The sequence below is a fragment of the Tiliqua scincoides genome, chromosome 1, assembly GCF_035046505.1.
Source record: "Tiliqua scincoides isolate rTilSci1 chromosome 1, rTilSci1.hap2, whole genome shotgun sequence".
Lineage (NCBI taxonomy): Eukaryota > Metazoa > Chordata > Lepidosauria > Squamata > Scincidae > Tiliqua > Tiliqua scincoides.
Genome location: NC_089821.1, coordinates 52,057,629 through 52,201,807, shown reverse-complemented (window position 1 = coordinate 52,201,807; position 144,179 = coordinate 52,057,629). Strand labels below are relative to the sequence as shown.

Sequence of the window (144,179 nt, the reverse complement as noted above, 5' to 3'; positions counted from 1 at the left end):
CAACCACAGACATGCAGTGGCAACTGCTGCTGCAGACCACACACACCAGGCCCAGAAATGCATCCATGACCTTCCTTAACACAGTGCCAAAGCTGGGAGTAAACTGGCCTGCTACAGTAGCTCTTTGGCTTGTGGCTCTGATAACCATAAAGAACTCATAGGGACTCATGGGTGCAGCTGCATGGCTACAGTGTCAACCTAAATGCATTGATGCTAATTTTCAGCAGTGATTTTCTAAATTTCAAAGATTTTAAAGACTTAGGACTGTGTTTGATTTTCCATATTACTTTATCTAGCTGCCCATGCTGCATGGTTGGGTGGACCTGGGCTCCACATCAAGAAGCCTGGTAGACCTGGGCTCCAAAGACTATTCTGGCTGACAGCAACCTCCCCCTGCCCTATTTTGCCCACCATTCCAATTTCCCCCATTGCCCCTTTCCCCTTTGGGAAGGGTCCCAAAAGAAACTTTGTACCCCCAATAAAATTCCTCTCAGAGGCCCTGGCTGCAGGAGCTTGGGGTGGAGGGTCATTTCTTAGGGCTATTGGGGGTATGAGCCCCCTGACTGCAGCACACTGTGCCTTGACAATTGTCAAAAACCAGAGGGTAGGCCCTGACAGTTTTAGAGCTTTGTCCATGTGCCGTGAGCTGAAGAAGGTTGAAAATCACTGTGTTAATGTAACTTAAGAGAAAACTTAGTATCTTTTTATGTTACCTGTAAAACATGGGATTCTTAAAATAAACTTATCAAAAAAAAAAACATTTATCAAACTCTGAAACCCTTCAGTTCAAATTCCTTCGATGCTTTTGATTCTGAAAACTGAACTTAAATTCAATAGTCATTCCCAATTATTTGGTAAAAATTTAATCCATTTCTTTTTCTTATCCCACTGCCAAGATGTTCCACTAATGACTGTTAATCCAATTTTTGCTCGGCCCACAGGTGTACACATTTGGTCCCTGTTGTGTATAAGCAACATTTGGCAGAAATGCCTTAACCTTGTTGTAATTTGTGTTTTTTCATATCTAGTGGCAGTTTTCTGCCTTGTCCAATTTTGAATTTCAATATTGGAGATGCTATCAACAGCAAAAAATAAAATAAAATACAAAGGAGCACAGGCCAGTATTTTAAAATGCTATATTTGGTAGCACAAGTCTCAACTGCACATTAGTTCTTTCAAAACTGCTATGTCTGGTGGTAATCCCTGTTAGAACTCGGGCACAGGAGGGGATGGGGAGGTTCATCCCCCTCCCACTGTTTTCCAGGAGTGAAAATAGCACTTGGAAGGAGAATGAATTACCCACTACTCACATACTCTGATTCTAGCAGGGCTTACATGACTAATGTTAGTTAAGTGAGGTGACTAATGTTGAAATCTGAGGGGTACCAGGACAAAATATAATTGAGTTCAAAGAGTTGTAAAATGGCTACCCCATTTGTATAATAGGCAATAGGATACAATCTTAAAAGGACTACAATAGCTATATATGCCACATTCATCAAAATTTCTTACTCCCATCTCCCCATAATAAATCAGTTCCTATCAGCTTGCTATTTCTGCTCCAAAAGACAGGGAAAATGATTAAGGATGAAAAAAACTGATCATTTTCTAAAACTTTTTTTCTAATTGTGACAGAAGTGCAAATTCTAATTCTACACCCCATGCTAATTTTCACTTGAATGATCTTAAATAAATTGATGCAGTGGGGCACATACAACATCCAGGCACTGCTGTGGCTTTGTGGCAACACTTTGGGGGTTCCTTCCCCACCTTTAAATTATTGTAAAAAAAGATTAACACTGGGAAATGCTTTGGGACAAGCTGAGCCTGTATTATAAAGAAGGGACATGCTCCACTTGAACTGAAATGGAACCAGACTGTTGGCATTTATCAAAAAGATTGCAGAGCAGCTTCTAAACTGTCCCTTAGGAAAAGTTATTAGGAACTGGGCAGCATGTGGTTGGGATCCAATATGGGTGTAAATGTTCTAGATTAGGATGTCAAACTTGTTTCATACAGAGGGCCAAAGTTAGCATTCATGGTGCCTGCTGAGTGTTGGAACTGACATCATTAAGCAGATGGCCAGAAATAAGCACTTTGTTCTCACATAGAAACTTGTTGGCTGCAAATGACAGAAGAGAAAGTGTGCGAATCTTGTTCATATTTTTCAAGACTTGAGAGAGCCCAATTATAACAGGGGCTGGATAAATTGCTTCCGGGGACCACATTTAGCCTGCAGGCCTTATGTTGGACACTCCTGTTCTAGATAATCCAAAAAGAGAAAGGGAATAATAAGACAGTTTGCTAAAGAGAATAAAAGGAAAGAGGGGAAAGGCACATACCATTAACATTTGAAAGAGGCTACAATGTATAGGTTCTTATATGCTAATATAAGCCAGAAACCTCCAAGCCAAGGTGGGGAGCTGCTGGGCCATGAAGTAGAACCTAACATGCATAACAGAAACTGGGTAGAACAGAAAAAAACTAGAGGGGATCTGGTTATTCCAGGACACAAAGAGACAAGGTGGAGCATATTTGCAGATAAAGATGGCTAAACAATATCCAAGGAAAGCTTTGAATTAAATTTAATCCAGTTAAAACAAATCAATACAATGTATGGATGGCACAACATCTTTCTTACAAAAATTGCACTAAGGAGAATATGGAATTGTACAACATTGTCATACCCTAAACCCAAGATTTTTGGTATGGATATTGAGAACTTTCAATATGAGGGTCAGTGAGGGAAAAGAAAATGGTCTACGTATTTTAAGAGCCAGAATAAAGACTAATGTTTATGTCATATTAGATCATATTTTTAAATGCACTTATGGGGAAGTAAATTCTGTTAAAAATCATTTTAGGAGTAAGACACCAATCACTGCAATTTTTGCCTTATACTGAGTTTGTCTAACCAGTCCTGCTGCACATTTCCCTTTAAGTTGAGGTACCCAGGCTTGCGCTTAGGCCCTTCTTCATGTGAAATCTCTGCTCAACTATGGAGCTAGGAACACTCCCCCCTCCCCCCCTAAAAAACCTTGGCAGGATATTTAGAAGAGTTCTGTTATCACCATCAGTGAAAATTTCAATTCAGACCTAACAAAGCTGAAAGGCTCTTCAGCAGTCATTGCCAAGGCTCCCTCCCCAATGACATTAAAAGATGAATCTGTTGGTAATACTTTGTGTGTCAGCTTTACACAAATGAAGAAAATCCATATAGCTTCTCAAAATAGACTTTAAAAAATTTGAAAATATTTTTTAAAAATTCAAACTGGCAAAAAGTTTATAAAACACAGAATTTCCCTTTTAAACTACAGAAGAGGTAGTCACCTGCAGACATGCTTAAACAAATTGAATTTGTATTGAGGTCAACACAAGCTTAGACATACTTTCTCTGATACAGTTAACATTAGCCGTGCCTTTCAATGAGAATTGGGTTAGGCTAGCCTATGCTATGGGATTAACTTTAGCTTGAACAGGGTCTTCAGGATGGGATGTGTATTTTGATTTGATAAGTCCAAAAGGGAGTTGGTGTGAAAATTGTGGTTTTTAAATTTTGGGTGCTAAATATGGTCAATTTAAAAAGTGAAGTGCAGAGGACAAATTAGTGAAGTTTCTTGTCTAGAGGTGATGGCATGGTGAGGGTTACTGAAGCCTGCACATGGACCAGAGGAAACTAAGCAGAACAATAAGGCACTATGATAGTACATACACCCAGAGGTATTTAAGCACTGATGAATGCCCTATTAGACAAGGATCTGTTTTTTATTTATTTTAAAACATTTTCTACCCCACTTTTCCTATCCAGCAGAATAGCTTAAGGTGGATGATCCAACATCGGTCTGCAAGGTGCTTCCAAAACATCTAGAGGCAGACTATGAAATCACAAGACTATTCCAACTGTCTGTCCCTGAACAGGTGATACTCACAAGTCTCTGAGAATAAAGGATGCATTTAGCTAATGTGACTAAGAATCAATGACAAACCTACCCTCTTGGAATTTGTCTTACCCCTTTTAATAAGAGCAAGATAAAGAAATACAAAGGTAGACAAAAACCATATTCCAATGTACAACAAACCAAAAACAATTCAGTGTTCCAAATCTACTACAGAATCGCACAATCTTAAAATAATTTCTCCAAATAGATGCTCTCATTGTCATTTTAATATGGGCATGGCAGCCACACATCGGCACTTTACACTATCTGAACAGTTTGAGCAAACATGTGGGCCATGCAGAACAATGAAGTTATATTGGATCCTTTTGTAAAATCTGGATTGGTTCACAAAGGTGAGAAAATAAAAGTCCAGAAGTCTTGTATGTTGAAACCTTTTTTTTTTTTTATAGCAAACTTCTATTAATTGAATAAGTCAATAAGATTTAGGGTCTGCAATGCACATAATTCTATCCAAGTTTTATCATTCAAAAATGGTTAGATAAGAAGCACATAAAAGTAAGGGCATCCTGTGGGTTAGGGCTGCCAATTCTTATGAAATTCCAAAAAAATAGACAAGGGACTGTTATTTGCTATAGGTAAGCCTCAAGGATTACAACCTTTGTTTAAGCTGCTGAATGAATGCTGTTTCAAGTAATCTGCAGGGGGAAGAGAATCATCTTCTGGGAGCTCTTCCCGACTGAAATTGCCATATGGATTATAAAAAAAGTAAGTCATGGGAATTAGTCCAGTATCACAATAGTCCACGAGGATTTGTTGGACAGTACCTTAGAACTACAGAAAGGCAATTCAGCATGTCAATCAGAACTACACCATCAAATTTGTTTCTGGAATGTAAAAAAAACAAAACCCAAGAGTGTCTGAATCAACACAAGAGTGGGCAAAAGCCAAGAAAAAAAGACAAAATCCAATTAAAATGATAAAATTGAAGGAATGTATACAGCCAGTTCACAGGCCTCCCTGCTTCCAACGAAAAGTCTGTACATATTTCCTCCCAACCTATGGGAGGCCAGTTCTGAGCATTTGCCACCACACATAAGATTCAGCTTTTGGCATATGTTGACAGATGCTCAAAATATAGCATGTGTGATGATGTACCCTAATTCAGCATTGGTAGAGAGCCAAACCACAGATTTTTTAAAATAGTCAGCACATGCCTGCTGGTCATGTGAATAAGGCCCTTAAACAAGCAAGTGGGAAAATATAGCATAATAGTGGGAAAAGGTTAATGAATTTAGAACTGCAGTTATTTAACAACTCCTCTTTAAAAAGTATATGTGCTCCACCTGCAGGTCAAAATCTCAAGTGCAAGGGGATTTAGTATTATAGCCTCCTCCTACTCTAACTTTTGTACAAAGAGAGCCTGTTTTTAATTTTATTTTATATAAAACAATCAGTTTCTTGAAACACTGTACAGATAATTAAGGAAAAATGTCTAATTTCCAAGGAATAACATTACAGTTCTTTTTTGCAGGTAGTAGCTATCACCTCATTCTCTCCCATCAACTTACTTCAGTGGTTTTGGAATAAAAGTCTAAGGGGGAAAAATGGACTTGGGACTCGTCGTCATAGAATAAATTGAGTTTCACAGCCCATTCCTAAGCTTCCTGGCAACTCCTGGAGCAGCAGCACCAAAGCAGCTACTGCTGCATCTGGCAGTTTTTGGGAAGCTGCTGGAAGTCTCCTCAGAGGAAGGGGACTTTTGTCCCCTTCACCCTGTGAAAACCCCAAGCCCCACAATGGGCTTCTCAGGTGTGTACCAACTTTTTGCAGGTGCAGACTTGAGAGACTCTGTGTTGGACTTTTCAGCCCGACACAGTGTTCAGAATACAGTGAAGCAGAGCTCTGCCAGTCCCACCCCCTCCCACCTTGGCTCCTCCCCCCACCCTACCTTTGTTCCACCCAACCCCGACCCCGACCCCCAGAGGCCACACAGCTACCCAGCTATTTCACTTACCCCCAGAGCCAGCACTCCCTACTCACTGGGTGCCATAAATGTGCTTTATGGTACGTTTATGGCACCTAGCGCTAGCACTAGGGCTCAGCACCATGAATGTTCAGGACTGGGCCCCCAATCAGTAAAATAGAGTCTTCAGCTGTCAAAGAACAGGACGCTTCCTTTTTAGCTAAAATGGTAAATAAATCTTATCATTCACATTGCTTTTGCCAAGCTGTCAGGAAAGCAAAAGTATCTATGAATAAAAGCTGGAATTATTCTTGAAGAAGCCAGCTTCATGTTTCCATGTGTTAACCATATCTAAATGACATCCCTTTTCCAGAGACCTTCATGTAATTGTACTCAGTATGGTTGCAAAATGAATGAATATTTTAGTTCAAACACTTGACTGCAGCTTCAGGGAACTGGTGATTGAAACATACCATTGATTTTGAAAGGAATCTTCAACAGCAGGAGGAAAGCTGTTTTGCCAAGCCAAAGACAATGAGAGGTCTTCGCTAATTCTGAAAATATTTTTCATCATCTAAAGGGCTCACTTTCATAGCTTACAGAGGGCTAAATGTGACTGGTGTAATGTGAAAGGAGGAAAGAGAGAAGTATCTTCTTGGGAGCTTGACTTACAGGGGAGGTACCAGCTGACATGTTGCATTCAGATAGCAACAGAAGAAGGCTAAATCAATACACTTCAAGTCGTTCTACTGAAAGCTTTTTACATTGGTATCTGTAAACAGGAGAAATATTCACTATTTCCCATAACTCACGGTTGCAATTATACTTGTGAAAAATGTACCGGATTTCATGAAACCAAATCACAGGTGGTTTTGTTTCATTTGGTCACAAAGGTTTCATTTGTTCAGAACATAGCAACAAAGAACTCAGGGCCCAATCCTATCCAACTTTCCAGCACTGATGCATCTGTCCTGCAGCCCCAAGCTAAAGGAACAAACATTCCCTTACCTTGAGGAGGCATCTGTGACTGCCTCCCTACCATAGGATGCAGCGCATTCCCCATTGCACAGGTGCACTAGCACTGGAAAACTGGATAGGACTGGGCTCCTCAATCATTTAATTCACAGCCCTAACATTCTCTTGTTAGCAGTGTTGGAGAAATATTTCCATATGCCATGGGTACTGTACCCCTTGTTTAGACCTATTCAGAATATTTCTATGGCGCAAACTCCCAACTGACACCCAAGAGCAGTTGGGGCTATCGACATAATAAGCATTTACAAAAACTGTAACAAAATGATTTTGCTGTCCCTCACTTTTCCCTCATCAATTTGTTATCTGGCTGATAATTTAAAAAGTTGACCATTTAAGTTGAGATGGTGGGAGGAGATTTTCTAAGACACAGATGACAGCTGAGGCACCCAACAGGTTTCATGCAGGATAGTCAAATCATAGTCTGTTAACTTTTCTGTCTAGCAACAAAACTAAAATACCTTCCACACCTCAAAGATCTACAACTTTATCAATCCAAATTTCACCATCTGTGTCTTTGAAAATCTTAACATTGAATTCGGTTTTGAAGTCTATGTGAATCCCACAGATTTGAAATGAAAGAGATGTAAGTGAACCTGCTGAATGTCGTTTCCCAATTGGTTTTTAGTCTCTGACCAATTCCCTCCCCCATTATACTGTAAGGTTGAGGCACAAGTGGTTAAGGATGAGTCTGGACATGATCCGATCCTGCAACTGCTTCTTGTATTGGGATATTTCCTGGTGGTAAAGGCTGACTGCCTCCTGGGGGATGGTTTTGAGCATTTCCAACTGTTTGAGTCCCAGCTGTTAAAAGAAAAACATGAAAAACAAATGTTAGCTTGTCAAACTTGAACTGCAGAACAAACCACAGAGTAGGGAGTGAATGCACACTCACCCCTTTTTTTGGGTCAGAAGCATAACCGTTCTCAGAGAATCAAGCTCAGGAGCAATTGACTCTTCCTACTTCTAACAGATTGACTGTGCAAGATACTGATTGACTGGCCCTTGTGACAATATTGACAACCACTTCCCAGTTGGCTGTGCAGAGTACAGATTTGCTGATGCTAATGACAATCAAAATTCCCTCTCCCAACTGAAGGAAAAAGTTCCAACTAGAAAAAAAGCAATTGGTTTAATTTCTTATTTTTTTTATTACACAGCTTGGAGCAGTTCTGAGTTGCTCAGATTTGCAGCACCTTTTGAAGTGGCGCAGATCTGAGTAGCCCCATTGGGGATGCTGCAGCTTTACCCAGGGCAAAGTTGAAAGAATTCTCCTTGCCCCTGGCTGAGCAGCTTTCAGCCCCAACCCTGTGTTGGATACGGGGCAGGCCAGCCAGCCTCCCCATTCCAGAGTGAGTTAGGCTTGGGCTGCCAGTCAAACTACCATTTACACACTTAAAACAGTTTTCAGAAGTCATTTAATCAAATAATCATCCTGATGAAATGTTCCATTAAGAGGCAATAAAACACATACTGAAATTCAGTGGTCAGATGGAAGGGAAAGAAAAATTTGCAGGGTACTAAAATTACCATGTACGGACTAGTGGAGGCCATAGGATGCAATCCTATAAACATTTACCTGGAAGTAAGTCTCATTGAATTCAATGAGACTTATTTCTGAGTAGGTATGCATAGGATTGTGCTGTCAATCACCCTCAAAATCCAAGACCCAATATCTGGATCAGGTAAAAAAGAAACCTATCAAAGCAAAGGGCAAGGATGTTCAGAGTGGGTGCCATGTCAGTCTGCAGTGGCAAACACAGCAAAGCAATTTGTGGCACCTTAAGACTATGAATTGACTTTACTGGTTTTAAAACAATTTGTTTCTCCTCATGGCCATATGAGACATGCATGCACACACACACACCCCAATTGTAGTTCTAGCAGATACAGAAACATAGGAGCTATGCTCTTCTGCACAGCTCTGAAGGATATATAAAATAAAAGCCTAGATTATTTTGGGGAGACTGGCAAATGACCAGGCCTGGTAATGGCTAGCTGGTAGGCAAAGGAAAGGTAAGTGTGTCCGCTGCCCTGTCTGCGTCTTGGGTAATGCTTGGAAAAGACACAAACAGGTACTTATCAATTGATTTACATACATGGCTGGAATTTCAGTTCTCCATCTGGTCCTGAGGTAGGAAGTCCTTGCTGTAACTTCTTCTGTTCCATCTGTTGCACAACCTATTGGTTCATCAAAATTATGAGTGGAATGAGATGAAAATACATAAACCGAGCTGTGTCAGCATTTTCATTTCATACAACACAAATGAATGGTGCTAAATAGCCTGTGTTGTCTCTTTGAGCGGGGGCATAAGCAAAATTCTACTGCATCTTAGTTATAGCTGTGTCAAAATACCTTTGTGAGCAGCAAAAGATGATCAAGAGAATGAATGAATGAATTAGGCTTCCAATTACATGATTCATTGTAAAATAAGGCTATTGGAGAATGCCCAGTGAGAATTCCCAATGATTCATTATGAAAGAAGGCAATTGGAGAATGCCCAGTGAGAATTCCCAATGATTCATTATGAAAGAAGGCAATTGGAGAATGCCCAATGAGCTCAAAAGGAAAAAAAAACATTCAGGATAATATAGCACTGCAGAGAGAGAGAGAGCAATCAACCAAGAGAAATACAAAAAAGAATATAAGTATAAATTCAAAATGAAATTTAACTGGAGTAACATTCCACAAATTCACAATAAAGGCCAGAGTTCAAAATTCAGGTGATTCATATTTCTTTTAAATAAGAAGATTTAAAAGAATTTTTCCTTTCTTTTCTCTATTTTTCATCCATTATTTTTCCATCTCTGAAATAACCTTGTTATTGGAATGCACATTGTCTAAAACTTCTCATGAGCAACCCATGCCAATACTTTCCAAACACTTCAAGATGAATGCAGTAACTCGTACAGTTTCTTAATATAATAAATTAACTTTTTAAATACAGGAATCCAGGCAACCATAGTAATGGTACCTGTTGAAGTTCTTGTCTCTGAGCCTGAATGTGGTCATGCTGCCTCTGTAGTTCTTCCTTCTGTTTTTGAAGTTCTTCTGCTTTCTTCTTCAAAACATTTTCTTGCTGGGAAATGTGACTTTCAAATTCCTTTAGTTCCTCTTCAGTGAAGACCTGCTGTTGGTCCAGGGTCTTAAAAGCAAAACAAACCAACTCATCAAGGCTCAATGAGAAATTAAGGGGGGGGGGGGAATCAACACAGTGAAGCAAGAATGTTTTCAAAGATGCCTGAAGATCACAAGGCAGGGCGTTCCAAAGTCTAAGCCAATGTTATCTGCAGGAGAGGTGTTTCCTGCAGCTAGGTTCTTGTCTTTCTGCCATACTTCTTCCCAACGTCTGTGACTCTGGCTTCCTACAGAGGCTTCCTCCAACATTTACCACTTACAGAAATATTACTAAAAGAAAGAACACTTCCAAAATATAAACAGGAGCATTAAAATACAATTGGACATCAGTATCTGTGGGGGATCGGTCCCCAGATTCCTACCCCCCCAAGTATACCAAGACCTGTGGATAAGCGAGTTGGGTCCAATAGGTTCAGAAGTTCTCTTGTCATGTCTGGAGGTGTTCTGAAGCCCAAAGAGGCCACGTGCAGCCTCTCCGGGCTTCAGGAAGTTCCACAGAGGTGCTGGAAAGGCACTTGCAGTTAGTGTCAAAATGAGAAGTGCCTTTCTGGCACTACTGGGGGACTTTCTGAGGTCCCTAGTGGCTGTGTGTGGCCTCTGCAGGCCTCAGAAAGTACCCCAGACGCGACTGGAGAACACCTCCAGTCACATCCAGGAGATTAAGTGAGGCCCTCCACCACGGGTTTTGAATCTGCAGTATGTCAAATCCGCGGGTTCCAAACCTGCAGATAAAAGGAGCCCACCCAGACTCTCCTTTCACCAAATACATTCAGAATTTAGGAGGGAAGTTGGATAACACCTGCTGAAAAAAATAAGAAGGAAGGCAACATACAAATAAGTCTTTTGCAATTTAAATTTCTCTTCTGTTCAAAGAAACTTGTGGCCAAAATGTCTGTGCTTATTTTATTTCAAACGCCTGCACCAACAGTCAGACAGCCCTCATAAACTGTACACAGTGTCCTCAGACTTACTGTTCAGGTTTTATGTTGATAAGGCCATTAATAATAACAGACAAATGCAAGAAGCAAAAAGGAAGTAGTGAAAGAATCAGAAGTTGAAGACAAAACAGGCTACAAAACAGGAGTCAAGCTGATTGTTGCAATATGTTCCATGTGAAAAAATGTAAGCATTACCTCCCAGCTGTCTGGCTCCAAAAATTCTCTTTTCTCTGTCGCTCTCATGAACTCTTCTAAAGTTACTAACCGGTCTTTGTTGATGTCAACCTTTAAAAGAGACAGAAATAGATAAAAACACTTCAGGTAACTGAACTTGCATACAACTTTAAAAGGTTAACTGGCACCTTTTAAATAAAGTGAAGAGAGATTACAGCAACTCCATCTTAGGTTGGGTTATAGTGAGAAATGTCATCTTGATCTGTGCAAGACAATCCTGCCTTTTCTACCTTATATGAAAAAGAGAATTCCTGCTAATGATCTCCATGATCCAGTTATGTTTATCCATGCAAAACCAAGAGCACTGTGAGAATTGCTTGTATGGGAAGAAAAAAAGTGCATATTGGGTGTGATCCTTCCTCACAAGGGTATGCTATCCATGTGCAGATGACTGCCATAAATTGTTAAAAAAAAAAAACTCTTCTTCCCTCCACTGTTCTCTCAGTACAAAACATTTGAAAAACTTTTCAAAACCCACCCAAAATCAGCCCATGACCCACTGATGGGTTCCAACCCACGGTTTGAGAAACACTTTGATAGACCATTACAAGGAATGGAAAGTCTATCTTTTTTCTATGTCCAGCATTTAAGCAGAGTTGAGAGGAGCTGGGCAAAGGCAATCCTGGCCACAGCCAACACCTGGACATCCAAGAGGAGCTGCGAGTCCAGCAGAACCCCCAAGTTGCGAACCTGCTCTTTCAGGGGCAGGTTATGGTGTTAGGAATTGCTTCTAGCCATTTCCAAGATCACTTGGTTCATGTGCTATATTTTCCTGCATGAGTGCATGCTCAATGATGGCTGGAACTACTTGTGTTTATGAAAAAGCATTGTGTGAACTGGTCCCATGTTCTACTGAATTGTATGTAGTAACTGCAGAGTTTTTCCTAAAATGGTTTGAAAAAGGAAATATTGATGATTAAACCACACCTCATTCATGACATGTTCTCTCATTCGTAACCGCTCTTCTTCCATTTCTACCATGTCATCCTCTTCATTTTTGGGATCATAGACTTTCTCCAGCTAAAACAGTAAGAGTCATCAATAAGGTTAGGAAGGTGTTGAACAAGATATGGACAATATAAATATTATCAATATGTCACACTATAAAACAAGCATCTAGCTGTTACAGAATCATAGAGTATCAGTATGATGTATATATTCACTAAACAAGAAGCTCAGGACACCCAAGGTTCATACCTAGACCATCTTTGCTCAGTGCAGTTTTTTTTCACTTTGCATTTTAGGATGAGAATGGACCTGAAACAGTCCAATTACACATACTTACCTCTTTAGTAAACAGGGCTTCTAATTCCTGTTCATCTAGAAAACCATCAGCATTGACATCTATTAAAAAAAAGTATACTGCATGAAAATACAGATCACAGAAACATTGTAACGCACTCTATGTGGGGCTGCCCTTGAAGACGGTTCGGAAACTGCAACTAGTGCAGAATGCAGCGGCCCGTGTAGTTACTGGAGGTAGGCGGTTTGACTCTGTCAGTCTGCTTCTCCAGCGGCTGCATTGGCTGCCCATTCATTTCCGGGCCCAATTCAAGGTGCTGGTTTTGACCTTTAAAGCCCTCCAGAGACTTGCTGGAGCCCACACTTGCCCGAAGAAAACTGCTCTCAGCATGACAGCCAACAGCACGACCTCTTGCGTGAGCTGTGGGACAAGGGCTCCCTCCACTACTTGCTGATTCACGTCTGTGATGCTGCAGCAGCAGCAAAGGAAAGGCTGGCCTTGCTTTGTGCAAGGCTTTTTACAGGCCTTGACTTATTGCTTGACTTGAAGACCTTTATTCATTCATATAAGTCCATCTCTAATATATTCATTTATGTAAATTTATTCAAATATGAAACGTAAATTAATTCTTTTTTTCCCAGCCCCTGACACAGTATCAGAGAGATAATGTGGCCCTCCTACAAAAAAGTTTGGATACCCCTGCTTTAAATCATCAGAATGAAATGCACCTTGCCTGGATCTGATGCTGACAGTTTAAACGGCTCAAATATTAACCAAGTTATTCCAACTTAAATGTTAATAATTAACTTTTGAAACAAAGGCTTTTTTAAAAACAAGGATACATCCACATTCTTTTTAATATTAAAACAACTAGCTGCAAATGAAAAACAAACGGCAGGTGTTTTTAGAGATTTCACTGCTTTTCTGCAAAAGCCTAAAAGCAACATCAGCCTCTGGTCTGCTCAGGAACAGCAGGAATTGATTTCATGCTATGCATATCTGCTAAAACATTAAGCTTCAAGCCCTCTTTAGGTGCTCAAAATCTGGGCACACTGCACCCAGGTACAGGAGGAACAGAACCATACCAATTAGCCAAACTAATGATGCACTCTGTAGCCATGATGCCTACTCCCATCGTGTTCAGTGCTCATCTGCAGAAGCAAGAACTCAATGATGGGAGAGTTTCACCCCTTGATCTGGCACATTATATCCAGTTTTTGAACATCTGAAATTTTGAATAGGGCTGCAGTTGTCAGGATAACAAATTTACTGTGCCCTTCAGAATCACTGTGCAACTCTAGGAAAGATGTAGCTGGAACCAATAGGACACAGAGAGAAGGTCGAGGAACCCACTTCTCAACATTGGGTGAGCTCTCCTTCAGTGGTTGGAGGGAAGATCCCAGCTAGTATGAACTCTAAACCAGCATCACCAAAATGGTGTTTTGTTGGCAAAAAAAGGATGCTGTTTCAAAGCATAGCTACATAAGCCATGAGTCAATAGCCAGTCAGTCAATTAGCCAGAAGGTCAGTCCACAAGGCAGAGCTGTAAGTCAACAGTCCAATAGGTTCATTAGCCACAAAGTCAGTCCATTTCGTCAGCCAGCCTCTTCTCCCTCCCTCCACCACTTTCTCTCCACTACAACCCACAAACCCTTCCTGCTTCAGGTGCTCCTTATATCCCTAAGAACCCTATTGCCTCTAGTGGTTGCAGCTGGGCAGCACACCCTTTGCTGGGAGCCAAGGCCTTAACTCTTAAAGGGGCCACTGCTGACACCACATCTACCTCCTCACCAGATCTTCAATATATGATTTCAATACATTTGAATTTCAATACATGAACAGTCAGTGCTGAGTGTTCCAGAATCTTCCAGAAGGTCATACAATAAAAGTACTCCTCAGCAAAATGCAAATCAAGAACACCACTCAGTTTGTTGCTCTTACAATATATTTTATGCTTCTTACCATGCAACTTAAAAAAGGTCTTCGGGTCAAAGTCATTAGGATCAAGCCCATCCGATTCCTCCCATACTTCTTTCAATTGGTCTTTGCTCCCCTGCAATTTGATTGCAAACAAGAATTGTTAAAAATGAAATGCTTACATAGACATTTACTGTGATCACATTATGCTAAAACCATATTACCTTTCTAAGAAAAGCTTCAAAATCTTTTTTCACATAAACTTTTTTTTATTCAAAGTCTACTGAAATGAGTGGCAGACAGACATCCCTTCATCTTCAATATTAAACTCCCACACCATCACCAGATGAAGATAAAAATGTTCCCTTTCTATAATGAAGAACTTTAATCTTTCTGAAATCCCACTCTTGTCAATTGGTAAGCAGCAGGGATGGGGGGGAGGTTCAGTAACCTTTCACTGTCCACAGAAAACATTGTTGTGACTACTGAAGCCCAAATATGTAGTAGAGAGGTTTTTGAAGGAAGGTGTGGTGAATCAAGATTTCCTTTGACCCCAAAATCAATTCCTACCTCACTAATAGGCTACTGAACTGGTAGAATGACTATCAGTTTCATACTAAATATTGCTTCCTAGGGCAAAGCCATCTGAGGAGGAGGTTAAACCCTGAGTAGGGTCACTTGCAACAGCCAGGTTACCTTCTCAGTTTCCATTAAACAAGGTTTCAGCCTGTCTTCTCTCTCCTGACCCTTAACTTGTCCCATAGCAAGGATTGCCAGAGTTTATCTAGTTATTGGTCAAAACCCAGGGCAGCTATCAGATTATATTATAGATAGAATAAAGGAAAAGAAAAGAAGGGGGGAGTATAGGATGGGGTCAAGTGCAGAACATCAACAAAAGGCAATAGAACATGTAATCTTTCTTGTTATAAATTTGCTAAATCAGGCAGGTTACTGAACCTATTCAGGGAAAGCAAAATTGAATTCCAGTCAGCAGTTCTCTTTACAGGTAAATAAAATGTTAACTCGAACACTGCATACATAATGGGGAAGGGGTCTGGTAAACCAACTGCAACTAGGGTAGAGATTGGAATCCGTACCTCCCTCCAACAGAAGGGGGTTTTCCCCATGTTCAGGTGGTTGTCTCCAAGATGTAATTTGGGTAAATGGACGAACACATGAATCACAAGTCTATTTTTAAATACTGACAAAATAACTGACACACACTCCAAAAAGTTAAAAGAGCAGGGAAAGGGAAGATTATTCTTCCCTTTCTGACAAACAGGCCAGTTTAACTAGATTTTTCTGAGGCAATTATGTGTGGGATGCTTATTACATGTCACAGAAGACTGCATATGATGAAGCAGCAGGTCAGCCAGAAATTTAAAAAAAAACTGAAGTGACTGAAAAAAGGATGCTGAGAAATTGGAGCTCTTCTCTGCAAGCAATTACCTTCCCAGCTCCTTCATGAAAAATATCTTAACTGAAACTTTGCCAACAAACAAGAAAGGAATGGGAGCCACATTTAAATTCAGCATAGTGGTCTTGGTGCAGTAAACGACAAAAAATTATCTGTGAATTCAGACAAAAGGTTTTTTAATGCATTTAAAAGCATATAGCCCCATATTATTCTTAATCCTCAATTTAACATACAAATAATATTCAAAATATACTATAAAGAGAAACTGTGTTCTTACAGGATGGTTAACTTTGGGGTGGTTGCCATGCTTTTTCTTCATTTCCTCAAACTTGGCTTCCTCTTGGTGTCTCTTTTCTTCATCTAGTGTTTTTAAATATTCTCTTCTTTCATGTTCTTTCATCATCTCATATTTCTTAAACTCTTCATGACGGGTCTTGTCATAATTCTCCAAGTCATGTGTGGCCTACAAATAAGTAACCAATTATGCTGAGAAATCAGTGCTTTCTGGAGGAAGCCAGCTGCTACGCTGCAAAGCACAAACTATTTTTTTCACCCAAGTGTCGTCTTAGCACAGGTCTGCACTAGCAATTTGTAGGATATATCCTACAGTCTACCTTCTTTTTTCCAGTTTACTCAAGACAGCAAATAAATGGTTTCGAAAGAATAAACCTGTCACAAATCCAATGTAATACCAAGAAGGACTAAGGTTTGGAGAGGTCCACATCAATGTATGGAACTTACATAGGAGCTAGAACAGAGAGATTTTTCAATACAGTTTAACTTTGCAAATTTTTCATGCCAAAAATGGTATTATGACCTTTGGAGGACAAATTATCCTGGGATTTCTGGCACAGTTGTGTAGGCCTCAGTTTTGTTTTTAATTGATATTTGAGTGAATGTCTGAGGGTTAAAAGTTTCAGGTGGCTGCACCAGCTGACCACTCCTTAGAATCAAATTCTGATCTTTGATGGGTTCTATGGCATGACAAAGAAGGTTAGAAACCTTTTCTCTGGACAGATTTTTGCACCACTAGGAAAACAACATGCACTCTCAGTTTAGGAATGATGAAATGCATCAACTAAAGGAGAAAAATACTAAAATCTATATACTAACATTACAGTAAAACATTACAGTAACATTACAGTGGCTAACATTACAGTAAAATGCAATACGTGCAACATATAGCACTGTAATAGTACTTCCATTTTGTTAAATTTTTAGATTTCAATGTAAAGTGCACATTTTATTTAACACAGGTATATCCTGTCTTTCCTTTTTACAATAAAAACTCTCAAGGTGGCTAACAGTAATATAAAAATACAATAATCAATAATAGTGAATAACAAAGGCAGCAAACAGAGAAACCACAGACCAATAAAGCAGTATGAAATGAAAACATCTTCAGCCCTCACCAGAGGCCCAGCAGGGAAGATTCATAGCTCTCATACTCCCATATGCCCACTTTGAGATAAGTTATTGTTGAGCTGCATTTAACAGACAACACTCCCCCCCCCCAAGAATTCTTCTTGACATATTTGTTTTCTATGAGTAGGTAGTTAGGTCGAGGACTGTACCACATATTTTCTTCTGATCACACTGGTCAGTCATCAAGGAAAAGCATAAGTATAGCTGCTTTAAAAGTATGGATGGGGCAAGTCACTAGACCTATTGCCATGTTCATTATGGCTTACAAATTCCCTTATAGGGAACTGATATTCACTATGAGATCTGCTTATCTCATGTGCAGCAACAACATGCTTATTGTCTTTATGAAAACATGCCTCAGCCTCAAGTGTTGCCTTCTGGATCTATACTCTGCCTAATAAACTTCAGGCCCCTATCTACTTCTTTGATATGCTTTCATTCCACTTTCCCCTCTGTACACTCCATTACTGTCTCTTTAATTTGTCTTTTGTCCCACATGGTTTTGCTCCATCTTGCTCTCTCCAACTGATAGTCTCACTAACTTTCAGTATACTCAGCACCAGTTCCTCAGTCAACCACTTTACTTGTAGAGGAAAGTGAGAAGACTCATTGTTTTCTGCCTCTCACCACTCCTTGATACAAGAACAGCATGTGCACTCATGCATGACAGCCAGTGTAGGGTAGTATTAAGAATCCAGTGAATCTCACCAAACTCATTAGGGGGAGCAAAGAATTTGCTATCTCTTAGCCTCACTGCAATATGAAGATAATATTGTCCATATTACAAGGTTGCTGTAACAATTACATAGATTATATGTTAAGCATAATATACATAACATTAATTATGTTCAAGTGCTATAGAACTACTAAGCAATATTAAATTAATATTAAACATTAAATTACATAATATTAAATTAGACCTATACTATTTCCCCCTTTTATTTCTTAATATTGGGTCTTCATAAGAGAAGAAGTGTTGGTGATGTTGATGTCTACAATATTATTTATATAGTGTGATCATAAACTATGGTATTTTACACAGAGGGAAGCAATACATCCCTGCCCTGAGGGGCTTACAATCTGTATACTGACACAAGACAAGACAACTGAGGAAAAGGGGACTAAAGGCTGGAATTGTAACACAGTCACCTGCCCCATTCCACTTGGAGAGCATGAACTACAACTCTAAATAAATTTTAAAATGGGGCAGCAAGTTTTACCTAGCTTGATCAGTAAATTAATTAACTAAACTGATTGATCTGCAGAGCCCAATGTTCACCTGCAGGGTTGTGAGTTAAGGGCACACTTTTTTCTATTCTGAGTTTATTTTACTTCTGGTGCATTACTATAATAAAAAGAATGTTAAAAAAACAAATGTTAAAGATGGCCTTTAATAAACAAAACTGAGTTGTAGCTTTGTTTATTAAACCACAAGCCAACTTGCACTTTCTTTGATATCTCAAAAAGAACCTACACTGAAATTTTGACAATACATATTTTAAATGCAATAAACCAGTTAAAAGATTAATTAACTAAACTGTCTCTAATCCATTGTGATCCCAAATATGGGAAACTAGTAGGAAAATGAATGGGAGCTTTTGGTGGCAGACAGAAGACAGACACCAGTATATTTAAAGACTCCTCTAAAACCTAAGGCTGCTCATATTGGTATGAAAATGCAAGTCACAAATGGTTCTGCCAGACAAATTAACATACTGTTTTTAAGTTCACTTGAATTTCTTCTTTGGTACAGTGTTACATGAGAGCCTAATGGGATTCTCCAACCTCCGTCTCTTAACTATGAAAGTTATTTAAAAGGATAGAAGGAAGAAAGCAAGGGTTGCTCTATAGAAAAATACAGGAACAGCAGCAGGCATGCAGCCGGGAAAATATCAGTGCTAACACTTACAGCTTTGATGAGCATGTCTAAATCTTTAGCTTCAAAAGTGTGAGGATTCTGGTGGTTCAGATGCTCAAACTGTTTGAGAAGAGCCTGGTGGTCAATGCCTGAATCTGAAAACAACCCACACACAAAAAAATTGTTTTATTTACTGCATTCATACATACAACCATTGAACAAAAGGTAGGCTTGCAGCACTGTAGAAAAATCAAAGCATACAGTACAGTGTTTTGAAACCAGTTATGACCTGCTGTTCTCAGGAATGGCTACCTTACAAGAGGTGAGAATTGTTCTGACACCCTAAGCAATTGTTAGAATGTTTTAAGTATTATGCTGTAATTTCAACAGGCAGACAATAAAAAGCATAACACACGCATATTACAAGTATTCTGTACTTCATCAAATGAAATAGCTATGTGCATTTATTTATAGTTCATATGAATGGAAACAAAACAGTATGCTAACTTTGGTTTTTTTGGCCTTTAATCTGCAGACCTTTCCTAGAAGATGGAAAAAACCCAGAGTCGTTAAACTTTAGGCCAGTACAGTACAGATGTACTGTTGTTCCGTCTCTTCAATGAATTAGGACTGCAAGTGTGCACACTCCCTGCACCAACCCTTCCCTTCTAGTCTGAATTCCTCCCTCCTCTCCCCAAACACAGTTGAGTGTTATTTCAGCATTGTTTACTGTGGTGAAGGCAAACTGGGTTCTCTCTTAATTAGGATTGACCAGCTTCAAAACCTACTTAAGAGGAAACCCTGCTTAGCCTTGTTGAAATCAGTGCCAAGTTTGAAAGAGGAGAGGGAGAAATCTGTACCTGTGAGGAGAGGAGCTGCAGAGAGGGAGTGTAGCTTGTACTCAGTCTCTGAACTGTGGGCGAGAGATTGGGCAATGTTACATCAGCACCATCCTTGAATTCTTTTGACAGTAAGTCAATTCAGGTGGGGAAGAAGTTAGGATTCTGCAAGACTGAATAGGTGGGAAATGACAGTGAGAACATCTCATGGCCACTTGAAACATATTCTCTTTTGATCCTCTGTGTTACACTCCTATGCAAGCACTGCAGAAAAGGAAATTCATTTCTGCACCAGTGATTTTTTTGTATGTTACTGTTCTGGCAAATACTGCAATTGAACAAAGATAGCAACACTGTCTTGAACAAAATACTTACTGTCTTAGGATAAAACAGAATTCAGCTTGCCATATAAATTATTATTATTATTATTATTAACAGTATTTATATACCGCTTTTCAACTAAAAGTTCACAAAGCGGTTTACAGAGAAATCAAATAACTAAATGGCTCCCTGTCCCCAAAGGGCTCACAATCTAAAAAGATGCAAAGGAATACCAGCAGACAGCCACTAGAACAGACAGTGCTGGGGTGAGGTGGGCCAGTTACTCTCCCCCTGCTAAAAAAAGGAGCACTCACTTGAAAAAGTGCCTCTTACCCAATTAGCAGGGTAATTCTATTAAGCAGGGCTATTCTTATAACTTTATGTTGCACTAGCAAATATTTTCTGCCATGCATATTTTACCTGATGCTGTTTCAGCAAAAAGCGAACACGACATTCAAACAGAGTTCTATATAAAACGGGTTTCAAACCTTTCATTAAAAAAATATATTGCTATGGATCTAACCTTTTCATATGACTTAAGTTGGGGGGGGGGGAAATGCGACCATATGGTTTTAACAAAAAAAAATAAACTAGTGAGAACTTTTCAAACATAATGAACATAGCACCAATTATCTTTGTCATTTTTGCTTTCTGTTATTATAACAGTGTTACATCCCCTGGGGGCTGGGGATAAGAATAGGCCCTCAGTTTGGCTGTACTTGTCATAAGAGGCGACTAAACAGCCACCGGGTAGATGGGACTCGTCAGCCTGGGAAGGCAGCTCATCTGAGAGAAGGAAAACTCTGATCCCAAACCTCCACTGCCTTGTGGCTACATCCAGTTATGGAAAAGGCTTCAGGAGTCAACCTCGAGGCAAAATCTGGAGCCGGAGTCCCTGAGGCAGTTCATGGCTGAACACAGTCACGTTCTGGCAACTCCTGCGATGCCGCTGGAACCAACCGTATTGGCCTCTGCCTTTCCATTGGACCATTTCAGTGACGTGGAGAGGGGGGGATTTGCTGCATGGGTAACAGCCTATCCTCCATACCTACTTTACCCAGGCTTCGCGCACTGGAGAGGACACTCTGTTCCAGAACCACCATTCAGAGTGTGACACCATAGTCTTCCGAGACTGAAGGATGCCAACAACGTACATTTTATGTAACAAATATAAAATACACCCCCCAAATATACCCAGGAATTGGTGTAACGTTTAAGGAAGCAAAATGTGTGTTGGCCTGTGTAATCAACCATACATGTTACTAGCCTTAAATGAGGAAATTTTTTTTAACTCAAGATAAACTCATGAGAAACATACAACATCTGATGATCTCAGAATGGAAATTCTCTTGCTGGCTTCTCTTTTCTTTAACCTGAGACAAGAGATGAATCTCAAACATTCTATTCTACTGTACTTCTGATCTAGACTATCTTGTTCTCCCTGATTTTCAAGTAGGATGGGAAAGTATAATGAAGTTAAGGGAACACAAAAGCATGTTCACCATTTATCTTATTTTAATTTCTACTGTTGATGCAGACAAGGGAGACAACTGAACCACTACTGTTTACATCAAATCATGCCCAGGCTATTAATTTTTGCTCCTTACCTTGGAATGAATCAATTTTGGCTTTAATTAACATCCTCAGTCTTGCAACCTCTTGTCTTTTCAGTTCATCCAACCTTGTTCTCACATGATGACTAACCAAGTCTAGTTCTTTGCTCAATTTTCCACTCTGTCAACAAACAAATGGTCAATAAAATAACTGAGATTACTTTTCTAGGGTAACTGCAGAAACTTTTTGCCATGTGCTCAATGCACTCTGAGGCAATGCTAAAACATATTACTTTTGCAAGTTATATGCTACCAATGGAAATTTAAAAATGCCCATTTTAGCACAAAAATAGAATTCAAGTGTACAAAGAATAAAAAAATCCTCATGCTTCAAGTATAAATTAAAAAACCAGTTGAAGGGTCAATCCAGAGCCTCAGGAATGTTGTATAGAGACAGACAGATTATGTTCATAGAGGGCTTCTCAAGTCACTTAAGACAAGAATCAAGGAAACATCACTGTGCAATGCACAAGATGGCCCTCCCCTCACCTGCTGCTAATTTACATTATCATTACTATCATTAGTGATAGGTCCTGCCTTTCCTCAAACTTTGGGCAAGATATGTTACTACTACAGTATTTTGCATTCCTAACAATCTGGTGCAGGTCAGAGGAGGCCTACAGGTCATCGGGGCCTATGCAAATGTAAAGGAAAGATATCGTCTTCTACCTCAAGCAGGCCTCTTGATTGCCCCCCCCTCGCCATAGCATGAAGTGTGCCTCCATGGTGCAGCTACATGCTTCAGTGTGGTGGGGGGATATGACTGAGCAGTTAATGAGGACTATTACCTTGTCTTTATCTGGATCTTTTGGTCACTGCACATACCTTTATTTCTTCTATATCGGCTGACTGGAGCTTCTCTCTGAAATGTTTGTCTGTCTCCAGAACATCTATCACTTGTCTGAGGTATGCATCATAATAAAGCCCAGTATCCTTTAGGAAAAAAAATCAACAGTTTAGCAAAATTAGATGAGAACCTAAACCTTTCCACACATCCTTATGTGGGATACACTTCTATCTGAACAGCATCCCTAGCAGAATACCATCCCAGCCTACTATCTTGAAAATGCAAGTAGAAAATCCACCAGCCTTCTCAGCATCTTTCAAGGCTGGTGGGTTTTCTACTTGCATTTTCAAGAATGAAGGCTGCGATGCTATTCTGTTAGGAATGCTCTAACATTTTAAGCAAAGGCTGGATGTTAGGGCTTCTCTGCTACTGTCAGGGTTTAAATCAAGGCAGGATTCTTGAAACCCAACCCCCAAATCTATTTTCAGTCCTGTAGCATGTGGAATATTCAGACAGCTTCCAAACATAGTGCAAGTACCCTTCTCTCATTTTGGGGTGACCACATCCAACCCACACATCTGGGAAGATACAGCAGGGCTTCCATAATAGCTTGTCTCTCAGCAGCTGTCTGTTTTAGAAATAAGCAGCTGGCTAATTTTTACCTTATTTAAGAACTCAGCGTTGGCCAATTGAAGACCCTTACCAAAAGAAACAACAAGAGTTCATACTAACCAACTTTTCCACTACTACCAAATAAATCCCCCTCTGAAATCAATAGCTAGGGAGAATTTCATCAGCATTCAGTGATGCCTATATTTCACTTGCTGAGGGATAATCTTCTAGAACAGGGGTAGCCAATCATTCAGCTTTAGGGCTGCTAGACCTTTAATAATTGTGTAGAAGATGGAATTTCAGCAGGTGCAGCTTGTTATCTGTGAGCCCAATTCACTGTTTTGACTTCAGAGACATAGGTCAAAAGAGACTGATCAAGTTCTCTACCCCTCAAGCCAATCGTCATAAAGTTGCATGGACCATGGTCTTTTGCACCTATTCATAAGCCAAAAACACCCCCCACAACTCGCAAAACATTTGTGTCTAACTATAAGCTACCATTCAGTAATTTGAACCAATTACATCTTCTCTCATTCTCCAGAGTCAAAGGAAACAATTTTCTCCCATTTTCTGATATCTCTCCAAATACTTAAGAACAGTCAGCATCTCTTTCTCTTGATCTTTTATTTAGACTAAATGCACCTAAATTCATCCATAAAAGTAATGTTGATATCCAGAACAAAGCTTTAAAGGATCCTTTTACTTAAATTGATCCAATGTTCACATTGCTCTGCTTCTGTTATTTTCCTGAAAACCATCAGATCAAGAAGCAAAAGACCATGAATACAAACCTTGAGTGACACCTATGACACTGAATAGCTTCTCTAAAATGTTATGGGATCCTAAGAAGCGTGAACAGAAGCAACTTCCACACCCCTCCTCACCTCACTCTTGTACAAATGGAAGAGCTTTTTGTTTGCAGAAGAGGGGGGTTAAGATACAATCCTATAATATGTACATTTCTAATAGACAAACATCCAGTCTTAAGAAAAATATCTTAAAATCAGTTTTTTAAATAATAGCTTTAAAAAAAATAGTTACACTTACTGGGTTATCTATTTTTGCACTTTCCACATCTTCTTTTACTTTTGTCTTGTCTATGTCAATAGGCACGGCTTCAAGTGCGATTACAAGATAGGTCAGCAGCAAAACACACTGTTGTAATAAAACAGTTCTCCATCTTATCTGAAATTAAGCAGCAAAACATCTCTCTAAACACAATGTCCAGGATTACAGTTTTCATCAATGATACCCATAGATCACTCCCCCCAACAAAAGTGATGTCATGCATCATGTCAGTTTGCAAGTAGATATAAACCATAATTCTTTCTCATGCAACTGGAGTGATTTAAAGTTTCACTTCCATTAACAGAAATTGCAGCATAGGAAGTGGCCTGGAATTCAGAAAACAGCATTACTAAAGGATGAATCCAGGACGGGTAATAACTGTGACTCTGAGTTTACACATTTCACATGAATAGTTCAAGAAGCACATACATGAGACACTATGCAATATAATTGGTAGTGATAACTTGGCATCCATCATCCTATCATCTATTTCTTATGAAAAAGACAGCACTTTTATACCTAGCCTTTCTATGACAAATCCTACTCGAGGTGGCTTTAAAAAAAAATTTATACACACACCACATAAAAGTAAAGAGCCCCCCCCCCAAGTATCAGTGCTTAAGAGGATCGCACACTGACACTAAATATCAGAGCATCAGCAGAGCAGTAAGGGGCAAGCATCCCAGCATAACGCCTCTATTAGTGACTACTGCTGCTGTCTTTTCTGCATCTTTTTTTAGATTGTGAGCCCCTTTGGGGACAGGGAACCATTTATTGATTTATTATGTAAACTACATTGTGAACTATATTTTATTGAAAAGCAGTATAATGGGCACTCGCTTTATTGTGTGGGTGGGAAGTGGGTTACAATTGTCTTAAATAAATAAATTGTAGATATGGTACAAGCAGATTCTTCCATTCCAGCTCTTCAATTGACCCTTACTCCCTTTCCACTGTAGTATACACTGATCCACATACAGCCAGGCACCCTAAAAGAGACAGATCTTTACAGAAGGGAGAATGAAAGCAAACTCCCTGTAGCTGCTTCATCTCTGGCCAATGACAGGACTAGGCTGATCAGCTTGCAACTGTTTCTTCCTAGGACGCATGGGGAGCAACCTCCTTAGTTCCCTTGCCAATGGCAGAGGCGAATGTGTGCTCTCCTTCAAATCTGCAGTCCCCAAGCTACTGACTTTGAAGTTTTCCTTTTAACAAATAGGCAACAAAAGGTGGAAAGTGACTTCCACAAGGAATCCAGCAAATTGATGTCTAAGTTAGAATTAGAACCCATATCCAAGACAGATGGACTTCTGCACGTGCTGGGGAATTCTTTAAAGTTGCAAGTTACTAGACATCATGTTCCTGTCCCACTTGGAAAAGTTCTAATTTCATTGTTACGACAAAACTATTGAAAACTGGCAGCAATGAGCTGCATTCTACCAATAGGAATGAAGAAAGTCTGTAACCATGACCTTTGCTGAAATCCACATTCTACTCATGAATTTCTATTATATTGCAGGGTGTTAAATTAAGCACATAAAGTGTGAAAAGCTCAAATTCTGGAGTAGCAATAATAGCCTAGTCCTAGTGAACATGTCACTGAATTTAAAGGAGACATGTTCCAAAATTGGATGGAGCAGTGCTCCACATTCAAAAGCTGGTCTTTTGAATTCAGACAGACATTTTTATGAATCGCAACTGTGCTGTGCAGCAGGCAACAACAGTAAATTTAGCTGACACAAAGTTCATAAATCAGGTAACAATAACAAGCAAACAGAGAAGACACACCCTTTAAATCCCCATTGCCACACTCATATAAGAAATATTGGCCATGGCCTAGAGATGCATGCATGTTCCTGGTGTTCTATAGGACTTCTAGGGTGTCCCACTGCCCCCCTCCCCCAAAAAATTCTGCCAGAAATACCAGTAAACTAATACACTCCCTTACCTATATAGGACTCCCACATACTTTCCAGGAACTCAGTATCTTAATTATGGAAAGCCATTTTACCTTTTATCTGGGCTCCAGGTGAGGGGGAAACCATACAGACCAATTTGGGGAACTTTCACAATGGAAATAGCGAAATGGGCACAGCTTGTGGATCAGTGGGTCAGAAAGATATTCTGCCTTTGGCAGAAGTCCATATGAGTTTTTGTTCATTTTAAAATTCCACCTTCCCCCTACCCTTCTTGTTCACAATTAAAAACTTCCTTTTCCATAGTATCAAAAAGCTTGAAGGAGTGCACCTCCCCCATTGTGTGGAGGTGGCATGTCTCATCTAATTTGTTTCCATATACTCCAAAGCACTCTGGATCTGGGTCAAGCACTACCATAGTTTCCCAAGCAGTAAAGGCCAAGTCAGTAGAGACCTGGAAGATCTAGCTTGTACATCAAAGTAGCTGGGGCCAGAGGGATATGGAAGTTTACTTTTGCCAATTTGCAAAGCAGCAGGGTCCACTTGGACATGAGGTATTTCAAAAAGCATATTACAGCACTGAAATTCACATACTATAACATTCTTGAAGAAGAGGCAGACATCCCCTTGCAGACAACAGCTGTGCACACAGATCTGATTAGCTACATCATATCATCATGTGCTTATGGTACTTCTACCTGCAGACCTTTTAAAAACAAATGTATGCATTTCAAATTAGATTCTTGCTTCAAACTATGGTAATTCACTCTGAAGACACCCCCTGAGAAGACACTAAACTGCTTGATAGATTAACAATAGAAGAGACAAAGCTCAGTCACAGAGTACAGACCTTACATGCTAAAGGTTCCAGACATCATCAGTTAAAAGGAATCAAAGCTGATAAAAAGACCCTGGAGAGGTATTGCCAGCCAGAGTAAATAGTGCAGGACTAGAGGGATCAAAGATCAGACTCAGTATGAAATAGTTTCATAAGTCAAAGTTTGAACATTTAAGTTTAAAAACCTGAAAAAAATTAAAGAGTCATGGCACCAATTCTAACTTGATTTCATTGTCAAATAAGAGCCAGTTACTTACACAAGGCCAATAATTATTTTAGCACAGAACACCAAGTTATGATAACACTGAGGACACCTAATCATAACAGTTTAATAAACTGATAAGCTGTGAAATAAACTTCACTGATGAGCACTGTGTTCACAACAAAAGAAAGCTCAAACCATTATATAAATGGGACAACCAAGTCACTTGATATTGGTAGTCACCATGTGATAAACATACTTGTGTGGCTCAGTTCTAAGTATAAAAAGAACAGGTGACAGGACATAAAAGGCACCAAGTAGAATCCACTTATCTGTTGGGGTCACTACTGTCATTACAGGTATCCAATAATTCATTTCCTCTGATACATGCAGCAACATTGCCCAGCACATTCTGTTTACATTTCACTTAAGATCAATATCCCTTCTTGGGAAAATGGTTACAATGAGCAGATAGAAAGGACAGAGCCTCTGTACCTTCAAAACATGCAGCTGCAGCTTTTCTCACATCTCCTTGCCAAATCACACCTACTCAAAATTCCTTCTCCTATGCAGCTGTTAAAGCTACAGGAGGTCTGCCCTGCTTTACATCTCAGGAAACTTGCAAAGACAAGAACCAACATCAACCTATCCAAGTATACCATCATACAGTGTACTACAGAATAGATATTACATTAAATTATATTAAACCCATACTTCCTTAACACAGCGTCAACATATAAGTGACTAGCTAAAGAAACTGACACTATCTTTTTCAGACACGAATGATCTAAATTCCAGTCCAGCCTTTAAATGGAAAAAATGTGCATTACTTATTGAAATCATTGCTGAGGTAGCCCACTATGTCAAGAGATGTATTAAATGTATTTAATAATAAAAAATACCCCTTACACCGATGAGACCTCCAGCTTGCTCCTAAGCTGCACTGGATGCAGCACAGACCATGCAGCCTGGCTGCACCAGCACAGCTTGGGACTGGACTGTTAGCGAGTTATGATAAAAACCTTTAATCATACAAGCTGGCTTGAAAGCTGAGCTGGACAGAGATGAACTAGCCAGACCTCCAAAACAGGAACTGTATCACAAATCATGTGATAATCCTCCTTAAATCTCTATGCTGGTTTCTGATCCATTCCTGGGACAGATTTAAAATAATTCACCTTTGAGGTTATATACAGTAAAAAATCTCAAATAAAAAAATAAGACCTGGGAAAACAGAGGTACCAAGATTTTAGTGACATACTGCATATAATTTGGAATTTAAAAGAAATTTTTATTCCTTTGATGAAAGATTTTGATCTTTCAAGGTTTTCTCCAAGAACGTTCAAGACTGGTTGTGTACGTTCTTACACCTATTGCAAAAGTGGAGTACATACCTGGCATTTTTAACAACTTTTGAAAATATGAATAAAGGTATTTAAAAACAATAAACATTTTAGTTCATTCTGTTCACTTTTACATTATTATTTCTTGCATACCTTGCTATTAAGAACATAAGAAGAGCCCCACTGGATCCATCTAGTCCAGCTTCCTGCATCTCACAGTGCCCCCCAGATGCCTCAGGGAGCACACAAGACAACATGAGACCTGCATTCTGGTGCCCTCCCTTGCATCTAGCATTCTGAGATAGCCTACTTCTACAATCAGGACATTGCACATACACATCATGGCTTGTAACCTGTGATGGACTTTAGCTCCAGAAATTTGTCCAATACACATTTAAAGGTATCCTGGCCAGATGCCATCACCACATTCTGTGGCAAGGGGTTCCACAGACAAATTACACCCTGGGTAAAGAAATTTGTTCTTCTGTCTGTCCTAACTCTCCCAACACTCAATTTTAGTGAATGCCCCTAGTTCTGGTGCTGTGTGAGAGGGAAAAGAGCATCTCTCTATTCACGCTAACCATCCCCTGCATATTTTTGTATGTCTCAATCATATCCCCCCTCAGGCATCGTTTTTCTAGACTGAAGAGCCCCAAACACTGGAGTCTTCCTTATGAGGAAAGGTGCCCTAGCCCAATAATCATTTTAATTAATCTTAAGTAAGATTTCTCAAATTTAAGTAATCATTTTACTATGATACTGCTAAACAATCATAAACCTAGGAAAGATCCAGTGGATCTTCTAGTCCAATCTCCTTTCCTATAACATTAATCTTGTTCCCAAAGTATAACTGACACTTGATTGCCCAACCTTTGGATAAAGAAGGACTGGCACATCCCAAAGCTAGCACATTCTTCCCATGTTTAACCCAAATAACTGAATATTAGTTTAAAAGCTTCTCCCACTTTAAGCCATTTCTGTCCAATGTTCATTGACGCAATAGAGATCAAATGTGTATACCTTTGGGTTGAGCAGAAATGGGTTACAAAAATAATGAACAACTTTTTTAATGCTTCTCTGTGACATCATTTCCAAAGTTTGGAAGCTATTTCAAGTTATGCTTCTATCCAGTATCCTTCTCTTTCAAGGTTGTATCCTCCTAAGAAACTGCAGCAAGGGATACAAGTTTGTTAAATAGTAACTACCGTTTAAACAGTCAAAATGCGGTCAAAATGTGGTCTGTGGTTTAGTTTAAGTAACTTCATGCTTATCGCAATTTAACACCATTTCCAAAAATGAAAACTTCATATTTTTTCTGTTACGTTTTCATCCTCTTTCTTTAATGAGCTCAAAGTGGTATACATGGTTATTCTCCCCCTGCCTCATTTCATCCTCAACCTAACCTGAGATAAGTGAGGCTAACAGGTAGTGGCTAGCACTAAGTTGCCTAGCTTCAAGGTTAAATGTGGATTTGAATCAAGATCTTCCCAGTTCAATAAAATAACTACTGCACCATACTTGCTCCAATACTATATATTAATTATATACTTGTTTATATACCACCATCAGTTTGCTTTGTGGCTTACTGAGTTTCACAGGCACGGTAATGAGGTCATGCCCCCAAGGAGCTTACTGACTAAAATACAGTACAGTATAAATCATCCAGCTCAGGCATCATAGTGACAATTGTGATTTATCAGGTTTGTGCTGCACAAAGGAGGGAGTACATGATTGCAGTTTTTCCCATTGGCCCAGTTCAGATGTACCATGGAACAATTTGCAGAGGAAGGGAAGGATCAGTGCAGGCCAAGTTGCATGTACTTAAAAAATTGAGTTACAGTTGGGAATAAAGACTTTACAAAGATAAAGCAAAGGCCACTCAGAGAAAGAAGTGAGAAGGAATCTGAAGGAAGAGAGACACCATGTACTCATTCAGGAAGATGTATACACACCATGTCCTTCTCCCATAAAACCACTTTTGACAATTTAAACAATACAAGTTAGAAAATTCTTTTCTTTAAAATTTTGCTAAATAAGATTAACACCAGAGCGACTTTTTTTCTATAAAATAAATGAATTTAGACTTAGATTAAAATTGTGAAGCAGCATTTATTAGCAACCTATTGACAACAACCATTTGATTTACTTTACTATGTTAACCACTTTCTGAACTACTCTTGTTGAAAAGTGGTATATAAATATCTTAATAATAATACATACTTCCCAGTTGTGCATCTTATAGCCTGCATTTTACATGCTCTCCTATGCATGTCTACTCAGAAGTAAGCCCCATTAGAGTCAATAGGGCTTACTCCCAGGAAAGTGGATAGGGTTGGGCTGTAAATTATACATTTCAGATACCAAAGCAGCAATATCCTCACAGTTTGGTTAACATTGGTGGTGGTTGGCAACCTTCAGTCTCAAAAGACTATGGTATAAGCCTACAGCACTCGGTATTCCCAGGAGGTCTCCCATCCAAGTACTAACCAGGCCTGACCCTGCTCAGCTTCCGAGATCAGAGGAGATCGAGCACGTGCAGGGTAACAGTTATCACCAACCAAATATTACGTATTTGTTCTGGCTATCCCAATATTTAAAGTGTGAATGTCCTAAATCGCCATATTAACGAAGAATACATGCTTTATTATTTACAAACAGAATACAGTTCTCTATACTATGGAGCACAGTTCTCTACTTTTTTATTTCTGCCATAGCAGTTATTAAATACAAAAGGCAAATAATGGGTCATTGTGGAAACAAGAAGAAATGAATACAAAGGGTTGCAATGATGCACTTGAACATCTGTTCAACAGGAAAGAAACAGAAAACCTCCCACTAAACTGATAATCCAAGCAAGAAACATTTTAAATTAAATTAATATAGAAGATACAATAAATGTAGCATCTTTGCTAACATGATTATCAGACTACTTAAGCAATCATGTATCTCTTTTAATCTTCAGATGAAGCAGTATTTACCCACAGGTAGCGGCAGGCTGTGTTATGATTATGACGTGTCTTACCTGACAATATCACTGTCTTGAACGGCTTTAAATCAGTCTTTTGTGAATGAAAAGAAAGTGCGTGTCCCCCTTATTTAACAGATAACAAGATTATGTATGATACAGTGTTGTGAAAAGCATCAGCAACAGTTCAGTATTGTTGTTCACAATGTTAAAACCATATTATTTCATGGGATTATTACAGAACTAAATGACTTGATGACTCAGTAAAACAGAACAGCAATGTTCTGTCATGCAAAGGAGAGAATCCCACATGCTAAAATGAGAGACCCAGCTCTGTTTGATCACAGATTTTCCAGGTGTAGTTTTCCACAAATCTAATAACTTTGGTATGGCTGATGCAAGAAACACCTTGCATAAGAACATGAGTGAACAGGTTGTACCATCCTGCTTTACAATAAACTTTGGAATTTGACTCCTGAATTTTCGCTACTGTGTGGCCCACCTCAACAAGCACCATGAAAAACACCCCACTGTTGTTTCAGATATTTTCTCATTCCAACCATTTGGGCAAATCTTTACTGTGCTTTATATTAGAAGGGAAACACTGACAGATAACATCTACATAAGATACTTTTGTTGATCACACCTCAATGTTTTGCACTACAGATAAAGAGCTTTGTCCCAGTATTGAGATTCCTATTTCTGAGGTTTATATTTTTAGCAGACCCTCCCACAAAGAAGTTAATTCAGAGGCATATTCATTCTACCTTCAAAAGAGACCATTCCATAGGTAAACATGAGCATCTACATCCCTTTAACCCAGCGATTTTCAACCGCTGTGTCGTGACACACTAGTGTGCCACAGGTGGTCTTCAGGTGTGCCATGGGAGTTTGGAGTGGGTCATTTCAAAAAACTGATAGCGCTCCTTGACAATTTTAGTTCCTTGTCAGCATGCCGTGAGATGAAAAAGTTTGAAAATCGCTGCTTTAACCAGTTTTCCTCCATCCATTTAATCAATACAGTACAAGACTTCGCAACCACATTTTTCATAATATATTCCCCAGAACAGAACAAGCAACATCTTGATCTTACACCTCAAAGCCTTGACAGCCTTTTATTTTACACACAAATCTCCCAGCCACTGCTGCGGCTGCTCCTGTGGACAAAAGATGCAGCCAGCTAGACTAACCTGTTGGGCAAAAAAGAAACTTGGGAGTGGTACTTCATCACCTGGCTCTGTGTGCTCCAGGAGAAGGACCCAAGAGCAAAGAAAACAGGATGCACAGAGCCCAATCCTATGCCCATCTAATCAGAAGTAAGTCCCATTATAGCCAATGGAGCTTACTCCCTGGAAAGTGTGGATAGGATTGCAGCCTTAGAGCCCAATCCTATGCCTATCTACTCAGACATAAGCTCCACTGTAGTCAGTGGGGCTTACTCCCAGGAAAGGGGATCGAATGGCAGCCTAAGATCCCAATCCTATGCCTGTCTATGCAGAAGTAAGTCCCATTATAGCCAATGGGGCTTACTCCCAGGAAAGTGTGAATAGGATTGTAGCCTTGGAGCCCAATCTATGCCTGTCTACTCAGAGGTAAGTCCCATTAGAGTCAATGGGGCTTACTCCTAGGAAAGTGTGGGGACTGTAACCACCACAGTCAGCTTGCCCCTGCTGGCCAGGCATGAGAGGAAGGCTTACCTTTCTGTGCCTGTGATTCATAGTTGCGGAGATGGGGACAGGGCAGTCCTGCCTTCAGCCAGCGAGCCCTTCTCCAGCTTAGGCTTGTGCAGGAGGAAAGCAGCCTCCAGAACCCTCAGCAACCAAACGCCCAACGCGCTGCTGGTCCTCCCTTCCCTTCTTCCTTGGTTGCTGATACACCCCCTTAAGCAGGTCTCTAGCAAAACCCAGTCCCCGTTCCCATAGCGACAGGCACCACCTTTAGGCGTGCACGGATTGGCGAAGTCAGCCCTCCTTCTGGGTCTCGCTTCGGGCTGCGATTGGGCGGCCGAGAAGCAGCCAGTTCGGTTGCGGCATCAGAGAAAGGGAGATGAAGCTGCGTTGCACTGTTGAAAGTACGTGGCGCTATCGAGGGTGGGCGGAGCTAGTTTAGACTGCACGTGATATGCAGGAGCCAATTGGAAGGCTCTTCCCGAGCTTCTCTGAATGGCTGCTTGCTGGAGTGGAGAGCCTGAGCTGTCTTTCTGGTCGTGGAAGCTGCTGCACCAAAGCACATAGGCTGCCATCCTAGCCACTCTTACCTGGGAGTGAGCCCCACTGACTAGAATGGGACTTACTTCTGAGTAGACATGCACAGGATTGGGCTCAGTGACTACGAGCCTAGCCAAACTTACCTGGGAGTAAGCCCCACTGACTAGAATGGGACTTACTTCTTTTTTTTCTAATTGATTTTGTTTATTTTAAATAATTCAGGTCTGCCTTTCAGAATGTGGAGGCAGCTTGAGTTAAAAAAAAAAAAAACAAGCACACAGATTACAAAAATGGAAACCATTTAGAAAAGAGCTAAAAACAAAAAGCCCACATCCCTCCAAAAGGAAAGCATGTCAGCCAAAGGTGGTGGGTGAATGAAAGACAAACCCAGATCTGGTCCAGGCCTGCCCTTCCTTCACCAAAGCTACAGATAACTGATGAAGTGGGTCTTAGATCTGTAAAGATGTTGAATGGGTCTTCCTGTTTTTCCTTCTGATTTATTTTTAGTCTTAGGAAGTTGAAATTATTGTTAGAAATTCATTTCTTCTTTAATTTCACAATTTTTGCTGTCTATTAGTTCTGTGGATTTCACGATAAACTTTCTGTGATCCAGGTTAACTAAACACGTATTTCCATAGCTTATTTTGAAGTGCTATTATGCAGTCTTCTTAGGAATTGGGACAGTGGTTTTTTTGGGGGGGAGGGGTGAAGTTTTTCATTTTTTTATATTAAATATTTATTTATTTATTACAGATACAGGTGAGGAAAATGGGTTAGACTTTGGGCAGGTACTACACAGGTTACACATAAGGATATGGCCCTAGATTACAACATGCATTATTCCAAAAAAAAAGAAAAGAAAAGAAAAGCAATTAAATGACTGAAAAAACTCAATGGTCTTTAATACAAAAGCTATCATATTTGCCATTATAAAAATTTAAATTAATCTAAACACTTGATATTGTTTAACTAAAATTATCAATCCAATCATAAAAAGGCTTCCAATATTTTCTTACTCTACCTAAATCTCTCTTTCATTCTTTCTGTTAAAACTTCCATTTCTACTATTTCATACATTTTATCTATTAAATTTTCTCTAGTTGGCACGTCTGTAGATTTTCAATTTTGTGCAAACAGTATTCTTGCCGCTGTAACAATATGTACAATTAGGTATTTTCTATATTGGCCTTTATTTCTGATGTCACATTTAAGGGGAATATTTCTGGTTTGAATGGTAATACACAATTCAATACCTCTTGCAAGAATTTATGTATCATTTTCCAGTATTTCTTTGCTTTTTCATGTCCACCACATATGATAAAAGGTTCCTTCAACCTCTTTACATTTCCAACACTTATTTGATGACCCAGAATACATTTTTGCTAATTTCTCTGGAGTTGAATACCATCTATAAAACATTTTATATAAATTCTCTTAGAAAGACACTGCTTTAGTTATCTTAATATTTATATTCCAAATTTGTTTTCCAGTCGCACATCCATATATCCAAAATTTTTTGCCTAGCACACCATTGCATCTTTAACTATTTCATCCTCCATTCTTATCTCCAGGATAAAATTGTACATTTTTTTATATGTTTCCCCTCATCAATCAAAAATATTTTATCAAAACTTATATCTTCTTCATAAAAACCTATTTTTTGGTCCTCTCATAATCTTGTTCTTATTTGCATTTCATTCCACCAGTCCAATTTTATTCCTTTCTCTTCTAACTCAAATTTACTTAAGATCTCTCCTTTAATATTCAACAGATCGTTATATGATTTATTTTGGTCTTTTTAAATCCAGTTTGGATTAGTTGCTATTTCAAGCGGTTTTATCCATCTGGGTAATTTAGAGTATATCTTGTATTTTATCTGTTCCCATATCCAAATTAAAGATCTTAAAATGTGTTGTCTGAAATATCCATGCTGTTTGACTATCATAAAACAGGAATGCGTGCCAGCCTATTTGTAAATCATGTGCTTCTAAAATTAAAATTTTGGAATTTGGTATGAGTCCCCAATCTTTTTATTACCCCAGTCTGGTAATAATTTACCCCAGTCTGGTAATAATTTGGTAATAATTTACCCCAGTCTGGTAATCCAAATCCTGCTCTTTTTTTATCCTCTTATTTCCGTCTTATGCTAGGGTTTTTACCTTGCCAGATGAATTTTGTAGTGATTTTATTCATTTCTGCAAAAAAAGTTCTCTTCAAAATAATCTGGATAATAGTCTGGAATAAAAACATTAATTTTGGTAATATTTTCATTTTCAAGAATGGGACTTACTTCTGAGTAGACATGCACAGGATTGGGCTCTATGGCTACAATCCTAGCCACACTTACCTGGTAGTAAGCCCCACTGACTATAATGGGACTTACTTCTGAGTAGACATGCATAGGCTTGGGCTCTAAGGCTACAATCCTAGCCACATTTTCCTGGGAGTAAGCCCCACTGACTATAATGGGAGTTACTTCTGAGTAGACATGCATAAGACTGGGATCTTAGGCTCCTGCAGCCATACAGACCCCCAGTGCCATAAAACAACCTCCCATGTATTTCCCCCACTCAGAAATCAGCAGCTGCAGCCATGACATTTACTGTGACTATGGTCCAGCCACCATTTCTCAGTTTAACATACCTCAATGGGTTGCTGGGAGGATAAAACTATGGAGATAAACTATAAAACTGAAGATGAACTATCTACACATATTACCCTAACCTCCCTGAAGGAAGGCAGGACAGAAATGCAGCAGTGGTAACTAGCAGGCACAGATCTTTTAAATCATGTCTACAGATTGACATGATTATTATCTAACCACCTTATATTTCATTATCTTGACACAAAATTATTACACAGTAGCTGAGATACTGTGACTTTCTTGTGGCCATCCTATGTATGTGACTGTGACTGTGACTGATCAAATCTTAAACAGATTTCCCAAATACTGTAAACATCCAGTAAAGTCCCTAAGGCCACACTAGCTCTCTGCTTCCTGTTTTTGGAAAGAACATATTATTGTTATTATACTGCTTTTCAATATGGGAATATAAGTATCTGTATATTCAATATATAATATTGGTTATATATGAATGGAATTGTCAGGTTCACAGGTTTTGTCGAAAGTTATTGTATCTCGGTAAAGATTTATCTACTGAAACTACAATATTCCTCAATTGGAAAATATTTTAATTTTAAAAATTAAAGTTTTTCAGTGAAAAATATATGCCATACTCCCTTTCCTTTAAAAAAGAAAAGAAAACTTCTAGTCATTTTGCCTACTCAATAAGGAAGGTGTGTTTTTTTTATGTTTTGGGGGGGGGGGGCAATCTCTTGCTAGCCTTTGCATAATTGCACTCAAAAGGTAAAGGAACTTCTTATTCAGGAGATAAGAAATTATTAGCAAGTACTCAAGAATAGGAAGGTAATGTGTTTTTTTGTACTGAAGTATGTGCTTATGTTTCATTTCAGTGCTAAAGGATTTACCTATAAATGTCTTTTCAAGTATTCTTTTTTATATTCTTGGTAGTTGATTTTTCTTTCTCTTTTAACAAACATTGCAGCGTGCAGACCATTTAGATACTTGTCTCAGTTTTTCCTCTTTTTTCAGTTCTGAGCTGGAGATTATTATTTATTTATTTATTTATTACTACCCCGCCTTTCTGCCCGAAGGGACCCCAGGCAGCTTACAACAATGGTTAAAAATATAAATTAAAAACATAATTTAAAATACAAGATAAAACATATTTACAAAACACAGCTTAAAAACAGCAGTAAGATAAAATTGTAAAAGACCACAGAGCAGCAGTTTATGAAAGGATCCAGGCCTGTAACCAGGTGTTAAAAAGGTATAAAAATATGTTTTAAAAATTGTTTAAAAAGCCAGGAACTCAGAAGGCTTGTCTAAACAGAAGAGTTTTCAGGCCTCCCCCAAGAGAGGGAGCAGTTCATAAGTCAAGGGGAAGGGAATTCCATGGTGCCACTTCTGAGAAGGCCCTATTTCTTGCCACTGCCCCACGTATCTCCCTGGGTGATGGCACTTGTAAAAACGCCTTCTCTGATGACCTAAGAGGATGAGTCAGATTGTATGGGAGATCTGGGGGGGGGGGGGGAGGTTATTATATTTTCAACTTTTTGAAAAACACTCTTAACAAGTTCTATCTCATCTTAACCTGTTGCACACAGATATTTATAATCCATTGATCCTACAATCAAGTACAACAGAGGTGTCAACCTCATTTCATACAGCAGACTGAAGTTAGCATCCATGGTACCTGCTGAAGGCCAGAAGTGATATCACTAAGCAGGAAGTGACATTTAAGCAGGTGATAACCAGAAATAAGCACTTTGTTCTCACCTAGGAACTCACTGACTACAACTGACAGAAGAGAGTATGCAAATCTTGATAATTTTTTTCAAGATATGGGAAAACCTAAATATTGTGCAACACACCCTTTCAAACACCTGGACAAGCACTCACTTTCTAATGCTACCTCCCTCAGGGCCCAATCCCATCCAATTTGCCAGTGCAGTCGTGCCAGTGGGGCATGTGCTGCATTCCATGGTGGGGAAGCAGTCATGGGGGCCTCCTCAAGGCAAGGGAACATTTGTTCCCTTACCTCAGGCCTGCATTGTGGCTATATAGGTGCTGGAAAGTTGGATAGGATTGGGCCCTCAGTCACCACACCCTGGCCCTAAGATTCTACTTACAGTACTTAGAAGCGTCACTTCTATCAATGATTGTCACTCATACCTGGATAGGAAGCATCACTTCTATCAGCCATCAGCACACCTTGCCTGGTTCCACCTGGCTTGAGAGAGATTAGACAACAAAGGAAAAAGATAAATTGGCAGCCTCTTTCTTCTTTCAGTTCCTAGAACTTAAGAAGAGCCCTGATGAATCAGGCTACAGGCCCATCTAGTCCAGCTTCCTGTATCTCACAGTGCCCACCAGATGCCTCATGGAGCACACAAGGCAACAAGAGACCTGCATCCTGCATTCCTTGCATCTGGCATTCTGAAGTAGCCTACTTCTAAAATCAGGAGGCTGCATATATCCATCTTGTCTTGTATTCCTACGATGGACTTTTCTTCCAGAAATTTGTCCAATCCCCTTTTAAAACCATCTAGGCCAGATGCCATCACCACATCCTGTGACAGAATGGTAAGTGTGCTAACCACAAAGTGCTACAGCCCTGGATCAGCATATTGTCTTGGCAGCCTCAGCGGCATAGCTAATGATCATGTAACCCAGTACCAAGCTCAAAATGATACCCTGAAAGTGATGTCACAGTTGGAAGTGTTGTCATGCCTGGGCTTTTTAAAAAGTGAAAATTGGGGGGAAACATGCCTCTTCCCCCCCAGCATTTCACCACCCATGTGCTCTGCCACCACGCTCAGCCAGTCGCATAGCTAAGGCATCTATCTGTTAACTGGGGTCAAAGAAGATTTGTAGCCCCCCAAGACAAAATCAAATTTAATTAAGTACATAAATAAAAAGTGTGCCCCTGATTGGTTTGAGACACTGCTGGAGTGAAGAGGGAAGGATATTCTCCCCCTGCTAAATATAAGAAGAGTACCACTTGAAGAATTGCATCTTTACTCAGTTAGCAAACTGTATTATCATACTATACATGAAATGAGGGCTGACTTATATTAACATATTTTTGGTTCCAAGCTGAATCATAACAACATGCCATAGCAACATGTCAATAACATAGTAACATGTCATTGGCTTTCAGAGCAATCAGTCTCATAGGTCAGTTTTGAGTTCTGAAAGTCCACTTTTTGTTCCATAAGGCAGTTGTGTTTTCATTTTCTGGTTAACTGGCCATAACTTTTGATAGAATACAGATACTCCAGTGCAGTTTGTTTCATTGCATTCAGCATTAACTTACCTTTCCAGTGTTTTATAACATGATGGTATTATTCATACATACCAAGATTTTCACAATTTTGGTCACTAGTGTCAAGTTCAGATTGTTGCCCCCCTAAAGCTTGATGCCCAGTTCAACCGCTACCCCCTACACCCCTATAGCTATGCCACTGGGTAGCCTCTCTCTTGACAACGACATCAGGCCCATGGGCCTTATCTTGACACCCTGGCAAATAACATCCAGAGGTATTTACCCTGAAGCTGTGGCCCTACCCTGACGTGTGCTAAAACCCCACCCCCAGCATCACCAGTTAGAGGGGTGGATCTATCCCTTGTACAGCATCTGTTTGTCACTTTCAGATAGATGCTATATGCATAGTTCAGGGGTGTCAAACTTGTTTCATATAACGGGCCAGAAAGTATTCATGATGCCTGCTGAGAGCTGGAAGTTATGTTGTTAAGCAGGAAGAGATCATAAATCAGGTCAGGACCAGAAATAAGCACCTTTTTCTCACCTAGCAACTCAGTTGCAAATAACAAGAGAAAATATGCAAATCTTGATAATATTTTCAAGATATGGAACAGCCCAATTATCATGTGGGCTTCCCTTTCAGTGGTGACACCTTAACACAGCTCAGCAGCTGATGATGAGGGCTAGAAAATGAACTTTTGCAGACTGTATCCAGCCCACAGGCCTTATATTTGAAACCCCTGGCATAGGTGGCAGGTTTTGACATCCATCAGCATGGTGGCAGGGCTTTGGAAGCATACTGAGGGGATACAGTGCGTGCTGTCATTCTGTTGCTCCCCCCCCCCCATTTTTCTACATGCAACTTTAATGCCTGAACAGGGGTTAAGCCTTTCCCTGTGCAACCCTGTTAGTCCTGCTGGACCTCTCGGCGGCCTTCGACACCATCGACCATGGTGTCCTTCTGGGTCGGCTGGCCGGGTTGGGGCTTGGAGGCAGTGTTTTGAAGTGGTTCCGCTCCTTCCTGGCTGACAGATCCCAGAAGGTGGTGCTGGGGGACGCCTGTTCGGCACCCCGACCTCTTAGGTTTGGGGTGCCGCAAGGTTCCATCTTATCCCCCATGCTTTTTAACATCTACATGAAGCTGCTGGGAGAGGTCATCTGGGGGTTTGGAGTGGGTTGCCATCAGTATGCTGATGACACCCAGCTTTATCTCTCCTTTCCCCCTGATTCTGAGGAGGCGGTTGGAGTCCTGGATCACTGTCTGGAGGCGGTTAGGGGCTGGATGTGGGCGAACAAGCTGAAATTAAATCTGGATAAGACAGAGGTGCTCTTGGTTCGGAAATCCACAGCTCGGGTACTGGACAATCGTCCTGTTCTGAATGGGGTTGCACTCCCTCTGAAGGAGCAGGTCCGCAGCTTGAGGGTTCTCCTGGATCCACAGCTGCACCTGGAGTCCCAGGTGGCGGTGGTGGCCAGGGGAGCCTTTGCTCCTTTTATAAGAATTCCTATATATGGAAGAGCAGTGCTGTGATTCAAATCAAACCTCATCCCAAAGGACTGTTTAAGTCAATTTTTCTCAGTGTTTGTCCTTTGCCATACCACTCGGCTGATTCACCAGCTGCGACCGTACCTGAGCTGCACGGACCTGGCCACAGTAACCCATGCCCTAGTGACATCTAGATTAGATTATTGCAATGCGCTCTACGTGGGGCTGCCTTTGAAGATGGTCCAGAAATTACAATTAGTACAGAACGCAGCTGCTCGTGTGGTGGCTGGAGCACGCTGGTTTGACTCTGTCGAGCCATTACTTCAGCAGCTACACTGGCTGCCGGTTCTGTTCCCTGCCCAATTCAAGGTGCTAGTTTTGACTTTTAAAGCCTTTTACGGCTCGGGTCCGGGGTATTTGAGGGACCACCTCCTTCCTTACAATCCTGCCCGGGCTCTTAGATCATCTGGGGGGGCCCTTTTGACTGTGCCGCCACCAAGAGATGTGAGAGGGGCGGCGGCCAGGAAGAGGGCCTTCTCGGTGGTGGCTCCCAAACTTTGGAATACCCTCCCTTTAGAATTGAGAACTGCTCCCTCTTTGCTAACATTTCAGCGTGGACTGAAGACTTTTTTATTTCAAAAAGCTTTTAATTGTTGACAGGCTGCCTGGCTTTCTTGCTTTTTATATGAGAATCCACAGGGTTTGTTTTTAGATTTTTAATTATTTGTAAATTGTTTTAATTATCGTTTTTAATTTTGTATTTTTAATTGTTGTAAGCCACCTTGTGTGCCCTCTGGGCATAAAGGCGGGATATAAATTAATAAAATAAATAAATAATAAATAAATATATTATTGTACTAAAAACAATGCAGATGCTCCAACAAATCTGGTTGTCTCTTCACCCAAGGCAACCCTTGAGCAAGTAAACAAAACTCCACTCATGCTACTGGATGGGAGTTGTTAAAACCAGAACTAGACTTGGGGGGGAAGGGAAGGGAGTTCTGCAAAAGCCTACCCAGCAAGCAAAAAAAACCCCAAAACTTCCCTTTTTCTTCACAGACAACTTGGGAAGGGAAAGGAGGAGAAATTTTTCACCCTCAGCAGAACTGAGCATTTTTGGTCAGCACACAATAGCATGTACACAGACAGACACACATACACTTTTTGTCTTCATGGTAGCCCCTACATGATTTGAGCACCAAGACACATTTCTCTTCTGCATATCTTGGTGCAGGAAAGCTACTTTGAGGATGTGGGAGTAAATTTAAAGCTTAGTGTTCCTCATCTCCCTTTCAGTGTGATGTTACCCAGCAATTCAAATCTTTCCCCATTTTCCTCTAAATGTACCCAACAAAGAAAAAAAAAACCTAAACCACTGCAGGTGAGTGCAATGACTTCACAAAAAGCCAAATTTCTCTTTGTTATTATATGAGAGTTGGGCTCTGTGCAGCAGTTTCTCACCCCAGAAAGGGAGAAAATCCCCAGATTTTGCACCAATGCCCTCTGTTCTCTTGCCAAGGTTGATTGAAGAAAATGGATTGAAAGGATTTCTTTTATGGAAGGAAAGTTTTTGCTTCCAACCCTTTTAGCCTTGGTAAAGATAAATAGATTCATGTTGAAGTGTGCTGTGACACAAATGAAGCCCTGAGTCTGAGTGGGTGCAAAACACAAAGAACCTGCCTATGGTAGGAGCATTGGAGAGCTGAGGAAGACAGAAAGCAGTACCAGTATTTTAATTGTGAAGAGCAACTGGATTACAGTTGGGAAATTCAGGACTAAATTTTTTTGTGCAGAAACTCAAGTTTGTGGAGGAGCATATCTATCATTCTATAAGCCCTTCTTCATGCTTTTCGTGAAGGACAGGCTGCACTTGCTCACTGGAAAGGGAATGGCACTCTTCATGTGCTCAGAGGCATTTTTAATATATTCCCTCTGAAATGAATAATGAATCACAAATTACTGGACTCTGGGGGTGAGAGTGTGGGGAATGTGTGCTTTGGAGACAGTTTGATACATATACTATATGTGGAACGTAAAGGAAGATGTAAATCTGTTTGGAGTAAAGTGCACTTGGAGTGGGGGGCAGACTACCGGGGCTAGTAAGAGGATTTTTATGGATCACTGACAATGCATGGGGCAGTGAAAATGAACCTCTGTACTTCACTCCAAATCCTGAAATCGCAATCTGTCACAACCATTTGCAAGCAGTTCTAAAAACTCAGAAACCAGCAAAATACATCATTACCTGTATTCTGTCCAAAGTATTAAACATTTATAAGTATGTATCCTTTGTAAAACGTAACACCTTTCATAGTTGTATGTGCATATTTACTATTAATACACACAAATAATAAAGAAGTCAATACCTCTGAAAACTACCAGACATGTCACAAAATTCATCAGAAAACGTACTACAATACTGCCATGTAACTCAAAACATGTATAATTACATGTAAATCTCTTTGGAACAGGTTTGTACCAGTCTAGATATAGATAACATCTTTAGGTCTTCTGTTGTTGCTGAATGATGAAGTTACATGTTTGAATGAGTTATATAGCTTGGTTTAATCCTATCTCAGAATATTAGCATTTTAAAAGGTCCCATTCTTTTAAGTATTCATGGGCTAAATCCTAGCCAAATTTTCTAGCACCAGTGCAGCCACAATATAACTCCAAGGTAAAGAAACAAATGTTCCCATAAGTTGAGGAGTCCTCTGTGACTGCCTCCCCACCACAGGATGCAGTGCATGCCCCATGGGTATGGCTAGACCAGCACTGGAAAAATGGATAGGATTGGGCCCTAAAGCATCACTGATGACGTGCTTTTGCAATTTGCTCTACTGTCTGTCCATAATGGTTTGAAAAGTCTTTTATGTATTTGATTCAAGGAATAATTCACACTTACAGTGCAATCTTATGCATGTTTACTCTGAAGAGTCCTACCAAGTTGAATACTCTACGTAAGTATGCATAGGATTGCAACCTCAGTTTGGCATATGCATGATACAATGCGATAGGCTCATCTGTGCTCATATTCAACATTACATTGCAAACAAATATATATTTCTAAAGATTTTTTTTGGCTTAATTTGTTTATTTAACCTCACTCAATAGCACTATTGAAATATCCTACAGGTGAAATATCCTAAACCCCCCCCCCCTTTAAAGCAAAACTGTTTGTGCTTTGGCAAGCATACATAGAACATAAGCCCATTTAATTGTATGCATGCGTGTGGGTGTGATTTTATAAAATATTTCCCTCTAGTAACAAAGTGGGTGGCCCTCTGCTGACAAGAATGGCTGTGGATGAGGGCCACCCTGAGCGAATGTGGTAGTTTCTGAATATGCAGGAGATACCCCAGATGTACAGAAAAATATGAGAGGGGATAATAAGGGGGAAAGTTGGAAGACTGAGAGTCATGTCTGCCGTTTGCTTCTCTGAGGTTTACTAGAAGAAGAACTGGGTTTGGCAAACATTCCCCCATCTTCCCCTTTCACAGCTTAAAGGCCCCTTTTATATGAATTACTGTATATGGAAGAGCAGTGCTGTGATTCAAATCAAACCTCATCCCAAAGGACTGTTTAAGTCAATTTTTCTCAGTGTTTGTCCTTTGCCATACCACTTTGCATGGTTCAACGACTATAAATGCCACCGGAAGTCATCGCCAGTTACTCCCAGATTGGGAAGAATAGATGAGCACAGGTGACACCTTGTGTCATCAGCCACCTTACCTAGCTCCCATTTGCCCCCTTACGTCTTCCCCTCACTCTGTTCCACCCCACTTTGCTCTTCATGGCTTCCGTTTTCTGCCTGGCTCTGCTATGTTATTTCACAACAGACTAAGGAGGAGGAAATAGATAAGCTGGTCAAGCTTGGTGGAGGGAGGGGCAGTGGTGAGAACTAACCCAAACTCTGATTGGGAAGAGGTCTGCCACTGCCATAATCATGTTTCCTCCTTACTCATGGAAGAGTCAGGAGGCAAGTTAAGAGGGCTGCTGCCACTGTAACTGCCTCCACCCTACTTCCAAAGTGATGTGGAGATGGTGGGAGGTGGCAGAATTTCCACAGTACTTCTGGTGCCATTTTCCCTTGGGTTGGCTTGGTTAAGTGATAGGTGCCCCAGTCTCAAACCTCCACACTATGGTGCTAGCGAAATGGTGAATTTCCATATTGTTTATCCCCTCCCACAGTATTCTAGGAGGTTTTAATGAGTGTGCAGCCTGATCCTGCCAGGGCCGCTTCAGCTTTACAAAAATAGAATGTATTTACCACTATAGATGGTATGGTTTCACAGTAATGTCCACAACAATTTGGTATCGTATTTTCACTACTGGCTACAGTTAGGATTATTATTTACATTGGAGGGGGGGGGAATTAATGTTCAGAATCAGTAATGTTCAATAATGGTCAGTAATGTTCAGAATCAAAGCATTTCAATTCTTAGCAGACAGCTGCAGCAGCAACCACGATCTATTTCCCAGTATGAGGGTAAAGGATGTGGAGGCTGTGCCAAATGTTTTTCCTTTCTTAAGGAAGAAGGAAATAGCACTTGGCAAAAACATATCACATACCTGATGCTAAGAAATCTACAAATTGTTCCTGAAAATTATGCTTCATTTAGAATGTTTTCAGATGCTATTGTTTTTCTGTAGTCATGGCAGAAAGAGGCATCCAGATGCATACAATAAGCCCATTTAATTCTGCCATCAATTTACATTGCAAGATATACATTCTGGAAAGTAGTACTGGTTCTTATTCAAATGTTCACACATTTTCTTCCATGTTGCAAACCTTTATCACATTTTAATTCCTGTACTTTTTGCACTGAGGCCCATTTCATGTTTGGGCAACAGTGTGCTTGCTGTCATCACAAATCTCTTTCTTTCAGGCTGTGCTTCAGAAGGTGTAGTACTGGCACACAGCCCTTGTGAAGCAGAGGAGCCATTTGCAAAACTTAGTTTCCAGAAGAAAGAGATGTCAGGGATCAAATGTACCTTGGAACCACAACTCTCTGCTCTTGTTGCTCTTTCTCCTAGTTCCTGATTATGGAGAACTTTCTGTAGCTATTCAGTGATGTAGAAATGCACCCTGTACCTGGCTCAGGAGGACTTTTATTTAGTCTTACTTTTTATGTTTCAGGATTCAGACTGTGACATTGGAAACAGATGGAAAGGTAAGCCCTGCCCATATGGGAAGCAGTCTCAAGTGTTTTTGTAGCAGCATGGGCAGAAGTGGCAATGATACTGCTGTCCCAGTTTTTGAACTGGGTTTGAAAGAGGAGTTAAATTGAGGAGGGAGCAAGGATATGGGTTCCTCTGTCTCCAACACCTACCCTGCACTCCAAACGCACTATACTCCAAACGGATTTACAACATCTTCCCTGACGTTCCACATATATATATGTATCAAATTGTCTCCATCCAAAGCACACACTCTCAACACTATCACCCCCAGAGTCCAGTAATTTGTGATTCATGATTCATTTCAGTGGGAATATATTAAAAATGCCTCTGAGCACATGAAGAGTGCCATTCCCTTTCCAGTGAGCAAGTGCAGCCTGCCTTCTTCACAAAAAGCATCAAGAGAAGTGCATGATTCCCCTGCTCCTGAACTATTCATTCATATGGCTATTACTAAGCCTACTCCCTCTAAGGAGACCTGTCTCCCGCACAAATACTAGCTTTGAATAGCATTGTAAACCTTCTGGATATCCTAATATGAGTGCACTGGTATGATCCTCATTGTGTATGAAAACTACAGGAAGCTTTCATAAGCATGTATTGGCAACCTTCAGTCTCGAAAGACTATGGTATCGCGCTCTGAAAGGTGGTTCTGGAACAGTGTCTAGTGTGGCTGAAAAGGCCAATCCGGGAGTGACAATCCCTTCCACACCAGGAGCAAGTGTAGTGTGTCCCTGGTCTGTCTCCCTGGCTATGGGCCTTCCTTCTTTGCCTCTTTGCCTCAGACTGTTGGCAAAGTGTTTCCTCAAACTGGGAAAGGCCATGCTGCACAGCATGCCTCCAAGCAGGCCGCTCAGAGGCCAAGGTTTCCCACTTGTTGAGGTCCATTCCTAAGGCCTTCAGATCCCTCTTGCAGATGTCCTGGTATGCAGCTGTGGTCTACCTGTAGGGCATTTTCCTTGCACGAGTTCTCCATAGAGGAGATCCTTTGGGATCCGGCCATCATCCATTCTCACGACATGACCGAGCCAATGCAGGCGTCTCTGTTTCAGCAGTGCATACATGCTAGGGATTCCAGCACGTTCCAGGACTGTGTTGTTAGGAACTTTGTCCTGCCAGGTGATGCCGAGAATACGTCGGAGGCAGCGCATGTGGAAAGCGTTCAGTTTCCTCTCCTGTTGTGAGCGGAGAGTCCATGACTCGCTGCAGTACAGAAGTGTACTCAGGATGCAAGCTCTGTAGACCTGGATCTTGGTATGTTCCATCAGCTTCTTGTTGGACCAGACTCTCTTTTTCAGTCTGGAAAACGTGGTAGCTGCTTTACCGAAGCATTTGTTTAGCTCAGTATCGAGAGAAAGAGTGTCGGAGATCATTGAGCCAAGGTACACAAAGTCATGGACAACCTCCAGTTCATGCGCAGAGATTGTAATGCAGGGAGGTGAGTCCACATCCTGAACCATGACCTGTGTTTTCTTTAGGCTGATCGTCAATCCAAAATCTTGGCAGGCCTTGCTAAAACGATCCATGAGCTGCTGGAGATCTTTGGCAGAGTGGGTAGTGACAGCTGCATCGTCGGCAGTCACGCAGACATTTCAGCTGGACTTTGGACTTTGCTCTCAGTCTGAAGAGGTTGAAGAGCTTTCCGTCTGATCTGGTCCGGAGATAGATGCCTTCTGTTGCAGTTCCAAAGGCATGCTTCAGCAGGACAGCGAAGAAAATCCCAAACAAGGTTGGTGCAAGAACACAGCCCTGCTTCACGCCGCTTCGGATGTCAAAGGGGTCTGATGTGGAGCCATCGAAGACAACAGTGCCCTTCATGTCCTTGTGGAAGGATCTGATGATGCTGAAGCATGAAGCATCATAAGCATCATCATAAGCATGAAGCTTATATGAACAGTGCAGAAATAAAGCACAATCCTTGAGATATGTCCCTTATTGTTTCCTTTTTGTTCATATGCATAAAAATGATGGATACAGTAAATGAAAACAATGAACTTAACATCTGTAAATCTGTGTCATCTCGTCTCTGTGGTGCTGGAGGATTCCACTTGGTTCATTTCAGGATATGATCTAAGGATAGCTGGAAACATTTTCAGTGGCTAGTCACTATAGTCAATATATTGTGAACAATATACAAATGTCTGTGACATTAAGCTGTGACATTAAAGGCACAATCCTAACCAACTTTCCAGCCCTGAGGTAAGGGAACAAACATTCCCTTACCTTGAGGAGGCCTCCGTGACTGCCACCCAACTGCAGGATGCAGCACATGCCCCATTGGCATGTGCAGCATGTACTGTGTCAGTGCCAGAAAGTTGGTTAGGATTTGAGCCTAAGCCACACAAAGTGAAGTACAAAGCTTTTGTAGTTCTGGTAAAATTTGGTGGAAAGAAAAGTGATTTTTATTCCCTGCATTCTTTCCTATAAAAAAATTTCATTTTATTCTTTCTTAAAATTTCTTCTATGACAGAATTTAAAATAAACATTACATTTTGAATAAACATGCCCAGTTAGTGCAAGGGCTGGAGACGTTGTTCAAGTAGTGAGCAGTAATCTTAAATGTCAGAACACTGCCCATTTACTCAGAGCATTGGCTCATCATCACAGAGGAGCTATGAAGACAGAATGTTTGGTATCCGTGTGGCAATTTTCATGCTTAATAACTCACAAATAAATGTTGCTCATACACCAAATGGAATGTTAAGGATTACATCTGGCTTTCCTATTAATTATTACACTCTCTCTAACTCTCAGTAAAAGGCAGCCCATTCGCATCCACTGTGATGTGGTAATCAATTAACTTAGTATATTTCTCAACACATATAGGTTAAATATTTTTCCTTTTCGCCAAAGGAATGTCAGACCCATGAATGGGAATATACAAAATGTTGCAGAGTTTTTTAAAAAGTTGCAGCAGTATCCTTTTTATATTTTGAAATCAGTGTAAAGCAGTGTTCCTCAACCAGTAGTACTGGTACAACCAGTGGCACTTGAGGTGGTGTCTGGTGGTACTCACAGGACCACAGGACACCTGCCACCCAGCAGTAAGACCAGGAAGGGAACTCAACACAACAAACAGCGGTAGTAGGCTCCAAAGCATTTTTTTCCATGCTTGAAAAAGCCCTCCCATCCATCCTGAGCCTCTTACCGGTATTTGTCATGTTGCATCTGGCCTTCCAACCCAGAAGTAACTGGCAATGATGTCATCACCAGTTACTTCCAGCAGTACTTCAAATAGGTGGACCTTGTGAAGTACTATAGCGGAGGACAAATGTTGAGAAATACTGGCTTAAAGCAGTCTGGTGAAGCACATACGCAAAAAATTACAGACCTATCTTATTCATGTCAGAAATAAGTCCTACTAAGTTAAATGGTACTTAGAGCCTAACCCTAAAGGCCAGATGCAGCGGTGCCAAAGTGGCTGCCACTGCATCCTGTGGCATCATGGCAGCCACCGGAGGTCTCCTTGGAGGAAGGGGACTTTTGTCCCCTATCCCCAGGGAAAGCCCCCAGCCCTGCAATGGGGCTTCTCAAGTCTGCACCAGCTATTTTGCTGGCGCGGATTTGAGAAACTCCATGTTGGGTCGGAACGGAGTTCAGGATCTGGCAGACCTCTGCTCCTTCAGTCCCGCCCCCCTTCTGCCTTGCTTCCTGCCCTCCGGATGCCCCAGAACACCTCTCCCCTGCCTCTGAAACCGTCACTGCCACCCAGAGTTCTTACCCAGCTCCGGACTGTGTCCAACTGGTGCTGGGCTCAGTGCCAATTCATGGTATGCTGGTGTCAATTCTGACTTGGTGCAGGGTGCTGCAGGGCCTGCTTTACAGCACATTTGCAATGCCCAGCACCAGTGCTGGAGCTCAGTGCCAATGCTGTGGATGTGTAGGATTAGGGCCTTAATCCTAGGTAAGCATGCAGAAGATTGAAGCCTTACCTGGGAGTAAGTCCCACTGAACCCAGTGGAACTTACTACTGAGGATACTGAGGACAACTGAGGATGCATAGGATTAAATATTGATGAGAATTATATTCCTTGCAGTAATTAGTACTGTTTGTGTTTATAACAATACTGTACCTTCATTTGCTTTGTGACAGAAAAATGCTGACATAATGTCTTCTCTTTTCCTGTGCATTCCAAGGGTGGGCTATTCACTCAGGCTTCCAGGCCCTAATAATTCCTACCCTCAGATGAGCACTTAGCAGAGTCAGGCAGGCTTATAAACAACATCTACTTATTAAGAATCCTTAATAGGATCACAATCAGCAACATGCTACTAGCATGCTTCATTTCTCAAACTAGAGCAGAACAAGAACTCCACCCAATGCAACTAAGGGCACAATCCTAACCAGGTCTACTCAGAAGTAAGTCCTATTCTGTTCAATGGGGCTTACTCTCAGGAAAGTGTGGTTAGGACGGCAGCCTAAATCACCCAATTCCAATACAGTATTCAATGTACCAGATTCCCCCTTTTAATGGAATGCCCACTTAACACAAACAACAGTCTTAACAATAGCAACCATGACTTGGAATGTTATAGACAGAGTCAGGGGTTACTCACGCAGGGCTTTGCTGGGGTTAAGCCATTATTGTAAATCTGCCACCTTGTCTAAATTTAGGGGGCAACTTCACCTTTTGGTCAGCATCCTTTCAGCTGGAAAGTCATGTGACTTGGGATGAATGTCTGGTGTACTACAATCTTCCTGATTCTGCTTGTTTGGCATCACTTCTGAGATCCTTCCAAGATCGAAGCAATAGGTTCTGTAATGATGAATGATCTTTTCTAGGTGTTTCCTATTTCACTTTTATAGGATTCTTTTTGAGGTTCCTCTGATGAAGGAACATGGTCATCCTTTTTGCTATGACAGATGCCTGAATCCATTGTGTAGCTATCTGTATCTACACCCCCCTCTCTCATAGCTATGGCAGAGACATGGTGCTCATGAACAATGTGCTTGTTCTGCTTTCTAATTTATTTTCTCCCTTTGACCTACTTATGTACTACTTATTCCATTTATTCCTTGAGTTTGCTGCCTGTTTTGCTGAGAACCATTTTTTCCTTTAGCATAATATACTCCTCTGAGTCAAGCTCACCATGTTGTGTTTGTTAAGCTTAGCTCTGGCAAATTATAGAGCCAGGGTGGTGAAGTGGTTTGGGAGGTGAACTTAGACATGGAGGATCCAGATTTGAATCCCCCTTCAGCCATGAAGCTTCCTGGGTGACCTTGGGCTAGTCACTTTCTCACAGTCTCACCTACTTGTTGTGAGGACAAAAGGAGGGGAGAAGCTGTGTACACCCCCCTCTTCTGTATAAAAATGTGAATAATAAATAATTATTCTAGAAGCTTAACTGGCCAAATGGGTATCTCGCAAACACATAATCCTTCCTAGGCTGACAATATAATTTGAATGTTGCAAGAACCACTACAAAGGTTTTGCTGTTGCCTGGACTGGCCCATCTTTGAGATGGCTGAAGTGGATGCTTCTAGGAGCAGGCTGAAGAAAGCTGTGAACTGATAAGGGATGCCTTGCCCCTGCATCTGCCTTCCAACCCCCACCCTTTTCTTCCTTACTGAGAGTAATCAAGAAGATCAAGGCAAAAGCAACCCACCTCTTCTTCCAGTGCCACTGCCATTAGCAATTACAGTGGCAAAGCTGGAGAAAAAAAAACAGCAGGGCTCTGTGGGGATCCTGTTTGAATCCACTTCCCTTCCACAAGCAATCAAAGCAAAATTGCTCCGCTCCACCGCTTTCTTGTCAGCCCAGCAGGAAGACTCGGGTGAGAAAGAAGGAGGTGGGGTCTCTTGCCTCCACCTCGACTTTATCTCCACTGTGTTCTGACCATTCAGACCTGACTATGCAAAGTCAGAGATGAGTGGAACATACCAGGTGTCCTCTTCCAGCATACTCCATTCAGGGGTTTGTTTGAATGTGGCAGACTGGGAACAAGTGGAAGCACCAAGATAAAGGTGAGGTGGGAGCTGGGGAGTGCTCTGGGACTGCTGCACTGTACGGTGCTCCCATCTCCTTGCCTGCCCAGCTACTTCTTTGAACAGTCAGGCAAGAGAGGAGGACACAGCAACAGCAGTGATTTGAGAGCACACACTTGCTAATATATGCAAAGGTTTAAAAGGGAAGGCACTGCTTCAGGTGCTATTGGAGTGGTGAGGACTGCTGGGAGTGACAGATTTACCCCATTTCAGGCAGCAGATCTACTTGAGCAGCCCCTGGTTGTGGTTCTGCAACTTGTTATAAAACTCAATGGTTGTGTGCCCAATTCAGTAATGCAAGACCGCAGGCTGTCCATCCTTGGTAACTGCAAGTTATAACCTCAACTTCTATTTCCATCTCTGCCAGTTATCTTCCAAATAGAGCAACTGTGATAGAGTTCTGAAATGCTCCACTGGGACAAGAGGCCAACTTCTGGCAGCTTATAATACTTTCTCTTTGTCTGTGGATTCCAGGGGTGGGTATCCTTTCAGATTCCCAGGACCCATGAAAGTTAGCATAAAGCAGAAGCAGGGATGTATTGGCAGGGATGTAATGCAATCAACAAGCAACATGTTTACTAACAAGCTTTCATGAACAGAAGTAGACAGAATAATAGCTCCACCCAGTAGGACTGACTCATCCCCAGCAAGTATCAGAAAGAAACTGGATTGTTCCATACTGACCACTTAAAGGTTTATTCTATATACCACAGGCATAACCATATATAATACAAGGAATAGGGACTGTATATGTATATGCACCTATACATGGCAATAGTGGCATGATGTATTAAGCACCTGTCTACCTTCTTTCCAGATTGCTATTTCCTCTACAGGCCTTGATCCTTACTGGAATAATTCAGTTTTAAGAATGTGCACACATTTTGTATTCATCTCACTTATACATTGACAGAAGCAGAGACGGGAGTAGAACAAACACTTCCTGTTTAAACAGGACAGACGTGGTGCTTGACAGTATTCCAGATTGTTCCAACTGTGCTGCCACTGTGCAGATAGTGATGAGTTCTTATGGCACAAGTTCCACATATTGGTCAGGGTGTGTGTGTGTTAAGCCCATGCAAATCTGCAGGTTCCCTTACATAAACTATTGCATGGGAGGACAATGGGTAGCTACAGACTATACATTGTTCCTCATGATTCATATGAAATATTGATTGATAAACATGTTATATCTACACATCTTAGAGGAAATAGAATTATATCTTTAGATTGTGAGCCCTTTTGGGACAGGGAGCCATTTAGTTATTTGATTTTTCTCTGTAAACCGCTTTGTGAACGTTCAGTTGAAAAGCGGTATATAAATACTGTTAATTAATTAATTAATTAATTAATTAATTAATATCTTTACAGTTTATTTTATTTATTTTTCACACTTTTATATGGACCTTCCTCTAAGGAATTCAGTACATAGTTCCTTCCTTTTGTCCTCACAACAACCCTGTGCAGTAGGTTAGCCTAAGAAATAGTGGCTGGCCCAAGGTCACCCAGGAACCTTCATGGCTGAGCAGGAATTTGAACCTCTAAGTCCAGACCAGTCCCACACCATCCTTGACACAGTTCTGTGTTTATGAATTTCTTGTTGTGTTAAATGCTTTTATTCTTCCACTATAAGGATCTCGTTTTGTTGTTTTACTCTATTCAATTTTCCATGAGTTCTCTACAATATTGTATGTATGTCCACAATAAGAAATCCCTTGATCCAAAGCATGCTCCAGATTTTTTGGGGGGAGGGGAAGGCCTGAATACAACTTGGCCTCCCATATAACATATCTTCTCTCATGTACATACTCACACACAATAGTGAGACATTGTTATACAAGAAACACATTGTTGTACATGTCCTGGACAGTATTGGCTACAAAGTCACTTGATTCCTCTGGGGCTAACTGGTTGCAATTTTCCTTTCTACTACTGTTACAGGAATGCTGCAGAGCAGCAAGCCTCAGTCCTGCCAATTTCTCATGAGCTGCCTCAATACCGCTGCAGGCCCTTGAATCTGGTCTCTGCTGCCAGATATCCTGGTTCAAGCCTGCTGGTACATTACAGGGCTCCAAAACAGATATATGTGGGTGTGTTCATGTCAACTGAGGTATTTCCCAGGATGTACTGTGAAACAGCTTAGTCAAAACAAAGTCAGCCCAATAAAATGCAGCATCTATTTTTAAAATCTTTGTTTCAGTAAACATTTTGGTGGGTAATTTTGTACAACATACATAATGCTAGCTACCATTTTAAAGCAGCTACAGAGAAATCCCATTGTCCTCAGTGGGACTGCTCTAGAGTCCTGTAGCCTTCATTAGGCTTTGTTTAAGCTGTACACTGTACAGCAATGTGTCAGTTATGTCAAACAACAACATGATCTCATTGACAAAATATGAACAAGTACAGGGCAGTGGATTTTATAAGATTTAAATAATTGGATACACAATTGCCAAGTTTCAAGGCTTTGGAAAAGCATTACTATGTTGAGAACTTACAAAGCTAAACAAAATTAATAATTGATTTCTGTGTTCAGCTTGGGTAGATTTGGTCTAAGCACCCACTGATTGCATATTACCAGTGTTAGCAAAGTCCATTTTCTGCATAAGTTGTTGTCCTGCATAAGTTCAAATGTTTCAGTTTAAACATTATTAGCTTTGTCATAAACTACAGAACCATGCAGTGGGCTTTGTGCAACAAAGGCATATGTTTCTGGGCCATATTAACCAATGGCCCTAGGCTTTTAAGTATTTTGGGTCCCCTTCGGCACTTCAATCTTTCACCCTACTACATCTGATAGCCTGAACCTGGTATGGTAGGTACTAGACTACAGTACATAGCGCTATATCCATTTTGAGAGTCTTCTGATGAATTCTATTCATAATTTTTAAAATATTTTTATTACATGAGTAGAACTCTTGAGGAAAGCATATTTTGGGTGTATAATTGTTTAGTACTGTAATATTTTGAAGTGAATACAATTTTATTATTCATTAAAATATATAATTTATGTATACCTAACTTATGTGTTTTATAATGTATGTATTTTAGTATAAGAGACAATTTGTTTCACTGCAATAAGGAAGCAGTTAATTATCTTATTAATACAGATTATATAAAGGAATCAATTAATTGTAATTTATGATGTCACAACCCTGACACTAGTGTGCTATTAGTCTGCTATGTCTCTTTCCCCAGTCCCAAAACAAATCTCAGCTGACCAGGCATGTGCCTTCCAATTTCTCATTTCTTTTAGCCATTTCTATAATGGCTGCTTGTTCAGCATATGGTTGTATGAAAAGGGATTGTAGAGATTCTATAACATTCCACAGGTAAGTGGAGAAGTTTATAACAATAAACATTTCATAGAAATAGGTGGAGGAGTATATACAAACTGAAACAAACGGAAGCATCTCTCGCCTTTAATTAGTCTTGCCTCAATATTGGAATAGAGATATAAAAAGAAAAGGAACTGGTAAACAGCATTAAAGCTCCTTCTCTGCAGAGGGGCTTCTGAGCTCAGCAGAGGTCATGGACGTCTGTCCATGGCCTCTGCAGGGCTCAGACTGAATTCTAGAGTTCAAAACACATGACTTCCAGTTTCAGAGATTTGGAAGTGACGTTTTTAATGTTGTTTTTAATGTCTTGTAAGGTGCATGTCGGCACCAACGACGTGGGCAAGTGTAGCTGGGAGGTCCTGGAGGCCAAATGTAGGCTTTTAGGCAGGAAGCTGAAAGCCAGGACCTCAAAGGTAGCGTTCTCTGAAGTGCTACCTGTTCCACGCGCAGGGCCAGCTAGGCAAGCGGAGATCAGGGGTCTCAATGCGTGGATGAGACGGTGGTGTAGGGAGGAGGGGTTTAGATTCGTTAGACACTGGGGAACGTTTTGGGACAAGCGGGGCCTGTACAAGAGGGACGGGCTCCACTTGAACCAGAATGGAACCAGACTGCTGGTGCATAACATTAAAAAGGTGGCAGAGCAGCTTTTAAACTGATCCCTGGGGGAAGGCTGACAGGAGCCGAGGGGCATCCGGTTCGGGACTCCTCATCCCTATGGGATGAGGATGGGGAGGTTAGAGAACAACAAGACAAAGGCAGGGTAGGAGAAGAAATTGGGAAAGGTAGGGTGATGGGATGTGATAGACGGTTTTGCACAATGAGAGGATGCGGGGACAAAGGAGCAAATAAGCAGCCCATCCTGGGGCATTCCGTGTATAAATGCTTTTATGCGAATGCCCGAAGTCTACGAGCAAAGGTGGGAGAACTGGAATGTCTGGTGACAAGGGAAAATATTGACATAGTGGGCATAACGGAAACCTGGTGGAATGCGGAGAATCAGTGGGATACCGCAATCCCGGGCTATAAACTCTACAGGAGGGACAGGCAGGGGCGTGTTGGAGGTGGGGTGGCCCTTTATGTTAAGGAAGGGATAGAATCCAGCAAAGTAGAGATTGAAGGTGGGTCCGACTCCACCGTAGAATCTCTGTGGGTTAAATTACCAGGCTTGTGCAGCGATGTAATACTGGGGGCGTGCTATCGTCCTCCAGACCAGAAATCTGATGGGGACCTTGAAATGAGGAAACAGATCAGGGAGGTGACAAGGAGGGACAGGGTTGTAATCATGGGGGACTTCAATTATCCTCATATTGACTGGGTCAATTTGTGTTCTGGTCACGATAAGGAAACCGGATTTCTTGACGTGCTAAATGACTGTGGCTTAGATCAGCTAGTCACGGAGCCCACCAGAGGACAGGTGACTCTGGATTTAATTTTGTGCGGTACGCAGGACCTGGTTAGAGATGTAAACGTTACTGAGCCATTGGGGAACAGTGATCATGCTGCGATCCGTTTTGACATGCACGTTGGGGGAAGAATACCAGGCAAATCTCTAACAAAAACCCTTGACTTCCGACGGGCGGACTTCCCTCAAATGAGGAGGCTGGTTAGAAGGAGGTTGAAAGGGAGGGTAAAAAGAGTCCAATCTCTCCAGAGTGCATGGAGGCTGCTTAAAACAGTAATAGAGGCCCAGCAGAGGTGTATACCGCAAAGAAAGAAGGGTTCCACTAAATCCAGGAGGGTGCCCGCATGGCTAACCAGCCAAGTTAGAGAGGCTGTGAAGGGCAAGGAAGCTTCCTTCCGTAAATGGAAGTCTTGCCCTAATGAGGAGAATAAAAAGGAACATAAACTGTGGCAAAAGAAATGTAAGAAGGTGATATGGGAGGCCAAGAGAGACTATGAGGAACGCATGGCCAGCAACATTAAGGGGAATAATAAAAGCTTCTTCAAGTATGTTAGAAGCAGGAAACCCGCCAGAGAAGCGGTTGGCCCTCTGGATGGTGAGGGAGGGAAAGGGGAGATAAAAGGAGACTTAGAGATGGCAGAGAAATTAAATGAGTTCTTTGCATCTGTCTTCACGGCAGAAGACCTCGGGCAGATACCGCTGCCCGAACGGCCCCTCCTAACCGAGGAGTTAAGTCAGATAGAGGTTAAAAGAGAAGATGTTTCAGACCTCATTGATAAATTAAAGATCAATAAGTCACCGGGCCCTGATGGCATCCACCCAAGGGTTATTAAGGAATTGAAGAATGAAGTTGCAGATCTCTTGACTAAGGTATGCAACTTGTCCCTCAAAACGGCCACGGTGCCAGAAGATTGGAGGATAGCAAATGTCACGCCTATTTTTAAAAAGGGAAAGAGGGGGGACCCGGAAAACTATAGGCCGGTCAGCCTAACATCCATACCGGGTAAGATGGTGGAATGCCTCATCAAAGATAGGATCTCAAAACACATAGAATAACAGGCCTTGCTGAGGGAGAGTCAGCATGGCTTCTGTAAGGGTAAGTCTTGCCTCACGAACCTTATAGAATTCTTTGAAAAGGTCAACAGGCATGTGGATGCGGGAGAACCCATGGACATTATATATCTGGACTTTCAGAAGGCGTTTGACACGGTCCCTCACCAAAGGCTACTGAAAAAACTCCACAATCAGGGAATTAGAGGACAGGTCCTCTTGTGGACTGAGAACTGGTTGGAGGCCAGGAAGCAGAGAGTGGGTGTCAATGGGCAATTTTCACAATGGAGAGAGGTGAAAAGCGGTGTGCCCCAAAGATCTGTCCTGGGACCGGTGCTTTTCAACCTCTTCATAAATGACCTGGAGACAGGGGTGAACAGTGAGATGGCAAAGTTTGCAGACGACACCAAACTTTTCCGAGTGGTAAAGACCAGAAATGATTGTGAGGAGCTCCAGAAGGATCTCTCCAGACTGGCAGAATGGGCAGCAAAATGGCAGATGCGCTTCAATGTCAGTAAGTGTAAAGTCATGCACATTGGGGCAAAAAATCAAAACTTTAGATATAGGCTGATGGGTTCTGAGCTGTCTGTGACAGATCAGGAGAGAGATCTTGGGGTGGTGGTGGACAGGTCGATGAAAGTGTCGACCCAATGTGCGGCGGCAGTGAAGAAGGCCAATTCTATGCTTGGGATCATTAGGAAGGGTATTGAGAACAAAACGGCTAGTATTATAATGCCGTTGTACAAATCTATGGTAAGGCCACACCTGGAGTATTGTGTCCAGTTCTGGTCGCCGCATCTCAAAAAAGACATAGTGGAAATGGAAAAGGTGCAAAAGAGAGCGACTAAGATGATTACGGGGCTGGGGCACCTTCCTTATAAGGAAAGGCTACGGCGTTTGGGCCTCTTCAGCCTAGAAAAGAGACGCTTGAGGGGGGACATGATTGAGACATACAAAATTATGCAGGGAATGGACAGAGTGGATAGGGAGATGCTCTTTACACTCTCACATAATACCAGAACCAGGGGACATCCACTAAAATTGAGTGTTGGGCGGGTTAGGACAGACAAAAGAAAATATTTCTTTACTCAGCGTGTGGTCGGTCTGTGGAACTCCTTGCCACAGGATGTGGTGCTGGCGTCTAGCCTAGACGCCTTTAAAAGGGGATTGGACAAGTTTCTGGAGGAAAAATCCATTATGGGGTACAAGCCATGATGTGTATGCGCAACCTCCTGATTTTAGGAATGGGTTAAGTCAGAATGCCAGATGTAGGGAAGGGCACCAGGATGAGGTCTCTTGTTATCTGGTGTGCTCCCTGGGGCATTTGGTGGGCCACTGTGAGATACAGGAAGCTGGACTAGATGGGCCTATGGCCTGATCCAGTGGGGCTGTTCTTATGTTCTTATGTTTATTAGGAAGCCCAGTCATTCACAGATACAGGGGACGGTGCAGAGTGCAAACCATTGGAACCCTAGGATGCAGGTAACAGTGCCTCAGCAAAAAAAAAAAAAAAATGATGGGCCCCTGTGAGGCCCCTTAGCTTCAACCTAGTCAGCTTTATGAATAATACGGCCCTGTTTTGAACTGTAGCCCTTCCCACTCATGCTGGCAAACTACCTATGAAAGAGTGAAATGTCAAATGCAGTTGTTTGTACAACATGAACTTCCGTTCACACAAGATGTCTTGGAATCCACTTGGAAGCCCAGTCCCCCCCCCCCCGCCCAGGAGCCAGGGATGCAGACAATTGCAGGAGGGACAAACAGGTAAGGTTATTTTTTACAACCTTACTTGAATCTCAGGGTGGGATTCAGGATCCAACCCAATGCTTACTAAAATAGGAAGAAATTTCTTTAAGGACTTAAGCCCAAATCCTAACCAACTTTCCAGCACTTACATAGCTGCTCCAATGGGACGTGTGCTGCATCCTGCAGTTGGGTGGCACTCACGGAGGCCTCCTCAAAGTAAGAGAATGTTTGCTCCCTTACCTTGGAACTGTATTACCCTTATGTCAATGCTGGAAAGTGGGTTAGGATTGCACCCTTAATTCATGATGAATGGGGACTGTGGACTGGAGACTATAATATACTGTCTTCTGGATTAAGATTTGTGAAAAATTGTTTATTATGCATATTAAAATATGTCTGTTCCTCTTGTATGGGTTGTACATGTTTGAGCCATAGAGTTTTTTGCAGTACTGAAACAATTTACTATGAATTTTCAGTGATGTTAGCAACAGGGATAGATTAATTCAGTCAGTGCTTCAACAACTGTAGTCTAAATATTGTGGTGTCTAATTAAGGCTCTGACCTAGTTTAAAAGCTTTAACAAGCCATGACATTGATAAACAGATTTTCTATCTCCCCTCCTGCTCTCAATTAAATCTGCAGATTAAAACGGCAAATCCCATATCACAATATAAGTCATAATATTGTATGTAGTTTAATTAGCCTACTTTATCAGCTTATGAATTATGAGATTTCAGCTGTTTTAAAGTTATTTTTCCAGAAATTATTTAAATTTTGATAGACCTATGTGGCTGAATCCAACTAACCAGAACCACATTTGTAAAATTGTAGAGCTATTACCCCATTTCCACTCAACATTTTCCAAAGCAGTCAAAGTCTGAATGTGGAATCTTATGAAATTGGGTGATTTTTTTTTCTTGTGTGAACCAGTCAAAAGGCTTTATCCCTGCACTCCAGCCCCACCACTGGCACTGGGCATTGTAAAAGTGCCAGAAGGCACTCCGGCACCCACGGTGAGCACGCAGTGTAGGTGGAGAGGCCAGTGCCAGTTGGTGCTGGGCCTCAGCACTTGGAAGACGCATTGCTGGAGTGCTGGGTCATAAGTATCCTTGCTAGGCAGCAGGGAGCTTACTGGAGTGGGGTGAGGGCAGGGGGAAGATGAGGAGATGTGGAACTTTGCAGGTCAGAGGGAGGATCGGGCCTAGGAGGAAGGTGGGAATGGTGGCAGAGGCTGCCACCATATCCTATGCCCCCTCCTGAGCTGTGGAGCCCTATGCAGGCCTCCTCAGTTCTGTGCCAGCTCAAAAGCTGGCATACAGCTCCATTGAGACCCAATGGGGGTGCCTGGGCTTGTCACAGGGTAAGGGAACATTTGTTGTCCCTTACCCTGAGGATACTCTGGTGGCTGCCCTGGCGCTGCAGGATACAGAAGTGGCCATTTTGGTGCTGCTATACCTTGCAGTGGTGCCAGGGCACAGGATTGGGCTGAAAGGATTCATGCCTGCCTCACATTTTATCAGTCTTTCCACTCTCTCCTATTCCCAGCAACTAGCCTAGAAGGATGCAGTTGAGGCTAAAGAAAAGAAGTGGACAGACAGGCTCCTTGGCCTAACAGCTGCATGGCAGAAGACATGGAGACAAGGACAGCTATTAGCAGACTGTGCAAAGTAGAGAATGAGGGGTGTGGATTGATAAAAAGGGGGGGGAAGGTGTATGCGTAGACAAAGGAGGTGTTACATTCAGGGTATTATATTCAGGAAGGTGTTACATTCACAGGAGCACTGTTGCTTATTGGGGGCTTTCCAAAGACACCTGGCTGACTGCTTATGAGGCCAGAATGGCAGCCTGCATGGACCTTTAGTCTATCCCAGCAGGTCTTGTTCCAAGGTCCATATAATGTGTGTTCACATCTGCACAGCCCAGTCCTCTGCCCACTTCTTGTCCTCAGAGATGATAATAGCCAGGATCGATTTTCAAATAATTTTCTGAAGATGGTATCTCTGCCCAGCTGGACCACCTGGGCGTTGCTGATTTCATTGGCAATCTCTGTGCTGCCCTGCTCAGGCCCCTGGCTGACTTCTATAGCCCACTCCTCACCTCTTTAGTGCTCCACCAATATCAGCCTTGTTGGATAAGCGAGTGACCTGCCAGTTAGTGGAATGCAGCTCACGAGCATCCACCCTATTGGTTTTCTCTTCTGTCTCTCATTGTTTCCCCACCTTTCTTTCCATTTTCCAGCCAGAACAAATCAAGCAGAATAGGTGTGGTTGCCCTGAATGCGCCCATTGCAGCATAAGAAACTTCAGAGTGAGTTGTATAGCAAGGAAATAAAGCACACTGTAAACTGCTACAGTGCTTTCTTTGTTATTATTTAAATGTTTTTTTTTAGTACATGGTGACTTTTCGTGGGCCACTTAGAAAGCGCCTTCATGCCACAGGTTGGCCACACCTGCTCAGCAACACTTGGAATTCTTTTAAGCATTCTTTATGTTTATATTCAACACACATCATACAACAACAGCCTTATCAAGCTTTAATAGACTAACAGAAAATAAACATGTTCACTACTGAAACAATATTTCACAATCTTACAAACTCTTTTAGTGATGTCACTTTGAACGTCTTGTTTCAGTTTGTCCTCTCTAGTACATTCAGTACCCTTTTTCCACAGTAAATGATAAAGGAAGTTCAGTGTTCCTCCAATTGCCTTTCATGTTGCTCTGTATTGTGCAAGTTTCCAGTAATTCACTTAATTTTTGCTTAGATCTAGCAATAGGAAGAGGAAACAAAGATTAATAGCTTATTCTCCACTCTTCAAGGAAGATGGCATCACAGTTTATCACAACCCTACAAACCTATAGTCAATATACACTGAAGTGGGTCTGAATAATTCTCTAATGAAAGGCTTCTTAAACTGTTTTGGGTCACAGACCCCTTTGAGACTCTGATGAAAGCAATGGACCCCCTCCCCTGAAAAAAATGCACATACATACATACATACATAACAAAGTTCTTTCTGAGCCTAGTTCACAGTCCCCTTGAAGTCCATCCAAGCCCACCCATAATGGACCCCAGGACCAGGTTAAGAACCCCCTGCTCTAACATGTGTCCTGAATTCACCCAATCAGATCTGCAAAAGCAGAATCGCAATGGTGCTGATCAAATGCTTTATGAGAGGACAAAAACTTTTTTTAAGCCCTAAGGTTATAGTTCGATGGCTGAGAAGCAGAATAAACTATCGTCGTGTAGTCCTTCCCACTGTTAAACGCAGCCAGGCAGGCAGGGATGGGCGACATCCCCAGCCTGTTTCCGACGGGTTGATCAAAGATGCTGCGATAAACAGCACGTCGTCAAGAACAAAAGTGACGTTGTCCGGAACTGAGCAAGAAATCCAGCCCCTCGCAGTCACCCCACCGCTCTTTGCCACCACCCATTATTGGCAGCAACCAGTGAGGCTAGAAGGGGGAGCTTAATGTCTGGGCTTTCCCCAATTGTTGTTGCCACCCCGGGCCAGATGTTCAAGTTCTCCTTCTAATGGGTGATCATGAATTACCTGTTCTATTATTTTTTTGGGGGGGGGGAATCCATGCGATGCTGTAGCTGCCATGGGATGATGAGTCGTGGCAAGTCTTGCGGTGCCACTTTGGCTGCAATCCTATACACACCTTCCTGGGAGTAAGCCCCATTGAGTAGACACACATAGGCTTGTGCTCTTTGTTGTTTTTCCAGGGGCAGGACTCCTGTGCCTTCCTTTAACCAGCTGCATGCCCAGCAGAAATCCCAGATGATGAGGCTTTCCACAGGATGGAGATGATGAATTTTTGACAGCCGTGCCCATGTTAAAAGGCTCTCAGGTGTAAAACGGCGATGATCTCCCGCCCCTCCCCACCACACTTTTCTAATCAGAGACACCTGTCAGGTTGGCCTCACATGCGCTCACCACTGGTCCACGTGGCGGGAAGAGGGCACTGTTCAGGTGACGATGCGTCGCACCCTGCTCAGTACCAGGCGGCACTTCCGAGAGCAATTAAGCACACCTGAGCAGACCATGAGGCGACAGCTCCCGGTGGTGTCTGAGAAGGGTTGTCGAGGGCTTTGACGTTTGCCCCCCCCCCCCGCTAATAAGCCCCTTTGTGCCTTTAACAGAAGGGATAAAATGCTGGCAGTGAAGCTCTCATCATCATCATCACAGCGTCTGCAGGCTCTGAAAAGCTTCACCTGTTGAATTGCTCAATCTAGAGAATTTAGAATTCCTCTAATATGAAAGGCACAAGCACGTGTGTATGTGTAAATCGGCGCCCTTGCGTTACATCAATCCCCCTATTGCTGCAATCCTAGATCCCAGTGCTTTTCATTCAACCAGTGTGCCATGAATAGTCCACAGATGTGCCCCAGGAATTTGGGGGTGTGTGTCATTTATTAGTAAGGTCAATGGGGGTGTGAGCCTCCCACCAGCAGCAGCATGGTGTGTCTGGTCAATTGTCCAAAAGTGATGGTGTGCCTTGACCATTTTAGCACCTTGTCAGTGAGCCCTGAGATGAAAAGGGCTGAAAATCACTGCTACACCCACTTTCCTGGGAGTAACAGCCCAGTCCTATGCGTGTTTACTCAGATGTTAGTCACATTCTAGTCAGTGGGGCTTACTCCCAGGAGAGTCCGGATAGGATGGCAGCCTGAGAGTCCAAGCCTCTGGATGTCTACTCAGAAGGAAGTCCCATTCCAGTCAGTGGGGCTTACTCCCAGGAAAGTGTGCATAGGATGGTCTCGCTGAACAAAGGGGACTGAGTGAAGAGCAGGAGCGCACCTCATGCTGTACTTCCTGCTCTCCACCCTCTCAGCCCGAGGAAGATGCAGCGCGACCTGGAAGCCGCTCCCCCAGCCTCGTTCAGGTGTGGCGCTCCCGTGGTGGCCGGAAGGTCGCCCCTGTCACGACCACCTGCCCAGAAATGCAGCCGCGCGCGCGCTCCCTCCCTCCGCTCCCACTCAGGCCGCCTCCCTGCGCCGCTCCGCCTGCCCCTCCTCGCTCGAGGCCGGAAGTGAGCCTGCAGCCCAGCCGGAGAGGCGGGGAGAGGCGAAGGAGCGAGGGGCTCGCCAGGAACTTCTCCGCGACGGGCATGAGGGGAAATGGCTGGAGCGGCTGCTGGCGCCGCGGGATGGAGGCGCGCTGAGGTAGGCGGGAGAGGCGTCGACGCGTGAGGGGGTCGCCGAGGCAGCCTGACGCGGCTCGGCGGGTGGGCGCTTCCTCTGGCGGGCGCATCCCAGCCGAGCCTGGCTCAGCCTCCCCGGGTCGCCTGATTTTCCGTGGCCGAGGCCTCCCTCCTTTCCCCCCCCTCGGCGCCGCCAGCTTGCAGCCCGGGAAGGCTGTCCTCCGGCATCCCCCTCCCCCGTTTGGGACCCTCTGCGGACCCCCAGCGCCTCTGCGGAGGAAGGAATGAATGCTGGGGGTTGGTTGCCCCGCGGCGCCGAGAGGCCGACCAATTAAGGTGGCGCCGAGGAGTTGCCTGCCTGCCTTCCTGGAGCCAGTCTTGGAAAAGGCAGATAAGGAGATGGTAGAGCCCAAGCCTCGGCAGGTCTACTCAGAAGGAAGGCCCATTAGCGTCAGTGGAGCTTACTCCCAGGAGAGTGTGGTTAGGGCTGCAGCCTTGGAGCCCAATCCTATGCATGTCTACTCAGAAGTGCCATTAGCGTCAGTGGGGCTTACTCCCAGGAAAGTGGATAGGATTGTAGCCTTAGAGCCCAATCCTGGGCATGTCTACTCAGAAGTAAGTCCCTTTCTAGTCAGTGGGGCTTACTCCCAGGTAGGTTTGGATAGGATTGTAGCCCAAAAGAGGCTTTCTCCCAGCTGAGATGTTGATAGTAGGGGCTGTTCACAAGTGGTGCCCCGCCAGCTTTTCTCTCATCCTTGCTTGCTCAGCAGCATTTTTTTGACTGTGGCATCCCGCTGATTGTGTGGTGTAGGAACACAGGGATAGGGAGCTCTGCTAAATTTGTGGGGTGGGCATCTGCTGCTTTGGTTTGCATGTGGCCTGAAGTGAGACCTGAATATTTTTAGGCAGGTTGACACACAGAAATGCATTTTCACCTGTGCATCAAAACATTTTGTCCAGGAATGTGCGGTGGGTGGGGAGGTAGGTGAGGCGGTTTCTCCCCTCTGGAGTACTTTGAAAAGTGCTGTCCTTGTGTGAGGTGCCTAAGTACCAACAACCCATGCTCTCTGTGCAGTTGTGGGTGCCTGGGCACCTCACATGATGGTGGCGCTTTTTGAAGGACTCCAGTGGGGAGGTACTGTCTCACCTGCCTCCCAACCCTGCATATCCCTGGTTTTGACAGTAAACACTGTTGCTGTATCACCGGATGTTCATGTGATCGAGTCTCTTGCAGCAATAATTAGCCATGGTAATAATAGCTGCTGTGCTGCACAGGAGAAGGCATCTCTGTCCGAAGACCCATGTGTACCGCAGGTTGTAAAAAAAAAAAATCTGCCTTTCTACAAAGTGTTCACAGTGCCTTCAAGACTTGATTATTGCTGGTGGTATTCCCCAGATGGTCTTCATGTTAAAACAAAAGTACATAAGATTGTGAAAGGAATAAAAAAGTTCTCCTGTGTTAGAAACTATAGTAGAACCCACTGGTGGTTCTTTTCTTGTACTAGTGGTATTTTATTGTCTTTGTAGATGCAAGCTACGCTACACAGATCTATATTTGTTACATATACAACCTGGTATATGTATACCCCCGAGGTACTTACCAGGGCCTTTAGGGGTACTTGAAAAATAACTGAATAATGGTGGAAAAAGGCAAGGCTGTATTAGAATGCTTTGGGGGGCTGGCAGGGTGGGAAGGAAGGCAGCTAGCTGGCTGTGAAAGCCCCAGCAACTGCTACTCCCTGGTCATTAATTTGTGTATTATCAAATATGGATCAGTAGTTGAAAACACATGCACTTGCAATAACAGCGACTCTTAATTATGTTTTCCTAATATGAGGGGTACAGTTTATGGAAATAGGCTGCAAAGGGGGTACGCAAGTGAAAAAATGTTGGAAACCACTAACCTATAAGATTGAAGAACTTAAATGGCAAGTATCTTTATTAGATGGCTGAGACTGTACTTTGTGTACCTTGTTGTTTGATACATGGCTTTAAGATAGTATATTTAAAATTGGGTAAGTTCTGAACTTTCTCCATCAGACTACAGATATCTCTATAATTGCTTATTGATATATGCAAACTTGTAGTATACTTGAGTATTTTTAATATCATGCTTTTTGATGTTGAAGCCATAGTGAGAAAAGTAAAAAAAAAAAAAAAATACAACCCTAATTATATGCTGTTATCTCTTTCTGTACAAATCTCTTTCTGGAGAAAAGCAAGGAATAGCCTCAAGATTATAGAATCCAGAAAGATGATACAGTTGTAAATAGAACCGGGCAAACGCATGATACAAGTTCATCTGCATTTGTATATGCTGCTTAGCTTTGGACTTAAATGTTTGCCTTTCAGAGAGCTTATTAGGGCAATCTTAACTGGAGTTCTTGAAGAATAGTAAGGGTGTTGTGCCCAAGGGATGAGATTTAACAAATAATCAGTGTCTTCTGCATGCAGTTTTATTTGGACTAACAGCTTCTAAGGCATGAAACCTATTTATGTAGAAGGGATGAAAGTGTAGGTTGTGCTAGTTTATAGCTATTAGTGGAGCTTAATATACTTATGAAGTACTTGTATATTTTTAGTACTGTACATATTGAAAACCAACTGCAGGAAAGAAAAAGAGCTGGGATAAGTCTGTATAATTATAATACATTGGGGAACCTGTTACTATTTCCACCTGTTCCGAGCAGTTATAGTTGAGTTTTAACCCTGCAGAAACTAAAGCTTATCTACAAATTCAACTTTTCCTCTGACATCTTTCTCCCCTTTACGCTTTCCTACACCCCAACACGACACAGGCAAGAGATACAAAGTAGGGCAAAACCAGTTTAAACCCCTGTGTATTGAGTGGAATTCATGTTTTCCCAGTGACTTCATAATGTGTATACCGTCTTTGTATTGGATCTTTGCCTTCAAGGAATTTTATCATTTACTCACTACATTCCATTGCTCTTTACAGCAGGTTTTTATGTAATTCTATAGGTGTTACTCTTGCCACTCTGCAGCAAAAGTTAAGATCTTGTTCACACAACCATTTGTGATGCAAAAGAGTTGTCATACACTGGCGTTTTCAGTGATTTGTGGTATGTTGATACCCCTTGTCAGCATTCTTGAATACTTTTTAATGTTGGTTGTTTCGGAATTTAATTCTGTGTCACTATGACAAGTTCAGACACTAACCCTGTTTAAAATAGAATAATCAAGGCTGCTTTGTTGATCGACTTGTGTGCAGAGCTGCTAAGCAAAAATATTAGAAGAAATTGATCTATGTCTGGCATGAGATTATCTAAATAACTATTTTTAGGCAAAATTGTGTGTGTGGACTGCCTCTTCTCGGACTATGATTTGAGTAGAGTTTCCTAAAGTTTTTTAAGGTCACGGGATACAAAACCAACACATTCATATCCAAACTGTGTCTTGGAAAGTTAGGAAAGAAACATTTTTAGGATTTTTTTTTAAATCCAGGGATGTCAGTAATGTTTATCCCTGCTAGCTGGTTAAGGGGGAAAATATTTGTCCAACTTCACCCCAGGATGGTGTCTTTTAGTGGTTTTTGCTTCTGGTATATTTCACATGTTTTTCAGATTGTGAACAAAAAACCATTCATTTATTCACTATGTAAATTACTTTGAGAACTTTTTGTTGTAAAGTGGTATATAAGTATTCTTAATAATAATGTGTTTTGAAGTCAATAATTTTTCATTCCCAGATCTCTTCAAGTTAAAAATACTTAAACTGTGATTATATGAAGCTGGAGGTTTGGTCATTAAGCTTTATGCTGCCTGTTCAAGTTTTTTATTCATATATTTATTCCCACCTTTAAGTCTCTACAATGGTTCACATTGCAATTAAAAAAACATATAAATATGTAATAAACAGCATAACTAAACTTAGCAGAGAGATGGATAACAAACTTACCAAAGTATCAGACAGGGCAAAAACCAATAAAACACTGTCCAAATAAAAAGGCATCAAAAGGGGGGCTGAATTGGGTTCCAGAGCCTTAGTGGTGGACAGATTTATATGGGAGAAATGATTCTTTAGATCTCCTGGTCCAAGACCGTTAAGGGCTTTAAAAGTTATAACACACACCATGAATTCAGCCCAAAAGCAAGGTGGTAGCCAGTGCAGATGAAATAAAATGCAATCCATCACTGGTTCAAAGTTTCCACTGCCTTCCTAAGATCAGGTTAAAAAGAGGAGTAGAGCTTGGGTGTCATTAGCGTACCAGTGACCCCTCAGTTCAAACCTTGGGATAACCTCCCCCAGCGGTTTCATATTGAAGTTAAATAGCATGGGAGCCAAAATGAACATAAGAACATAAGAATAGCCCCTCTGCATCAGGCCATAGGCCCATCTAGTCCAGCTTCCTATATCTCACAGCGGCCCACCAAATGCCCCAGGGAGCACACCAGATAACAAGAGACCTCATCCTGGTGCCCTCCCCTACATCTGGCATTCTGACTTAACCCATTCCTAAAATCAGGAGGTTGTGCATACACATCATGGCTTGTACCCCAGAATGGATTTTTCCTCCAGAAACTTGTCCAATCCCCTTTTAAAGGCGTCTAGGCTAGACGCCAGCACCACATCCTGTGGCAAGGAGTTCCACAGACCGACCACACGCTGAGTAAAGAAATATTTTCTTTTGTCTGTCCTAACCCGCCCAACACTCAATTTTAGTGGATGTCCCCTGGTTCTGGTATTATGTGAGAGTGTAAAGAGCATCTCCCTATCCACTCTGTCCATCCCCTGCATAATTTTGTATGTCTCAATCATGTCCCCCCTCAGGCGTCTCTTTTCTAGGCTGAAGAGGCCCAAACGCCGTAGCCTTTCCTCATAAGGAAGGTGCCCCAGCCCCGTAATCATCTTAGTCGCTCTCTTTTGCACCTTTTCCATTTCCACTATGTCTTTTTTGAGATGCGGCGACCAGAACTGGACACAATACTCCAGGTGTGGCCTATATACTCCAGCTATGAAGGGACTCCATAGCTCAGAGGGCCAAACAGTAGTTTCCCAGCACCACTTTTTGAGATCTACCCTCCAAAATGAAGTGGAGCCACTGCTAGACAGTGTCTCCAGTCTGGTAAGGTGATCCAGAAGGATACCAATATTGATGTTGAAAGCTATTGAGAGGTCCAGCAGAAGCAACAAGGATACTTTCCCCCTTCTAGTTCCCAGTGTAGGTCATCCACCAGGGCGACCAAGATAGTTTCAGTCCTGAAATTCAAAACTAGATTGAGTAGGTGGTGGTAACCCAACTCCAGGCTTTCCTATAGGAGGCCAATCATCAAGATCAGCCATTTTCAACCACTGTGCCGCAGCACACTGGTGTGCCACGGATCGTCTGCAGGTGTGCCACAGGGGTGTGGGGATGGTTATTTGTTAGTAGGTCCATTGGGGGATTTGAGCCTCCTCCCAGGAGAATGGTGTGCCTTGTCAATGGTCAAAGTACTGATGGTGTGCCTTAGCAATTCTGGCGCCTAGTCAGTGTGCCATGAGATTTCAAAATGGTTGAAAATCACTTGTCTAGATCCTTATCAAACATCTTGTCCAAGATGGATAATTTGATATGAATTTGTAATTCCCTGGGCTAGAAGATTTGAAGGTAAACTTTTTAACAGGGGTCTTGCCACAGTCAAGACTTTCATTAAAAGTACTTTAACTGGCAACAGTTGTCTGCTATCTTAACCCTGCTATTCAAGAACTTTAATCAGAGATACTAGGGATTGACTTTGGTATGTGTGCTACCTCTGAGCGATGAGTTTTTCTTCAAATTAAATGTGTCACACTTTTGGTACATACAAACCATCAAGGCAAACATTGTCTTAAAACTCATGTTTCAATTCTTAACATGTGTGAATTTATTTTTGAAACTGTCTCTTGCACCTCAGCATAGTGTCTTTTCTAGTGGCTGTTTGCTGGTGTTCTGCATCATTTTAGGTTGCAAGCCCTTTTGGGACAGGGAAACATTAATTTTTTGGGTTTTTGTCTGTAAACTCCTTTAAAGGTTTTGTTGAATAGTATATAAATAAATATTCTAAGTTATGTGCGTGAAAGCAAGCTTACGTGACAGAAGTTTCCTGCGTTTTCCCCACAACAGTCTTGTGGGCCCCATCAAAGCCTCACCTGCAAGTTGGGGGACTCCAGGAAGAATGTAAGGTGCAGAATTTCCTCAAATGGAAACACTTGAAAGTGGTTGTGCCTGGTTTTTGGAATTCCATGCTCTACCACCCCCAACCTTTGATATTTTGGAGAGGTAGAAGGCCATTGTGGGGGGAGGAGCAGGGAAGTTCTGTTGTACAAGCTGAAGTAAACTTTACTCACTTGGGATAAACCCATACATACTAAATTCTATAAGGTTGCTTGTTATTGCTTCCAAATGTAATGTCTGTCATTCACACTATGTTCTGGAAATTAAGGCAACTACATTGTTGAGTTTGTACATGAATTATAACTTCGACAGAGTCGGAAATACCTAGGCTTTTAGAAATGTAATTTTAAATGGTAATTGAACTGAAATAGCAAATCAGCTTTGGTTGTTGGAAAAGAAGTTTTGTGACTAAAAGGAAATATATATAGTATTGGGAGAGGTGACAAACTTGGTGCAAGATTGACTTTACAGTGTGAGAGTTTGGATTAATAGTTCAATTGTTGATAGGGAAAGTACAGAGAATCGGGGGGGGGGGCGCATGACAAGTCCTTGGCAGAACACTGTTTGAAATTATACACTAACTTGTGGAATAGATATGGAAGCCTGTATTCTTTAAAGAACTGATCTTATAAAAAATGGTCCTAGGTGATCCTAAGGGAGTGAGGCACAGAGGAAAACAATGAGACACACAAACTATTTAAAACAAACAAAATATTAAGCAAGAATAGACTCATTGCAGGCCATTTTTCATTTAGCACCCTTTGAAAGCAGGGGTAGAGGTTTGACTTAAAATGCAGGATAGTGTCCTGAATATGCACATCAACTTTCATTTTTGTATCCCTGTCTTGAAGGAAGCTATTGCATTGTGTTCAGTGTTGCATCTTTCTTGGTTCTCTTGAGAACAAGGATAGGGATTGAGCTGGTATTTGAAGTGTAGAATTGTGGCCTGAATTGTGTTAACTATCAACCTTCATTCTGACTCTTCAATGTTACCTTACTGCAGAAAGTTTTTACATGGGTGTACAGTGAGAAGTGGTGTCCTTAATCTTAAGTAGTAACAGTCCACTATCTTCTCATAATGATCAACTCTTTACCCCAAAATTGTTGCCTTCTACTATGCTTAAAAGCAGAATGGTCTGCTAATAGTCGGCTGCCCTGCCCTGTGCTGAAATGGAAGCACAAGATGCAGCACTAACATCTTCCTTAGAGGGGTTCCTGTAAGGTAACAAATAGCACCCTATTTTGCATTGATCAGGAAAGGAGTAGTAGGGACTAAGAAAGTAGAGCATTGGGTTTTATCTTGTAGGAACCCCTTGGTCCAGAAACAAGAGGCTTCTTGTATATCTGTGACAATACGGACCTTGTGGTGCAACCTTTGTTCCTCAATGGAAAGGGAACCAGATAAGTAAAAAAAAAATGACATATACTCAGCTGCATTTCTAACCTTGAAAATGCTCTTTCCTTTATCAGTTTCTGGAGCCTGTGGCAGGGGAAGAATCTCTGAAAGTTGTGGGGGGGGGGGGAAGAATGATTCAATGTACCAATAAATAAAATATTAACTTGCTTGTACAGGCGTCTCTGTATCTGCAGGGTTTATGTTCCCATGTCGTCGTCGTCCCTGTGGATCCGGAAACTGTGACTATGGGGGAACCCTAGGTAAACACCTGTCCCATGCTCCTCCATGTCCATTACCTTCCTTTTCCTTTAGTAGCAATTTAAGCATGGATGTTTCTTGCTTAACTAAGGAACATTGTTACTTAACTGAAGAATGCAACATGCAGGCAACCAGCCTGCATGCTACAGGAGGAGACTAACTAAATGGTAATAGGAAGCAGAACATGATGCTTCCTGTTTATGTTTGGTTAGTCTTCTCTGATATGCAGGCAACCAGACTGCACATCTTGTTCTTCAGTTAAGCAAGAATTTTCCTTTTTAAGCAAATGCTAGTGCTTCAATTGCTGCTAAAGGAAAACTAAGGTAATGGGCGTAGGGAGAGGCTGAATCCACAGATAGGTGAAACTGCAGATTCCGGATACAGGGGGACGCCTGTGTTTGTAAAGTCCTTGCTTCATTTATTACCTCATCATGTTCTTCTTGTATTGAATTTTGGATCATTGGATTACTTCTACTAAATGAACTTCTAATAACCAAGCTGCCTTATTCATGACTACGTTTGCATGTGTTTACATGCTGCTTCAGTGGAATTAGCAGTTTATTTTAACTTAACACCATGTTTTTGGTCACAAAATTATTCTATGCTGCTTCAATGGATATTGAATGCTAGTGGTAAGCCAATAGCAAGATTATCTGGTTTTATGTAATAGGATTTTATTCTATCAAGTCTTCATGTCCTTCAAGACACAAAAAACTTATTTGAGTTTCTGTACTTTTCAGTTTTACTGGGAAGATTTCTTAAGGAATATAATTTTAAGTTGACAATTGTTAGTTAAAAGCTACGTTATGCCCTTATACTGTATATGAATAGGCACCCAGAGTCACTTCATTTTTAAAATGTTTTCTCTTAAATATTATACGAAATGCCAAAGATTGACTGGAAAGTCTTGGTGACGTGAAAAAATAGTTTACTGTGGTCTCTTTATACTGAGAAAAGGAAATCAGGCAGGCATCTGGTCCTCAGTTATCCATGTCTGTCTCATTTAGATGGTACTGTAGTAGGTATAACTGTGCATAAGAATGCACCTTAAGTGAACTCTTTAATAAAGCTACTTAAACCTGTTGCCAAATTATACAATTTAAGTGGAAGGACTCTGTATTACAACAAAATTGTTGTCATTAAACTGTCGTTAGAGATCTAACATCATAGAAGTGCATCAGTAATTTTCATTAAAATGAAAGTATTACAGGTATTTGTTTTCTTTGGCAATGTTCAGAGCCTGATATAGTAATGCTGAAACTTTGGGTCTAATCCTAACTATCTTTCTTCAGAAATAAGCCCAATTGATTTCAGTAGAATTTATTGATTTGATAGAGATGGCTGTGTATATAAATGGCTTCATCAAAAGCCATTTTTTAGCATATTGAAGACTATATTTTAAACAAGCGTGTAAACCATTTAATCAAAAGTTAATCAGCTGTGAATTTTTTTTGCCCTTCTGAAGTGACTGAATTAGTCCATTGGTACAACAAAGCTGCCTATAGGAAATGGAATCCTGAAACATGAATTATGTTAGTAATAAGGCTTGCCTTACTAACTGACCCAGTAACTGGCCCATCTCACCCCAGCAGTGTCTGTTCTTGTGGCTGTCTGCTGGTATTCTTTTGCATCTTTTTAGATTGTGAGCCCTTTTGGGACAGGGAGCCATTTAGTTATTTGATTTTTCTTTGTAAACCGCTTTGTGAACTTTTAGTTGAAAAGTGGTATATAAATACTGTTAATAATAATATGCCAACTGAGAAATTAACAGTACTTCTAGCAGGTATACTCCCTTCTCCTTTTCTGTCATTGCAGCTTCTCTTGCTTGATTCTTGTCCCATGCAATCATCCATTTTGTCTAGCTCAGATTAAAAGAAGGCTAACTAAAGCTAACACTGATGCCAGCTTAACACTGATCATTTGCCTAAAGAGTCTGGTGGGTGGGTTCTGGTGGAAAGGGTGAATAAACCACCCCATCTAGGAAGGAAGCTTTGTAGAGCTGTGAAAGAGGTAATTGGGCCTTCTCAGATGCTAAGCAGTGACCCAAATAGCAGGAACTGTGTGCCTCTGTTACCTCCTGTCCCTCTTTGCTAAGGAGTCTACCTCCAAAGAACCTAGATCTTGACAGAATCTGCCAGTTATGAACCAGAGGACCTTAAGATTGTATGCATCAGTGGCATAATAGGGAAATACAATTTGGTGGTATAATAGGGAAATACCATTTGCTGACATATTATTGATTGTAGTTTAAAGATGTTTTCGTGCTAGCTTTAAATGCAAGGCAAGTGATAATTATAGATAACACAATTGTTTTCATTACACAAATACAAAAGTTTGGAGTTAATGATTTAAGCATCAGTTTTAGAGCTCTGTAATATGTAAATGATGGTATTTTACATTTGTCTTTCTAAGTACTCATTTTTTCAACATTTTTTCTCTTCTCTTCCTCCTTCCTGCTCTTCCTACAGTGCCACTGAATCTGAGTTGGTTCATGGGTGAAAGATTCTTCAGAAGAAGGACTGGAGTTAATGGACATTTGCTTTCACGGTATGGCCCAGGTATCTAATAGCAATGAATTCAAACAGCGTTCATCACCATCTTTGGGCACAGCAAGGGCAAAAGATGTGGACAAAGAAGAGGCACTGCAGATGGAAGTGGAGGCTCTTGCTAAGATGCAGAAAGAAAGAGTGGTGCCTGGTAATAGGCAAAGCATTGACAATTTAAGCTATTCCTGGCCAAATGTGCAATCTCGCAGAAGACAGGACCATGATCTTATGGTGTTTCCAGAGTCTGATGCTAAGAAAAAGGTGGATGATAAGTTAAATGCCATTGATGTAGAAAAACTTACCCATGCAGAGCTAGAGAAACTATTGCTAGAGGACAATTTTGAATCCAGCAAACCACCTACATTGCCAGCAACTTCTGTTCTGAGCCCGTCAATTTCTTCACAATTTTATGCTAGCTCCACTGTTCAAAGAGGACAGTGGACACCTGGTTTGCCTGTCCCGTCTCCTTGCACTATTCCTTCTATTTTCCCAGCACCTTCTTACAGCAAACAAGTTGGTATCTTTCAGAATGGCTTTCATCTGGGTATGTCCACTTTCCAGCCTACAAAACCTATTTATCTTAGTCTTCCAGAGGGGTCCCAATACATTTCATACCCACTATCGACTGCCTCAGCTTTCCATCCACAAGGAAGTTTGCCAATATATAGTCGACCGCTTACTCCTGAAATGGCAAAAGTATTTGATAAAATAGCAAGCACTTCAGAATTTCTCAAAAATGGGAGATCAAGCACAGACTTGGAAGCGGCTGGTGCAAAATCTGCAGTTAATCTGCCAACCTCTGAAAACACCAATGATATTAGTAAATTTGATTGGTTGGATTTGGATCCTTTAAGTAAACCAAAAGTGGACAGTGTGGATATATTGTACACTGCAGAAGATGGTGAAAAGATGACTTGCAGTACAATTGTAGAAGATCCTTGGGATGCTGTGCTGCTAAAGGAGAAATCCTCAGGAAAATGTTATCCTGAAAGAAAAATAAGTGGGAAACCTACTTCCGTGGCAACTGTTACAAGAAGTCAGTCTTTAAACATTCGAACTGCTCAACTTGCTAAATTACAGGGCCAAACATCACAGGTAAAACACATCTTGAAATACTTTCATTTTGAAACTGAAGTTTATCAATGGCTGCTAAAACTTGCATTACAGAACTCAGTTTTTATTTGATTTGATTTGATTCTTGAAGCCCTTAGAAAATTATAAGTAGTTCAGAATACTAGTGTGTGAACTTCATTTTGTACTAACTTTAGAGAACCTGGTAGTTTACAGAAATGGTAGCAATAGCCAATTTTAAAGAATCCAATATTGCTTCAAACACTTTAGTCCAATTCAGTTGGCACATTCCTAATCCAACAAACTATGGTTGGCTGTTGGCATAATACATGGCTTCCTCTTTTTGTCTGAATGCAGTTTGCCATGATATCTGAGCTGGGAAACTGGTTGAGTACTTCTATCTTGACTTGCAATCATGCTTTGTAGGATGTCAGTCCTGGTTTGTAGGAAGTGCTCAAACTACAAGCAGTTCAGATTGTCAGATGTTTTGACAATCCAAGAAATGTTATATTATACTAAATACATGAGATGAGGAGGAAAGGGTAAATTTAAGACTGTAAGTATTTAATTTCTGAACTAGACCTGTATGTAACTAGAAGCCAGCTAAATTGGTCTGATGGAGTTGTCTTCAACATTTCCATACTTCACAATCATTTAAGTCTGTATTCTTCAAATGCTGGGATTCTGTATGGCAAATTACCATTATGGGGTGTGTGTGTGTGTGTGTGTGTGTGTGTGTGTGTGTATCTTCTTGATGGTTTTTTGAATGCGCTATTCTGGAATATAAATATGTCCCTATCCAGTGCAGGTACAAAGACTGACGCAAAAATAAAGCTTCCCTCCTTGTAGAAGTCTTTTTCGCTGTCCCAGAAGGATTGCAAATGTGCTGCTAGGCTGGCTTGCGGTGATGCACCAGCCTGTGGAAGCTGACTTAAGCCTCCATGCCAATGGAAGCACCAAGCCTTGTGTCGTCTGATGCAAGACTCTGGCATGGGTGAGGAGGAAGTGGGAGGGAGGTGTTCTGGGGCGGGGGGAGGATGGATGGTGGGTGGTCCCGGTGGGTGGGTGGGTGGGGAGTGGGAGGCGGAGCTGGGATCCAGCAGTTATACCAGATCCCAGCCCCGTTCCCAGAGCAGCATGGAGCTTCAAGCTGCTCCGCTGTCCTCAGACTTGCGTCACCTCAGGAGGTGGCGCAAGTCTGAGGAGACCCATTAGGGCCAGAGTTGCTTACCCTGAGGTAAGGGGGAAAGTTTCCCCTTACCTCTGACTGAGCCACTTTTGGCATCTATCCTACGCTGGATACAGTGCAAGTCTCCTGGCTTGCCTGTTCCAGCACAAGATAGGATTGTGCCCTAGGTCATACAAAATGTTTTGGAAACCTTTTTCTTGTTTATCCTTGTGGGTAGATCCCATTTGCTTCCATCTAGCACAGAGATTTTCAACCTTTTTCTTCTCAGGGCACACTGACAAGGCACTAAAACTTTCAAGGCACATCATCAGGTTTTTGACAATTGACAACGCACACCAGGCTGCCAGTGGGGGGCTCACATCCCCCATTGGCCCTACTAATACATTATCTTCTCCCAAATTTCTGTGGCATACCTGTGGACCACTCTGGGCACACCAGTGTGCCACAGCACAGTGGTTGAAAATGGCTGATCTAGCAGGTAATGCCTCCTAAAGCAGAGAGTGATTTTCCCACAGGGGAAAAACGGGGAAGTCATCTTCCCATAGCACAAGATTCCTGTGCTTTGGGGCTAGATGTGAAGCTTCCTTCTCCTATAGGTTGTCATTTAGTGCTGATTGCTATATTGAGAAGGTCAGCTTGGATTATTTAGCCCCAAGTCTGAGCAGTATAGTGTGTGTAGGGTATGTTTTCAACCTTCTTGTTGTTTTGTGTGGGATAGCATGAGGGGATACATTTTGTTCATACATGAGGAGTCAAAAAACACTCAGTTCTTGTTATTTGCCAAGGTTAGGTTCCTGGAAAACCTAGTAGATACCGAATTAGCAGATACCAAATCATTGAGCCTGTGGGAAAAATAGGGGTAGATTCTAGTGGACCCATGGCATCATACGCTCTGAACTTTATGAACCTGAATTATATCTTGAAGTCTTTGGGGCTGGGTGATAGTGAGGGCTCATCAACATCTGATGTTTCCTCCTCCGTGCTGGCTATCCCTTGACTTGTTGAAGGTTGCTGTCCAACAATGTGGGTCAGCAGTGGGGAGGAGGTTACTTCCTCCTTCTCCACCAGTCTCTTGGCTCCTTCCCTGGGCTTCCAGGAGACCTCTCATCATCAACCTCTCATCACCGGGGTTGTTGAAGTTGAACTGGAGTCCCCAAGATGGTGGGGCAAGTCTGGAGCAGACACAAATGTCAAGTCAAGTCAACCTTAGACACAAATGTGTCTGATGTTTCTTCATGGGTGAATCCCAATTCCCATTCAGTCAGGACAACTTTATAAAAAACAAGTATAATTGGCTGGACGCAATTGCCCAACCCACTCTCCTGTCAGCCATATACTGACTCTTCGGCCATATACTGTGTCTTCCTCTCCCCACTGCAGGGCACCAGCACTACCTTCTGCTCATGAGGAGGCCACTGTCTCTCCTCCTTCTGCAACCTTTATCACCCCTGCCTGCTTGTAGCTGCATTGAGCCCCTCACCCCAGTGCACCTGCCCAATATTTACAGATAATGAGAAGTAGGTGGCAGTTCTGCCCCTCACAGGTAAGCGAATTTGCAGATAGCAAATTTGAATATAAAGAGAACTGACTGTATGCAGAAAGTCCATATTTTGTTTCAGAGTGGCTTAATTTTGGTGTCCTCCTAAAAGCCACGAGACTAGGAAATTCTCTACCAGATAATAGTGTTGGTGCAAATGAAAAATTATTTCAACAGATTTATTTGTTCATGGAGTTCATATGCTATCCTTCAGCTGAGCTTTTGAAGCCAATTAACTCCTTCACTGAAGTCCTATAGACCACTTGTAAAGAGGGCAGCTGAGAGCTGGCAGTGGGCCTGGGGCAAGGTGCCTGCTTTCTCTTTCCTAAATTTTCCCTTTTTAAAAAAACAAGTTTTTAAATGACAATTTTAACTTAGCACGGAGGATTGAAGCTAACTGAAAACACACAAATGTTATAACTTGTTTGTTAAAACAACATTGTTTACAAATTCAAGTGAAAAAACCCAAATCTAGCATTTTGATTACTGTATTCATTATCAATGTCAATAAATTTAATTGAAAATGCACTTTGACTGATCAGTGTATTTATCTACAGCACATTGAAAGTGGTACTTTGTGAGCCTTTTATGTAGTTCTGGAAGCCTGGCCCCCCTGCCTCTCCTCTCCTCTCAGGCCTGCTTTTGAAGAAGTGATTTCAAGATTACTGACACAGTATGGATGGTAACTATGCAGAACTGCTGTAGTCTGACTCTATTTTTCAAGGTCAGGCTCTAGGGGCTAGGGGCTGCAGGATAGAGAAGAGGGGTAGAAAAACTTCATTTCATAAGAGGTATGCTGCTTTTGGTTTTTTGACTCCAAGCCATTGTTCTAAAACTAATGGGAAGAAGAGATGGCAACAGTTTGTACATGAACATTGTGAACATTGTTGGCTCATTCCTAGAACAACCAACTTTTAAAAGAATGTTTTTGTGAAAGAGGAAGCAGTGATCTGTTTTGAATGTTAAATGAACTAGATGTGCATTATCAAAAAAGTGGAACTTTTACTACTGTAGCCTCTTCAGAAGTGTTGCGTGTAATAACTTTTGTATAGTCCGATTTACTTGGGAACACAATCAATTATGTTTATTTCTGAGTAAGTGCTGCTGCTGTTGTTGTTATTATTATTAACAGTATTTATATACTACTTTTCAACAAAAAAAAGTCCACAAGGCAGTTTACAGAGAAAAAAATCAAATGGCTCCTTGTCCCAAAAGGGCTCACAATTTAAAAAGTTGCAAAAACACCTGCAGACAGCCTCTAGAAAAGACACTGCTAAGATGAGGCGGGCCAATTACTCTCCCCTGCTAAAAGGATGGCACTCACTTGAAAAAGTGCCTCTTACCCAATTAGCAGGTGGCAGTAACTATAGAGTTAAAGCATCTCTAGAGTTAAAGCATCTCCCATTTCAGAGTTCATACTGTTATATAAATTACTTTTTATAAATTTTTTCCTAGACACTGACTAGAGATTTTTGGATCTTGACTTAACTAATAGCAGCTGTATAAATGTTTGTTCAAGTTTTTAAGTAACATGAATAAAATGTTCCACCTCTTGAAGTAAACCTACATACATTTTAGTTCAGAACTTATTTCCACAAGAATGCCACTGAATTCATATTTTAGAAACTGGAGGAAGAAGCTATAAAAACTAGAATTATTGTGGAATTAAATAGAGCTCAGAATTCTTTCTCCAGTTTCTTTACAAAGATTAGATTTTACTTCTTTCTGCTTGCATTTTGGAGATGACGTTGGATAGCAGAAAATGTCTTCAGTGTGCCTGTGGCCATTATAGGTTTGAGATTGTGACTTTTGACTCCCAAGAAGGGCTGTGGAGCGGGAGTTAGAAGCAATTTTGGGTGAAGTTGGAGGTTTAGTGGAACGACACCATAGCCCTGGATTTAGTGAGAATAATTATATCCTAGTAACATTATTTAAATTGCATTTCTCCGCATTGTGCCTGTTGATTAGGCAACTAAGTGATGTCATTGATGATTTTAGAACCTCTCTTCATCCCTTAGGTAGTGTATAATTAAAATTAGTGAACTTCTGTTTATCTGAATTGAACAGGCAATATCTTAATAGGCCCAGTTGCTATGTGTTGTGACCCTGAACCTTAGTGGCAGTGATAGTGACTGTTGTTTCATTGGAGGTGCTATGAGAAGATGCCCAGTTCAGGGCTTTGTTTAAATGCTCCCAGCAACCTGGCATCAGCACTGTGTTTTGAGTTTGTCCATGTGGTACATTCTCTCTGAATACATGTGGTACATTCTCCATGTGGTACATTCTCTCTGAGTTGCAGGGGAGCAACTGTAGGAAAAAAATGTTTGTTTCTTGGTTGTGGGCTTCCAAGAGGCAGCTGGTGGACTATTCCTTTATCTGTTTAAAAGATTTATATCTTGCCTCTCCCCTTGTAAAGCTGTGATAAACAGAATGCTGAAGTAGATGCGCCTTTGGTTTGATCCAGCAGGACTCTTTTGTATTCTTATGAGACCACTAGAATAGCTGCAAAGTAGTTATCACTTACAAGACATGTTTGTTAATCTAATAGAATTAAGAGCTACTATAATGTCATAGCAGCTACAATTGGCATCCTTCAGTCTCGGAAGACTGTGTCACGCTCTGAATGGTGGTTCTGGAACAGAGTGTCCTCTCCAGTGCGCGAAGCCTGGGTAAAGTAGGTATGGAGGATAGGCTGTTACCCATGCAGCAAATCCCCCCTCTCCACGTCGCTGAAATGGTCCAACAGAAAGGCAGAGGCCAATACGGTTGGTTCCAGTGGCGTCGCAGGAGTTGCCAGAACGTGACTGTTTTCAACCATGAACTGCCTCAGGGACTCCGGCTATAGTCATGGAATCAAAGTAATAAAATGGAGGTAAACTGCCGCACTTGTAGCTGTAGCAACTTGAAGCAACAACAACAGAAATATACTTCTAATTAAATGTCCTATTATGTTATTTTGCTAGTTCTAACAGTTATATTTTAGCATAATTCCTGGCAATGGTTCTTCAGCCTAGATTTATGGAGCCAGGGTGGTGTAGTGGTTTGGGAGGTGGACAGACCTGGAAGATCCAGGTTCGAATCCATCCTCAGCCATGAAGCTTCCTGGGTGACCTTGGGCCAGTCACTTTCTCTCAGCCTTGCCTACCTCACAGGGTTGTTGTGAGGACAAAAGGAGGGGAGCAGCTGTGTAGACCAAGGGTATAAAAATGTGAAAAAATAAATAAATTCTGTGAACAACTCACTATGCTCCTTCACCTTTAACACTTGCAGTTCAGGAGAGGCATGTGCCAGACTAACAAAGTGAGCATGCCATATAGATCTCTTCCACTTACCTCTCAGTTCTCCTCCCTTTAGGTTTTTGATATTGCAACTTCAAAGCAGCACTTAAGGGTCAGGAACTACTTTGATCATTGGGATACAGTGGAAAGCTTTGTCTTAGTCCTTCTCTAGTAGAATGACAGGTTGCCTTATATAAGTACCCAGAGGTACTGTATAGTGCAAGTGCACTAATGGCTGCTGCCGCCATTGAGCTGGAGTCAATGCCAACTTGCATTTCAAGATCAAAAGTTCCTTTAGTGCAACTTGCACAATCTACTTCTATCTTATTCTCTTCCACACAACAGAGCATCATTTGGCTACTGTGTTGCAGGCAAAACTAATTTTCTAAATGAAGGTTGCTGTTTCCTAACTGTAGAATGTGTTAATAGCATTTGTTGCCATTCATTCTTGCTCATCTTTGTTTGTTGATGCTCTCCCTCTCTTTCCTCATTTATTTTTTGGACCAAAAACCTGTCTACGTTACCTGTGTAATTCTCCAAGTTACTGTACTCACTGATGATTTGGTATAAAAAATATAAAGGGGGACTTTCTGTATAAATGCAGAAAACACAAGTTGTGACAAGTTTTTGCTACAGACTGTGGTTGGGTATTCTGACTCCAGAGCTCTGAAGATGAAACCTGGGTTTATGTGGTGATGGTATGAGAAAACTGCATACTACATTAGAGCTGAAACTTTGACCTGAAAATGATGTTATCATATGTAAAGATCTCTCTTAAAATGGAAGATAGATCTTTCATGTTGGAAAATAAAATTCATATCTACCTTGTGCACTATGTTTGAGTTGATTGTCCAACTTTATATAACATGTTATTAAATTGTGAGGAATACTGCACATTTCAACTGTGTAATACAATATGCAATACAGGTCCAGCCTATTTATACACGAATTTTTTATACACGGATTTGATTCAACACGAATGGCCCCTGCAAATGAGAGAGAATGTGCTGATCCCTGGAGAAGGGGAAAAATGCATCCCTTTAAAATCAGTTTTAAAAACTGAACAGTCCTTTAACAAGTCTCCTTAATGAGAGAGGGGGGGGGTAAGCAGGCTAACAATCCATCAATCCTTCTCTCTCCTTCAGACCCGACCCTTCCCCCAGCAGGTGAAAGAAAGGTGATCATTTTGCATTGGTGAAAGGAGGGGCTGAGTGAAGTGCTGATGGATTGTCTTCTTAATGACTCTTGTCTTAGAGTCAAAAGGTCAGCAAGGCTGTTTTTCAATCACTGGAGCAAAGAAACTTTGTTTTTTAAATTGATTTGCTATAGTGCATTTTTTTTTTAATCCAGTGAGTGCTTGGAAAGGAACCCACAGGAATAATTAGTCTCAACCTGTATTCTTATGGATAATAAGAATATATTGATATAAGAATATATATTGAATATATATTATTATTGAATAAGAATATATGTTGATAATATATAGATGGTACAGGAGTCAAGTAATGAGTCATAACAGGTTCTATATAAAATATTTTCATGAATTATAGATGAACCTGTACAGCTGAACTCTGGCAGCAATTTGTGTGTCAGCATTCAAAATTTAATTTATAAATTATTTGTAGGAGTTTTTCTTGATTGATTGATTCTTAAATTTCAGAGTCAGACAGACAGTGGGACCACTAACCTGCCAACAGGAAAGAGACTTTTTAAAAACGTTGAAGGGCAAAATAAAGAACTAACAGCATTTTGTGATGCCATTGCAAAGTAAGTAGCAATTCATCGCAGACTGACTCTCAATACTACCAAGTGAAATGACTAAATCATAATGTGTGTTGCTTAGAGAAGTAGCAAAGCAGCATTGCTTTTGTTCATTTGTTCCAGCATATGGCCTAAATCAGCATTGGGTAAACCTTATGGCTGAAGGACTGCATTAGGATATGGAAATTGTACAGAGGGTCATAATGTATGTTTGTAGTGCTTATGTGGGTATTATAACAGTGAAACCAAACTTATTGCAAAGTAAGCAGACCATCATGGTTTTTTCCGTCTGTTACAATATCTCACTTGTTTTTAAAAAATTTTAAATTCATCTTTAGGTATACGTACTCCCAAAGTAAGGAGTCCTTACAGTTTGTTCCTCACTTATAACATCCCATCCCTGTTTCAACTTAATTCATCAAATAAGCATTTCCCTTTTCTGAATTGCAAATCACGTACACAGTGTTCTGTAACATTTTATTTAATCCATATTCTGATTTGTGTGGTTCTAGGGGCAGGTAATCTAAGAAAGTAAAGAGAAATGGGTCCAATAGTTCAGGAAAAATAATTTAAAGGACTGATCTTTAACATCTAATAATATTGAATTCAGTTATAATTCCAAGAAAGTACTGTATACTTAAGACCCAGTTCTATCCAACTTTCCAACCCGGATTCAGCCATGCCAACAGGGCAGGGCATGCACTGCATACTGCCAGAAGGGGGGAGCAGTCATGGAAGTCACCTCAAGATAAGGAAAAATTTCCCTTACCTCGGGGCTGTATTGCCGCTGCATTGGTGCTGGAAAGTTGAATAGGGCCATTAGGAGTGCATCCTAATGCATTGTATATTGCTGGGTTCTTTTGTTTTTTTACTACTATGTTAAATTACATTGCTGTTAATCAGAAATGAGAAATAGATTTATATATCACTTACAGGTTGAGGACCACATTTCTCCATAGTGATCCTGATACAAACTCAGGCTTTGTGTTGAGTCCTGTCATGTTGCAAAGACACATTAGTGGAGAAAACTCCAGCATCAAAATTTCAATAGAAATTGAAGGTTTCCAGCAGCCAGTAATATTTACCTGTGATGGTGAGTGTCCGTTTTTGTAGCTATCATGTTTTGGTAGATTAAAAAGTTAAGTCGGGATAATTCCTGTAACTGTTTCCTAAATTCTGGGTGAGTATAATTATTCTACAGCTTGCTTTTTAGCTGCTTATAGCACAAGATTTCCATCTAAGTAGGCTTTATCAGATTAATAGTGAAATTATTGGGGAACTTTAAAAAAGGAATTAACAGTATTTATGTACTGCTTTTCAATGAAAAGTTCACAAAAGTAGTTTACAGAGAAAATTTAATGGCCCCTTGTCCCAAAAGGACTCACAATCTAAAAAGATGCAAAAGAACACCAGCAGACAGCCACTAGAAAAGACATTGCTGGGTTGAGGAATTCCAGTTACTCTCCCCCGCTAGATAAAAGAGGAGCACCCACTTAAAAAAAGCGCCTCTTACCCAGTTAGCAGGGATTTTAACTTAGCATTGCTAGTTTCTTTTGTGTCTCAGGATTAAGGGTAGCAGAGCTAGCTGACTCAAAAGCAGCATATGAAATGCTGCTTCTCTTAGTTGACTGGTGGCCTATCAGGAAATGGAAAACTTCCCAAAGGCACAAGGGCCTCTGGGATAACAGCATCAGCAAGGAAAGAGAGGGCCTATGGGTTTCTTCAACTTTTAGGGTGACATGCTCCCCTTGGAAGATGGGCAGGGGTTAAACAGTGACAACTGTAGCATAGTTGGCATCTGGCTTCCAACAAGTGGACTGGGATGCCCCCAGTGCTCCAGGGTGACCTAAACTTTGAGGTTCTAGTGTAACATTTTGATAATATTTTGATGCTATTACTGCAACTGCTGTGTTTAAATGATTAAAATGAAATATATGATGAACAAAATATTTGCATGTACCCCTATTGTCAAACTCTTTTTACAGAAGTTCCAGAATGCTAACTGCATGTTTATCTAGTCTAGCAATGTCACTTTTCAACAAATAAGTTATCAAAGTGGTTTACATAGCAAATGAATGAGAAGCTGTCCCAAAAGGGCTCCTAATTTAAAATGGAATGCAAGTAGAGGCAACAGCCATTGAAAGGGATGGATAGGGACAGCTGCTTCCTGCTAAATAGAGGAGAGCCACCTTTTTAAAAGGGGCCTACTTGCTTATTAACAGGGATATGTTGTAATGTAGCCCCCAGATCAACATATACAGTGTCAAAATTTAGGCTTCCCAAAGCTGAACTGAATAGTCTTCGGGTGTCACTAGAACTGGCAAATATGGAGATAGCCTAGCATCTTGGGGCAATGAGTTCTACAGATTGGTTGCCATAACTGAGAAGGCCTTCTTGCATCTTGCTTCCTGAAACACTTCTGCCAGTAATAAGACACAAAAGAAGACCCTCTTGGTTGACCTCAAGGACCAAGCAATTTCATATGCAGGGAGAATAGCAATATTCTTGCTATCATATTCAATATTCTTGCAATATTCTGGTCCTAAGCCATTTAGGACTTGAAAGGTCAGAACCAGTACCTTCAGTTGCATCCAGAAAAGCATTAGCAATCAATGCATTTGACAAGGCAGAGGCATGACCATGCCTTGTGCTGGTCACATGTTCAACAATTGAAGTTTCTGGATGTTCTTCTAGATTATCTAACCAATGTGTGTATAACTGTAGTTGGACCTTACTGATTCAGGAATGGATGCAGTGGTTGTACTAACTGAAGTTGGACCAAAGCAAACTGGTCCTGGAGCCTTCTGATCCCAAGACTTTATCCAGCACCCTGTAGTGTCTCAACCTAGCCAGAACAATGGTTAGCCAGCCGTTATTTTTAGTAGCCATGGACTTTATCGCTGTACAAGTTCTCTACATGTGCCTGAGGTCTTGGTAGAATTTGGTTTGGTATCTGTTGTCTGGCAAAAACTGAGCCCCCCTTTCCCTGAATGCAGAACTTGGCATTTTTCACTTTGTGCTGGGCATGGCAGGAGCCAGTTACAATATTACTATGAAGGTATCATTGATACAGTGAGGCATTTTGTTCATGACTGGCTTTCATATTAAAAGACCAAAAGAGTTTTGGTACCACAAGAGCCTACTGGTTTATTGCTTTATAAGGTGAATGCAGCAGTTCAAAACTTGATGAACTGAGATATGATAGAACAATTCATACTATAATTAGACTTTTAATCACCAAAGTGCCGCAGCACACTTTCTATGGATAGAAATTATAATCTGTGATGTCTGTTACCTATGTGTAAGTGTGAAATTTGAGGTTAGGACCTCAGAAAATTAACTTGTATTTGTTAAAATGCCTTTTTGGCAACTAAAATCAAGGCCTGCTGTAAATTGACACCAGGATATATCCAAGGTATCTCAAAACATTTTGATATATTCAATATTTAAAAGTTGTTTTCTAGAGATAAGTGTCAAAATGTTTTGACAGCTGGCATCTCAAATTGTGTTAACACTTGTGCTTATAATCTAGTTCAGTTCATCTCAAATTACCTGATGTGGCAGACCAGCAATTTTTTCCAATATGCCAGGGACCGTTGCCATATCTGCGCTATGGCTATTACTTTCTTTACTGGAAATTCACTGGGGACTGGCAGCCAATGACTCATGGACCGGTGCTGCTCCATAGACCACTGTTATGAGTAACCATGTTCTAGTTTATACTTGACAAAGTTGCACATTGGAATGGGGGGATGGGAAATAACCTGTTTCTGGGCCTGTGCTATTTGGAAACATAGCTAGCTTTATACATTCTCCAGTGGGTTCTCCATGGTGGGGTCAGTCTTCCTAAGGTGAGTAGCTGTTCTTCTCAAGATAGGCAGGTCAGGCAAAGTTTCCTGAGTGGAGGGGCTTCCCCCTGCTTCCCAGACTGACCTTCGCCTCTGGAGAAGCAGGTCGGGTTTTGTCTTTGCTAGCTTGCTTTGCAGGCCTACATCTTTTTTTCTTGAGGAGGGGGCACCCAACCTCCCCAGGGGACAGCCTAGTCCTTAGCAGTCCTTTTGCTGCTGACACTGCTGTGCTGCTTCCTGTCCACATATTGGAATGGGCATGGGAAATAACCTGGCCCTCTGTTTCTGGGCCTATACTATTTGGAAACATAGCTAGCTTTATTCATGATCTTGCCAAGTTCATTGATGGACCATTGGTTATGCTTTTAGCTTCTTTAGCTTAATTAATGGGCAAGTCAGCATTTGCTTTTTAATTTTTTTATACTGCTTCCTCAAATTTCCAAATAGGAAAATATTTGATCAAGTTGCCTCTGAGCTAGAACATAGACAGTCTTTCAAAAAAAAAAAAAAGAGAGAGAGAGAAAATTATTTTAGATAGGCAAATCCAATAAGAATACTAACAGATCAGTGTAAAGGAACCTCCTGGTAGTGCACCAAAGCAAACATGAAAAATTTATATTGAAAAACCAGAAAGATTTTCTCATGGCAAGGTCTCTAACAGGAAAAACATCAACAGTTACTATTTAGCTCTGTGCTATCTTAACTGCTTTCTGTTGTCTTTTGTGTTCCTTTTCCTCTTTAAACAGCAAGTTCTCCAGTTGAGCTTATAATAATGCAAGCACTTTGCTGGGTGCATGATGACTTGAATGACGTGGACATTGGCAGTTATATCCTGAAAGTTTGTGGACAAGAAGAAGTTTTGCAGAAGTAAGCAGATATTTTCCTTTTCGAAAGCAAAAATAAATGTGATTTTCAGTAAGTATTAGACTGTAAAAGCTTTCTGTTAGTTTGGGTGCTGGATATGCTTTTCTAAAACTTGATAAATGAACTATTGTGCTTGGCAACGACATTTTCTGGCTATTTCCTATTTGTCTGAATTAAAGTTCAGTATTTATAAAATCATAGTAGTATCACCAAGCTTAGATACTTTTACAATAAGCTATCACTATCACAAATGAGGTGCATACATCATGTTAGAAGAAGCTAGTGTGGTTTTCTGGGTGTATACTTTTGAGGATGTCAGCTCACTATCTGGAAAAAAAAAACAGTTTCAGTGTCTGTCCTCTCTTACAGTATGTAGCTGATGTCTAGCATTTTTAAAAAAATCCATTGTCATATTTTTGTTTAGGGATATTTCTGTGTCAAATCTTGAACTCTGATTCTGTTAAGTGGCATACCATTCATCCCCCTGTTCACATGTTTAGCATACATGCTGTAAAAAGTGCAGTAGTATGTGCCACAGAGGACTAGAATGTGACTGCTGTTCCCAGCAAAAATGTTGAAAGCAGTATGTAAGTTTAATTCTGGCATTACTGTATTTATTGAGAAAATACAGAACTGATGTTATGTCTGGGTTATTTCGTTCTTTATACGGTAACAATGTTTTAGATATAGCTTTTAATGTGAAGGCAGATAGAAACCCTTCTAGGGGAAAAAATAACTTGAACTAATCTGAGTTATAGATGCAAGTATATATGGTATAACAGTTTGAAATTACAGAAGATGGAGAAATGTGTTCAGTTTGTGGACTGAGTGGCTTTTGTTTAGAGAAGAACATTCTTTGGAGGGAGCAAGTGAGAGCCTTTGATCTCTGATAGGATAGAGGTGCAGCAGATGCTTCTGTAAACAATTTTTCACTGAATAAAACTTTATTTTATGATATCAAAAGAACTTTTTCACAAATCCGGATCACAATCTTAAGGGAACTTGAAATACAGGGAACTTGAAATCTGATGTTTCAAAAAAAAAAAAAAAAAAAAAATTTAAAAACGATGCTAACATTTGTCCTGAAGTGGAGAACTAAATGGTGTATCAAAGAATTTTAAGAAAATCAGAGCTAAGTTTTGAAGTTGGCTGCAGAATTACAATAAATATTTGAACAATGATTTCAGTGTTCAGTACCCAATGCAACAGCCTAAATGGATACTATCATATTCTTTTCAGACATTTCCCAAAGTTTGTCACATGGTATGTTTAAAAAACAACAAACTTTTGTACTTAATTTGTGTTTGAATTCATTTCATTTTCTCCTTTTCGTTTTTAGTTTTCCTTTGTGCCTCCCGCTGAGATCAGTATTATGCTATCTGTCTCTTTGTGTTTCCATCCAAATGGCATGACACTTTCAGGCATTCTACTACTCCTTTAAGGTAGTGGAAATGCCAAAAGATGGTTAGGAAAAAGGGTCCTTAACTGCTGGTAATCTATGATTCCCATTGCTTTCACTGTGAGATCTTGGTGCTCTTCACCTGAATCCAGCTTCAGTGTTAGGCGTGAAATTTTCTAGCTTTCTGCCCCCCCTTCACAGGATAAGAATTACCAAATTTCGGACAGATTAGATAAAAGGGTTACATTTTATAGGTAGAGGTGTGATTATTTTTTTGACGATAATGAAATAAAAACACACTACAGTGCTTTCAGCACTTCTCATTTTTGTAGGGGGAAAAATACCCCCAAATCTGAGAAAAAATAAACTGGGAAATCTGTGAAAAAATAATGGGCTAGACCCATGCACAGGGATGGCAGGTGCATGGGTAATGACTGTGGCTGCATCTGCTGATATTATACTACCTACATCACTGACCTAGTACACTTTCAGAGCTATAACTTATGAAAATGAATTTTAAAAAACCATAACACTGCTTTCTGCGTTTTTCCTTCTTGGGAGTAGCGAATGAAAGCAGCAAAAAAATGAAAACCTTTAAGAATAGCTCTATTCTTAGGCAATTTAAAAAGCACATCTCTGACTTTTTTGTGACCATACATGTTGTAGAGGCTATTGCAAGCCTCTTGGGGGCTTTAATATAAACAAATGAAGAATAAGTAGATTTTCATTTGAAACACATTCTCTTTAAAATTGCCATTAAAAGAAAAAAGAATGAATGGGGTTCATTCAATTATTTCCATTCATTTTAAAAAAAATTAAATGTGTATGTCTGTCAAAACACTCATTATAGCATAGGGTTGAATTATAAGAGCTGCAAGTGACGTTTTGCTCATGAAACATGCATTTCCTGCCTCTTTTTTACTGCAATATCCAATACACCCCAAAGTCCTCCTTAGGATTAGGAGGCTTTCAAGAATAGCATGAGTTGTGGTGTGGGCTGCAGATGGAGTTGAGCAAGTTGTGGATCCTCTCCTGTGTGAACAGAAGTGCCTTCTGGTACAAGCAGCCCCTTGATTCCAATCTGTATTTTTTTGTCCTCTTAACTATGTGTCCCTTTCAAACCAGGGGAAGCTAGTTTTGATTAGTGTTACTTTCTGTGCAGATGTGATGCTTCAGAGCAGATAATACTGAAAAGGGGAGGGGGAAATACATAGGACAGAGTGGGTAAAATTCTGTGACTGTTATATCTACTCTGGGTCATAGGATTGATTTCTAGTCGACATTGCAATAGATAACTGAAGCATTCATTGTTTTTACAGTAAGCACAGTGTAGGAAGCCATGAATATGTTCAGAACTGCCGAAAATGGGACATGGAAATTAAACTGCAGCTCTTGACCCGCAGTTTAGTATGCAGAGATCTGGCACGACAAGTAAGTACTAAGTAAATGCAAATTCTTAAGACTAGTATGGCTTATTGATTTCATGTATAATATTGAGACTCTGCATGTCTTTGTCTTTTATGGTCTGGAGCTGAGCAAAAGTAGTTTATCCTCATAGTTACAAATAGATGTGTTTTTTAATTTAGGTCAGGGGTGCTCAATAGGTGGATCGTGATCTACTGGTAGATCGCGAGGCAAAATGAGTAGATCGCGGAGCCCTGTCTCTCCAAACTGTTAATATGTCAGTTTTGTCAAGTGACTAGACGAAACTGACATATTTAGCTGACACTAAACTGACACTGAAATTGACACTTTAGCTGCTCTTCAGGCATGCAGCAACAAAACTGACGAAACTGACTAGACTCCAGCAGGGGCTCCATACATTAAAGGGGGTGTCTGTCAGACGCTTCCTTCCCCCCTGGTAGATCTCCGGGCCTTGCTGGGTTTCAAAGTAGCTCTCGAGCCAAAAAAGTGTGAGCACCCCTGATTTAGGTAAACATACACATACTTGTTTTGTAGCTGGCGGTCTTAGTGAATTACGTATTGTGTTTATATTTCTAATCAAAATTCAAAAGTCTCTGATTCAGCAGAGAAATTAGACAAAGGCACAAAAAGAATTTCAACCATCGTTTCCAGCACACTTGAGTTGAGAATCTTATGTTAACTCACCACCATAAATACAAATTAATCCTATTATAATAAAATGTAACATGTTAGTAGATAGTAAGTCAACTAAATTGCAGCCGTGCAGGCTTTCACAGAAGATTCACAGATTGCAAATTGCTGACATTACCCAGCACCTCAAAGTTCAGGAAATCCTTGTAACAGTAGTAATCACAGTGGAAGGTGTGCATGTGCAGAAGTGCTTTATGGTACAGGTCTGTGCTAGTAAATTCCATCATCTATGGTGAAGCTTACTCCCTAGTCATCTTGCTTAGGATTTCAGCCTTGGTTGTATATAATGCTCTTTGGATCCTGGCCTCTGCTGCTTTAAAGTCTTCATAGAGATGGGAAATACTCATTGATGAAGTTGAAGACTATGATATCAATGAAACTGAAAGGGATTTTACAGCATAGCTTGTGGTGTTGTGATCAATATTGTTAAAGTTAAAAAAAATTGAATGCTATGAGAAATATTGATGCATGTATCAAAAGCCAACCCTTAAGTATCTTTAGAATTTTCATTTTGAATAAGTCCGTTACTGCTTAAATTTCCATATTTAAAGAAGAGAAACCTTGCCAGACTTCACATTTTCAAATTCTGTAAAGCAACTTACTTTTATGTTTAATATTTAATTGCTTTTACATTCAATAGAACGAGATGGAATACTGACAGTTTTTTAACAGCATTTTTCTCATTGTTAGGAAGATGATGATGGGACACCCATAGATTTGACAAAGCATCTCTGCCATGTAGAAAAGCTTTTCAGAGGGAGTATTCAAAGGTAACCATTGTTATATGCATCCCTTGTAATAAAATGATTTGTACCCTAATGTCTGCATATTATTCTCTCAAATACATCTACTTAAAATGTAATCATTGATTGTTTCAGTCATTCTCTCGAAGAACAGTTAGAAGCCTATCATAATCAAGTGGACATGCTTCTTAAAAATGAGGTAAGCTGTGTACATTTCATGCCCAGCTAAAGTTACATTTGTGGCCAGTTTTTTAACAGATATGAAAAGGATAAATGGGTAATTTGCCAGTAAATACAGGGTGTGGTGTATGTGAGAGAGTTATGGCAGTTGAAGTAGGCTTATTCACTGTGTAAAAGGTTTAGTGCGTGCGTGCGTGTGTGTGTGTGTGTCAAATCCCACTTCTAATGTTTAGTCTCCAATCAAGTCTTGCTCTTACAAGGGCATGGACCACTGTGGCTAGGTCTGAACAACTCAGGTACAGTCATAGTTGGCATACCAGCCAAAGCTAGGCAAAAGCACTCCTGACCACCACTGCCACCTGGTACTCTAGAAGCAGCTATGAATTCAGGAAAAACTCCCTAGGTGTGAACCAGTTTCTGCAGAGAGACCGCAACCCTATTCAGAGCAAGTTGCTAATCTGATTCTTGCATTGTGGATTTCCAGACCAAGAGGACATCTGCTTTGTCTGGATTTAATTTCAACTCATTAGCCTGCCTCCAGTTCCCAGCTATCCCCATGCAACACTCCAGAACCTCAACCACCATCCCAATATTCAGTGGAGGAAAGAGAGAGCTGGGTGTTGTCTGCATATTGATGAAATCCACCTCCAAATCCTTAGATGACCTCTCCTAATTGTTTCATGTAGATGGACATATTTCTGTTCTTTTCAAAAATACACTCTGAAATCTTTCAATTCCAGTTTGTGTCTTCAATTGATAGGCTGTATCCTCACTTTATGCAGAGTGCTCTGTCATTGTCAGTAACTTCTTCCAGTTGAAGGAGAGTTGGGCCCACACAAGATGACTTGTGTGCAGAAGGTGTTGATGCATGCATTCAGCTTTTCTTCCACAAATGAAGAGCTGCTGATGGCAACAGAGCACTTGGCATAATGTCATGCCACCCAATGTCTGAAGATGCTTGTCAGCCTGTGACTGACACCATTATTGTGCGCTAAATGTGTGTTGGTAACATGTATAACTTGCTTTTGTATTGTGCTTTTTTCTCACTAGAACCAGCTTAAAACAGTAGATCAGATCATTAAAGCTGTTAGAAAAATTTGCTGTACATTGGATAGGGTTGAGACTCCTGCAATAACAGCATCTGTAAAGAAGCTAAGAAGAGCAGTTAACCTTTCTAAGGGTAAAAATTCAGAGGTAATTATTTCTGTTCATACAGAATCCTAGCAGAGAGTTCCCCTCCCCACCCCTGTCTCCCCAAGTGCAATTTGATAAAGCACAAAGCTAGGAAGGGGAAAATTCTCCCTCAGCTCCTCAGAAGAGACTGCTTCCTGTTAAAGTTCAATTTGTCTCTTTAAGCATTCAGGCTGGCTGCCTGCATGCTGTGCTATAAGCTTGCATGCTTATAGTGTCCTATAAAAGGAAGAAACATTTTCATTTGGCTCTAGTGATAAGCACCTAAGAGATGTTCATGGCTGCAGGGATGTTTGTGCAGAGATAGGGTCCCCCACATCCATGGGGGAGCCCCCCAGAACATACCCCACCCTGCAGATATGGGGGGGTGGCTGTATTTTTACAGTTGAGGACGAGGTGTGGAAAAGGACCTGCAACACCGAGAATCCTTGCTTCATGTCTACTGAGCTAAATATTTGTGTTGAAAGAAAAGCATGTTCTGTGATATTTCTAGGGTAACTTTAAAATTGTTTGACTGTTTGAAGAACAGAGTGCAATGCTGTTCAGTGTTTCATATGTTTCAAAAATAGTTTAACCAAGGCTTTTCAGTTGTGAGGATGTTTTTAAAAAAATATCTTTTTGCATAGGTGCCATCAGCATCATTGGGTGACACTAGCAGGAACACACTCGGTATGTGCATAGTTTACTATCTTTTATCTTGATGTCTTCAGTTATCTTTTAGTATTCTTGGGGTGTTTTTACTAATCTGGAAGTATTTTTTTGTGTTAAAATGTAAAAGTTATGCTGGAATATTGCCCTTTTAGGATGTTCTCACCAGCACCTTGGTCTGTAACCTAGCTAAAAATTAACCAGATACTATGTATGGTTTATTTTCTGTGAATAAACATATAATCAGCACAAAATTTTTATGCCAGTGGTACCAAAGATTGCCAATGGGAAGAAAAAATAGCATTTACTGTACTTTCAATAGAGCTGGGGTTTTGTTGGGGTTTTTTGTACTCTAAGTGGCTCTGAGAGATGACTTTTTAACAACTGTACCCTCAGTGATTTAAAAAGAGACAATTTAAGAAGATCATCTAAAAAAACTTACCTGTTCTCTGAACCTCTGATGGGGCTGAAATCTCCTTTGTCAAGCTTTGAAAGCTAGTATATAGTCTTGCAAATAGGTGTAATGTACATTTTTAACAAAGGAAGGTGATTTCTCTGTGGCTTTAAGGAACAAAATCTTCTGAATTTCACAGCAGGAAGCTTTGTACATGAGATTAGCACTAAAAAGGCAATGTTTTGGTATTTCAGAATTAACAGATTTATGCAGTATTGTTTATAGTGTGGTAATTAATAGCAAAAAAATTGTGTGATCTCATTTGAGAGACAGTGTGTGTGTGGGGGGGGGGGGGAGCCTAATTTGTACAGGAAACAAGTGGAGTTTATTCTACACATTGTTCATGAAGAAGTCTACTCGGGGTAAATTCCTTAAAAATATTCAATCTTTAATTCAGGGTGATTTTCCTATCCCATTTTAGAGCCAAAAATCTTTGGGTTTATAGAAATACCCCAAATCTAGTTGCAGTTTGGAAAGGGAGAGGATTGCTTAAGTTCAAGTGTTCTTACTTTGTCAACTTTCTTTGTTGAAAGGAAGTAGAAATATCCTTAATAAAATCTTGCCTAGGTCCATTACAACCTGAAAACCCTCTGCAAATAAGCATAGATCAGCTGACCTCAGCAGTCTATGGTCTTCTTCAACTTTACTTGAATTCATGCAGCGGCCCTTCTGCAAACACTCCAAAAAATAAACAAAGCACTAAAGAAGCATGGACTGCTACAGAACACGTCCAGTTCACAATATTTGCTGCTCATGGAATTTTGAATACTTGGATCTCAGTGTGAGTAATTAAACTTAAGTACCTTTTTTCTTGTAAGCAATGTATGTACCTCCATAATGTTTTGATTCACCATGCTGTTTCCCTTTCTAGTTATGAAAAATACTATTTGGTTTGCTCTCTGATGCATAATGGAAGAGATCTGTTTAAACCTGTGCAGTCCAAGAAAGTCGGCACTTATAAGAATTTCTTCTATTTGATTAAATGGGATGAACTGTAAGTAACTTCTAGTTTTACTCGGAGTATTTATCTTAGTATCTGTCAGCTACCTGGAGATTTGAAGTACATCTTTAACAAACAGTAACAAACTCCATCAAACCATATGGATAAAGTATGTTTTAAACTTTCATGTGAGAAGCCTCTGCATGAGACTTTGAATATTGTACCAGCTCCTTAAAAGTATTTTGAAAGTGGGGGTGAGAGGAGGAGCGTGGAGAATTACTCACCCAGGTAGGCTATTAATTTAAATCAAAAAGTCATCAGTGTTTTGGAAATTGCATTCTTTCAAGTGGATTTCTTTAAACAATGAAGGAAGAAAAGCTAGATACAAGACTTTAGAAATAGTTGAAAAGCTGCAACAATAAACTGGAAAGACATCATGTTGCACTGGAGTATGAGTTTGTTTGAAGCAGCCTATGTCTTGCATTTTTAAAAACTACTCATCAGCTTGTCCATGGGCTTTTTTTGAAGGTCTTTCTCCATTTTCAGTTTATGCAAGGGGGGGGGGGTGGAATTTTTGCAAACTCTCAAACAAATTTTCAGGGGCTGCAAAGAAAAGGAGAGATTGACAAAAGTTGTCCTTCCCCCTTGCATCAGTGTTACTGCCTCTGGAAGAATGCCTTAGTAGTTCTCAAACTGGTGGGTTGTGAGCCTGAGAAGCCCTTTCTCTGCCCTGGGTTGAGATCGAGAAATTGAAAGTGGGTCGCAATAGCATTTTTTCTGTTATGAGGTGCAGGGAGCCCTGCAGAGGACTCCATGAGGCTCCCCACAACCCCCGGAAGACAGTGCAGACAGACATAAATTTTAAAAAGCCCTTCTGTCCCTGGTGACGGTGTACTCTTGGATTGCTTTGCCACTGTCACTGTGCCATTGCACTTATGCTGCTCAAACTTTACACAAGAGTTTGAGAACTGCTGCTTTAGTATGCAACTCTGTGTTCTTTAAGCTATGCAGCCAAACTGATATAGATCTTCATATGAATTATTTCAGGGAACCATGTTTAGGAGTCTGAAAATGTGCACTTGTTTGATTCCCAGAATTGTTTTCTGAAGTGAAATCTTTGAATACCCATTAGCCTCTTTGAATGCTGCTTGAAAGTGGCATTTGAATGCTCACTAGCTGCTTTGAATGCCCACATGGGAGATAAAGCAGGATATAAATTTGTAAATATATAAATAAATTGGGAGTGGATCTGTCACCTACTAGAACAGGAGAGATCTTGCATAGTTGAGGGGGGTCTTGTTTTTCCAATAATTTCAAGATAGAAATTACTAATAGTAAGCCTCTCTACTATTCAGTTATTTGTTTCCAAGGAGAAGAAGAGAGGAAACTCACAAAAACAAGGCCCTCTCCTAGTCTCACCCAGGATATTGAGTAATGAATGAACAGGTCCTCAGGGCGGCTTCACACCTGATGGCATATTCTGTACAGAAGTTATTTCCAAATAGGAAATTTATAAGGAATTTTATGTGGAACTAGCCACATATGAAACCTGCACAGAGTAAAATTGCCTACAGCAAAATTGTTCTGTGCTCACACATGATAAATAACTTCTAACATAGAAGTGACTGTTAATGTAAGATAACTGGTCTTATTTGAAGAAGCTTTCACTGTATTTTAAAATTGAGTTCATTTCTTCTCATGGGATAATTTTCTTTTGTCTTTATAGGTATTGCAAATTTTATAAGTTCCATGTATGAGGAACTTTGTTGTTGTTATTATTATTAACAGTATTTATATACCGCACTTCAACAAAAAGTTCACAAAGCGGTTTACAGAGAAAAATCAAATCAAATAAATTATGTTATGTTTATTTGTTGGTTATGATGTGAGCTAAGGCATAGCAAGATTACAGCAAGTAATTTAGGGCTCAAACCTATCTAACTTTCCAGCACCAATGCAGCTGCAATGCAGCCCTGAGGTAAGAGAACAAACATTCCCTTACTTTGAGGATGCCTCCATGACTCTTCCTGCAAACAGAGGATGCTGTGCAATGGCTGCATCAGCTGGGAAATTGATAGGATTAGGCCCTTAGTTAGGATTGGAAAAGTTATTCTATAAGGCAGCATTTGAATGAGTTAAAAACTTCACTTAAACTTAGTTTTTCAAAACAAACGAATCAATAAATTCCTAACAATTGAGTACTTTTATTTTACAGAATGATTTTTCCCATCCAGATCTCTCAGTTGCCATTAGAATCTGTCTTATGCCTTACTCTCTTTGGAATATTAAATCAAAATGGTGGCAGTTCACCTGATTCAAACAAACAGAGAAAAGGCCCAGAGATGTTGGGTCAAGTTTCCTTACCTCTTTTTGATTTTAGACGGTAAGTGTTCAAAATGTCGTGTGGCAAATAGTACAATGTATTGGTAGATACCATTTTATCATTTTTCCTGCACAAAGAAATTGAACGAGATAAATTAGATGGAGAAATCCATGTGGGTTCTATATGTGGGTCTCTAGGTTCCTATCACCTCCTATTTTGAACAGTATATTAAAAATATGATGGAAATTGCTAAATTGGAACCAGCACATAGCTGCTTATAATGTATAATGAGGATAATTCTGAATGCTAACTGAGTTTTATTGACTTCAGTCCTGCAGGAAGGCTACTTCAGTCCTAGAAAATAAGTAGGATTTAAACAGACTAAATTCACAGAATTGCAGCTATTGTTTCTTATTTAGACTTTATAAGACTAGAAATTTCTGTACTAATAATCCTGAAGTTCCTTGACATACTCCCCCAACACACACCTTTGCCCAAAATGTGTTTGTATATGCCTTTGAAGCTTGTCCTACTGAATAGCAGAATTGGTTTTCTGCTGCTGGGTTTCATTGGTAGCTTGTTGTAATACCTGCACTTCAAGTGATAATTTGCTTCACAAAAATACATAGTAAAACGTAGCAGATCTCCTGCACTAGAGGTCTTCCTTTAAGTATGATAAAGGCAAATGTTTTGAGAATTTTCCATAGAAATAGAACTGTTAAATGAACATTTAATAGAAAATTATGTAGCATTTGTATAGTGCTTTAGAAATTTTTCCTCAAAAAAGAAAGAGGGAGTGATGAACCTCAGTGCAGAGTATTTATATCATACACAACCTTGTGTGTCATAAGAACAGCCCCACTGGATCAGGCCATAGGCCCATCTAGTCCAGCTTCCTGTATCTCACAGTGGCCCACCAAATGCCCCAGGGAGCACACCAGATAACAAGAGACCTCATCCTGGTGCCCTCCCTTGCATCTGGCATTCTGACACGGCCCATTTCTAAAATCAGGAGGTTGCGTATACACACCATGGCTTGTACCCCGTAATGAATTTTTCCTCCAGAAACTTGTCCAGTCCCCTTTTAAAGGCGTCCAGGCTAGTCGCCATCACCACATCCTGTGGCAAGGAGTTCCACAGACCAACCACACGCTGAGTAAAGAAATATTTTCTTCTGTCTGTTCTAACTCTCCCAACACTCAATTTTAGTGGATGTCCCCTGGTTCTGGTATTATGTGAGAGTGTAAAGAGCATCTCCCTATCCACTCTGTCCATCCCCTGCATAATTTTGTATGTCTCAATCATGTCCCCCCTCAGGAGTCTCTTTTCTAGGCTGAAGAGGCCCAAACGCCATAGCCTTTCCTCATAAGGAAGGTGCCCCAGTCCCGTAATCATCTTAGTCGCTCTCTTTTGCACCTTTTCCATTTTCACTATGTCTTTTTTGAGATGCGGGGACCAGAACTGGACACAATACTCCAGGTGTGGCCTTACCATAGATTTGTACAATGGCATTATAATATTAGCCATTTTGTTCTCAATACCCTTCCTAATGATCCCAAGCATAGAATTGGCCTTCTTCACTGCTGCACATTGGGTCGACACTTTCATCGACCTGTCCACCACCACCCCAAGATCTCTCTCCTGATCTGTCACAGACAGCTTAGAACCCATCAGCCTATATCTAAAGTTTTGATATTTTGCCCCAATGTGCATGACTTTACACTTACTGACATTGAAGCGCACCTGCCATTTTGTTGCCCATTCTGCCAGTCTGGATAGATCACTTCTGGTCTTTACCACTTGGAAAAGTGTCGAGGGGGGGGGCAGGACAGGACAGCAAGTGCTTGCTTGTCCTTATAGTCTAAGACAGGGATGTCAAACATAAGGCGGTGTGTGTGTGTGTGGATGCGGCCCATGGAAGCTTTTTATCTGGCCCTCAAGTTCTCAGCTGCTAAAGCCATGCTGAGGTGTTACTGCTGAAAGTGCAGCCAACTTGAAAATGAGTTCTCCCATATCTTGAATATGATCAAGATATGTATATTTTCTCTTCTGTCATTTGCAACTAATGAGTTGCCAAGTGAGAAAAAGTGCTTATTTTTGGTCATGAACTGTTTAATGACATCACTTCCTGCTTTAATGACATCACTTCCGGCCCTCAGCGGGCATTATGAATGCTGTTCGGCCCTCTGTATGAAATGAGTTTGACACCCCTTGTCTAAGATAATGGAATGGGGGAAATTTTGCCTGGGCTATAAACTCATTACCATGACTTAAAAATATACACTTAATAGTGATTATGCTTGATAATATTTATGCAGACATATTTCCCTCTATCTGTGTGAGGGGCTTGATCTTGTAAGCTTTTCTGGTCCCAACGAGAAATATAGCAGAAGAAGAGACCAGTTGAATAGGACATGTGAAGATTTGTAATGCCTCCCTATTTTGCACGTTTTCTCATGGATTAAAAGTCCTGGAGTGCTTCATTTTCTGCAGAAATTTTATGTGCATGGGCTCCAAGAGCCAAAAGACTGTGACAGCTAACTGGAGAGGGGGGGAAGGGGGAGAAGGGACAAGAACCATAGTACTGTAATTATGGATGCTGAAGATCTCGGACAGGAAGGGCTAGCTGGTGATGAAAATACTGGCCCCAAAACACATGGAAGGAAATTAGTTGTGTGTGTAAATATATTGCTCTACTTTGGATTTTTTATTGCCATCACTTTGTAATTGATCGATCTCTCTCTCTCTCTCCCTCCCCCTCCTGTTCAAACTTTTGTTTTTTCTTTCCTTTTTATTGACAGGCACAAAACTTAAATTCTACTTCATTTTGTCTCCTTAGAATGTTGACTTGTGGGACTAAACTTCTACACCTTTGGACACCTTCCACAAACGTTGTGCCTGGAGTAACCCATAAAAAAGGACACCTGATGGAGAAAATAGTGTTGCAGGTAAAACTATTCCCTTGTTTACATATCTACTATTACTGTATTAGCAACAACATTTTTAGCTTCCTCCAGGGAATTAAGGATAGTGTATGTATAGGTCCAACCTTGTTATACACAGATTTGACTCAACATGAATGGCCACTGCAAATGAGAATGAATGTGCTGATCCCTAGAGAAGGGGAAAGCTACAGCCCCTTTAAAATCAGTTTTTAAAAAATGCTTTTCTTACTGTTGTAGAGACAGTCATGCAAGGGATTACAGGTGTAACCTAATTATCCACAGATTTTTCTATCTCAACAGATGAGAAGGGTCCTTTAAATTAAAGGAAAACAGGCCTTTAACAATAGCCTCATTAATGTGAGAGAGGGCAACTGGCTGACAATCCATCAATCATTCTCTTTCCAGGCAATTAGCTTCACTCCAAGGCAAAGCACCACCACCCCCAGCATGTGAAAGAAAGATCTCTTTGCTCTGGGTGAAGGGAGGGGTAACTGGCTAGCCTGGAGAGAGACTGATTGATGGATCATTTACCTAATGACTCTGTCTTAACATTGCAAAAGTCAGCAAGGCAGATTTTAAATCACTTGAGCAAAGGGACTTTGTTTTTTAAATTGATTTTCTTTAGTGCAGTTTTTGCCATTCTGGTAAAGGAACCCTCAGCCTGTAGTTTTCCTCCTTCTTCACATCTTATCCTCCCAACAACCCGATAAGATATAGTTGAGTAGGAACCTGAACCCCCATCTCTGCCAAACACAGTCTAGCTCAGCCTTTTTCAACCACTGTGCAGTGGCACACTGGTGTGCTGCGAATGGCCTGCAGTTGTGCTGCGGGAGTTTGGGGGAGGGTCATTTATTAGTAGGGCCATTGGGGGATGTGAGCCCTGCACCAACAGCATGGTGTGCCTTGTCAAAAAACCAATGGTGTGCCTTGACAATTTTAGTACCTTGTCAGTGTGCCATGAGATGAAAAAGGTAAGAAATCACTGGTTTTGGTACTACACCACACCCTTAACTGCTTTGGCTTTAAAAGCTTTATATGGTGTCTGGAATTTTGTGTGTAATATTAAATAGTCCCTTTTCTCAGTGTTATCTGTTATTATTATTATTATTATTATTAACAACAATAGTATTTATATACCGCTTTTCAACTAAAAGTTCACAAAGCGGTTTACAGAGAAAAATCAAATAACTAAATGGCTCCCTGTCCCAGAAGGGCTCACAATCTAAAAAGATGCAAATGAATACCAGCAGACAGCCACTAGAACAGACAGTGCTGGGGTGAGGTGGGCCAGTTACTCTCCCTCTGCTAAAAAAAGGAGCACCCACTTGAAAAAGTGCCTCTTACCCAATTAGGAGGGGTTTTTGCCCATGGAAATTGTGCTGTGTATAGTCAATCTTGGGAACAGATCAGTTTGGGTGCATCTGCCCCCCTTTTTCTTTAACCATTTTTTGTGAGCACAGATTGAGGTTATACAAGAGCAAAACCTCTGTCTTGTTGGTTCCCTGTTCACACTGTTCAGCATATGGGAGTTTCTATAGGGTCATTTGCCTGAACATTTAGGTGTAAAGCACTGTATACCAAAATGTTTTGCTTGAGAAATTAACATTAAAATTTCTTATGCACAGTCCTGTGCTTGTGCGCAAGAATATGTACGTGATATGGGAGTGCAGATCATTTTTATTCTAATTTTATTCTATACATGGAAAATGGTTGCTGGGATCTACTTGTGTGCAAGTATGAACCTGTTTATGCAAAAATTACCTGGTAGAAGTTGTAGAATAAATGTCACAAATGTTTGTGTCACCTAGTGTAAGAGCTCACTGTATTGCCCCCCATGATGATGGTTCTCCCATATCAGACCATACAGCATTGTTTCCCAAACTTTTTAGTGCTAAGACTTGCTTTAAAAAATGACAATCTATTGTGACCCACTAGGCAAAAGAGATCTAGAGAGAAATATTTTATTAATAATAAAGGGTTCTGTGCTCCCAAAGCTACTAGATACTCTAAATCTAGTATCGATGTGTAGAAATTTGCTAGACTCTCCCTAGAAATGGAGTTCAGGGACTGTTCTCCTCCCTTCCATTCTTTGCAGTCATTCCAGGATACCCAGAAAGCTGGAGAGCAGGATGTGCAGTTGGGGACTTCTAGTCCAGACAAAGGGCTGAAACTGGGTTCACATATGAATGCTATGGTACACTACTTACTAGACAAAATTGGAAAATGTGACACTTTGGTTTGAGGGTATGATGATTACCTCATTCCGGATAATGATTGTCTTCTGCAAAATAGGCAAGGATGCTTGCAAAGTTTTTTTTTTGATGTTTCAAAAACTTTTTGCAACCTACCAAAAATCGGCTTGCCACCCACTATTGGGTCCCAACCCACAGTTTGGAAACACTGCCATACAGAATAAATTGCAACATCATACATACAACCTAAATGCAGTGCTAGGGTGGGTGTGACTCCCATTAACTTTATTTTAATATATAACAGTACAGATCACCCAACAAATCAGTAATGAACAAAAAAAAACCAATGGCTAACTTGATGTCATGCACACAATTGAATAAGAGTTCTTGTATTAACTCCTTTACATGGAAATGAGACCTGGCTCATACTAATACCTTATTGATTCTGTGCTGTGTCATAATAACACCTCAATGACTCTCAAAACAATCAGTCTCATTGGTCAGTTCTGAGTTAAGGAAATCCACTTTTAGTTATATAAGGCAGATGTGTTTTCTTTTTCTGATTATTTGACTATAACTTTTGATAGAATGCAGATATTTCAACATGGTTCATTTCACTGCATTCTGCATTAAATTAGTCATCAAATGATATATGATGGTATTTGAAAATAGCAAGATTTTCACAATTTTGGCCAGTAGTGGTGTCGCCCCACCTGAGTGTGTCACCTGGTGTGGTCTGCACCTCCCTAGCAACACCACTGACTGTACTCCTCCAAACTGATTGTGGGGAATGATTTTATGCTCACCTTTTGTAGGTAATGTACATTTTCTTTCAAGTTTTCACAGAAGTAGTTTCCTTTAACAAGAAAGCAAATAACTATTGAGCATAAAAAGTAGTGTCCCTTTGTAGAGTCAAATGGACTACAGTGAATACCTGAATTTTCAGGTTCATGAGATTTTCCCTTGCATATGCACACATAAGTGCTTTTGATTGCAGCCCACAGTCCTACATATTCATAGACCTTAAAGCAAAACAAGGACATTATTCAAAATACTAGGTGCTTGCAATGAATTGCATGTTCTTCCACTGTGCATTGTAAGAGCCGTTTTTACCTGCAGGTTCCTGTTGATGCCTATGATTTGTACATTTGGTCATGTTGGTGTTTTTTCAATGTAGAAGAGAGGTAGTGGAAAAAGAAAAAAGGTGGAAAGTGGAGAAGGTTGAAATTGGAATGGGGAAAGAAGCTATAAGGTACCAGCAGATGAGAATTTCATGGGTTGCTTAGAGATTAATTTCCTTTTTAATTTTTTTTAGGTTGACTTTCCTTCCTTACCATCTGATATTATATACAAAATTCCTGAAGCTGCAAACAGTTTGACTTGTCATTCCATGGAAACACTGGAAAAAGATTCAAGAGAACATCTTCTTTCCATTCTTTCCAAAGAGGGTACTCTTGGGTATGTTGTGTTGCATTAAGTGCAGTGCTTTGCCTTTCTACATAACTTAGCATAGAATCCCCTTTAAAAATGTACTTGTACACTTCCTTTGATTTGGAGACTCGTTGCACAGAAATTCTGATTATACCTAGGTGACTCCCCCCAGCTACTGAGCGGGAGATTACCTGGATCTTTAGAAAGGGGTGTTGTCATTATTATGAAGACAGATTTTGGAACTGAGAGCATAAATTCTGGTCTTAAACTAGTGCTTTGAACTTGTGGTTGGTATGTAGAAATGTTGCTATAAACAATTCTGAGCCCATGGGTTCAATATAAACCTACTTAAAAATTTCAGGGTTACTGTATCTTTAATTAGTAGTTTCTTCCTTGCTCAATTCTTTGCACCTGTAAGTAGTTTTTGTGTTCCCTGAAATAAGCATGGTATTCCCAGTTTGCCTCTTAGCTCGTTTTCATGGAGGGGGTTAATTTCTAAAGCTAAAGTGATTGAATATTAATTTTATGCAATTGCACCATAAAATGAAATATATAAACAATTGTTCTGGCTGCAAAGAACAGTAATTTTAAAGGGATAGTGCCAGGTAAGAATTATCTGTAATGGGGCTTAGTTCTGAGTAAATATACTGTACAGTAAGAGCTTACCGTTTTTATGGGGGCTGTAATGCAATGCTTTATTATTAACAAGCAAAACATGGAAACACAGTTTTAATTCCATTTTCGGTAGATTGCAGAAGTAGTAAGACTAAAAGTGCTTCTATACAGTTCTGACTGTAATCTGAATTTTTTTGTGTAATGGCTGAACTGAGTGTTTTCTACTTGGTTCTTTTCACATCAGTGAAACATAACATCTCACTTAAAACTTTTGGATGGTTCTCCTTCCCAGAGGAAATGTAGTGACAGAAGTTGACTTTGTGTATGGCCTCAAATTGTGTGGCTCTAATCGCCATAAATTAATAAGCTGTTTTGAATTTATTTTTGTAGACTGCCTAAAAAGGATAAAACTTTTTTGTGGGAAAAACGACATTATTGCCACACAGATGCAAACAGTCTTCCAAAGGTATTAGCTAGTGCTCCAAACTGGGATTTGACAAATCTCCCTGAAATATATTTGCTCCTTCAACAGTGGCCTCCTTTACCTCCCATGACAGCATTAGAATTACTGGATTCCAAGTAAGTCAAATACATTAATTTCAGAACTGATAAATACCAAAAAATGTAGCCTTTGAGAAATATGCTTTTTAGCACTTTCTTGCTGAAGTTGCAAGTGTTTGCAAGCCGTATTAATAATTCATTAAGCTGCTGACAGTTTTATGATTTAATAGACACTTCATGGTTGGTTTTAGGTATCTTTAGATGCCACATAAATGTTTGTTTAGAGGCCCAAATGATTAAATGCTTGACTTGTAAGGCTTATAGTTCCAAGTTAGTACTGATTTTCTAGGTTGGTGGCATGATCTTGAGGAAACTGTGCCAGGAAATGTGTGTGGGATGGAGCATGGCAACCACTGCACTAGAATATTGCACATTGTGTGCAATATAATAGAAGGTAGTTATGCCAATGTTATAGACAGATATAGCAGTGTTCAAGATCAGATGCAGGAGGCTGCAAAGTAGGAGTGCATGGCAGAATATCTTTACAGAGTGACATAATTTGCCAATTTTATTTCAGTAGGTCCAATTGTGTAGGTGCCTCTTCTGCTGTGTTGTATTGGTTGATTTTAATAGTGGCCTTAGCTTGTGCATTTTGTGAAGTCTTTGAGCAATATCAGTGCAGAGGTGGTCTAAAAGCTGTTAAGGCAATTTGCTTGGCCCCCCTTGGAGATGTAATAGATGAAGAATGGATTTGAATTTTTAATAAAAAAATAATCCTGTTCGTTCCAAAACATTTTGGAATAGGGATGTATGTGTGATCTTGTCAAATTTAGGGTCCCTTTAAGGGGAGAAAGGTGGGATAAAGATTTGGTAAATAAAATTAACTTAAATGACATATAGTTCATTACAGATTTTTATGATGCTTTGTAGTTTTGCAGATCAGGAAGTAAGAACTAGAGCTGTGCAGTGGATTGAGGCAATAAGTGATGATGAACTTGCTGACTTTCTTCCCCAGTTTGTGCAGGTAAGATATATCATACATTTTAAAAAACTTGCTGGCACTTAATTATTTTCTGTTAAACAGTTATGGTTCATTTGCTTTTGGAAAAAATAAAACATTTAACTAAAGAAGTATTCAGTCCAATAAATCAGTATTATTGTTTGGCAGGAGTAGGTAGCAGTTGCTCTAAAAAGACAAACCATATAATTTGCTGGCTATTTACTTCTCTTCTGCCACTGCCAACTCTGTGTAGTCTCACAGTGCAGTCCTAGGCTTGTCTACTTGGAAGTAAGCTCTGTTGTGCTCAATGGGGCTTACTCCCAGGAAGAGCGTATCTAGGATTGCAGCCTTTGTTTCTTTTTCTGCTACTTCTAAAGGTGAACATTCATTTGTGCTGTTTCCAGAAGGTAATTTTTGCTGAACTATAGTGTGTGCATTTAGTCTTCCACCTCCCCTCTTTCCAGGCCTTAAGGGCTAGGGGAAAGGATATCCTGAAAGTTTAATGCTTTGAGAGGGTGTGCTCAGTCATTGTAGCACTTCGCTGTTTTTCCCCCAGAGACTTTGCAACCCAGTGTTATCCTGGTTGCTGAAACTGTGAGCAATCATGGTGGAAATAGCACAGGGGTTTGGGGGATCTAGCAGAGGGGGGAAAGTCAGGTAAGGAAAGAAAACAAGCAGCCACTGGAAAACTATTTGCAGAGTTACCATAGATGTAATGTTGGACTGCATAGAGTCATAGACAGAACTGTATATAGTCAGCTTTTCTAAATTGATGTAATTTCTGTCTGTGCCAAATAGGTTTTTCTTTATAATAGCTCTTAAACTGCACGTGTCCAACTGTACCAAACCAACTCATTTTGTCTGTGGATTATAAATATAGACAGCATTTGTATAGTGCTTTTTGAGTTTAGCAAAGTGCCAGATGTAATCTTTACCACAACCTGTAAGGTAAGAATTATTGTCCCCATATTGCAGCTTAGAGCCAAAGCTGAGAGGGAGTGCCTTGCCTAATGCCACCTGGTGAGTTCATGACAGAGGTGAGATTCAAATGGGAAAGCACTGATTTGCTGCTCTGTTTTAACTACAAAACAGCAGCAATTCGGATAATCTTTCAAATAAAGATCTGTTTTTATTCTTAGTTTCAAATTCTAACATGTAAACTTTTATTTTTAATATATAGGCACTAAAATATGAAACGTACCTGGACAACTCACTAGTCAGATTCCTTTTGACCCGAGCATTAGGAAATATTCGAATAGCACACTATTTATATTGGTAAGAATATCTTCTGTTTTTTGTCACCTGTACTTGGGCAAATCATTTGTTTTTCTGAACAAAGTATCTAGTTTAATTTGGTAGCAAGAACTTCATTATTAGAGATCATAATGCTGTGCAGCACTGAAAAATTTGTGTTGTTACTGCTTTAAGTATTTAATTGAAGGTTCTGAAAAACCTGGGTGTGCTTAATTGCTTTCTGATGTCTCTTGGGCTCTCTCTTTCTAGCTTAAATTGTCAGTTACAAGTAAGTATTACCATTTACAGGCATTATCCCTCAAACTCAGTGTAGTTCACAAATCATTCTGAACCTTAAAACAAAATCCTTACTAAGAAAAATCCAATTAATCTCATGCATAAATTACTCAATCCAAATTACCTAAATTTGAATGAATACTGGTTTCAGATGGTATGACTCTGGATGCAACAATAAGTAGTTTTGTATATTTCCACACGTTCTCTAAAGGTCCAGGGTATGAGTCCTCTGTGGAAGCTGAGAACCTCATGCAGCTGTTCTGGAAAGGGAGATGGCATCAGAAATCCTAATGTAAATCCCATTCCATGACTCTGTGTTCCCCTCCCCCTCAATGTACATATAAAAGTAATGTGTAACATGGATGTTATACATGGATGTCTTGTTAATGTGGTCTGTGTCTACCCTCCGCCAAGTCTTGTACTGCTTGTGTTGTATGTTGCTGTGTGTATTTATTGGCGAATCCAGCACGCTGTGATCTATTTTAAAATCTAGTTACTGCAGCATGAACTTAGGTTATGAGGGGGACCTGTGTGTTTGTAAGCACTTTGTGAAGGAAACCAATCGAATATGTAACATTTCAGGTTACTGAAGGATACCCTACATGATATCAAACATGGCGTAAGATATGAGCACATCCTTGGTACCCTCCTTTCCATCTGTGGCAAAAGACTAAGAGAAGAGCTGGAAAAACAGACAAGATTGGTACAGATCTTGGGAATGGTAGCAGAAAAAGTTAAGCAAACAACTGGATCTGCAAGACAGGTTTGTTAAGCTAGCAGGCTGTTTGTCAATGAGACTCTGCCCATAACAGTTGGTCAGTCATAGAATTATAGAGTTGGAAGGGACCTAATAGGTCATCTGGTCCAACCTCATACCTTAGGCAGGAAATCCTCTTAGACAAGCACCTTAACAATGGGTACTTGTCGAGCCTCTGCTTGAATATATCTGGTGAGGGAGAGTCTACCACCTGTCTCAGCAATCTGTTCCACTGCTGAACCACCCTGACAATCAGGAATTTTTTCTAATCAAAATGTCCTCTTGCAGTTTGTACCCGTTTGTTCTAGTTCTACTTTCAGAGACAATTGAGAATAAATTATTCCCTTCTTCAATATGACAGCCCTTTAGGTGTTTGAAGACAGCTATCCTCTGCCGGCTGAACTTGCCAAGTTCCCTCAATTTTTCCTCGTAGGGCTTGTCCTCCAGCCCCCTGATTGTCACTCTCCTCTGAACCTGCTCCAGTTTGGCTGCATCTTTCTTATTATTACAGTCTTTGTATTACTGCTACATGCAAGTTTATAAACATAGATGGATTTTATTTATCACTCTGGGGGTGCATTGTAAGTTATATTTCTTTAATAAAGTCTTGAGTCTTGTGGATCATGGAATAAAAACAGAAAATGTATGCTCCCTTGTAGATGTTCCACAGCCAGGACCAAATAGAGTCTGTATAGGAATATTGAAATGTCATAGGATTATATGTTAAGTATTGGTGCTCATGGTACTTGCTTTCCCACCCACTCCTTCCTAGGGGAACTCTCTGGACCTGCCAAAAAGCTGATTAGTCATGTGGAATGTAGCATGAAAAGTTGCTGTGGGAGGAGCGGAGATTAGTAAAAGCAGTCCTCCCTTCCTAATGGGTCACTTTTGTGACTGGAATGTTGCTCATTCTGAGGCTGCACACTGCCTTCCTTTTTTTTTTTTTTCTGCAGTTTCCCCCCTCCCACTATAGCTCTCCCACACTGTTCTCAAGGTCCCTGACCTTCAGGAGTGCTTTTCAACAGGCTCAGGGAGCTTTCCTATGAAGATAAGTACCACAAGCATCGTTGCACTCATGCTATGTAGGATATAACCCTTTGTATTGATAACAATGATTTCTCAGAATTTCACTGGGTTAAATTTCATCCTGTGTTGTGTGTTACAGACTGTATTGCAAAGTGGAATGGAACGAGTTCAGTCCTTTTTCTTAAAAAATAAGTGCCGTTTGCCTCTCAGTCCCAGCCTTGTAGCAAAAGAACTGAATGTAAAGGTATGTGGTGTGTGTATGTCTCAATTTCTAATTGAATACAATATGTACCTACTTTACATGCAGTATTATAATTCCTGCAAGAATGACCAGAAGGTTGAAAGATCTGAATGGAATCAATTTCTGTCCTTGGCCCATCTCCAACACTAGGCAAGAAAAAGTAGATTGAGTACAGCTTAATTATGAGCAGACAACCTGTACCTGTGAAAGAGAGATAACATAACTCAGTGGTGCCCAAACTGGTGAGTCATGACCCACTAGCCAGGGAAGCACTTGCCCCTGCCCCTTTAAGGGGTGGAGATGAGGGGGAGGCAGCAGGATTGCGCTGCTGCCTGGGTTGGGAAGGTTTTTACTTACCTGCAGCTAGAGCTGCAGTCTGGTGGGGGGAGGGCTGGGGAGCCCACCACAGGGCTCCCCAAGCCACTTGTCTAAAAATGAGAAAGAACAGGCACTTCTGGCTTTGTGATGAAACCAGAAGTGCATGTTTTTTTCTTTTTTAGTCTTAACATAGGCATAGAGGTCTCCCCAGACCCCCCAGGACTGCAGTGCTGGCTGCAGGTAAGTGAAAATTTCCTCTCGTCCCCCGCAGCAGCACAATCCTGGGGACAGCTCTGCTGCCTCCCCCCCTCGCCCACAACAACTCACAGTGCTCCCAAATCCCATATAGGACTTTGGGAAGCACTGACATAACTGCTTTGTTACATAAAACCATCTCGTCCAGGTTTCTTATAGTGGCAATCCAGACGCATCTTGGAATGTCACAGGCAGAAAAGGCAAGAGTTTGTCCCTAGCATTGATACTTGCAGGTGCCTCTGAGATTTAAGTTACTGTTATTCAATGTATAATAGCTTAAAATTCAATATACGAATGACTATGTGTACATAATTCTGAATGAACAGATTCTGGATATTGGAATACAACCGAGCTTTATGTATATTTATCCTGGCTGCAATACTTGCACCTTCATGCTAAAACTTCTTGGGACTTTTGCCGCTCCAGGGCTGCCCCTTGAAGTGCCACCTCCTGACCCAGAAGTAATTACGGTTACATGATAATGTCACCCTAATTAGAGTTGGGCCTTGGCATCCACTGGGATTCTGTTCTCAGAACCACCACGGATGCAGAAAATTAAACCAGCAGTCGGGTGACAGGTCCTCTGGTCCTGTCCGGAGGGTGTTCTGAGACTCGGGGAAGCCTGTGGGAGTTGTCTAAGATGCACTTCCTGTTTTCAGAAAAAAAACAGAAGTGTGTCTTAGAGGTCTCCAGGGGCATGCCAAGGTCATCTCTGGTTGCTTCTAGAGCAGTGGTTCTCAAACTGGTGGGTCGTGTAATGCTTCCCCTGTCCCTTTAAGGGGTGGGGGAAGGGGAGGGAGGCAGTGACACAACCCCCAGGATCATGTTGCTAAGGGGGGTGGGGGGGTGCTTTGCACTTCTTAAATATAGGGCTGTAGGGCTGCAGCAGGCTACAGGAGGTGCGGGGAGCCCTGTGCAGCCCTCTGCAGCGCTCCCAGTGGTTTGGAATCTGCAATCAAAGTGGGCGCAAAGCACTTCCCTAGCCCCTGCCCCGCAAGAACTTACTGAGGGAGTAAAGCTCCCTCAAAGTTTGAGAAACCCTGGTCTAGAGGGTACAAGCAGATCCTCAATGTGGTTAGGGGGGAGTGGATTATGGCAGTGCCCCCATAAGCATGCCGCCTGGGGGTCACTTAGTTGCCATTTTTTTGCAAGCATGAGGCCTGAATACATGAAAAAATTAAGCACTTTCCATTCAAATGCATAGCATCCTGTGGGGTTATCTTTTGAAATTAAAGTTATTTTAGTTAACATTGTTCAACATCTCTTTAATGCTTTTGTGTTCTAATGTTATCAGGAACTCTCATGATAATTGAATGTAAAATATCTTGCAGGCATGCTCCTACTTCAGTTCTAATGCAGTACCCCTTAAAATAGCTCTGGTGAATGCAGATCCTTTGGGAGAAGAAATTAATGTAATGTTTAAGGTACATTATTTTGATTGAGCTGGACAGAAATTACTGTTTTATAGTAATGAAAATTCAATTAATCTTGTTCAACATCTATTAGCTTTATGGTATCAAGCTGATGTTCCTCACACATATCATCTATTCTTATATTCAGAGGATGACACTTTTACTGTTTAAACAAGGCTTTGAAATGGAAGGAAATTTTAAATTTGTACTAATAGAAGTGTAGGGTTGTGGCGTTGTCACGGGCCAGTGGCAGGCTATTTTGTACCCTAGGCAAGGCTAACTGAAATAGAAAATTTTCTGTAATATTCCATTGTACTGTTATGGTATTTATCTCAATTTAATAATATAAATTGTCAGTTGAATTTTTTTATATGGGTTAAAAAAATGAATCTGTATAAAACTGTGCCCCTCAAAGGTCAGTACTGCACCCCTCTAAGGTCTGCACCCTAGGCGGCTGCCTAGTTGGCCTAATGATTGCATAGGCCTTGGGCGTTGTATTAATGGTCGCAGCTATTCAAGACTTTTCTGCAAATATTGGAAATGGCAGATCAAACTTTGCATGTCTAGTGAGATCCGGGCATGTTTCTCAAGCAGCAAAACTACTTTTGCCTGCTTTTGCCTCTCCACTCTAGTGCAATACGACAAACCACTTTTGAAACTTCATAGTTTTAAATTCTTTCTGAGATCTGTTGTGTGGGCTTTGCAGTTCAAAGAAAAAAATTAGATCAAAATGTTTCAATGCATCTAGTAGTTCTCAACTGTGCTAATGTTTCATATTTTATATGTAGAATCAACAGTTTGATCTCTACTATTAGACTAAATGCTGGAAGAAAAAATGTTGAACTTCATAAGAATAAAGCTCTTACCGTGCACTGTGGACGTGGTCTGTGAGCAGAACTGCCCATTATTTTTGCCTTTGTTGGTTGTGGGGAGGAGCAAGAAACCATCCACAGCAATGAAAAATTATTGGAAAATATTGCTGTACTCTTTAAGTTTTGGAGTTTTTACCAGGCATTGCCCATTTACCTTCAAGTCTGTCTTTATGTTTTGAAGAAATAGAAACTTGATTTTATTTTAAAGAAAACATATGCTGAATTCTGGGGCCAGGATCAGTTTCTGCCCTTATGGAGTGGAATATGAGGCTTGTCCTGCTAAAAGTGCTTCCATTCATTTACTGTCTTAATTTCATTTTAGGTTGGAGAAGATCTACGTCAAGATATGTTGGCCTTACAAATGATAAAAATTATGGACAAGATCTGGTTACAGGAAGGACTGGACCTTCGTATGGTTATTTTCAAGTGCCTTTCGACTGGCAAAGACAGAGGTGCAAACAATTTCTGGTTCTCACTGTGGCATCTTGCATGCAATCTAGGTCTTGCCTGCTTTTTGTTTCATGTCCCAGTGGGAATGGAATCTTTAGCTGTGAGAAGTTGAGAGCAATCATACTAAGCTCTCTGTTTGCTTGGCAAATGGTGCTATAGTTCACTGTGCATTTTAAGTACAGCTAGCTCCACTTTGTCCCAGTGGTGCTATTAGTATACCTGTAACACACATGGTCTTTGAGTGCTGAATTTTTCCTGCAGTTCAGACTATCGGAGATCAGCTACAGGAAGCGTTAAAGTTGAATTGAATCTGAGAAAGAAATGCTTCTCCATATGAGGAAATAAATATGTATTTGGAGAGGAAGACTTGGGGATTTAGAACTGTAGAGATTATTCTAGTAATACCTTGTATAAGAACTTATAATGTGGTAATTCGCCTTCTTGATTAGTCAATAGTATTGAGTTTAAACTCTTAACTGTTTATCAAGAATCTTACAGGATTTGCTTTTTTGTATATTAACAAGAATATAAAACATTCATAACACAAATATGGTTACAAATATTTTACAGTATATTGTATAGGTAGTCCTTTACATAAGGACATCTGACTGATGTCCCAACTTAAGGATGGCTGTGTCATGTGCAGGTGTAATACTCAAAAATTTCAACATTTTTGCTCAGGAGTAATACTGAGTATTTTTGAGAGGGATACTTCGTTTTTGAGATTCAGAAATAGAGGGTAAAGAGCCAGTACAGTACTTAGTATAGTTCTATTCATATTCCTCTCCACCTACTACATATGCAAATTATAACTTCTTGTAAAATGGAACTAATACAAATGCAGCCCCTTTATCTAAGCTACCTTAAGACTTTTTTTGTACATTATACAACAGAAAAGCATGGTTACCATACAGTGTACATTCATTAGGATGTGAATGTATCAATTTTTTGGATTATTTCTATATTTTTCAACCACTGCAGAAAGTTGTTCACAATTCTGTTAACATTTCATAAATGTTTCAACTTAAGTACAGACTTTGGAACAACCTGTACTTAATTAGGGAACTACTTGTATTAGTTTGCAAGGAATATTTATTTTAAATACCTGATGGTAGAATTAAGAAAACACATGATGATGGAGATGATGATATCGGATCCAATCCTTATTAACTACAAGAAATTGAATTGGCTAAAAAGTAGAAGGACATAATTTGGATGGAGCGTAGAGAACTGACTATAAAGAGTTGAAGAGACTGTGAGTGCAATCCTAACCCATAGATGGGCCGGCACAAGTCCCTTGAGCCAGCCCAATAGTGTTGCAAAAGTGCCATAAATCACTTTCACACCACCACTTGAGGAGGGAGGGAGTCTGGCCCAAGCCCAGTTGGGCTGGTGGACTGGTAAGGTTGCACAGGCTGGTGTGAGGGTCTGAGGGGGTGGGCAGGAGGTGTTTTGGGGTGGGGAGGGTTGGTGGCAGGCGGGCCTAAGGGGGGTGAGTGAGGGGTGGGACCAGGATCCAGCACGTGTCAAATCCTAACCCTGATCCCAGGTGACCTCAAGCAGCTCTGGGTTGCTCAGATTTGTGCCAGATTTGCACAAGGAATTCCCCTTGCCCCAGGCTGAGCTGCAGCTGGCCCCAACTCTGCTCTGGATGTGGGGCAGGCCTGCTGGCCTGCCTGCTCCAGGGCAGGTTAGGATTGAATTGTTAATTAATAAAAATTACGTATCTAGTAAGGGAGAAGGGAGTGGAAAGCTTCCCTCAGTATGGAATGAGATTCTGGAACAGATGAACTAATCAGAATATATTGGTGGAAGAATTCATATTGTAAGGTACTCAACTTGAATGTTTTATTTTTTTATGTCTGTCTAGAGTGCATTGATTTTTTTACTTTAATGGCTATGTTCTGTTATGTATGTGTGTGTGTACAATTGGCTTTTGTTTGCTTGTAAAGATGAAAATCCACGTAAGTACTTTTTTTAATGAAATGGAAATTCTGAACATGTGGACAAAATATTTTATGCTTATTTAAAGGAATGGTGGAGCTTGTTCCAGCTTCAGATACACTTAGGAAAATTCAAGTGGAATATGGAGTGACAGGGTCCTTTAAAGACAAGCCTCTGGCAGAATGGCTAAGAAAATACAACCCTACTGAGGAAGAATATGAAAAGGTAAGTTCTCCTATAATCTGGTTCTGTGGATGCGGGCTGCTGTGCATTCCCCCACTCACAGCTCTCCTTGCCTCTGGAGTGTGGGGGGGGCATCCCTTGTATCTGTGATTTCAGGCATTGGTAGGGGGTTCTAGAACAGAACCCTTGCAGATACAGGGGCATGCCTATAGATGAGAATGTCTTACTCACATTTTGGTACAGAACTTTTTTGTTTCTTGGCACTTCCAAATGCTTAACTGTTGCATTTTGCACATGGTGTTGCCTGTTCTTGTAGAAGCCATCCATTTAGGAAAAAAACACAATGAACTTCTAAGTCTTCTTTCCACCTGTTTTTAAGAGGCTTTTAAAATCATACTGCCAGCACTTACCACAACAGTGTTTATTTCTTCACTTGATCATGTTACTCTACTAGCTAGGTACTCAAAAAGACTTAATAAAACCAATGCAATTCTCAACATCTCTCAATTGTATTCACAACTGATAGATTGCTACAAGAGATTGTTTCTGCATAATGAACCAAAATACTACTCTTCCAGTAACAGGCTAACTCTACTTTGTTTTTGCTTATTTTAGGCATCTGAAAACTTCATCTATTCTTGTGCAGGGTGTTGTGTAGCCACCTATGTCCTTGGTATTTGTGACCGTCACAATGACAACATAATGCTTCGGAATACAGGACACATGTTCCATATTGATTTTGGAAAGTTCTTGGGCCATGCACAAATGTTTGGGAGTTTCAAGAGGTATACTAGGAAAGCATGAGAATATAAATTGTGATACTAGTGTTTTGCTTCAGTATTTTGGAAACCAGCACATGATTAATTTTGTGGCTATCGTGACAAACTAAAAAGACTTGACATCTTTCTGTGCTTTAGTCTTCTAGCTGTAGCTGCTGATAAAGGGCTGAATTCTAAGTACCGCAGACCCTTGAGGATTAGTTGACCTCGCAGATAAGTCAAGGGCAGGTTTTGAGCCAAAAGCATGAAATTTTTTATGACCCTTGGATAAGTTGGGGGAGGGTTTAAACTTAGGGGGTTGCCTGAATATAATTTTGTCTTATTTTACCCAAGGCCAGATGGTGGAAAAATAACCTACTGGTAATTGTTACCTAAGAACTGTACAGTCTCTAATTTATTAAAAACTTAGTAAAAGATCCTAAGATACATTTTTATTCATTAACTTTTTAAATTCTGATCTTCACATTCTTTTTGTAAACACTATCAGAGTAAGTGCTCTGTAAACAACATACCAATAGAACCATTACTCATAACCTTCTTTAAGGTACCTGGTGTGTCAAGCCAGAGGCTCCACATATAACCCATAACTGGAAGTGTGCAATTCAATTCACAACGAAGGGACAAGATACAAGGAATGAGCATGAGGAAGCACAACTACACATAGTTGCAACCTGATTTACTCAGTAGTAGACCTATTGCTTTCCATGGGTTTTGTTAAGTAATGGTGTGCTGAACTGTAGCTTTGGACTTTGTTTCAGATGGAAATGAGGATTACATTCTGGTGTGTTAAAAACCAGACCACTGTCAAACATTTGCAAAATGGATGGAGGGTGCAGAAGGGTTGGGTGTGAATTTGCCAAAGAGAACAAGGCTTGCTTGATTTAAATGGAAGTTTTGAGCCCTGGCTGGCTTTTTTTCTCAGGAGGAATGAAAATGTTAACTTTGGCTGCAGCTTGCAGCCTGGTTGAGACTAATTGCCCTGTAATTTCTCTGTATTGTCCTGTACTGGGGTTCTCCTGGCTACTGGGATGTACTTGAACAACCCTGACCCCTGATTGACCTACAGATAAGGTGAGGAGATGATTTACACTGAATTCATTGGCAGAAATTTCTTGCCTAATATGGTAATTCTTCTGAGTGGAAAGCACTTACAGGTCCAAGCCTATTTATACATGGATTTGACTCAACACAAATGGCCCTGCAAATGAGAAGGAATATGCTGATCCCTGGAGAAGAGGAAAATGCATCCCTTTAAAATCAGTTTAAAAAACTGAAAAGTCCTTTAACAATAGCCTCCTTAATGAGAGAGAGAGGGTAGCTGGCTCACAATCCATCAATCTGTGTCTCTCCAGCAGACCCCTCCCTTCTCCCTGAGAAGGTGAAAAAAGGTGATCATTTTGCATTGGTGAAGGAAGGGGCTGAGTGAAGTGCCTTTGTAAGCTCTTGGAGGACAACGGATTGTTGGATTGTCTTCTTAATGACTGTTACCTTACATCACAAAAGTCAGCAAGGCTGTTTCTGAATCACTGGAGCAAAGAAACTTTGTTTTTTAAATGGATTTGCTATAGTGCTTTTTTTGCCATCCAAGTGAGTGCTTGAAACCCACTCGAGTAATTAGCCAAGCTGTATATTTGAATGGGGGGATTTTTGTCTATTTCCCCCTTTCTTTGGCAACCCCCTTGTGATTTGTTCCTGTTGGAGGAACTTGCAGAGCATGATATGCAAATAGAAGTAGATAGTGAGAAAACCACCACTTTGCCTTGCATGAACAAAATGCCTTCGAAGGAAATAAAATGCCCTCACTTACTAGACTAGAGGTATAACCTAGTTATCCACGGATTTTTCACCTGTGGTTTTATCTCAATGTGATAAGACCTTTTAAAGGAAAAAAGTTGTTTAACAATCATCTCATTAGTGTGGGAGAGGGCAGCTGACAGATAATCCATCAATCATTCTCTCTCCAGGCACTTAGAACAGCTTCACTTGGAGGCAAGCGACCCCTCCCTTCCCCTGAGCATGTGAAAGAATGCAAGTGATTCTCACTTCCTCTGCATTCTTTCCCTGTGCCATGCTGCCTTAGAGTGAAGCCTTTCTGAGCGTCTGGAGAGAGGATGATTGATTGCCTAATGCAGGGGTGCCCAAACCCTGGCCCGGGGGCCACTTGTGGCCCTCAGGGGCTCCCAGTCAGGCCCTCTGGGAGCCCCCAGTCTACAATGAGCTTCTGACCCTCCAGAAACTTGCTGGAGCCCATGCTGGCCCGATGCAGCTGCTCTCAGCATGAGGACGACTGTTCAGCCTCTCACCTGAGCTGTGGGACAAGGGCTCTCTCCACTACTTGCTGTTTCACATCTGTGATGCAGCAGTGGCAGAGAAGGCAAGTCTGGCCTTTCTTTGTGCAAGGCCTTTTATAGGTCTTGGGCTACTGCAAGACCTTCATTCATTCATATAAGTTCCATCTCTAATAAATTTCCATCTCTAATAAATTTACATAATTTCATTTATGTAAATTTATTCAAATTTTAAATGTAAATTAATTTTAAATGACTGAGCAAAGGGACATTGTTTTTTAAATGAATTTCCTTTAACATGATTTTTGGTATCCACTTGTGTGTGATGGGAACAGATCCCTCATGGATATGGAGGCTCAACCTGTATAGAAAACTAAATTTTTGTACTTGAGTCTGTAGTAATTCCATTTTCTTCCTTAAAAGGGACCGGGCTCCTTTTGTGCTGACATCAGATATGGCCTATGTCATCAATGGTGGTGAAAAACCTACTATTCGTTTCCAGTTGTTTATAGATCTTTGCTGCCAGGCATATAACCTAATAAGGAAACGAGCCAACCTTTTTCTTAATCTGCTGTCACTGGTAAGAGTTTTATATAACTGGTTGATGAACTACATGATTCTAAACCTTTTTGCTAGTGTGTGTTACTGAATAGGACTGTTTACTAGTTTTCTGCTGATGTGATGTATTTTACTATGTATATGTTTCTTCTAAGAGTGGTAGGGTACAAATTCTTTTAAGACAGTGATGTAGTATTCAAGGATAGGAAGGTCCACTTTAGAATTACACAACAATTAAATTACACCACAACTGTAGATTTAAAGTTCCTATTTTGGAGATTAAGCAGTAGCTTTTTAAAAAAAACTGTACAAGTCTTACCTTCATTTTAACATAGCTGTTCCCTCTCTAGATGTTGTCTTCAGGATTACCAGAACTTAATGGACCTCAAGACTTGAAATATGTCCAGGATGCTCTTCAGCCTCAAACTACAGATGCTGAAGCTACTATCTTCTTTACAAGGTGCCACAGAAACAGTTATTTAAAAAAAACAAACCATTGTGCATGAGCATTTTCATCTGTTATAATGCTGTGTCTGAAGAGGTTTTGTATTTGCTGTTTGAGACGAACAGGCCCAAATATGTTTTCGAAATCTGTTTTTGCACTTGGGCAACCAAGGTCAGGAAGCTATGTTGAATATAGCACAAACATAATTTTTCAAACAATTTTGGAAGGCAGTTTTAAGAAAAACAATTGGTTTCCCTCATTTTTGTTGTTAAATTGGCGTATGTTTTTCTTAGGGAAAAAGAATTGAGATTGGTTACAACAGCTTATTTTCCCAAATTAGTAGTTACCACCTCATTTGTCCAATCCTGAGCTGTTTTACTTCTGGTGGAAACCACAAGCTTTTATGCTGTGAAAACATATGTGTAATTCTGGCCATAATCTGGGAAATTGTGATTGAGACATACAAAATTATGCAGGGGATGGACAGAGTAGATAGAGAGATGCTCTTTACACTCTCACATAACACCAGAACCAGGGGACTTCCACTAAAATTGAGTGTTGGCAGAGTTAGGACAGAGAAAAGAAAATATTTCTTTACTCAGCATGTGGTTGGTCTGTGGAACTCCGTGCCACAACATGGGTTGATGGCATCTGGCCTAGATGCCTGTAAAAGGGGATTGGACAAATTTCTGGAGGAAAAATCCATTACAGGTTACAAGCCATAATGGGTATGTGCAACCTCCTGATTTTAGAAATGGGCTATGTCAGAATGCCAGATGCAAGGGAGGGAACCAGGATGCAAGTCTCTTGTTGCCTTGTGTGCTCCATCGGGCATTTGGTAGGCCACTGTGAGATACAGGAAGCTGGACTAGATGGGCCTATGGCCTGATCCAGTGGGGCTCTTCTTATGTTCTTAATGTACCTGTGCTGCTTTAGACTTGGGTTTCGGTAACAGCAACCTCCTGTAGCAAAATAGATTTTGAAATCAAAGAAGTTTCAAAATATGGAACAGAGTTGTAGTTTCAAGAAGAAAAATCTGCTGCATGTACATAAGCTTTTCGGTGCAATAATTACCTGAATTGTGACCATTGTGATGTTGCATTTTGTTTTTTGACAAGATGTTTTAATGAAAAGTGTGGCCACCATGATGAAAGTACTGTATTAGAACAGTTATTTGACATTCAAGTTGTAAATTAACTCATCAGTTGTCCTCATATTGGGTTTTGTAAATGCACGCATAGCATGTACCAGAATCCAATTTGTTTCTTTTCTGTTTTAGACTGATAGAATCAAGTTTGGGAAGTGTTGCAACAAAGTTTAATTTCTTCATTCACAACCTTGCTCAGCTACGTTTTTCAGGCCTTCCTTCCAATGATGAGCCCATCCTCTCTTTCTCTCCCAAAACATATTCACTTAAGCAAGATGGCCGTATCAAAGAAGTGTCTGTGTTTACATACCACAAGAGATACAACCCAGATAAATACTATGTAAGTGTTTAGATTATATTCTGATGCTCAAAGTGTTTTTCTGCAGCTCCTATATCACTTCTATCTGAGAGCCTCCAAGGGATTCCTGGGAAGTGGATGTTCCATGGTTGCTCATTCTTGCCATATTGCAACATATGAGGTTTACCTGAAGAACAAGGAAGGAGACATAATAAACAAGTTTAGGGAGGAGTTGCATCACATTAGTAATAAAATTGAGACATCTTCAAGGGTTGTGTCATATCTGGGCCCAGAATAGGTCTGTGTGTGGATTGCAGAGCACCTGCTGTGGATTATCTACATCTGCTGAATTAGCTGGCTGATGTTGGGAGCAAGATTGAACTTTTCCTTGCCAGGGAGGTGGAGACAGAACCTCCCAGACGCCTTTAGTCCTCTGGCCAAGGCCAGAAGATGTCTCAACTGCTTCACAGCCCAAGCCTATGCATGTCTACTTAGAAGTAAGTCCCGTTAGAGCACTGGTTCCCAACCTTTAGGAGCCCAGGGACCACTAAGGCAAAATTTTGAGACGGTGGGGACTACCTGCAACCCCTCCACCCTAGCACACAAAAAATACAATTAAATTTGTAATACATAAGAAGATTGTTTAATAATTAATGTGATGGTTGTGCTTGCATTTGCTTCACTAGCTGTGAAAGTCTTCCTGTTCCTTCTCCTCCTCCTTCTTATTACTCCATTCCTCCCCTCCTGTGGTGGCTGCGGCAGCCCCCCCCCCCCGCCCAAGAGACTTCCCAGGCTGGCTGCAGTCCTGATTTGACTTCTGAAAAACCAGGCTGTGAGGGCTCACCTCAAGGCACAGGGTCAAGGAATGGAGGCAGCAGGCTGGAGGCAGCGGCAGCAGGGCACCTTTCCTCTGCATGCAGCTGAGCCAGGAGGCTGCACAAATGCATGCACCTTACAAGGCGCCTGCGCTTCACTTTTTCGCTTGTCTGGGCACTCACAGACAAGGGAAGGGAGGTGGAGGGGCGAGGCAGGTGACGAAGAAAGGCTATGCTCTCATTGGCTCTGAGCTGCTCTGATTGGCTGCTGGCGCTGCAGAGGCTTTTTTCTTCCTGGAAGGTCATTTTTTCTTTTTTCACTAGAGAGGTTGCGGACCACCTGGGAGGGCGCTGCAGACCACCAGTGGTCCGTGGACCATGGGTTGAGAACCCTAGCGTTAGTCAGTGGGGCTTACACCCAGGAACGTGTGGATAGGATTGGGTTGTTAGTCTCTGGAACATACTAACATAGAGTGTAATCGAATATAGAAAGAGTTCTCCTCATGCTGGGTGGGTATGTTCTTGGCTTCCTGTTCACATATATAGCACATGCTCATTGGACTTAATTTGCAAACAGCCAGGCCCGTGCTGTGCTGTTGCATTTCACCAATGGAGTTAGCATTCCTGTGCTCCCTGTAAAATTTTATATAAGGTCTGTAGTCCTGAGAAACAGGGAACTATTATTTAATACAACTGCAAGTCCTGATATTCTTGTTCTTAAAGCATTAAAACTCATTGTCCATCAGATGATTGTAAAATGGATAGAATAGAAAATTGAGACATGTATAATGTATTAACATTTGCTTTATTTGGCAGATCTATGTTGTCAGAGTTTTAAGAGAGGGGCAAGCTGAACCTATGTTCATCTTTCGGACATTTGATGAATTTCAGGAACTCCACAACAAGCTTGGCATCCTGTTTCCTCTTTGGAAATTACCTGGGTATGTTTCTAAGCAAAGGAATTTGGGGTTTAAACATTGAATCTGCTTAATTTTCCTGTGTCTTCCACAAGTAAATTTTCTGTGTGTGGATGCAATGTTTTCTGTCTTCAATGTGTATAATTTGCCAAACCATGGATTGAATCTGGAACTTTGTAAAGCATGTGCTCAGCTGCTTTGTGGTTCTTTCTTGTGAGCAAGGGCTGATTTGTGGTCATTCCATTCATAAATTCATCTGTAAGCAAAAGGCAAAAAGCAACTTATAGGGGGGAGGGGAATGATAGAATTTGGATCGAAGCAGGCAGAAGACCACTGAGCAGAGCCTTGAGTATCTCTTTGCCAAGCTCAGTGTTGAAGGTGAGTCACGGGGTGGGAAAGTTTGAGAACCACTGGATTATACCACCCTCTGGTACTAAAAAGCAATACTTCAGCATTGTAATTTCATTCAAAAGTAAAGATTGTTTGTGGCTACCGACTGTTGATACAGGTTTATTTTATCTGTCTTGTAGCTTTCCTAGTAAGATGGTTTTAGGAAGGACTCACATAAAGGATGTGGCAGCCAAAAGGAAAGTGGAGCTGAACAGCTACATACAGAGTTTAATGAATGCATCAACAGATGTATCAGAGGTGATTTTTACACAGTATATAAGTGTCTTTACTTTTGGCTCATATCGGAAACAGTTGGTTTTAATATAACACTTAATTTTTTTTACAATTCCAGTGTGATCTTGTGTATACTTTCTTCCATCCTTTACTTCGTGATGAAAAAGCTGAAGGGATTGATGGAATAGCTAAGTGTGCAGGTAAGAAGACTGTTTTTACTGTTTTAAAGCATGATATGGATAACTGTGACTTGAACTCCAGAGCCCCCTTCCCTAACCTTCAGAGTGGCTTTTTGTGGGGTCCAAAGGGTCCAAATGGCCAATCAGGAGGCTGTTTGCTTCTGTGTGTGACCTGTGATGATTGAGCTCCCCTTGCATCCTTATTTTTTCCCCATATGTTTCTGTTAAGGAACTTCTTGGTGTAAGGTTCAGAAGTAAGATTCCCTGAGACACTTTGAATTTAGTGCCATTGCAGAAAGACCTTATGTCTAAGAAGAAGATTGCTTTGTGTATTCCCTGTCTTCAACCAATTTCCAGCAGTAGGTCCTAGCCAGCCTACCTACTGGAATTGATGTACACCTGATCCAAGCCCACCAGATCAGATAGAATGGCAAGTAGGAACACCCAAGTGGCTGTAAACTATCCAACCGGATGGACCAGTGATGACATTGAACTTAGGTGCCTTACTGACAAGCTTGGGTGAGTTCCAGCTTGACTCAGAGAATGCATCCATGTGAGATCAGTTCTCAGCAGCCTCTCTGGGGATCAGAGGGGTAATGGACCTCTCAGTGGATCCTGGAGTGAGATTTAGATGTGTTAAGGAATGCTTTTGATTTTTCCTGTACTACTTGTGCATTTGCCAAGGTGTGCACTTGTACACTGTTGACACCAAAACCATTTTCGAAGCCTGCTTGTTCTTTTCTCCTTGTATTATTCAACACCTCCACCTCCTTTTATATTTCTGATAAACTCTTTTTGTGATCTAACTCTTTGATTGAATTCATCTACAGGTAGAGCCTTTTCCCAGGGTTCCTTGAATACATGCTGGCTGTTTAGGTTTAGGGGGAATTGTCCATGTAACTGGAGATTTTCAAGGACTGTTTTTCTCTGCCTTTTCTTCATGGTGGCAGTGGAGTCTATTCATTTTGGCCCTGGCATAAGGCAGATTGGGAAAGGGAATGAGACACTAGTTTCAGGGCTTCCCATACTCCAAACTCCATAACCTATTAAGACAAAACCAGATATTTGTTTTCCTCTAGAATTGATATGATTAAAATGTCTCCTTTCAGACTCATCCATCATGAATCTAAATGTTTGTAATACTGGTAGTTCTGATAGAGGACAGGTAAATTTGAAAATCCAACAGAGAGAGGCGCTATGTTGGTGTGTGCTCTTCAGCCAGTCCTACTCTGAAACTATGGCCTTCTCTGAAACTATGGTCCATCAAATTATTGTTTGGATAATTTGTGGCATGTTGTGGTTTAAAGTAGAGTGGTTTAAATGTCATAAACTACATACCTACATGGCTTTTATGACAGAGGATGGCAAGTACTATAACTAGGGCAAATTCTTACTCATTAAGAGAGAACATGTCACTTTAATTGTGTTTTAGATGCAAATCCTTCAAGTCCCACATCAGGTAAAGTTGGAGGAGAAGTGAAGCTGTCCATCTCATACAGGAACAGCACTCTGTTTATCATGGTGATGCACATTAAAGATCTGGTAAGTACAAAAATGAATTTGCAATCAAATTGGAAAGTGTATAAGACATCATATACTGTTTGTTTAAACACACACCCACATAAACCACAAAACACTACATGTAAATCTCTTGAAGAACGTCAGATTAATTTAAAGATGAACTCTAGAGTCCCAGTGTTTTGTTCTGAAATTAGTTTTGTCTTTTGGTTTTTGTAAATTTTTAAAAAAATGTTGTCTTGCTTTTAGGTTACTGATGATGGTGCAGACCCAAATCCATATGTAAAAACATACCTGCTTCCAGATGTACATAAAACATCTAAACGGAAAACCAAAATAGCACGGAAGACCAGAAATCCAACATTCAATGAAATGGTAAACTGAAATATGCTGTGTAGGACGATTGCTTTTGAAAAACTACTGAATAATCTTGCACATATTTGGTATCTGGAACAAGCTGAGGGCTGTCAAGGAATTGTGTGTGTGTCATAAATGAGAAAAGTCTCCCCTGTTCTAGAGCAGCATTTCACAACCAGTGGTACTTGTACAACTAGTGGCACTTGAAGTGGTGTCCAGAGGTACACATGGGACTCCCAGACCCCCACCATCTGGCAGTGAGACCAGCAATGCAATGCGACAAGCAGCAGTAGGAGGTTCAGCCCAGCGGGCAGTGCCCCAGCGCACACTTTAAACTTGCTTGAAAAAACCCTCCCTGTCCACCCTGAACCTCTTACTGGTGTTCGTCGTGTTGTGTCTGGCCTCCCAATCCAGATGTAACTGCAGATGACGTAATCGCCAGTTACTTCCAGTGTTGCTCTTGCCTTGACACTCCGACTCACATGTGGACCATCCCTTCATTGCTAGTACCACAGAGCCTCTCCTTATTCTATGTGTTAGGTTTTTCTTCAACTTGTGTGCTTCTTAATTCAGTTTTGTTGCCTCCGTGGGTCCTGCTGTCAGGTCCCTGTGTCCTGACCTGCTGCTTTTTCTTTCCTTTTTGCTACCCTGGCTCTTGAGCCTTCATTGCAGTCATTGGCCTGCCTACTTTCCCATTATTCTTTCCCAATGTACATAACTGTTTCTGTCAGTAAAATCTGATTTGCTGCTACCAGTGATTCTTCTAAGAGAAAAACACAAAAGTAGCAAATATGGTCATGCTGAACTATAGCTAAATGAAACTGAGAATATTTGAACATTCTGTGATATAGTAGCACATTCAGCAATGACTGCACTGGTCAATTTTTAGTTTTTAATATGAGCTCTCTTCCCTGCATAACTTGAACCAATAGGTGAGTGGGGGTCGAATAAGTGCACTGGCAAGCTCCATCCCACTGATGGTGCATTGAAAAGGCCTGCCCTCTCCATAATAGCATGTGTCAATGCAGATAAGCATGGATTACAAGGAGGGTGGGGGCAGGGTTTACACACGTGTAATCGGGGGTGAGAGAGCTTGCCAGCACACTCATCCTGCCCGCACCCAGAGACGTAACTGTGGGGGCAGGGGCAGTATGTGAAGAGGGCTAAATCTGTACATTCATAGCTGACTGAAACATACAAATTGAGCACATCTGTGGATGAATTTGGATGCGAGTCTGGAGTGTGTGTGATATCCTTATTGCAAGATATTCTAGAAGATTACTTGTCTTCCAGTACTTAAAAGTTAATGCAGAAGTTGCTGCTCTAATTCTGGGTTGTAGAAATGCAAGTGGACTAGCATAAACTTGTGATAAGAAACTTGTATCAGTTGCACCTGTCCATGTGTATTCGTGGAAAGTACTGACTTGAAGTGCTGTCACTGCCCCTTTTCACAGTTGACCTTTAGTTCAACTACTGTTCCATTAAAGAGGCACCTTCTGGAAGTGAGTGGCCTCTTAAACACATTGATTAGCATATTTCAGCATTAAAGGAGTTTGCTGGTATTGGTGTCACTCTGAACAATTTAGCGATCATGTTTTAGAAAAAATTACATTCCTACAGCATTTTCTCTCAGCTGTGCAAAGCATTTAAAATCTTAATTAGTACCCCAAGCTTAATAAACCTATCTCCAAATGGTGAACTGAGATGCTGAATTTGCTTAGGCACCTAGCAAATGATTAGAAAATACAGGAATCTCCAAATCAGTTCATATTGCCCATAATTTTTATAACTTGATTCTTGCTACTGAAATTTGACTTTTTTCCCTACAGCTTGTATACAGTGGATATAGCAAAGAGACACTAAAGCAAAGGGAACTTCAACTAAGTGTCCTCAGTGCTGAATCACTCCGTGAGAACTTTTTCCTGGGTGGTGTCACTCTCTCCTTAAAGGATTTTAACTTGAACAAGGAGACGGTCAGCTGGTATCGGCTCACTGCTGTGCCATATTTGTGAACCTTACAACTCATAAAGGGGAATATAAGAACAGAATTGAATAAATTCAACTCCACTTGTGTTTGGTCACTTTTTCCTACTTGAAGATAACTTATACACTTTAGCATAAAACACCCCAATTTAGCATATAGTGGTTGGGCTAACCTTCACAATGTCTAACAGGCCTTCTGGAAAACTCTCATGGCTTTTACTGTAATGACCAACCATTGATGTAAATTAATTGTGTACATTTAATACTTGTGGGTAATGAATTTCTAAATCATGACTAGATTGTCCAAATTTGAGTATTTTTATAAATGCAGTTCAGTTGCATTTAAATTGTCCCTTGCTTTATACTTCTACCGTTGTTAGATGCAGCACTGTCATCAAAAACTGAAAAGAAAACCAAGATTAAAAAGCTGCTTCATTTAGGGAAAGTATTAGTAGCTGCACAAACTGTCAAAATGAAGATTAGATAGACAGCTGGGAAAAGTCTCACTGCATTTAGCATGAGGACTCTGTTAAACCTCTTTAAAGCTATTATCAGAATGAGTGCCAATGATGGAAGTTGTAGATTCTGGTGCCTTATTTTGTCATTCAGTTGCTTCATATACCTCATTTCTGATATTTAAAAACATTTTTCAATTCTAAAGGTTTAACAAAGTTTATCCAGCTTTTTTTAAAAAAAGGTTTTTTGTTGCATGTTTTGCTAATAAATGTGCTAATATTTTGCTTGAATGTGTTCCCTTCAATTTGTTCAGCTTGCTTAGCTCATATTTGAATGGCATTAAAATTTGAAAGCTTATCCAGTTTATGTTCTCAAATAGATAAAAGTAGTGGTAACTTGATGAACTGCAAATATTATATGCCCACACATTCAAGTGATTTATATCATGACTTGATACATTTTTCAGAAACCAGGCACTGTGGATTGTTTCAAATATTTTTGAGGATCAGTATCTAGATTGCATATAGTAGTTCCACATAAGTTGTCATATCCATTTAGCACCATATGATTCAGATTTTTATTTCAAAGAACAGAAGACCACAGTACCATTGTTGGTAGAGAATGAATTGCACTAGAGATACGGGGGGGGGGGTGGACACCTCCAACCAGACATGACAGGTGTAATTTCCATAAGTAATAAGGGAGTATCTGCCAAGCACTTTCATTTTATTAGAACTTGGCTTCATGCTATTGAAATGAATGGAAGATGCTTTGCACCATCCCAGTGGATTGCACCCTAAATTCACAGAATTTTTTCCCCTTTTGTTCAAATTTGTAACATTTAATGGTAGCTGGATGTAACTGCAATTTATTGTGTCCAATAAAAATTAGCTGATGTAGGAAGTTTAAATTGCACATTATTTTTGAATGCTAAAGCCCAAATACTCAAACAAAAGAGACAAGGATGCAGTATCTCAACTGTCCAAAACAAACTTAAATCAAAATATGCAATGATAAATGAAGATATGTAGACAATGACAATCTTTATTTTCGTTGCCCAGCAATGAAATGTGCTTTAATTTATTTCCCCTAAAGTATAGTGACCAATCCCTGTATTCAAGCCCAGTGTAGCAAAGTGCAGTGGGAAAGTGCACATGAATTTTTTGGTGCCTAAAACACTCATGGTCCAATTGTACAGTATAGCCTTGGAACGTTTCTTTGAATGTTAACAACATTGTGGCTAACAGAAGCTACTTAACATAAGAATCCTAGTTTTATTAGCTATATAATATTTTCAGTATGTAAATAGTAACCTAAATAGAATAGACTAACTAGATTGTATTTCCTGCTCACTTGATGCTTTGTGAGACTCATTCCATTCCATCCCATCAACAGAACCACAAGTCATTTAAACACAGGAAAGTAGACTACTGTTTTTGTGAAACATTCCATTAACTGAAAGCAATATATACTGCTTTTTTGCAGTCTGTTACTAGAGCACACACAGTATCTTAACAGCACAAAGTTAGATTTAAAAGCCTCTTAATAACATTGGTTTGCAACTGCAACACTCTCATCTGAATGCTGGTTAGAGTATGTACTGTACCTTCATGGTAGCTTTTGCCAGTGTCCATAGCTATGTCTATGCCTTGGCCCACTCTCACTTTTCAGAATAACACATTGGCTAAAGTCTTCAGGCACATTTTTAAAACACTCGTGCACACACCCTGTTCTTCCATTGCCGTTACAAATAATGGAGGAAAAACATTAACTTTGCAGCTCTGCATTTATAGTGGTGTGATACAGAAACAGTACATGATTCTCTAAGTTTGAAAATACAGTCTGTGTCTGAAAGCTGACATAGATGGGGGGGGGAGACAGATAATGGGATGAAATGTAACACTCAACTAATTTGTTCTTAAATCTCATGGCATTTTAATATTTTGTTCAAGTAAAATAGTATGCAATATATACTGATTGCAACCAGAAATAGATTTCTGTGTACATTTGTTTTGAGGAAGACATCTTACTGTAAGAAATAAGACCTCCACATTTTCTGTACTAAGTAATCTGGCTTGGAGTTTGCACTGAGGTTTTTTATTACTGCCTTTTTATGATTGACACGTATATATATGAAAGCATGAATGATCTTTGATACTTCTCTATTTTTAAAATTAAAATGGTGTAGAAATCTTTGTACTTTGCCTTAAAACTGACTGCTCTTTCTAAGATATATTCAGTGCAGCTCTCAGATTGAAGTCCTATTTCTGGTAGTTGCAAAATATGGTCACAGTTCAGGACAGAGTTGTGCTTAAGCCCACTGCAATATCAGCGGACTTAAGTCTGTATTGGATTGCAACCTATGCATGTTACATGGAGGAAAAACATTTAGGCAATATTGTACCATTCTCATAATCCATAGGAATTTGATGCTTTGTACTCATACTGTGACTAAAAATAGGGCAAGGTTTTATAGATAATAAACTTCATTGGGAGCAAATGTAGAGGTTTGCCTTGAATTGTCGATCTACAAGAACCAAATACTTCAGTTATATTACACTGATAACTAATTAGGATGTACAGTATTTCTATCAATATCCTAACCCATAATATATGGGTGAAATGTGACTCCATAACTGTCCTACAATTACATTAAATACTATTCTGGAATAAATAATGTGGTGTCTTTTGTTTCTGCCCTCCACATACACCATGGTGTGTGTTAGCCAAAAATATTATTTTTCTGTGCCAGTAGGATACTTTAGTATATATCTTGAAATGCAGAACTCATTGCTGCAGACTGGTCTAGAATTGGTTGTTCAATTCAATCTGAAATTGTTTTTATATTGTTACATGTGTGAGCCCCTCTTCCCTAAGCTTTGAGAAGTTTCAGGAACCATTTCTATCCAGGCTTCCTTTGGAGGAGAGATCACTGCAGATGTAATAACAGGGGCGAAAACACTTTATTCAAGTTGAGCACTGAATGAAAGTACATCCTGCAAGCAGTAGTAGATTATATCCATTTCTAGGGAGTTCCACTGAACCCCAAGATGTTCAAGTAAGAGAACTTCGGCTCTCAACTTCCATTTTGGGTTTTTGCCTCAAGATATCTCTACACATGGAAGCTGCCTTTTTTCTTTCACTGGCCACCGCAGAAAGGGAGTTGGGGAAGGAATTGCCTTGTGTCTCTGCCACTTTCCTCAGGTGCTTGCTCAAATTTTACCAGCTTATTCATTATTTATTTATAATGCCTTAGATCAGCAGTTCTCAAATTGTGGGTCGTGACCCAATTTCTGGTGGGTCTGACAGAGCCTTCAATTAAAACATGGGTGATGGAATGATCAGATAACTAATTGCCTCAAACCCTGATGCTATTCAAAAATCAGGTAGCTGCTAATTGCCCTGCAAACAGCTGAGCACCTGAGGTTTGCAAGCTTGTGTATATACAGGGAGATAAATGTTTGAGTGGCTTTTTTCTGGTGCATTTTTCCCAAGTCCATCAATGACAGATATGGGCTGATTCTCAGGATGTTATCCATGATTTGCCAGTTGACTCCTAGTTGGTGGCTCCTGGTCACCTATCCGAAGCAAATCCAAGCTAATCCTGCTTAACTTTTTCATGCAAGGTGACAGCTCAATCTCCAGAAAAATACCTCCTTCCCAATTGAGGTATCCCATTCAGTGAGATGTCCTAAATAACACAGGCCTACAAAATTGAGGGTCAGAAAAGTTTTTCCCAAACTTTATGGTGGTTTGATATGAATTTGGGGTGCCGATTCAAAAAATGGCATCCGTTTTGCCCTATCACGTCTAGTTTTGGAGATATAGTATAGCCTCATTAGTGAATGGTTCAAGCATGGTTCATGAGGAAGCCATGGTGTAGGCACCCCAAATATACCCAGGAATTGGTGTAACCTGCATTAAGGTTGTGCAGAGCACAGGGTTGTGGGTGCTTGGGTGCCTCACCTCAAAGGACTCCTAACACTAACCCTCACCTGCCTCCACCCACCACATGTCCCTGGGCCATACTAATTGCATATTTAATTTTGGTAGCCCCCTGGCTTCCTCTCATGGGACCAAGGCAGGCTGGACAGCTTTGCCATAGGGTTGCATGGACAACGCTTGCTGCAGCCAGGCCATTCTTGGGACTCCCAGCAGTTAGTGGGAGGAGAGGGGTTCGGTGCACACAATCTTGAATTGTGCGGTTCTACAGTACAGGCTCCACAGTACTGTAATCAGATCTCAAACCGTCTCCACCATTAGCTGGCAGGACTGTCAGTCAACACAACGTACCCACCCCTTGGCGCTAATTGGCTAAGGGAACCCAGTATGAGAAAGTCGCCCAAAGTGGATGGAGGGGGCTGGTTGAGCCCGCGCGCTCCTTCCTCTAGCCACGCCCCCTTGTGACGTCACGGGCGCTGACTCCTCGTGCTATCTCCGAGAGGGCTGAAAGCAACTGGACCGGGGTTCCTCTTAAGGCGCGTGGGTGCGGGGCCGGAGCGCTCCGAGTCTCGTCCTTCGCCCAGTCAGGACTCAGCACGCGACGTAGTTCCCCGACAAAAGGCGCAGCAAAAGGCGCCCGTAATGCTCCTAATAGCCGAGCCCCTCGCCCCCCCCCCCCACGCAAGGTCGGCTGAGAGCGTGGCAGGCGCCGCAGCTGCTCGCGTCCCTCTCCCCTGATGGATGGCTACCTGCCTGGGGCTTGCAGAGACACCCCGGCTTGTGTGCAGCGCTGCGCCCTCCTGCCCAGAAGGGAAGGGTGGGAGAGGCAGGTGAGGCAGAGCCTCTCCACCAGAGCCCTCCGAAGAGCACCTCTGCCATGGGACGTGAGGAAGAGAAAAGTCGGACAGGATTGGGCTCTAGGGACAGGGAGGCAAGTGAGGCAGAGCTTCCCCTCAGGAGCCCTTTGAACAGTGTCAATGCTGGTGAGGCAGAGCCTTCCCACTGGAGTGCTTCCAAAGCTTTGGGAGGCACTCAAGCACACAGCCCACGCGCTTTGCGAAGCCCTTCGGTGGGGAGGCTCTGCTTCACCTGCCTCCCCACTCACTGCACGTCCCTGTTGTCAAGATCCTAAAGCTTCCTCAATATGTCCTCATGACATGAGTGGGTTGTCCTTCCAAAGCCTCAGACATGAAGGGCATCCTCAGCACTTTCCCACTGTCAAATCACTGGCTGCCTTTGGAGTTACTGAAGGTTTATGAGGAGCCCAATCCTATCCAGTTTTCCAAGGCTGGTGCAGTTGTGCCAGTGGATGCACTGCATCCTGCAGTGGAGGAACAGTCACTTGGGCTTCATCAAGGTATGGGATTCTTCTTCATAGCTATAAAGTGCTATATAACAGTGGCTTTCATGCAGCGACTGACAACCCAATTCTATGCATGTCTACTCAGAAGTATGCACCATTAGAGTCAATGGGGCTTACTCCTAGGAAAGTGGATAGGATTGGGCTGAGAAACCAGAAGTGGTATTTCAGACACTGACCAACACTCCTTTTGTTTCACATAGCATAAATACATAGGTACTGATTAATGTTTGCGGCAACCAGTGTGCACAACTTACTTGGGGCCCAATCCTATCCAACTTTCAGCACCTCAAGACTGTGACCCTGGAAACTGCCTGAGCTTTCCACATACCCAACAAGGCTTTCCCATGTTTCTGGAACAGCATGTTCCCCCCCCCCCCCCCGCTGCGTGGCAAATTGATTTTGAAACTGGGGGAAGCATCTGAAGCAGCTTTTCATATGGCAAGTCTCTACTGTTCAAAGGTTTAGGGCCCAATACTGTCCAGTTTTCCATTGCTGGTGCAGCAGTGCCAATGGAGTGTGCACTGCATCTTGTGATGGGGCAGCAGTCACAGGGACCTCCTTAAGGTATGCGAACATTTGTTCCCTTACCTTGGGGCTGCATTGCAGTTGCTGGAAAACTGGATTGGATTGGGCCCTAAGGCTGCAATCCTATCCTCACTTTCCTGGGAGAAAGTCCAATTGAACACAACAGGATTTACTTCTGAGTAGACCTGTTTAGGATTGGGCTCTCCGGTGCTGATGCAGCTGTGCCAACAGGGCAAGCACTGCATCCTGGGGTGGGGGGCAGTCATGGAGGCCTCCTTAAGGCAAGGAAACAGTAGTTCTGTCTGGAGGGCTATGAAACCCTGCGCACTGCAGGCACACTGAATGACTCTAGCCACTGCTTCCCACTCAGTTCTTCTTGTCCAGCACCCAGAGGCTGCCACCACCCTTCACACAAAGCTCAAATGGAACACCGGAAGTGACCCCCTTGCCTGTCCAGCAGTATAATACTGGGAACTACGCCACTTCCTGTTGCGGTGCACTGTGGGAGTTGTATTTTTTAGTTACCTGCACAGTCTCCTCCGCCTCCTTCTTTTTCTGTCCTTAGGGGGAAAGGGGCAGCTGCTTGTGGAGCGCCCCTCCCCCCGGAGATGTAGAACCCAATCCTATGCATGTCTACTCAGAAGTAAGTCCCATTAGAGTCAATGGGACTTACTCCCAGGAAAGTGTGGAATGGATTGCAGCCTCAGAGCCCAAGCCTATGCATGTCTACTCAGAAGTAAGCCCCATGGAGCCTAATGGGACTTACTCCCATGTAAGTGGGTACAGCATTGCAGCTTTAGGCGGACCTGTGAGTAAGCCCCATTGACTCTAATGGGGCTTACTTCTGAGTAGACACCGCTGGGCTTGTCTGAGGCTCTTCCCATCCAGCCCCCGCGCCGACAGCAGCGCCTCCAAAGCACGCCCACGTGATGCCGTCCTAGCCAAGGCCGACCCCGGAAGCACCCACTTTGATCGCCAGGGGGCGCCTCCTCTCTGAGGCCAGCGCTGGGCCGCGTTGACGTCACTTCCTGCGGAAGACACGCCGATCCTTGCCGCCGCCTCGCTCCGCTCTTTCTTTTCCGCCGCCATCATGGGCCGCATGCACGCTCCCGGGTGAGTCCCGCCTGGCGGGCTGCGCCTCGGAGGGCGGCGTGCCGTGGCGGTGGTCACGGGCCGCCTCGGTGGCCTTTTCGCGGGGCGGAAGGGAAGGAAAGGCCTCGCGTGGCTGTCCCCGGGGCGTCTCAGCTGGCTCTGGAGCTGCCCACTGCCTCCCTCAAGAGGCCTTGGAAGCGCCCTGCGGAGGGGAGGGGAGCCTGGCCTGGCCGTGGCTTGTGTGCTGGGCCTGGTGTCCGGAGCCTGGCGGGCTTCTTCCACCTCACTCCCTCTCCTCTTTGGTTGGGGGGCTGCTATGTGGCAGGGAGGTGCGCTGGGTGGGGAGGCAGGTGAGGCAGGGCCTCCCCACTGGAGTCCTTTGAAAAGTGTGAGGCGCCCTGGCACTCACCACCCATGCGCTCCGCATCTGCGTGCATCTCCATGCTCCACACATGGGTGGTGGGTGCCAGGGCGCCTCACACTTTTCAAAGGACTCCAGTGGGGAGGCCCTGCCTCCCCACCCACCACACCTCCCTGCTACATACAGCTCCCCCAAAAGCACTTACCTTTATTTTTTTGAAGTGTGTAATAAGTCTGCAGTATCTGCCTTGAAATGCGTGTTGGAAACGTCTTTGCTCACTTTCCTTGGCTTCTTTTCCTACAGGAAGGGTCTATCCCAGTCAGCCCTGCCTTACAGGCGAAGCGTTCCCACTGTAAGTGAAGATCTCAGCTTGGGGGTTTATTTTAGGTCTTTTGTTCTGACTTAAACGCATGTCGGTAATTCAGAGGGCATTACTTCTAAGTAAGAATTGTAGTGTCCTGAAGTGTATAAATGTGTGGTGCAGTCCTATCTGTACTTAACCTGTTCTTACGTGGACCACAGGTGTATTCATTTGGTCCTTGTTGCATATATGCAATGTTGGGCAGAAATGACTTTTGATGATGATGATGATGAGATCTTTATTGGCATATACAAGAAATGACTTTTTAAATCATTGAAAAATCAGTAGAATGTACCTTTCATTGAGCCATTTCTGCCCGATGTTGCATGTACGCAACAGGGATCAAATGTGTACACCTGTGGGCTTGGCAGAAATGGGTTAATAGGATTAATCTGATACATGCATGGAGAATTCAACTCTGTACTTAACATTATCTGGATTTAATGATTTTTGAATACCAGAGTTTTCCTCAATATTAGATACTATCTTAAGACACAAAATAGCAAATAAGCCTGTGCACACTTAGAGAGCAAATCCTATCTCCTTTGAAGCATTGTGTATGTGCAGAAGCTCATGGCACAGTGAACAACTCTCCAAGGGATGTGGCATTTTGGCTTAAATATCAAAATGTTGGAGAATAAGCTAGTTATCTTTTTTAGATGTTGAGAGTTTTAATTAAGCCCCTTAAAAATAATCAGTGGGTTGTTTCCTAAGTAGAATGCATTCCTAAGTTGTTGCATTCATGCTACTTCAGATACAAGCCTTGCGATACAAGGACATCTGCAAGAGGGATCTGAAGTCCTTAGGGATGGACCTCAACAAGTGGGAAACCCTGGCCTCTGAGCGGCCCGCTTGGAGGCAGGCTGTGCAGCATGGCCTTTCCCAGTTTGAAGAGACACTTTGCCAACAGTCTGAGGCTAAGAGGCAAAGAAGGAAGGCCCATAGCCAGGGAGACAGACCAGGGACAGACTGCACTTGCTCCCGGTGTGGAAGGGATTGTCACTCCCGGATTGGCCTTTTCAGCCACACTAGACGCTGTGCCAGAACCACCTTTCAGAGCGCGATACCATAGTCTTTCGAGACTGAAGGTTGCCAATACCAAGATACAAGCCTGTGGCTGCAAATTCACTTAACTCAGAAGTAAATTCTGTAGACCTTTGGGATTTATTTCTGAATTAATAGGGTTACTTGGATTTAGATTTGTATGATAACCTGCAGACTGTTATTTAAAATGAGCCATGGATGCTATTTCTTTAAAATAGACCAGCAACTAGGCATTTAGTCTTAATTCTGATACACGCATGGAGAATTCAACTCTGTACTTAACATTATCTGGATTTAATGATTTTTGAATACCAGAGTTTTCCTCAATATTAGATACTATCTTAAGACACAAAATGCTACAGAATTTCTACTCTTGTGTTCGACCTGCTCTCTGGAGGTTTGGATCAGGCATGGTTTGGTGTAGTTCTCAAATCAAAGACTGTTATTGAACACATTTTATCACAGGACCTTTCTGTGATAAACTTTCTGTGCTTCCTTGGTTTGAAAAGAAAGAGGTGCAGGAAAAGGACAGTGATGGTCAGGTGCTGGAGAGTCTTTTAGAAAATGCTCTTTATGCCGGTCTCCTACCCCCCCCCATTGAATCCGTTGAACACAAGAGGAGCAGCATGACCTTTCACACTTCGTGGCATACCTCTTGGTAAAAGGAGTGGCATTTGGCACCTTGTCTGAGGAGCTGTAAGATTTGGGGCTTACCTTGCTCCCCCTCCAAGCTTTTGCATCATCTGGAAAATAGGCTTCAGCTTTCTCTTGTAGGTTTTTGAGTGATGCAGTGTAATATCCAGCTTAGCTTAGAAATGACTTTAAAGTTATGCAAGTTAATGATAAAGTAATTACTTGAAAGACACTTGATGATCAAGAGCTTTTAACTAATATTGTGCTGGAACTTTAATCTTTGTTTCCTATATTCTTGAAAAGATAGATTACAGCACTTTCATACCTCTAAATCTATCTAATAGGGGCTTCAGATAGATCTGACATAGGATTTCAGGGCATTTTGTTTTCCCATTTTGAAGAGTATGAAAACCAGTTATTAGGAGAGGGAACTGATTACAACTGGTAACTGCTTTAGTTGTATTTTTTAAGTGTACTAATACTGTGCCTTGAAATATCAAATGTTTTCATTATTGCAAAGTCCAGTTGCGAATGTTTGGGTTGATGGTGCGAGCATTCTGCAGTCATAAACTGCAGTGGAACTGGAACAATTTCCAGACAAGCTTGAGCTCCTTGCCACTTGGGTGTCTAATTAAGATGTGTAGGTGTGAATTAATTTGTCTCACAACTGAATTCTTGCAGTGGTTGAAACTTACTTCTGATGATGTCAAAGAACAGATCTACAAGCTGGCTAAGAAGGGCTTGACTCCCTCGCAAATTGGTACGTTTTCAAGTGAAACACAATGTGTGTGTGTGCTTGGTTATTAATCCTGCTAATTGCTGTTACATTCCTGTTAGTTGATGGGGTGTCAGTAAACTTGGCTGGCATTTTTATGCCAATTCTACAACTTGACAGTTTAATGGAGTGTTTCTCTTGATTATAGAGATATAGCTTTGTTCATAGTTAAGCACTACAGCCCTATTTATGTCATGTTTTGTAATGTATGGGTTTGGAGCTTAGATTTCAGTTTCCTTCAGGTAACAAGGAGTACAGTTGCAAATGCTAAAATCTGTATTTAAAGGCATTGTGAAGACCTAAGTTCTGTGCATCAAAAATAGGCACTGTCTGCAGGCCTGTACAGTAAAGGTCTACTGTTCTTCAGTATTGGCCCTCAAGTGCCATTGTTTTTGCTAAAATTCAAAGATAAACAATGCTGACCCCATTCTTCAGATGGGTACTGATTATTGACATGCAAATCAATAGTTGTATTTCTCAGAGTATCCTGTTTTCCCGAAAATAAGACCTAGTTTGTTTTTTGAGAATTGCTGAAATATAAGACCTACCCTGAAAATAAGACTTAGTTGTGATCAGGGCCAGGACAGGATGGGGGTGGGTGAAAGCGGTGCTCGGGCAGGGGCAGGTGGACAGCGTGACCGGGAACGCTGCACTCTCGTGCGCACCACCTAGAAAGCGCCTGCTGTGCTACTTTGGGCAGAGGATGCTGAGGTGGAAAGCAGCAAGGGAGGCAACCCTGCCTACTAGGCTCTGAGGCTCTTCACACTTTCTAGGGAGTAAGTCCCATTAATTATAAAGGGACTAACTTTAAATAGACAGGCACCCTCCTGGGCACTGAAGGGACACCCTCTCCACACCTTCTAGGGAGTAAGTCCCATTAACTATAAAGGGACTGACTTATGAAAGTCTTATTTTCAGGGAAACACAGTACTTTTGCAACTGTTTCCAGTTTTTATTGGAAAGGGTGCGTTTGTGTTGGCTGATTCTTCCTTGGGTGCCTGAGTATCTCTACACATGTAACTAAGTTGCCTGGCATTTCCAGCAGTATATAACCTTTTCTCTTTCAGGTGTAATCCTGAGGGACTCCCATGGTGTTGCCCAAGTTCGTTTTGTGACAGGCAACAAAATTCTAAGGATTCTTAAATCCAAAGGACTTGCCCCTGATCTTCCAGAAGACCTTTACCACTTAATCAAGAAGGCTGTTGCTGTTCGTAAGCATCTTGAGAGGAACCGAAAGGTAAACAGTTGCCTGCATTTGGTTTGGTTAAAGTGGTTTGGTTAAATTTGGTTCCTGTGATTTGTCCTAAGCCGTTAAAGGGAATGCCTCTGGGCTGCACAAACTCTTGTGGATTGTATCCTATGTACTGCAACAGGTCTTCAGTGATCTTACCTACCCTTTCTTTCTAGGGGAGATCAGTGCATCTCCCACAAGTGGAGTTCCACTCAGATGGTGACTCTGTGTGGGATTTGTCCTTCCCATTACAGCCCTCTGTTCCACATTATATCATGTTATATCAGGGATATCCAAACTACGGCCCGGGGGCCAAATCTGCCCTTCCACAAGATTTTATCCAGCCTGCAGCAACTTATTTTTTGTTAAGACCATTTGCTAATATTTGACATTATTACTCATTATATATGGCTTCTCAGTTTAAGCATGGCATTGCTCCTTGTAATTGTAACATTTCTCTTTTGTTTTGATTCATTGGATGCTGATTACAAAAAAGATCCAAGTAAAACATATTCATTCATTTAAATTTCATTCATTTATAAAACATTTTTTAGCCTGTGAAAATGTTTAAAATATACAACATGGCCCTCATACTGAAAAGATTGGACCTCTGTTCTACACTGTTCATGATCCCCTCTCAGAAAACTTACTTTGAGAAGGAGGGGTAGGTAAAATGACTTGCAGGTGTGCTGTTGGCATTTAGAGTGCAACCTATATGTTCGGACCCTGCTTTTCTGAAAGGTACCCTAAAGAGCATACAGAAAAATGTAATCCAAAGAATGATAAAATACAAGTAGGATGTAGTTCAGCAGGTGAAATTTTCTCTCCAAAAAGCATCATTTGTAAAGATTTGTTGTTTTGTGTTATAAGGATAAAGATGCCAAATTCCGTCTCATTTTGATTGAGAGCAGAATTCATAGGCTGGCTCGCTACTACAAGACCAAGAGAGTGCTCCCTCCCAATTGGAAGTAGTAAGTATAACACTTTTTGACTTTGTTATCAGAATCTTGCTAAAGAAGCAATTCACTTCTCTTTTGCTGCGTGGCAGTGCAGTCAGCAAGTACAATTGGAATAAGCTTCTCTTGGATATTTATTTTTCATATATTTATACCACTGTATTTCCAAGGTGCTCAGGGTGGTGTACATGGTTCCTTCCCTCCTTTTGGCCTCACATCAACCCTGTGAGGTAGGTGAAGCTGAGATATAGTGACTGGCTCCAGGTCACCCAGAAAGCTTTGTGACTGAGTGGGGATGTTTAGCTTCTAAATGAGCACTGCTGACCACACGAGAAGAAGGCACTCAAGTATCTTTTTTTTATACTGGAAGGAGTTTTTACTTATTCCTAGTAATGTGCATGCTAGATTGGATTTATTGCATAGTTTTTAGCTGCCTAGGTCACTTGAAGCTTGTTCACTGTTCTGATTGTGTTTCCACCAAACAGATTTTTCTGTAATGTTGGCTAGCCCTTTCTTGGATGATTGAGCTGCTGCAATTGATGTAAAATGCCTGAATGCACTCTCAGATGGGATACTTCCTCACTTTGTTAGAGCTGTCTAACGCATCTTTTCTTTCCCTTCCCCCCCCCAGTGAATCATCCACAGCTTCTGCTCTGGTTGCTTAAGAGTTCTTCTGTTCGCTCAAGGAATTTGAGGATTTGTATCCTGTGACCTTGCCATGTCAGCTTCAGAGAAGGATGTTGTAGAGATGTCTCTCTATTTAATATTGGTAAAATAGATTGTCATCTTGATCATACCAATAAAAGCTTCTGGTTTTTTCCACTGATAAGCCTCTTTATTTTTTTTTGGAGTTTGTAAACTGAGTTCTTGTTGTAAAACTGTATCTGTTCTCTGAATGAATTTTGAACTGCTTGTTGTTACATTGCAGTGTGTGAATAAGGTAAGCAGAAAGGGCAGCAGCTTGCTACAACTCTTGGCTGGTGGTGGTCAGTTACTACACAGTTACACACTGAGCTACTATTGGAAGCTCTAGATTGTTTTGAGGAACTTTACAAGAGGAAAGTGGCTGTCTTGCCCATGCCATAATGCTGCTCGCAGTATTGCCTAAGTCCCCATGAGAGGTTTGGAATAGGAGTAGAGTCTGTTCTGTTTTCTCTGTTCAACAGAACAGAGAATTGGGCTATTGCGTATGCCAGTATTCTCCCTGTTGATTATTTCCTTACCACTTGTGTTGATCTAGTAAACTATATTAACTAGTTTACTAGTTAACTCTAATAAACTAATGCGGCAGGAGGTCTGGTCTAGAGGGTAGAGCCTCCATTTGCCTGAAGATAACATCCACAGGTCGCCTGTTCAAGGCCACCGGCACTGTGCGACCTTGAAGCAGCTGACAAGCTGAGCCGAGTTATTCCATCTGCTCTGAGCATGGGAGGATGGAGGCCAGAATGTGAAACCAGATCAGAAAGAAACATCTGAATGTTGTGGTTCTTGAAAGATAGAACCTTCTTTCAATTGTAAAAATCCCTATGGGGATTTAAATAGCCTGCCTATGTAAACCGCCTTGAATAAAGTCTTGAATAAAGACCAAGAAAGGCAGTATATAAATACCTGTATTATTATTATTATTCATTGAGTCAAGCATGTTATTGCTTCCTCAGTGGCCATTTTTACCTATATTCAGTTGTGCATGGCCCTGAGCAGAAAGTAATGCAGACTTTGTTTGGGTCACTAACTGTGCATTGTTGTTCATGTATACTCAGAAGTGATCATTGCATTCAGTGGGACTTGTTCCCAGGTAAGCATGCACAGGATTGCATCTTTAGTAAAATAATATGCAAAAAATGCTTATGAAGTCTTCAGTGCTGTTGGCATGTTCAGTTCCTCTCTACCACATATACTGCATGTGCAGTTCCTCCCTACCACATATACTGCAGATGCATGTAGCACTAACCCCTCAGGACCTTAAAAATTTTAGAATACATGTAAAGGGACCTTGGCTGTTTACAGAGTTTTGTCATGGCACCATGTAAACACAAACATTTTGATGGAGCTACAATGCCTTCATAATGAAAGCAGTTTTATTGTAAAACCATGGCTTCCTACTTCATGAATGAGTTTTTCCCAACCACAGATGTGCAGTTTGGCAAAGGATGGAGCAGGCACAATGTGGAACTGGCTTTCTTTCCCTAAACTTTTCCCCTGTACTTTCCTTCTACAAAGAAGGCAGGGAATGTGGGCTCATGGTTTGCAACTTATTCATGTAGTTAAAAAAAAAATTCTTATTACATTGGAACAGAACCATAGGCTTTAAAAACCATTGAAACAAGTTTCAATGGCTATTTAGTGTTCATTTCATACTAGCAATAGTAATTGTAACTGCAATCTTTTGTGCATTTTTCCCCTGGTCCCATTCAGTTTAACTGCAGAGATTTTGACATCACCCCTGTGTTTCCAGCCCATCACAGCTGTGTAAGTATACAACTTCATGTGGTAGTGTTTTTGTTTAAAGCGAGAATTTAGAGATTGTTGCAGCACAGAGTCTCCTGATTTTATTGCTTTTAATACATCAAGTCTCCTAGGGCGCTATTCAGAGCTAGTAAATGTGGTCCAAATTAGTGAAATAGCACCAACTGTAGCAATAAGCTGCAAGGAGTTGATCCTGTAAGGCAGTGTTTCTCAAACTGTGGGTCAGGACCCACTAGGTGGGTCCCCATTCATTTCTATATTTTATTTTTAATGTATTAGACTTGATGCTGCCATGGTATGTGACTGCATTTGGGGAAATGTTAGACCTGTACTTTTAATAAGCTACTTTTCCCCATTTTCCTGCTTGATGATGTCACTTCCAGTCATTACATCACTTCTGGTGGGTCCTGACATTCTAAAAAGTGGGTCCTGGTGCTAAATGTGTGAGAACCACTGCTGTAAGGCATATCAGTTAATAGTGTTTCTAGAATCCTCTTTCGGTTGAAGAATTGAATAATATTTGGAGTGTTCTCTAGGA

At 41.1% G+C, this 144,179-nt stretch overlaps 3 protein-coding genes across 6 annotated transcripts; 2 read left to right on the top strand and 1 right to left on the bottom strand.

Annotated features, from left to right (window-relative positions):
- Positions 1-5,888: 5,888 nt before the first annotated feature.
- Positions 5,889-33,432, bottom strand: NUCB2 (nucleobindin 2). 2 transcript variants are annotated; one of them, XM_066628748.1, is made up of 13 exons: positions 33,267-33,432; positions 24,285-24,422; positions 22,664-22,771; positions 21,833-21,959; positions 19,117-19,220; positions 16,060-16,245; positions 14,411-14,501; positions 12,491-12,549; positions 12,133-12,225; positions 11,167-11,256; positions 9,870-10,040; positions 8,994-9,075; positions 5,889-7,698 (listed from the first exon to the last, which is right to left on the bottom strand). In XM_066628748.1, exons 1-13 carry the CDS (start codon positions 33,285-33,287, stop codon positions 7,574-7,576), a joined length of 1,395 nt encoding a protein of 464 aa, XP_066484845.1. In that variant the 5' UTR covers positions 33,288-33,432; the 3' UTR covers positions 5,889-7,573. The 2 variants fall into 2 exon arrangements, with proteins under 2 accessions (XP_066484845.1, XP_066484854.1); XM_066628757.1 differs by lacking the exon at positions 5,889-7,698 and having other exon boundaries at positions 8,986-9,075.
- A 31,449-nt stretch (positions 33,433-64,881) lies between these two features.
- PIK3C2A (phosphatidylinositol-4-phosphate 3-kinase catalytic subunit type 2 alpha) lies at positions 64,882-131,557 on the top strand. Of its 2 annotated transcripts, XM_066640755.1 has the most exons (33): positions 64,882-64,983; positions 75,238-76,410; positions 84,051-84,157; positions 85,087-85,244; positions 88,746-88,866; positions 91,582-91,693; positions 93,068-93,147; positions 93,256-93,319; positions 94,351-94,494; positions 95,118-95,160; positions 96,161-96,374; positions 96,465-96,587; positions 98,749-98,916; positions 101,696-101,804; positions 105,309-105,451; positions 106,430-106,618; positions 107,471-107,564; positions 108,721-108,815; positions 109,653-109,833; positions 110,993-111,097; positions 112,999-113,091; positions 114,274-114,403; positions 116,434-116,570; positions 117,144-117,313; positions 120,019-120,175; positions 120,504-120,613; positions 121,878-122,085; positions 123,675-123,799; positions 124,306-124,423; positions 124,518-124,599; positions 126,011-126,120; positions 126,346-126,471; positions 128,283-131,557. In XM_066640755.1, the coding sequence occupies exons 2-33, from the start codon at positions 75,298-75,300 to the stop codon at positions 128,463-128,465; spliced, it is 5,112 nt and encodes a 1,703-aa protein (XP_066496852.1). In that variant the 5' UTR covers positions 64,882-64,983; positions 75,238-75,297; the 3' UTR covers positions 128,466-131,557. The 2 variants fall into 2 exon arrangements, with proteins under 2 accessions (XP_066496852.1, XP_066496861.1); XM_066640764.1 differs by lacking the exon at positions 94,351-94,494.
- A 4,185-nt stretch (positions 131,558-135,742) lies between these two features.
- Positions 135,743-142,004, top strand: RPS13 (ribosomal protein S13). Of its 2 annotated transcripts, XR_010794651.1 has the most exons (7): positions 135,743-135,835; positions 136,479-136,527; positions 138,895-138,973; positions 140,056-140,225; positions 141,090-141,190; positions 141,346-141,405; positions 141,807-142,004. XR_010794651.1 is itself a non-coding variant. In XM_066631775.1 (6 exons), exons 1-6 carry the CDS (start codon positions 135,813-135,815, stop codon positions 141,838-141,840), a joined length of 456 nt encoding a protein of 151 aa, XP_066487872.1. In that variant the 5' UTR covers positions 135,743-135,812; the 3' UTR covers positions 141,841-142,004. The 2 variants fall into 2 exon arrangements, 1 of the variants encoding a protein (XP_066487872.1); XM_066631775.1 differs by lacking the exon at positions 141,346-141,405.
- Positions 142,005-144,179: the final 2,175 nt, after the last annotated feature.

Bases quoted from the DNA above. Each gene is read 5' to 3' on its own strand.
- NUCB2 (XM_066628748.1), bottom strand. From the start codon at position 33,287: ATGAATCACAGGCACAGAAAG. The intron at 16,246-19,116 runs GTAAGTGTTAGC...ACTTATTTGTAG, and splicing joins TAGACATGCTCATCAAAGCT to GCCACACATGACTTGGAGAA. The intron at 10,041-11,166 runs GTAATGCTTACA...TTTGCTTTTAAG, and splicing joins TGGAGCCAGACAGCTGGGAG to ACCCTGGACCAACAGCAGGT.
- PIK3C2A (XM_066640755.1), top strand. From the start codon at position 75,298: ATGGACATTTGCTTTCACGGTATGGCCCAGGTATCTAATAGCAATGAA. The intron at 93,148-93,255 runs GTAACCATTGTT...TGATTGTTTCAG, and splicing joins TTCAGAGGGAGTATTCAAAG to TCATTCTCTCGAAGAACAGT. The intron at 120,614-121,877 runs GTGCCACAGAAA...TTTCTGTTTTAG, and splicing joins GCTACTATCTTCTTTACAAG to ACTGATAGAATCAAGTTTGG.
- RPS13 (XM_066631775.1), top strand. From the start codon at position 135,813: ATGGGCCGCATGCACGCTCCCGG. The intron at 138,974-140,055 runs GTACGTTTTCAA...TTTCTCTTTCAG, and splicing joins CTTGACTCCCTCGCAAATTG to GTGTAATCCTGAGGGACTCC. The intron at 141,191-141,806 runs GTAAGTATAACA...TCCCCCCCCCAG, and splicing joins CTCCCTCCCAATTGGAAGTA to TGAATCATCCACAGCTTCTG.